This window comes from Phodopus roborovskii, unplaced genomic scaffold (assembly GCF_943737965.1).
Source record: "Phodopus roborovskii unplaced genomic scaffold, PHOROB, whole genome shotgun sequence".
NCBI lineage: Eukaryota > Metazoa > Chordata > Mammalia > Rodentia > Cricetidae > Phodopus > Phodopus roborovskii.
In genome coordinates, this window is record NW_026126416.1 from 35916919 (window position 1) to 36061097 (window position 144179).

The following is a 144179-nucleotide window of genomic DNA, read 5'->3' on the forward strand; positions in this document are numbered from 1 at the left end:
ATAGTGCCACTCCCTGTGAGATTATGGAGATCAATTACATCCAAACTACCATAAAGAAGCTAGCCTGGGATAATATGTTTCATAGAAGCTAGCCTGGTATAGGAGAGTAGGAGTCAGCCCAGCATGGAACAGTTCATAGGAGCTAGCGTGTGATGGGAGCATTCATAAGAGCTAGCCAGCCCAGCATCCTCTGCAATAGTCAAACAATACCAGGATGGACGTGTTTTGGATGCAATGCCTTTGCCAGATGGGAAATGCCTCAGCATGGAAAGTGCTGACTGCACAGGCATGAGTACCCAAGCTGGAATTCTCAGCAACCATGAAAAAGTTGGTGTGCTATCCCCACATTTGTATCCAGCACTGAAGGGTAGAGACAGGAAGCTTCTGGGGCTCACTGGCCAAGCAATCTAACCAATAGGTGAGCTTCAGGTTCAGTGAGAATCCTTACCTTAAAAAGAAAAAAAAATGAGTGGAAAAGAAATCCAGTTAAAAGAAAATAAAAAAAGCCATCTTCAGTCCTTGGCCTTCATGTATATGCCATGTACATCTACATGGACACATGACTGCCCATAAACATGTATGCAAATATACAGTACCCACACTCCTTTGAAAAATTCTTTCTCCATAGCACTTCCAAAAAGTGGCCCCACTCTGTTAGACTTCACTTTTACCTTAAAACAGCAGATCCAGAATGTTCTTTAACAATCTGCAAGGGAGCATACTATCCATAACTGTGTGACAGAGGAAATAATAAAGGTAGTAAGTATATTTGATCTTTTATTAAATAAAAACAGTCATACTTCATCCTCTCAGTGAAGCCTTCCTTCCAGCTTTGTTGAACTGGGTTGTGTCAGAAGTATATTCCATATTTGAGGCAGTAGGGTCTAGAGGTGAGCTGGTGGCTCAGTTACTATGATGGCTATGCTGGTTGTCAACTTGACTACATCTGGAATTAATTAAAACTCACATCTGTGAGGGAATTTTTTCCCAGTTAAATCATGTTAAGTGGGAAGTCCCACTTTTAGTCCAGATTTTTTGTTTGTTTGTTTATTTGTTTTGGTTTTTTTTGTGAAAAGATACACCTTTGATCCAGATTTCTTGAGGTGGGAAGATCCAACTTTAATGTGGGCCACCATCTGCTGGCAGCCAATATAGAGGACACGGAGGAGGAAGCTCTCTTTTTGTCTGCTTGCTCTTGCTCACTGGCATTGTAGCCTTCTTCTTTGGTATTCTAACTCATGAGACCAGTTAAGACATCCAGCCTTATGGACTGAACTGAACTCTTAAACCTTCTGTTGGTAGACAGCCATAGTTGAACTAGGTGGACCACAGTCTGTAAGCTATTCTAACAAATGGTGTGTGTGTGTGTGTGTGTGTGTGTGTGTGTGTGTGTGTGTGTGTGTGTATTCCCACGTATACATATACATTCCAATATATTCATACACACACACACACACACACACACACACACACACACACACACACTTTGAGTTCTATTCCTCTAGAGAATCCTTATCAATGCAGTTACTTTTGTGTTGCTGTAATAACATATTAGACAAAAGCAAGGAGAGTTTATTCTGGCTCACAATTCCAGGATGCTGTCCATCATGGTGGGGAAGGCATGGCTACTGGAGTTCAAAGCATCCATCACATCAACACAGTCAGGAATCAGAGATGGGTGACTGTGCACTGCTGTTCACCTCCTCTTCTCCATTTATTCTATCCAGGACCACAGTGGGTGGGTCCTCCCACATCAAATAACTTAATCAACAACCCTTCATAGGAATGACCAGAGGTTCATCTCCCCAGTGATTCTCCATCCATTCTCCACAGACAATAATTATCACAGCTGGATTAGCCTTCTTAATGACCCAAGTCCAGTTCCCAATCTTTTCCATCTCCATGTGATCTTTAAATGCTACCCCTCATTGTTTCCACTTCCACTTCAGCAAAGGCTACCTTGTTGGAAGGAGAGCACATAATCCAGAGGTTGAGACAATTTGTTCAAGGCCAGTCTCATCCAAGAATTACTAGGTCCTTAAGAACAGAAAACATAAATCAAATAAAGAAGAATGGAGACAGAATATTTTATCAGCTCTGTCCCACCAGCCTGCTCCAATAATCACAGAGAGACTTATTATTAGTTATAAATGCTCAGCCAATAGCTTAGGCTTGTTACAAACTAGCTCTTACAATTTAAATTAACCCATATTGTTTATCTTCATTATACCACATGGAGGTACCTTTCTTCAGCATGGCATATCCATCTTGCTTCTCACCGCATCTCCTGGTAACTCCACCCTTCTTCCCAACATTCTCCTAGTCAGGCTCTCCTGCCTAACATCACACATCTTCACAGTATACAAAAAGATTATACCACAGCAGAAGAAAGAACACATGACAGATACAAATGTACAAGGGAGTCAAATAATGTGATTATTAGCTATGGATATAAAATACACTAACATGCTCAATGACTAACATGCTCAAGTAATTAAAAGATAACTCTGGGAATGTTGGTAGAGATTCAGGAAGCATAACATAATCAAAATAGGGGGAAATCACAGGCAAGACTTCAATGAATAGACTGAGTATCAAATTAGGTACAGCTTCAAAAACTGTGTAGAGCAGAGGGAAATGTTTAAACTATAGCATAAAAAGATGCACAGAGACCATGAGTGGAGAAGAGAAAGGAGGAGGAGAAGCAGAGAGAAAATAAGCAACAGAAGAAATATTTGCAAAGAGAATGAGCATTCTGCATGCTAGTGACAGACATAAAGCTCCAAGTTCAAGTGCTTTGGCACTGGCTGCCTAAGACATCCTGAGAAGGCTAATGTGGCTTTAAGCAGATTTCACATGTACAAGATTCACCTCACTGATGACAGCTGGTGGAACCTCTGTAGATGTGTGCCTCACCCATCTTTAGAGAAGCCTATGAGTGTTGTGTGGAATATGTTTCAAACACAGCACCAAGCTTGCAATTCCCACAGCCTTCCTCTTATCGTCTGGTTCACAATGACCAACTCCTTTCCATGGTGGCCATCTGTAGAGACACTCTGTATTCACACCAGCTTCTTTTAACTTTCAAATACTCATTATTGAAATCTAATATTCTCTAAGTGATTAAACACAAAGATTCACACAAACTGGTTTTGTCTATTTCATTATTAAAACATTCCAGGGCAAACAACGAATATACTTGCAGCATTTTTTTTTTTTTTTTTTTTTTTTTTGTATAAAACGACAGAGAGCAAATATTTGAGCCTTCTAGGGCACTTATAATTCTGTTGAACCTATAAAGCAACATCATGACACAAAGCAACCTCAGTCCATAAGCAATAATATGGCTGTGTCATAAGCCATATTATAGCCAGTTTTACAAATGTGCCATAGTTCACCTGCTCCTAATTTAACTGAAGAGCGGCTTCCTGTTCTACATAATTTGTTATTTTCTTTTAGATCTTCACTGTAATGGTTAATTTTTCTTGTAGATTGTATACATGCAGGATCACCCAGAGAAGGAATCTCAATGAGAAATTGTCGAGATTGGCTTATGAGCAAGTCTGTGAGGGACTGTTCTTAATTGGGTTAGCTGAAGTTAGAAGACCCACCATGAATGTGAGCACCACCATTTCCTAGGCTGGGCTTGAAGAGGAGAGACCCAACTAAGCACAGGCAGGCAGACAGCAGTCCATTGCCCTCTGCTCTTGACTGGGGATGTGATATGACCAGGTTCCTGCCTCCTTGATCTCCCTGAAATGATAGACTGTAGCCTGGAATTGTGAGCCTTTCCTTTCTTAGGCCGCTTTTGTTGGAGGCATATTATCACAGCAACAGAAAGGAAGCTAAGACATTCATTCATATTGCCTGCAAGAACTTTTAACATCACAACACAGGTTAGGCTATTGCCAGACTAGTCTCTATGAATCATTTCTGACTTATTACTATAGCAATAGTTTTCCAGTGACAATTTTTAAAATACTCTATTAATAGAGAAGCATCCTCTACATGTTCTTTTGGTTTAGAGAAACTGAATACGCTACTGGATTGAACATTTCAGAATATAAATTTAAACACGGCTGCAAAGAATGCAAAGGCTTCTCATTATGTTCAGATTGCCAGTTTTTATAGCTTAATCATGTTGGCAATATTTGAAATAGCAATGCAGGGTGGAGTCATTACTGAGGATGGAGAGCACACATTCATACATGAAATGAGTTTCCAGTCTTCAGTTCTTCGAGTTGACTTTAAGGTACTGCTGTAACATCTCTTAAATGAAAACATGTAGTGGCATCCAGAACAATCTTCTCTCTTCAATTTCTTTACAGGTGTCTCTTTTGCACATTTCACCAAGGCTTAGGCTTTAAAAGCTGAACAAAACTATTTGTTAGCTTGGTTCCTATGCAATGTGACTCAATACATATTTGGAGCATGTAATTTTTTTCCAATTTTCCATTTTAAAAAGTACATAAATGTTCCATTATTTTCCTCTCCTTCCCCAGCCAGTCATTATTTACTGCCTGAATGGCTAGTCCTCCATGCCAACCACGGTCCTTCAGAGCAACAGTCCCCTTCTCTTAACAGACGATCCCTAGCTGACATTGTCACAAGGGCAAAGCACATTAAGTAGAAACTGTATATCAAAGGCCTATGTTACTGTGCTAGTTTCTCCTCCTGTTGCTGTGATAAAATATTTGACAAAGCAACTTGAGAAAGGATTTGTTTCAGCTCACTACACTTCATTCACAACAGCAAGCAAAGAGGAAGGACAGCTCACATGCTAGCCCTTGGTTAATTTTCTCCATTTTATACAACCCAGGATCCCCTGCCCAGAGAATGATCCACCCATAACTAAAATAGTTCTTCTATCAGTGAATATAATCAAGATAATCCCCACAGGCCCATCTTCTAGGTAATTTTAGTCTATCAAGCTAACACCACCAACTATTGAAACACCATATTGGTTTTCATCTCAATACACATATCTTATGAGATATTCAACATTTTATTCTAAATCTAAAAGGTGTTTTATGCTCTGTAAGGTTTGCCAATTCCAGGCCAGTGGAAGAGTTCTGGGTCTGCTGAGGTAGGCTGGGTTAAATGATATTGTAGACTGGATGTATTTTCAACAGCATAATTTCATATAATGGTTCCATCAGGACACAATCCCAAGTTAAAGATCATTTGTAGTTTTTGCATCTGAAAATTCAAAAACATTTGAATATATCTTTACAAGCTATTGAAATGATAGGCTAAAGCCCGTTCCATACCTGGATTATTGAAGAATATTTATGTAGATTATTTATTAAGGAATTTTAACCATCCTCCCTCTGTTTACCCTTTCTTTCCCTCCCATTCCCTCTCTAATTCCACCTCTCCCATCTTTTCCCCTGGCACTTCCTAGACCCTTCCTAGTTCAATGCAAGGGTTTTTTTGGAGGTTAGGAAATGGGAAGGATAAGATGCACCTGGTATCCCTGGGGTGTCAGAGGACCGTGTTTGAAAATTATGCCAGTGAGAACAGTATTATGGTGGGCAGAGGGCTATGAGAAGCTGAGTGGGATGGAGGGAAACTGAACATGTGATAGTGGGATGTAAATCTCTCATTGCTGTAGAACAGGCACAAACACAGGAAAGAGGAGCTAGAACCCTTTAGTGGCAGGCTAGTGAATGGCTCAGCAGCCAAAGGCACTCACTGTGCAAGCCTGATAACCTGAGTGCAATTCCCTGGATCTCATGATGGAGAGACCATGGACTCCAGAAAGCCGTCCTCTGATCTCCACCTGTTCTCTGTGGCATCACTAATAATACTAATTAATACTAAATAATAATAGTAATAACAATAAACAAGTCTAAGATAAATAAAAAGATTGAGCTTGTGCTTTTTGTGTGTGTCTGTGTTTTCAAAATAGGTAGGTGGATCTAAAGATAATGGACATTCGGCCAAACTGATGACAGATGGATGTAAATGCATGAGCATGTTTGTATGCATGTGTACAAACCTATGCACCAAAAGAAAAGGCAGAGAGCTTCAATACCTGAGTAGCAGCCCACATCTAGCACCTTTTTCTAATAGTGTCCTTCACAGAAGCAAATTGGATACTGGGATGAGAAATACTGAAAACAAGCCTGGAATATCTATGGCACCAGATAGTAAGGAAGTGCTCAAGAGACTGTAGGGCACACGATCACCTATGGGCCTGTGATGGATGCTATTGGTGGTGCACAGGCTCATGTGGACAAAATTTGGGGTCAAAGAACAAATTATAATGGTGATGATAACAAAGGGTGTGTTGAAACCCTTTGAGAAACGAGGAGTCCACACTTATGATATGAATCATAAACAATCACAGAAAGGGGAAGCTTTCAGCTAATAGAATAACAAACACAGGTAGACAAAAGCATTAAAACAAGTAGGAAGTAGGGGAAGGTTTTATCATTGACTAAATAACTGAAAGAAAAGCAGCGGCAATAAGACAGAAACATCTGGGCAATGTGACCATCAGCAAAGCCAATATTTGTAATGGATTCAAACACATCAACTGTGGGGCAAGCTATGATTCATTTCCTTACTTCAAGATTCATTGATGGCTTTTGGGGAGCTTGTGAGAAACCACCTGACCCTGTTGGAAGTTGGTACATAAAGGGGCGAAGTAGAGAGCTTCTGTGGAGTGCTAGCACTCAGAGCTGAAGACAGCCCAGTCAGCTTGTCTAGCACACATCAGGCCTTGGTTTTGATCTTCAGCACTGCATTAAAAACTACCTGTTGTTCTTTTGTTAGTTACAGTTATAGGATAAAGCTGGAGGATGGGGTAGGGATGTGTGACCCGCTTGGGGGTCCCAAGGCAAGGGGCCACGTGGGCACGCATAGCGGGTTGCATAGCAGGAGAGGATGACTGAGGCAGGAACAAACACACCAGGCAGACAGAGCTTAAGTGAGAAGTTTATTTAGAAAGGGGAGTGGGGGTGTGGGGACTAAAGAGACATAGAGGCACCAGGATCAGAAGAGAAGAGAGAGGGCAAAGAGTGAGAGCAAAGAGCAAAAGAGGGCGCATGTGGGCAGGGGTATGTCTTTTAAAGGGGTCCTTTACACCTGCCTGCAGACTAGGACTCATGGAACCCTGGGCTGACCAGAGTACCGCCTGAGTGCATTCTGCCAGGTGACTGGGGCAGGCCAGCGTCATGCCCAATTCCTTTATACTACCCATCATGGTGTATGCCTGTAATTCTAGCACTCAGAAAGTGAGGGCAGGATAAGTAGAAGTTCAAAGCTGCCCTTGGCTTCAAAGTGCATTTAAGGCCAGCCTGGTCTGAGCCTTTGTCTTAAAATAAAACAGAACAAACAAAATTAGCATCTGGTTTCAGTTAATACAGGGCTACCAGAGGCAGTGTTGATGAGGCACCAGCAGGGGAAGGGACAGAAGCAGCTGTGGTCCCCCTTGCCAAGCAATTTGCCCAGGTGGGCAATGGTATCACTGGGAAGAAAGGATGTGGCTTCCCAAAAGCCACTCTGAGAGGGGCCATCCATTGGGTGCCTGTGATGCAATATCCTTCACAAAGACAAGGTGGGTTTGCAGTGGCTCTAGGCAAGAGTGGCATTCCAGAACTAGTCTCCCTGAGGACAACTTCTCTGATGTGGAGAACTATCAAAATGGCAGAGGCACCAGCAGGGATGCTTATGACAGCATGAGAGAGAATGCAAGAGCTGGTCCCTCTAAGGGCAATGACACAACAGCAGAAGGAAAGGACCCTGTCCTAGGAAGTTACAGCCACCAGGAGGTGCATGCCTCACAGTAATGAGTGGGTGGAAAGCTGCTTCCAGTAAGTACTTTCAATGTCTGACTTAGAACTGTATTCAAGTTTGCATCCCAGAGGTGGGAATGGACTGAGACATAATGACCACACACTATACTGCTCCCAGGTATTCACAAATCCTCTACACCCCCAGGATGCTGACATCCTGCAGTAGACACACATTGGTTCTAGCTAGCCATGGGATCCTGGGGAGTTACAAGCTAAGTGAATGCTGCTTAGAGGCAAATATACATTGGGAGACTGCTTTTCTGTGGATGCATTTCAAAATGGTGATTTATGTTTTCCCAAGAACTTGTAACATAGAATGACTGAAAACATATTCAGGTTGCTGCTAAGATGTGCCGGACAGATGGTCAGTTGATTAGAAGACAGCCCTGTCACTCACAGACCAACCCTGAAGCCCTGGCGTCTTCACTCAGGCCCAGATGCATGGCTTCCCACATGTTCCCACGCTGCTGGTATACAGTCTTAGAAGAAGCTGTTCTCAGACTCACTGCATGGGGAGTCTGACTTCTTGGCTTCCTCCCTGGTGACTTCCCAACTTGGCTTCTCTAGGAAGAGGATCTGCTTTTCTCCCAGAGGAGGCCAAATGTCATGACAGGGAAAAAAAAAACTGCTCTAATGAAAGAGTAAGGGGTAGGGTGGACCCAAGACCCTGAATAGATCCTTCTACTGGAATGGAGAGGGGGAGAAAAAGATTTGATAAAGCTGATTCACTCACTCCAGAGACTTCTCATTCCAGTACCTCTTCTTGCCTTCCTGGGTCCTTTCCCCACCCTGTACACCCCCTCACTACTACTTCTGAAAGTCAGTGAGTGATAGGCTAGCATGGTGTTCATCCCATGGTGTCACCTAGCAACATGGTGTTCATAAATAGCCACAATCATCTCTTCTCCAAAAATGGCTAAAACTTCTTTTAAAGGCATCAGGAAAAATGCTTAGCTCTTAGGAGCTGGTGTGAAATATTCCCCTGTCTCAGCCTTATTCCCAGCCTTCCTCTTCCTCTGCTCAAATTGACCTCCCAGTATGCTCATTGTTTATACTTCGACTTTTTTAAAAATGCATATTTCCTCCTAGGGGTCACATAGCAGCTGGTCAAGTAAGTCTCCCAGTTCTTTTGCAAACTTCGTTGAGCTCAAAAACAAGTGAAGAGCCAGAAACAGTCCTTTCTAATCTTCATCTTTTGCACTTTAGAAGAAATCACACTAAAAGTTGTAGAATTAGAATATTAATTCTGAGAAATAGTTGCCTCTAGGAAAGTTAAAAGTACAATAAATGTACAGTACTACCAGGTGAGATATTTATCTTTCTATTAAGTTTAAATTTATGAGAACACAAAGGGTCCACTGCCAAGCATGGTGGTATTTACCTGTAGTCTCAGGACTAGGGGGTTGAGGCAAAAGAATTTTACCCAGTTTAGCCAGGGTTATATAGTAAGACTGTTTAAAAAATAAAAACAGTAAAGGTGGAGTTGCTTCCATTAGCTAGATCAACATGTAACAAATTCTAACTAACTCATAATTCCAATATACCTTTTAGGGTTGCCTACTATATTCCAAATATCGATCTACGCATCAATACAAAAATAAATCAATCTATGCTGCTGAGAAGTTAGAAGAAATGTGGGGGATTTCTCATTGCAGACAAATTCCATTCTTACAATCACACATTGTCCTTATTTCAGCTGGAGAATTACAGAGGAACTAACTATATAAAACCCAAGAAGCCAGAAAATATCTTAACGAAATGTGTTATGTTTCTGGCTTGAACAAGGTGGTACATATGGGTGCCATATATTACAATAAGGAGGACTGGAAGGAGGAAGGACTTGAGATGTCGTGGAGATGTCTGTAGAAGTCAGAGTTGGGTAAGAAACAGATGCACACTAAACAAAGTTAACTGAATGAAGTAGGCAATGAGACCAACAGAGAGTGACTCCAGGACAAGCCAAAGTAGAGCCAGTTCCCACTTCCAGCCCTTGGGGACAATGGACAGGAGGGCCTTCTAGTATTGAGTGAGAAACAGGCACTGGGAGCAGTAGACTACGGAAACCATTTCTCCTAACAGAGGGATGCAAACCCAGAGGTCTTCTTCCTCAACCGCCCAACTCTTGTTTAGGCCTTCCACCTGGTAGGGTTAGAGGGGTCATGTTGGTATGATGATATCATGACAGGAAGATGTCTGAGAATGATCTGGAGGAGAAAATGGGAAAAGATCAGAACCTAGCCAGTGTAGATGGCGAAGGGGGCATTGGTCAGGCAAGCCTGAGACTTGGGAGAATGGCCTAAAGCTGGAGTTAGACATTCCTGAATTCTTCACTAATGAATGGTAGATAAAGCCACGTTCCAGATGAATTCACTTTGAGAAGACAGGGCTCAAGCCTGCACCCAATGATGTATGTTAGTGGGTGAGAGCTAGCAAATGGTGCTGAGAGGGATCAACCACTGATCTTGAAACACCACCACAAAGCTCCACCTTTGCATTGAGACTTCCAGAAAGAATGGATTTGGTCTAGATGATGGTGGAGTAAGAGTGTGCTGGCTCATTTCTTATCAACTAGATATAAGCTAGGTTTATCTGGTAAGAGGGACCCTCAATTGAGAAAATGCCTCCATCACCTTGGACTGAGGGCAAGTCTGTGGGGGGCATTTTCTTGATTGACTGTATTAAGTCCAGATTGTATAAAAAGTTTGGATGCTCAGAACCTATGTAGAAGATTCACAGTCCTGGCAGCTCACCTGTAATCCCATCACACGGAAGAGAGAGTTGATCCAGGGCAAACTGGTTATCTACCTAGACTATCCAGAATTAAGCTGCATGTACACTCAGAGGCTCTGCCTAGGCTAATAAAATGAACACCTATTGAGGGCTACAACTACCATTAACTTTGGGCCTTTGCATGCAAGTGCAGACATATGTATGAAGATAGGTATGAACACACATACACACAAAGAGTGGGAAAAAAAAGACACACCTTTAATGATATATCAAAGAGTGCAGTTAAAAAAATGTATGAATTCCTTTCTCACAGTTGTTATGAGCTAATTTAGCCCATACAATTTTTCTGGTCATTCTTGGGTAATTATTTCATAATTACCTGATTTTCTCTCCTTTGTTCACATGTATGGACTCCAATCCAGCACAAGGACTACTGGGAAGATGCTGTCTCCAAGCAGGGTCTCCAAATAGGTAAACAGCATGAAGAACTCAGCCCTGGGCCTGGAGAAGCAGTTGGATCCTTTATATTCCAGCCTTCTTCACCCCTCTCGCCCACTATACCAGATGCCATTGCCCTGTAGTGGGTACCACCACTGATGAAAACAGATCTGGTATTAGAGGACAAAGGAAAAGGAAAATGCTTAATAGCATGAGTTCTTTTAAGTTTTTAAAGTTCTCCTTGGGTTTGGTGAAAATACTGCAGAGCAGCAGCAAAGATTTGAACAACTCCATCCATGTGGTGTTTTGAAATTCATCCCAACTGTAGGCTGACTGGCCTGCAGATGGGATAGACTGTCAGAGCCCAGATGCTTCAGCCATTTCCTTGGTATCGTGATCTACCTCAATAATCTCCTGATCCAGGCCAGAGAACTCTGGAGAATAATTATCTCTCCTCCTTTTGCAACTTGATAGAAATACCTCCCACAGGACCTCCCTAAACCCACTTTATCAGATGTGTGACATTGCCTGCTATATTATTTGGGAGCTTCTTGCCAGGCATAATCACAGTTTCCTTACACTAGAGCTTTGTTTGTGTGGAAGATGATAGCAGGCGCATATAGTAAGTACCTCTCAATGGTAACCCAGGGCACCCTCATAGTTTAGTTGCAAATGGTAATGTTTTGTGTATTGAGCTCTTGTCTGCTAGGGATCAGGGGATAAACCTGAACTTGGTCTCAGAGAACTTAGTTTATGAACATTAAAGAGTCACACTCTCTAAGAGTCAACTCACACACAGAGCTGTGGGCAGACATCCTAGGAAGGCCTTACTGGGGAGGTGATGCAGTAACTGCTTGAAGTACTGATGGGAGGTGGCTAGGAAGCCTATGGAGGGAGGAAACATGGGCTGAAAGTCTTAAGAGAAGGCCAGAGGAATGGGCTGCAGAGCTGAAGGCCAAGAAGAGTGCTGTGTCCTGTCAGTCCCAATGGGGAGTTGTGATTTTGCCCTATGGACAATGAGAAGCCACCACAGCATATTTGAAGGTCCAGGAAACAGATTAAGGGAATGGACCAGCTACCCAGAATGCAGGAGGAAGAGATGGATGCAGAAATCTGTCCTAAACTAAAGCCTTCTATTATTACACTTTCTAGAATGCTTCTCAGCGTGTGTTCTCTTTGGTTTGAAATGGGTATAAAATACTTATTTTTAGCCGGGCGTTGGTGGCACATGCTTTTGATCCCAGCACTCGGGGGACAGAGGCAGGAGGATCTCTGTGAGTTCGAGGCCAGCCTGGTCTAGAGAGCAAGTTCCAGGACAGGCTCCAAAGCAATACAGAAAAACCCTGTCTGGAAAAACCAAAACCAAACCAACCAATCAACCAAACAACCAAACAAACAAAAAACCAAGAAAACAACCCCTCCCCCTCATTTTTGTCTAGGAAATAGGGAGCTAGTGAAAAATGGTATTTCACTCTTCTATGCAGGCAGGGCTTCATGTTCAAAGCATATTCACATCCAGCTTTTCATTCTATTCTCAACAAAATTTATCACTTCTACCCATCCCTTAAAGATTCTTGCATTCACAATCTTGATCCAATTGCGATGTGTATTTCTGGGCACATCGTCAAAAACCTGCAGCTGCTAAGCCCATTATGAAATCTTAGACTCTCTGAGGTTTGAGGGAACACTGGCTCGCAGTTACTACCAAGCCACTTATTTTGCGAAGCCCAAAGAGCTAGCTGGAGAAATAGTCAGGGTTCCAGCAAAGTTAGACAAGCACAAATCCAATTGAAACTCAGGCTCCATTGTAATTACTATATTCTTTTTATGTTTCTTTTATTTCAGTGCTGGGGGTCAAACAAATACAAATACAGGCATTTTATAGTCTAGGAAATTCTCTTCCACTCCTTATCTCAAGCCACCCTAACGAGTATTTATTTGAATATTTTCTCCGAATGAATGTCCTATATATGTGGGCCCTGGTACCACATATTCACATGGAGGTCAGTGACCAACTTCCTTCTTTACATGGGTTCCAGTGATTAAACTCGGGATGCTACACTTGCATGCTGTGTTTTTACCCAGTAAGCCATCTTGTCAGCTCTCATAAAGGTGTTTAAAAGACTTAAATGACAATTGTGTAGTGTAGTGTGTTATAGTGTAATGTATGTATGTATATCTGTGTGTGCATGTATGAGAAGACACCAGATGAGGTTAGCAGGGCACCCTCCTCACCCTCCTCTTTTGCTCTTGAGACATAGTCTCTCACTGAACCTGGAGCTCAGTGATTCTTCTTCTCCTCCTCCTCCTCCTCCTTTCTTCTTCTTCTTCTTCTCCTCCTTCTTCTTCTCCTCTTTCTCCTCCTCCTCTTCCTCTTCTTCTTCTTTTCTTCTTCTTCTTTGCTAGGCAATTCCACCATTGCCCCTAATACTGAGGTTAAAGTTGCATGTGGCCACACTTAGCTTTTTATATGGGTGTTCAGGATTCACTCTTGGGTCCTCATACTTAGAGCAAGTGCTCTCACCCACTGAGTTATATCCCAGTCTCTGGAAGGCAATGTTAAAACTGGTTTAATGTGATCAGAGTGCCCCAATTGTGCTAACATGACAACCCAGTTCTACTGACAGATTTATCTCAATCATCAAATGAAGGATGGCTTAAGGCAACACAATGTATAAGGACACTTCAAAATGGAAATGGTCCAGTCCCCTCATCCTGCCTCTCCAAGTGGGAACCAACCCACACCAAGCACTTTCCTCAGCTGCCCTCCTTCCACATTCAATACCAGGATAAAAACATCCCAAAGGTGAATGAGCAGGTGAGCCAGAAATGTCTGCTGGCATGGACCCAAGGCAGCTCTTCAGACACGGACTATAAAGTTGCACAGAGTTATTGCCTGGAATTTAATGAACATCAGAAGCCCACCCCCAGCACCCTTCCCTTGCATTGTTTCCAGTTGTATGTAGAAAGGCATGAAATATGAAACAAGCACACCCTTCTCTGTTCCATTCATTCATATAAAACCTGCAAGAACTTTATTAGTAAAATCTTGCAACTTATCTATGCAGTGGCTTTATTACAGAAATGAACCATGTGGAGAAAGAGACAAGAAACTGAACTCTGTGGATTGTTATTTGCCAAGAGGATGGTTTTCACTGGAAAGCAAAGACAACATTGATGTCTAGAAAGCCCAGTCTCCATGTTGTGAATGAAATAAATAAATAAAACAACATGACAGCTCCTAGGCATGGTGGAGAGAATATAGAGACATTTGGAAGAGTACATACAGATAAGACATGACCAGCAGACTGAGTTAGGCCATTGGGGGGGGGGGTGGGATGGGTGTGAGGGGATAGCAGGAGCCAAGAGGCCAAAAGGTTAAAGAGGATCAGTGTGGTGACATTTTGTTTGATCTAACAAATAAAGCTTCCCTGGAAATTAGAATGCAAAGCTAGCCACAGCAGCCACACCAGTTAGCCATAGAAGCTGAGCAGTGGTGGTGCATGCCTTAAGTCCCAGCACTAGTCAGGAATATAAGGCAGGTAGGGACAGGAGTGCAGTGTATTCAGTCTGCAGTCTTGCTGAGGATAGGATTGCCCCCTTTTGGTCTAAGCCTTAGCAGAGTTAGGAACTCTCTAGTGGCTTGGGTGCTTTGCTCCTCTGATCTTCAGGCAAGCTTTATGTGTTAGATCATAAACAAAATATCACCACCTCCAGTGTAGCTAAAATGGCTGGATTATAGAGGTGGTCAGTTGAGGGGAGCCCAGCCCAGCCCCTAGGACTGGAGTTTAGAGTAGGGGGTGGGTGTGCCAGCCAGTTCTGCTTTGATGTTAATAGGCACCTTGGCACACTGTTTGGGTTAACACATTGTATGAGTACTTTGCAGTTTATTGGAGTCTAATCTTAGGTTTTCATCTCCTTTCTTTAACATTACTAAGCTACTCCTTTTTAGATTTATTGTTTTGGCTCTTCAGTAGCTCAATTTTCATTTTTAAAATTAAATGTTAAAGGTATAACATTTTCTTAAGTGCTGCTTTGCCTGTATCTTACATGCTTTGATATTTGATACCTGCTATTATTGTTGTTTGGGTATAATCTTAACTTCAGCTGGGAGGTGGTGGTGCATGCCTTTAATCCCAACACTTGGAAGGTAAGCAGAGGCAGGCCACTGTTCTCTGTGAGTTCAAGGCCAGCCTGGTCTACAGAGTGAGTTCCAGGATGGTCTAGGCTGTCACATGGAGAAACCCCATCTCAAGAAAATAAAACAAAATGACAAAACCTCAACTTTATCAAAAATGTTACTATTCAGTGTTTACATGACTGTGTATATTGTATGTGTATAGGCAAACATTTGGAAGCCAGAGGACTGCCTGTCCTCCTACCATGTGATTCCTTAGGCTCTGGTGGCAATCTAACTAACCCTCAGTCCTTTAACCAGAGCCATCTCCACAGTGCTAATCTTAAATCATTATTATATGTCTCACTGTAATTTATGGGTACACAAGTACCAGTGTGAATATGGAGGCCAGAAAACCACCCACTTTCACCTTGAGACAGGATCTCCTTTTTTATTTCTATTCTGTACACCAGGCTAGCTGGCTCATGAGCTTCCAGGGATTCTCCTGAGGTCCTGGAATTATAGGTATGTACTACCATATCTGGCTTTACAGGGCAAATGAGTCAGCACCCCAAGTCCTTTAATGCTTCTTAGATATTTAACTTCACTGAGTTGTGTCTATAAACCAAGCCTTTTGGAAACTTTATTGCCCAATATAGTCATTTTATAAATTTTCTAAGAATTATGAAAACAAAGCATGCTTTGTGTAACATGACAAAATAAAAGACCCAGAGATTGATATTGAGGTTTAAACTTCAAGCTGATGTTTAGAAAAGTAGTGGGCCGTGAGCTCTTACTACTACCTCAGGCTGAATGGGCTGATCCTGCTGCCTCTCCTCAGAATGACTGAAGAATCCTAAGAGTGACTGCCTGCCTATCCTCAATGTGGCTGGAGAATGAATGTCTGATTCTGAGACCTTGCTCCTGTCTTATATACCTCCCTAATGCTGGGACTAAAGGTGTGTGATTCCAAGTGCTGAGATCATCTTTGTGTCAGCAGTTTCTTTTTAGGACTGGATCTTGTGTAGATCTGGATGGCCTTGGACTCACTGAGATCAGTCTATCTCTTAATCCTTAGTTCTAGGATTAAAGATATGTACCACTACCTCCTGGCTTCTGGGATTAAAGGTGTTTGCCTGGCTTCTATGGCTTGTGGATGACTTTGCTTTCCGAATCCCCAGACAAGCTTTAATAAGTCATAAGTAATATATCACCACAGCTTCGCACTTTTTTAAAGATTTTTATTTTTGCCTGCATGTATGTATATGCACCATGTGTGTACAGTGTTTGCAAAGACCAAAAGAGGTCAGATCTCCTAAAACTGTAGTTACAGGCTGCCATGTGGGCACTGGGAACTGAATCCAGGTCCTCCACAAGGGCGGCAAGCACTCTCAAACAGAGCTGCCTCTCTAGTCCCATGTGTATTCATTATAGACAGGTTTATTTTTGGCTCAAGAGTTAAGGATACCATTCATCTTCATGCCATGGCCGCAGAAGCCTGTGGCAGCTGACCACTTTGTCTACATCACGAAGTGTAGGGAGATGAATAAATGCTGGTGCTTAGCTGGCTTTCCCTTCTCATATAGTCTGGAACCCTGAACCACGGAATGGTGCTGCCCACAGTTAGGGTGGATCTTCCCATCTCAGTTACTCTAATCTAGGTAATTCTTCACAGATACTCTAGAGGTCTGTTTCCATGGAGATTTTAGATCCTCTCAATCTAGATGGTAAAGCTGACAATCAAGATTAACCACCAAGCAAGATGAAAAGTCTAAGATTAGAGCCATTCATTGGAAGGATTTCAGATACGGAAGAGGATAAGTCTCTAACATGTAGGCCAGACCAGCAGGTTAGCTGTTGGAATGCCTACTCACTGTGCTCAGGACAGCGAGCTCCTTCTCAGAAACACAACATTAACAGCCTTCATTCTCCAAAGGGAAAGGACTTCAATCAATTGCAGATCAAACCGAGGAAGTAATAGATGAGTGCTCACATGGGCTAAGCACAACAGACTTCATTAGCTAAGATACTGCACAAACATGGTATAGAGGCTCACCCTGACTTTCTACTGTCATCTTCTAAACATTCACAGAATAATTTCTTTTTAGTTGCATCAATACTGAAGTCAGGAAGGATTTAATTTCATTTGTATGTTCATGCCTGTATGAATTCATGTGTACCACGTGTGTTCAGGTGCCCGCGAAGGTCAGAAGCGGTGTCAGATCCTCTGGAACTGGAGTTAGAGTCAGTTGTATTGCCTGATGTGGGTGCTGGGAAACAAAGCTAGATCCTCTGTTAAGAGCAGCTAGTGCTCTTAACCCCTGAGCCATCTTTCCAATCTTGCAGACTTCCTTTAAGACCTTAATACTGCTTCAATGTCATTGTGGACAGGGCAGGGGGTGAAAGAATGGAAACAAGAAGCACTTACTTAAGTGGAGGAAAGAAAACCAACCAAACAAAAACCATCTGAACCTAGAATGCAATGAGAATGGTGCACACCAGAGGCTGAACTGATGGGAGCTGTGCACACCTGAGCCTTGTTCTGAGATGGGAGCTGTGCACACTTGAGCCTTACACCACTCCCATCTCAGTGCAAGGCTCAGGGTGATAACTAGGCCAACTGGATAGTAGCGGTGCAGCGGTCCATCGAGGCAGAGAAGACAAGAACAAAGGTCTGAGGGATGAGGGCAATCACTGAGAACTGGAGCATCCTCAACTTTCTGGAAGAGACACACTTGGGCAGTTGAGCAGTTTAATGAAGGTTGTTATGATGCACCCCATCTTCTTCTTACAAGGACACAGTATCATTTATAAGCATGTTGCTTTTGTACTTTAATATGATCTACAAACTAGCAGGGAGCTCATGGATTCACTGTTCTTTTAAATTTTAAGGCAGAGTAAAACACTGGTTTCCCACAAAAGGCCTTCTTGGTATGAACTGACATTGCCTGAAAAAAGCTACATCTGTGTCATAGATTCTATGAATCAACTAGAACTTTGTTATCATGGAGACTTGTAATTTTGCATACTAGGTATGAGAATTATCTGGGTTATCCTGAATTCCTTTAGTAACTATTTATCATGCCTCCTCCACGTCAAAAAAAAAAATATATATATATATACATATATATATATATACATATATACATACATATACATAAATAATCTGGAATATACTTAGCAAACTATTCTACCCTGAAGCTAAAAATATGTCATCAGATAGCATCTGAGATCTTTAGCAATGGCTTCCTCCTACTATAAACCATCTGCCCAAGGTCTCCGGCAGTGTATAGGGGGATTGCATTTGTGACTTAACTTTTGTTCTGTGACCATAAAAACTTACACAGTAACTTCCACAGCAGAGTATGTCATCCAGGGTAACCTGAACCCATGTTCCTAGGCTACATTCACTCAGATCTGGCTAAGAATAAATCTCTTGTTTTTCTTTTGGCATAAGAAGAGTGTGTTTTGCGTTGATATGGCCTTTCTTAGAAAAACACAAGGGGAGGAGGGTTTTGTGTGTGTGTTATGTAAAATATACAGTCAAAATTCCTTTTTTATGAATTCTTCCTCTACAGAGTAAGGTTAAAAAAATACTTTCAGAGAAAAACAGGTAAGAAAATATAGAGGACACAAAGATATAAGATACAACAAACCTTTAAAGAAAAAAAACAAAAAAACAAAAAGGTAGATGATTCCAAACTGACAGTGTGAGTTAACAAGTAATGGAAACAGTTAGACCAAGCTACATACAATTGGCCCCATCCTTCCTTCCTACTCATACATGGCCTGTGAACTTCCTTAGTACAACAACTTTGAGGGAAGAGAGAGTAATGTTGCCATGGTTTACCTCACTATACACTCAACTCTGGTTCCAAGGACAGGTTTGTGGGAGAGCTGACAGGTTTTCTTTTGCCTCAAGGGGAAGTATCTACCAGTGCTTTGGTGCAAAAAGAAGTCAGTGAGTAATTCCACACTAGACTTTGTCCAGCTTTTACAGAGAAGGTCAGCCACAGTGGCCAGGCCTCAGGATTACCCAGAGCTCCACTGCAATTCCATATTCCTACTTTATGGGACACTCCATGCCTCAGTAAGAGTGCTGAAGTGGGTCCAGGAATGAAGGGTAATAGAAAAATGACTCCCTTATGATCTAATTCTAGAGTAAACACTTACTTCACATGACTCTTAGGGTCAGAAACAGAGTTCAGACCAGGATGTTCTCTCACAGGACCTTAGGAACACTTCTTAACTTCTGAAGCCTAAACCTCCTCCATAGGAAAGAGGATCCATGCACTGTAGTTAAGTAAGAATTAGAAATGATGGGCAATTCATGGAACAATAGAAAGTTCTATTTCTGTTACATTTAATATTACAAATAGAGTTTTGAACGATCATTTACTTCCAAGGATCTAACACTCAGATCTCAGAGCAGTAAATTTTAACTAAATTCACTCTACCTATTATATATTCACAGATTTTAATTATTTATGTATATGTATATGTCTTATGAATGTATGCTGTATGTATATGTGTTCGTGTCCTCCATTATCAGAAGATGCATCAGATCCCCTGGAACTAGAATTATACATCATTGTGAATTAACAAGCACCTTTAACCATGGAGCCATCTCTCCAGCTGTTTCCTGAAGGAGTATTATTGCATACACCACTATATTGATGGCAAGCCAGGAACCCAATTCAACTTCCCTCATATAAAACTGTTCTTACATTTGGTACTGACTTGATGTGGACAACATAACTTTCTGGAAGCCTATAAATACTGCCCTAACAGTTCCCCCTTGTTTTTGCAGTAATATGAAGGAAAATGGTTAGTGTACACACACACACACATACACACACGCGCGCGCGCGCGCAAAAGGCATGCTTACACAGTTCGCAGTTTGTTAAACATTTGCCACACATCTTTAAGGTGGCTAATTCCAGCAGCTGCAGCATGGGTACCAACCCATAATTATGTAAATTAACAACTAACAATTATCTAGAATCAAGGGTGATGTCATGAAGTCGAACTGTAGGTGAACTTTCAGTTAGAGAATATGGCTCTGAAGAATGAAACCACATTTCAGATGAAAGCACCCAGTCCCCCTGCTTTCTTCTCCAGTGATTACCATCTTACACAGCATATGCTCTGAAGAAGTAAGAAAAAGCCCTTTTAAATTTTATGATTGGTTTAATCAGGTAATTCCAGGGGAGGGGGAAAAAAATCACTGAAACAAATTGTCTACCATCTGATACGTCCAATTACATGGTATGATGGAACAAAAGCAGTTACAAACTCATATGTGCATATTTACATTATATACTCACAACTCTCAAGCTAGTTGAGTCTATGTGGGGAGATGCATTAGGACAGCAGCTAAACAGGCTTCCATTGCTCGTTAGAGAGGATGCAGTCAGGCTCCTAGTGGGGGTAATATACACGTGAGGCACTTCTGAGGTCAAGAAAATAGAAAGCAAAACATCCTACACACTGGAAATGTTCACACGAAAACTTGTGTATCTTTAATACAAAGGCTTTTGACTACATTATTCTAGAAATTTTTCAAAAGCTAACAATATTTGCAATTTTACCTTTTGGTACAACAGATAACATTAGTGTACCAAAGCAACTGAAGGGTTTTAACTGTCAGGCTGCTAGGCAACTAGAACCTTAAAGTCCCCTGTAATGCTCCTTCCCTCCTTTCCCCTCCCACTTTTTGTTTGGAAAAAAATCACCTCTGCTTGTCAGTGTGTGCACGTTCCTAATATTTTTAGTAACAAGCCAAAAACACACATGGCCTTCTCATCATTTATAGCAACTTCTAGTATTTCCCCCAATAGAAATGTGATTCTGGAAGCCAAACCAAGAGTAAGAGCAACATTTAGTGATGAATTTGTTTTATCAGTTAACTTAAAGTTCTCCAAGTTATTTTTCAGAAAAAGGTTACACTTGCTCAATGCACTGTCGGACTACAATTAAAATTACTTTAAAACACATTAATCCAAAGTTACACATTCCAAATATAATCAGACATTCAATTTCAACAGAAGATCCATAAAATTCTCTATATTGCCCATTCAGAGGAAAGCACATGTTTTCTGCACTCTGAAGACTGACATGGGTGTTAAGAAATACCTGTGTGCCACTTAATTAAAGGGAGAGAAGGGCTGGGGGGAGAGAAGCAAGACTCACCCCAGGAATTAGATGGCACTATACACATGAATTCAAAGTGCATTTGTATTATTTCAGAAGCTCATTTTAGGCACTGCTGAATAACCAATGGAAATAGGTAGTTTCAAGTTTTTCCCTTTAAATTTTAAGCCCTGTCTCATCATCATCATCATAATCATCATCATCTACTCAGAAACACACATACTCTCTGGAGTTGTCATGATAAAATACAGGCAATTATGTTTATTTCTTAAAAATTCTCCCTGACTGGCACTGGGAATAAAACAGGAATACCATTTTGGTAATGGCTTCTGAGTTACAGGAACTGGTTATATAAATGCTTCAGTAAGTATGTAAGCTTGACTGCCAGTTCCAAGTCTCAATAAATATTCTAAAACAGGATATGTAAGAAAAAAGTGCTTAAAATCTTTCAGCAACCAAAAAATGCATTAGAGGAAAGATTTATTTACATTCCTTTGAGCTGTTCCTTACCCCTGGTCTCTCTGGTGGGCCCTTTACTGGGCAGAGGCCCTCTCCATCTCTTGGTGCTAGTCTAAAATCATCCAGCAGGTGGCACTGGAACTTCACAAGTATTCCTGCTCAACAAATCAAAGGCTTCCCTAAGCCACAAGAATCACTGAGCAAATAGGCCCACCAGGCAGAATTCTTTCTAGTCATGCCATTCAGATGATTTAACATTTACTTTTACTGTTTTGTTGAGGCATCTGCTTAACTTTAGACAACAAAAGGAGTTTTAAAGGAAATGTCCAATGGCAGTGCCAAATCTGTACATCAAATGAGAAATTCCTAAATTCACCTGCTTGGGAATTGGATTTAAACTGTCCATCTGATCACAAAGGGATTCAATACTAATACATCATCAGCTACTTCTCTGGACTGATTTGAATTCATATATGATAATGACAAAAATCCAAGGTGAAAAAAAAAAACAATTTCATTACCATAGTTTTTAATGAAGAGAAATGTTTAAAATTGTAAAGGAAAAAAAAATGGGAACAGGATGGCAAAATCTTAGCAGCAAAGTGGTTAAACAAACTTGAAAATATTAATGCACAAACATTAAAACATTAAAGCATGTATGTAGCGTATAAAATACAGTACAGAACCAGGAGATGCACTGTTGTGACTAGTGCTTAACAGAAAAATGATTTTGTTCTTCCCAGAAGTATATACACAGTTCAATTCCACGGCATTTCCTATATAGCCAGCAAGTTATTTTCTTCAGTTATTCACACCTTTCTCCAACCTGAATTATAAACTCCACACTTACAAATATGAATATCCATTCATAAGGAAAACCAGTATTTCTATATCAGCAATAGAAAGGAATTTTGAAAGTTAACAGTCTGCTCTAGGAAACCAAGTTTAATCTGAAAATATCAGGGGTGAAGGTCATCTGTGTAGCAGCCTCCAAATATAGAAACAGTAAAAATAAGACTTAAAATTACTGCTACAGTGTCCGGTTTTGGATTTAGTTCATCCAATTGATTTTTAGTACAAAACTAGAAATAACCTCTTCTTCATAACATCTATAGTTATCAATATATTTTTCTTCTTTTCAATGTGAAATAATACTTCAAGATGATCTATATACATAATGTTGTCAGTTCAAGCTGTCATATAAATATAAATGCTTTCTTTAAAAAAAGTATTTTACAGACAGATAGTGTTATATATACATTGTTCAGTTTGATCTGGGGCAAAAGAAGCTAACACAAACTTAAGTGTGACACATAAATGAACGGTACAGAAATGACACTGAAACCCGCAGAATGAACTTGAAATGGTAGTGTGATTTTCTATCACTTCAGAAACACTAAGGAAAAGAAAAGGGAGGAAGGGGAAAAAGGCACACTGCTCAACTGTCCTCCCTAAGGGAGTATTTTCAAAGGGTCCCTCACATGGTTAGAATTTTAATGTAACATTAAAAAAAGACAATTTGACCCCAAAGCACTTTTAAAGGTTTGTTGGAACATACCATACCACTCTATAAATCAAACATCCCATAATACAATTGCTCTGCAAAATGTACAAGATCTTCCATTCACGATGGCAGATTAAATACTTTTCTGGGAGAGTTCTGCATACATTTTATGCAAAGTAACTTTGCTCCTGGCTAGCTGAAATAAAATAAAATGCAACTGAAAAATGTTATCATTGTTATGTGAGTAATAATAAGCACAGAGAATTAAGCTCTAAAATGAAAAAATCAGTGAAACAGCTATGCACATTCTGGCTTAGCAGAATGATAAATGGAGACCTCAAGAGGTCAATGCTCCTGCCTTGTAAAACCTTTAATAAATGCAGGTTAAGTCTTTTTTGAAGGAGGAAACTCTGAAAGAAAACAACTTGCCGGTTGAATACCACAAAAACAAAACAACTAAAACCCTCACTTTCGTCTATATTTACTCAGTCTCTTTATATAAAAATAAGTGTTATGTTTCCATCAGAACATTAGACAATTAACAGCTGTGCTTAAAAAAAAAAAAAGTTGGTCACTTGAGGCTATTAGAGTATTTTAAAGTTTAGATTTCCAGAATGTACAGATAACAACTCAATATAAACTGCAGCCAAAGAGAAATGAGGATGAACATATCAAATCTTTCACATGGATACAAACATTATTAACTAGAGTTAAATACTCAAAATATATGGAATGTGGTGGTAGATATATGCACATCTACCTCAACTAGGAAGGGCAAGAAAAGTTTAATATGTCATAGTTCGTACCTTACATTTAGTTAAATATAAACATTTGTTATTTATACATAAAACTGCTTTCAAAAAACAACTAATAAATGATTTAGTTGCACTTGTTTTATCTCTTTTAATTTCCAAGTATTAACTTTTCTGTACTGAAATAAACTGTCCCTTAGTGCACTTTTTAGTTAATGTCCTAAAAATTTCAAATCTTTAAACAGTCCCGTCATCTAGTGCATAAATATAAAAATGCCAAAATTAATCCCTTTTAGTTGGATCATATTCTATGTTGACCTTTTGTAGTCAATAACCAGAAATGACTTTCTTCAGCAAATGCTCTATGATCTGTCCCAGAACATGCCATGCACTCAGGGAAACACCAGGCATGGCTAGCATCTGTAAATCACAAGAACTGGTGAGTTCTGTTTCCTCCACGCATGGCCCCAATGATACCAGGCAAGATTCCATACTGCTTGCCAACAGCTTCCACAAATCCAAGTTAGCTAATTCCTGGAGATGAAGATTTTAAGCTCATGTTGGCCCTGGACTGCTTCACCCAGCAGCCTTATGTTTCCCACCACAGCACCCACACGCCTCACCACAGCGATGACACATTCTCAATGGGACGTAACAGCACATACATGGTACAATGAAGGACAGAGCTACCAAGGCTAACCATCTTAGGCAGAACTTGTCATCACTAGTGTCACATGAACAAGGGTCAGAAAAGTCTCCCTCTGAGTCTGACATACAATGATATAGCATGCTTTCTGCACAGAGCATGCAACTAACTTGATATATGCATCTTTTAACAGGATCTGGAGCATCCTGGCATTTCCCCCTGCCGTTTTCTTCATGATTAAACCTTTCCTGGCAGTACACACAGCGAGAACGTTCCCCATCCTCTTTTCTTCGTTTTGACTTAAATTTTAACGAGGGAGGCTGTGTCTTAAATACCACAGAGTCTTTCAGGGAATTTAACTTAGTTTCATCTCCACAGTGGTAGAGATAGTCTGATTTTTTACTGTCTTGTTTAGAAAATGGAATATTGGAGTCAGTGTCATCTCTCTCCAAGTCATTTTTCCACATATCTGGGTGTCTGTAGTCCGCATACCGACGTATTAAGATGTCTCGAGGGTTTATTCTGACAATCTCATCCTCATCTTGAAAGCTGACATGTCTGATTGACTTCAAAGGGACCTAGACAAGATGAAAATTGCAGAGAAGACTATGACAGTTAATTTAGTGTCATTTTGGTGGAACAACCAATCCTATCTAGGGATTCATTCAAAGAACTCTGTGACAAAGTTTTGGATGAGATCAACACTTTAGCTGGTAGACCATAGCCAATCAGATAACACCTAAAACTATCTCCCTCTATGGCAAGACGAACTTCTGCCAGCAGGAAGCCTTTGTACTCAGGCACCAGTTTCCCCCCATCTCCAACCCAATGGGTTTTTTATTTCACTCTAGCACTACAGATTAAGCCTAGGACCTTGTGCCTGCTAGGCAAGCACTCTACCATTGAGTTACACTTTGTATGTTGAGACAGGGTCTCACAAAGTGATCTAGGCTGGTCTTGTGCTCTCATTCCTCTTTCCTCAGCCTCTTGAGGAGCTGGGCTTATAAGTATGTACCCGACCTGGATTTGTATCCCATTACTGTATGAACCAATTCATTAAACTAGAAGATCCATTTAACTGATTCTGTTTAACAGATTTTTAATGCCAAGAAGCTGGCTGCCACTTTAAAAACGTAGTAATAGGTAATGACTTCTGACTAGAAATGTTTTATGAACATGTCAGCCTCGGAGAAAGTACTGGTAGAAATATGGCCTAAGGTCCTCTTGGTGAGGACAAGAATGCACTACTAGACACTGAAAGAAAGAAAATATAAGTGACAAGACCAATCATGTTTGATATACTTGGAAGGTAGAACTTGTATGTAACAATATTCAGCAGTGGCAGTTTTCTTGCTGCTTATAATACCACGTGTGTGGGTGTGCACAAGCACACATGTGCACATGCACAATAATAAAAGACTTGCTAAGCAAAGTAAAAGTAGAGAATGTTAATAATTCCCAATGTAATTTTATTGCAACCAATTGGGAAATGGAGAGGAAACCAGGCACGTGGCTAGATAAAGCAAAATGCTGCCAACATGTTCTAAAGTAGTAAGGCAGATGAAGACAGAAGGTTCAATCTCTGGGTCTCTAAAAAACAGGCCAAGAACACTGTGTAATTATAGGCATACTCCATCTTTCCAGTAAAGAAGCCTGACTCTGAAGGTAGGGTTGAGATGTGTTCCCAGTTTAAGAGGGAAGGCTAATCTTTTGCTGCAACAGACCACGCTATGGTATTCTAGGACGCTATGGTAGTCTAGGACCCTGATGGCAATAGGGGTAAAGAGGCAGCAGGGAGGACCACCAACTCAAAAGGGAAGGAAGATACAAACACAAAACCAAAGGTCATTAATTCCAAGTCCCAAAATGGAATGAAATGTTTATTAGGGTTTGGACTGCCTTAAAAGAACGATAACATCTTCATTTCAGCTTCTCAATTCTGTAATGGGACCGACTGTCTATTTCTACAGGTTCATAGCTGGAGAGGAAGTTTGTCTGAATAGAGCTTATTTAGAGAGATGCAACAAATATGTACTGAGGTCTCGTGTATGTTTCACTCAAATGGAAATTAGACTTGGACCAGGTGAGCTGTTGTTTCAGAACAAGAGATAAATGAACATTACTTACCCTACTTTGGGACTTTAGGCTCCCACACTCCTTAGACATTTGCCGCTGTACATATTCCATACTTCGGCTCTGAATGTCTAGGCCTTGCTGACTGAATGGTATCTAAAATTCCAATAATTTCTATTTTAAGTGATAGCAGTATGAATTTCTTACTTTTAACAAAACTAAGTGCAAGATACATTTCATGTCTTTACACCTGATAGGTTGCAAAATCATGCCTAACAAGCCTCTTCCCCATAGCAAACATCAAAGCCCCATTTTAATAAAAAGCAGAATCAGGCTGGAGAGACAGCTCAGCAGTTAAGAATACTTGGTACTCTTACAGAGAACCTGGATTAGGTTCCCAAAATCCACCTGATGGTTCACAGCCATTTGTAACTCAGCTCCAGAGAATCCAAGCTGCTTTCTGATCTCCACAGGAAGCAAACATGCATATTTGCTGTGTACATGTGCATCCCATATGCAGGCAAAATATTCACACACACAAAATAAAGAAATCTTAAGGGAAAGAAAAGGAAAGATAGACAGAATCACTTCCTCCTCACTTTACTCTTGGAAAGAATTTTTGTTGCAAAAATGCATTTAAAATCCAACTTAGCAGGTAGCATCTTACACCAAACAAATAAGCAACTACCTCCCCTCTACCCCCATAACAAAACACCCAAATAACATAGAAAATAGGGATGGTAACCCAAGCCTGCAACCCCAGCACTTTGGAGGCTGAGGAAGAAAAACCACTGGAGCTTAAGAATAATCTGAACTACAAAATTAGAGTCCTAGTCTAGTTTGGCCTACAAAGTAAAATCCTGTCAAAACAAAAACAATGGGAGGGAGCAAGGCACAACCCAAGCATCTACTAACTGCTGACTATAAATACACAACATAGCAGGCCAGGAGATGAGCTTCTGTGTGTGGAGTATTACTCAGCAATAAGAATCAATGTCAATTTGTCACAACAGAGGCTGCTAAGGGTGACAGAGGGCTGGTGAAAGGGACAATAATCACAGTGGTTTTCTGAAGTGATTTGAGGTACTATTGAACTGAGTAGTAGTGACTTCACAATCTTGTAAATAAATACATTAAAACAACAAACTTAAATACATCAACAAGAGATTTTATGGTACAGTTTTCAAAAAGTCACGAGGGCAGTCAATTTCCTCCTGATAAGATTTTTTTCGCTTGGGTTGTAAAGAACAATTAAGACCTGAAAATTTTATGGTTAAAATTTTTATCAGTTTACTTTTTAGAATTTTATAGTGACATTAAATATACAGAGTAAAGAATATAATGAATCCCATATCGATCATCATTTTAGCATTTCACTCACTCTGTATTCTTTTTATTCTTTTATTGAAACATTCTGATCCAAACCCTGGTACACTTAATGAAAGTGTAAAGTGAAAATAACAATACACATGTGTTACATTTAAAATATGAGGTTTACAGATAGAATATATAAGAATTAGAAGGGAAAGAAACTACTGTGGGTTAAAAGTTCTGCTAAGATTCCATGAAGGAAATACAGAATAAACTATTTGTTAAACCAAAACAACAATAAATAGAGGCATTATAGAGAAAGAAGTAAAAGGAAAACTTCTTGGTATAATATAATGACCTCAAGTTAAATAGTAAATATATAGTCTTAATGGCCAAGGGGTTATAGCTCTTGGGTAAAGCAGTTGCCTAGCACACACAAAGCCCCTAGTTTCAATTAACAGTGCTAGAAGAAGACAAAACTCCCAAAGTTCCTATAATAATTATTTTATTCTAGGAATAAACTAAAAGTAAAGATAACCATTTTTACTTATTGTCCCTATTTTACTACTTCAAATGTCACATATACCTGTCCCATATAAACACATATATATTCTGAAACTATCCAAGTTAATGGATATAAATATTGTTCTCTCGTGTGATCTGTAAGTACAAAGACAAAAAGTTACCTTTGCTTTTCAATCACTTAACAAAGGTGTTAAAATATATACCTCAATTAAGTACTGTTTTTGAAAACACCAGGAAGACATGCTATTTCTATTATCTTTAGGATAATTTGTCAGCCCAAAAGCAAGAGAAGATACTTTTTCAAAAGGATTCCATTCATAATGACAACAAAATGGTAAAAGGAGTAAATCTGACATAGTTTCTTTTCTTGAAGAAAATATAATATTAAGAGAAATAGAGGAAGTACTATATAGCAGGGTATATCATATTCATGAATGAGATCAAAGTTTCCCTAAGCTAATATACTGATTCAAAACAATTCAAATATAACAACAAAACAAATATAACAACAAAAAAAATTGTTTTTTACATCAAACTCAACAAGCTGCAAAATTAGGATACTTTTGTATATTTACAATTCTTACAGAGATGAAATTCTGAAATAAAGATGACAATGTGGTACAGGTACAGAAATCAACAAAGTGGCAACCGGTCTCATCAGAAACACTAGAAGCAGACCCTGACATAAAGGTAAACTTGGTATGTGACACTCAGGACACTATGAACCAGCAGGAAAGGCTCTAATACAGGGAATATTTGGTATGTGGCACACATAGCACTGTGCACCAACAGTGGAGGCTCTCTATTAATCAGTTCTGTGTAGGGAATAAAAACACTTGTAGGTCCACTACAGAAGAAAACATGGGGAGTGTGTTAAGGACAAAAGCCACAAAACTTTCAGAGAGAGATTTGCTAAGTAACATCAGCAAATACAACCCAGACACTACATTAAGTTAAAATTGTTTATTAAAACACACACACACACACACACACACACACACACACACACACACCCACACACACACGTGTATGTGCGCGAAAGGAGCCACAGATAAACTTCAAAAAAGGATTGGCATTCAGAACACAAAGCAAAATTACCTAGGTTTATTACTCAATATGAGGTTTGATACGAAAGGATGTACTTAAATAATTTAATCAACCATTAACAGCTATTTACAATTTTACTGACCAATATACATTCCCTGTGTACAAGGCATACATTACTTATGTAGTCTAACTTGCATCTTCTTAAACTGAATAGTGACCTCATGAGGTCACATATCTGAATGTGGGATTTGAAATAATAAACAAAATTAAGAAGCTAACAGCTGGAGGTTCAAAACCAAACATCATCAACCTGGGGTAATTCTGACAGCACTGTGCCCACATTACCACTTTATGGCAGACCCATGTCTAGATACACACAAGCCAGTTTTGCATGGTACATGTCATCACTGCACACCAAGGACACTGCCTAAAACACCCTGCTTAGACCCATGACTACTGTGTGTTATGAATGGCAGTCTTTTCACTGTACATAAAAGGCTTTCTGCATTTAAAGAATCATAATGGTTTAATTATAAAATGGGCTTTATTATTTTCCTGCTGTCATCCCTCAGCACAAATCAGCAGTCTACCTTTAGATTGTACTTTTAGAATACTGTGTTTCAAAAGTTGCTGACATTAATTTCATTAAAAAAAAAAAAAGTCAAATTTCGGTGAAGGGTTAGGGCATTTATGGGTAAATTTCTGAAATAGCTCTAAACATACACCTGATATTTTGTATCTTGACATGTCAATTAGTGTTCAGTTGTCAGGTCTTGCTTAGGTAACATGTTGTTGAGATTTCACAGGCGCAGCTTTCCTTCATATATAGAAAACACTATCTCACAATACATGTCCTAGTTTTCTGGCTCTTCAATCTTTCTTCCATGTTTCCTAAGCCTTAATTATATAAGCTGTGTTTATATTTTGCATTGTAAATGTATCAATTAGAGATAAACACCCTATGACCAGCTGTCCTCTGAATTCTGACCAGTTGTGGTTTTCTATGATGGTCTCTGCTGCAGAAGGGAGCTTCTTTGACAAGGGCTGAGAGCTACACTTCTCTGTTGGCATAAGAATAAATATTTAGAATTCAGTTAGGTTTAGGAAAGTGGTAGTAGGGATTCTCCTCTATGGTTTATGACCTTACCAGCCACAGATAACTGGCAGCTTGTATAGCTCCTTCAAATACTACATGAGCTAGTCCTTATAGATCTAAGCTCTAGAATGCAAGGCCACTTTGTACACTTGAGCAAACGCCAATCTGGCTTTAAGAAACAAGGGGACCAAAATGAAAATGAAGGCCATGTTACTGCACTATACTGAGAAATAAGACTCTTTGTGTCTAACCAAACAGCCTTGTGTCTTTTGGGGGAATTTATAAACATGGCAGCTAAATTTTGTAGCTACAAGTAAGGTAACATTCTAGAGTTTATAGTTTAACGAGGCAGCTGTCCAGTCCTTTTGAAAAGGTAGTTTCTCTGATGTAGAAAAGGACACATTAAACTAACTCTGAAGCAGGAAACTAAATATCCAAACCATATTAATTCCGAGACATTTTTAGTGGTAGCCCAAATCATGACCTATTATATGCAGGGTGTGTGCTAAGATGAGCTACCATTGCTTCTATAATCCTTTGGGTGGTTCACATTTTGCATTCTCATTTTTATGTATAATTTCCTTAAACTTAATATCTGAATCTTGGAAAGGGAACTTTAATTTTAGTTATTTTGAAAAAAAAAATGAGATTTATGCTCTGCAAACTAAGGGTCAGATTCTTACTGGGGAAAGATTTTCCATGATGCCTTTCAGATTATATCCAAATACAAACGGCACAGAATCCTAACCCCATTGTGCTGAACACAAGAGTATTTTACTCTTGGTAAGCATGAAAACACCACTACCAAACCCATAATTTTGTATATTAACCTCTCATCAAATAAATGTACAGCTTTAAAGGAAACAAGCCCATCATATTTAATTCCTACTAAATGAGACAGTTACCTGTCTACCTCTGTCTATAATCTTGGCAATCAGGACACACTTCAATTATGAGACTAGGAATAATACTTGTTTTCTTAACAAAATAATTTCCCTACATGCTTTATATCACATTTTGACAATGTGGTTTCATAACTTCTGGAGATAGATTCTGGCATTACCCAATTTATAGACAAGAATACTAAACTATAGAGATATGGTAATGCATTTATCTAACAAGGACTTTTGTTGTTCCAGAATATTGCAAAGAATATCCCTGTAAATCAGTAAGAAAAGGCCAGACAACTCAATATGAGAATATGAGACATGTAAAGCTTTTTTTTTTTTTTAAAAAAAGAGAATTCCTCGGTGGTCAATGAACAAAGGAAATCAGTCAATGCACTAGCAATTAGGGAAGTAAAACTTAAAATCACACGCAAAAAATACTATTTACTTCTAAGTGACTACTTCAATATAAAAGAGGTGGAGTAATATCAAATATCCCAGGAAATGCCAACTACCTGTGGGAATGAAAATGGAAGATTACTTTGAATTGTTGGTTTTTGAGTAAAATTGGCAATCTGTTTTTGTCTATGGTTTCTTATATAACCCAGTACACAACTGTGCACCCAGATTTGTGAAAAACTCACTAGATAAAATCCAAGGTATTTGAATAATCTGGTGGCAGTTCTCTTCTTCTTTTTCTTCTTTTTAGTATGTGTGGTTTTCTACCAGATCACACACACACCCACCTTTGTTCTGCACAGCTCTTCTTGAAATCCAATGTGGAAGTTCTAGCCTCCCTCTAAGTAAAGCCTTTGTCTGATAGTTAGGTCATGAGAAAAGAGCTTCTGATTTGACAGAATTACTGTCCTTGTTAGAGCCATCAAATGTCTTTATTTCTATCATTCTATCATGAGGACATGGCAAGAAGGCAGAAGTTGGCCAGCTTAAAAAAAAAGGCGCTTACCATGCCAGTCTAATTGCTAGAGCAGTAGGGCCACCCAGTTCATGTTGTATCACAACAGCCTGAACTAAGCTATTCTGTCCCTGCACTCCTCCACATCCCTGTGCCCTTTTACAGAGTATTGCATTAATCTGTCTATGGTCATATCTTGCTGAATGCACCCAAGCTCATCTGACTAACATTAACTGTAAATCAGTACTCTTTCTGAGTTTTATTTGATTAACCTGAACCTGGAAAAGAGCAGAGGATTTTGGTGTTCTTCTGTAGCATCCCAGTTTCTCTAAATATACTATACATATGAACAGTACACATTTTCTCACCTGGTTGCCTGGGCTTTGCAAGTAGACTCTTCTGGCATTCAAATCTTCAAAGGGTAAAGGTCTTATGTCTGAGCTTCTGTAAGGCTCACTGGTAACAACTGTCTCTTGCTGGAAAAGGTGATCTTTCACTAGGGAACGGGAAGTGTCCTCTTCAGTGGTCTGATGGGAACAGCATCAACAAAGATACTTCAGCACAATTAGTAAATCTATGCCATTACCATTGCTATGAAAGGTAAATCCCTAGACTCAAAGTACATGATTAGGAGTCCATGTCAAAATAACAAGAAATTTAGAACACTTAAACTTCATGAGTACAGACCTTCTTATTAAAAATAACTCAAGAAATGAAAAGCTACTGTTTCATAGAAATACAATGATAAAGCCTTTAATTACACTGACAATAATATAAATACACTGATGATGGAAGAAACTGGAAAGAAAATACAAATAAATATAATAATTTGTAAATTAAAAAGCACACAGTAAAAACTATATTGGTGATATAGTGAACAGAAACATGAACAATGGTCCATGACCACGTTGAACTTGCTAATGACTTACAGACACTTAAACCATCAACCACCAGAGACTTAGGCAGAAATACACTGGACTAGTGATGGTCATTTAAGACACCATTTGAAAACACTGAAAACAAAAATGTGTATAAAATAAATGTTATGTAAGTGAAATGTAGTACACTATAAAACAAAAGTCCTAGGTTTTTCCATTCTTTTCAGTGTAGATTATATTATTTGCTACTCTCTCCATTAATATGTAATTATTTAAGAAGAGATTTTGACAAGTAGAAATGACTGAGTACTTTTACTGACTCTAATTATTACATTATCCTAAAATAATTTCAAATAATAATTATAATGCTAGCAAATTTAAAGGTTCAAGATATATATTTTGTTTCTTAATTGAAGAGTTTGTTAATGTTACTTCTAAAATATTACATAAACTGACTAGGATTTTTAATTTTAATTAGATTTTATTTATTTTTTGCTCTGGAACCACATAGTCTCTAGCCATTAATTTCTCCAAAATTCACTTTCCTAAATTACAAAATAGCTGTAACATCCAGCGATACCATTTAAGTGAAAAGCAGTCATTATACCAGGAATCAAGTAGTTCAAGTTTAAAATATACCCGAGGACCCACTGCTAAGTAAAGCCGTCAATGTCAAACCCAGTGAATTCACATTGTGACCTAATTCTCTTAATAGCTGTGCCAAACTATTAAGACTATTAACGCTAAATTGTGGAAACAAAGTTGGCTAAACACTGTTACTCAGCAAACATTTTTTGTCAAAATACATTTGAAAATTGGGAGGCGCAAAATAGAGGTTCTGATTCACTTATTAAAATAGGATATAAAATTTAAATGGTCAACCAACATTTTACTATAAATTAGGTATAGTATCAGCCTTAGAGCTGATTGGGATACTTGCAAGATAAAATTTAAATAAGCCTGAGTTGTAGAAACAAAAGTAATTATAAGGTGGTTATATCTTTAATGATAACTTCTTTGATTCGGTTACCTTTTACTAAAGTTTAGCCTAACTGAGAAGTCACTTGGTTATTCTAAATTAAAGCTGGACATATAGCTCAGGGTACCAGCACTTGACTAGTATAAGATATGCTGTGGGTTCCATCTGCAGCACAGCAAGGAAGCAACAAAACTTCTTGTTCAAAACAATAAACCTTACTTAAACTATGTATTTGAACAAATACAGAATGGTTTTATAGCCCAGTATTACTGTGGTAATTCTGTACTTCTGTTCTGTGAGCTGAGCAACAACTGATGAATTCTAAGTATACACTTAGATAGGTCTCAGCCAGTAATAAACTAAAGCATCATTTGGATGTGAAAAAGGACCAAACAAGTGTTTGAAAAGTGTTATGCATACAATGTATAATAAAACATGTATTACTTACATATCATGGAAATCAAACTAACATTTTAGATAATCCTGAACCAGGAGAAAAGTTTATTTTTATGTTGTTAATTTCTTTTTTTTTTTTTAAGGATTATGCTTTTCCCTATACTTTTGAAAAAGAATGTTAATACTTTAGAATACAAATGTACTCTAGCAGTGAAACAGTCACTTTTAAAAAAGTGTAATGTATCTTTTCCTTTTACCTGATATTTATGTACTACAACATTCTACACCCTTGCCTGTGATTTACAGATTGATACAGGGTAACTCTCTCAGTCCTTAAAATGACTCTGTAAACATGTGAGCCTTCCCAGCCACTTTCCAATCTATTCCCTCTTCTCAGTGCCCACTGTTTGACACTGAAAGTCCCATTATCCTGCTTGCCTCTCTCATCTTAGTGTGATTCAAACTGATCTTTTCAGACTTTGGCTCATCATTTTTCATGAAGATTTTTTTTATTTTTATACTCAAAGTCCTTCTCAGAGTTCCCACTATCAATGCTATAAGAGCCTGGGCACATGCTAGCAAGTAAAGGGACAATCCTAAGGTAAGTAACTAAGCAGTTCAATAAAGTTCAATTTTATCTTACAAGCAAAGAAATGCACTACACTGCACTTGTTCAAGAATTTTATTCTTGAAGTTATCACAAATCAGTTTTGAATAATGTATGGATAGATGATATCCAACAAAACCTTAATTAGTAAATATATACATATGAACATATGTAAATACGTAGTACCTAAAAATCATATGCTCTGATTTGATTGCCTTATAAAGTATTAAAAAATTGCTCAATTCTTTTGCCCTAACACAATCACAAATACTTTTATATAGTGTTTCTAGTGCCAGCTCATTTTAGAATTGGCTACAATCAACTTGTATTCTGTCCAGCAGATCTCCTCAGGTACACTTTTGATTAAGAATAAACTAATGCCCTCACATACACCTTTTCCTCTGAAGATAGGGTCTCACTAAATATGTAGTCCTGGCTGTTTGGAACTCACTATGTCATCTAAACGAGCCTTGAACTCACACAGACCTGTGTGCCATCTAGAGCTCAGATTAAAGGAGTGTGCTTTAATGCTTAAGTTTTAATTTCTGTACTTTTCTAAGAGTTTTGTCTAGAAACACCACTAGTATGTAATATTCTACTTAAGCAACCTCAATGAATTAATTGTGCTGAAACAATAAGGCAGGAAATAAAATTGTCAAGACACATCTGGCAAAAAATATATTACAGAAAAATCAATCCATGTCCTGGCTTAGATAACAGAACGTTCCAATGAAAGGTTAATTCGGCTTAAAAGTACTTTTAAGTTTGTAAATACTCTTTATTGCTAGTGTTATGTCTTCTATAGCTAGAAAAACATTAAAAATGACAGTGAAACAAACACAAACTGGGGACATGTTCACAGTACTGGTATTTTCTTCTTCCAGAGGACCTGAGCTGGGGGGGGGGGGGGGGAGGTTGGGTATCCTATTCCAAGCACCTACACGCAATTCTCTACTCACCTGAAGGAAGTTAGCATCCCTGCTCACACACTGTTTACTGTATAAGACATCTCCACAAAGCCCAGCCATTTAAAACAACTTCCATGTCAGAAATTGTGTCAGAAATTTGGGGACAACATAGACACACAAAAGTAAATAATCTCTACAAATTTAAAGTACCATTAAGCCAAATTTTCCATTGGCATGTTCTTCTGTTGTACAAGTCACATTTAAATCAATACACAGAAGGTAAAAGAGATTTCCCTCGGAGTGTGAGGCCTCATCTACATAGACGATATCCTGAAGAAAAAAGGCAAGGGGACTGGAAATCCAGTTCAATGCTGCAGCATGATATCCAGCTTCCAGACTGCCAGCCTGCCCACTTTATAGGTAGCAGACTTCCAACCTCTACAGCTTCATGAGCCAATTCCTTACAAAAACAAACTCTAGGTAGTGGTTCCATTTATCAGAAGACCTAGGTAAATACAGCGCCTTTGAAATTTTTAAGTTGCTAACATGAATTCTAGTGTCTTCCTAAAGTTGTTTATATTTTGAAACTCCTTTCAAGCCAAACTACTTACTTGTAAATCATCTTCTCCTTCAGCCTCATTTTTTGATGCTGGGCACCCTAAAAGAAAGAGGTCAAAGTTAATTAAGCATAAGATATATATGTACGTATGTATTATGTATGTATGTATGTATGTATATATATGTATGTGTATACACACAGACACACACACACCCTTAGATTTTAGCAGAAAATGGTTGACTATGTCATTACAAAGATCAGAGATTGATTTCTAGGTTGCCTGGCGACAGATTCAAATACCAGACTTTTGTATTTGTTCCTGTTAGAATAATAAAGTGACTGCTTCCATCATCTCTTGGCAAATTTCCACTTACTTTCTTTTACAGCTAAGCACACTGGTTGTGCTATATTTCTCTGGTTGTTTTAAGTGCTGTCAGAATGTGATTAATTCAGTATTTTTGAATTGTCTGATCAAGGAAACACAAGCATTCAAAAATCAAAATTAAAGTTGCTCAAGTTGAAAAGAAGTCAGTCTTAACTCACCATAGGCAGTCAAGGCCTCAATGAATGACTTGTGTATACCCATGTCTGCATAAGATTTTATGGTGTTGAGTGTCTTGCATTACAATAAATTAATGTGTAGTGGTAGAGTATACTGCATTTATGTTCTAGACATAGCTAGTATGAAGAAAAGAAATGAAGCCCTTGTAAAAAGGAGCTTTTTGTTGGGATAAAAAAAAAATAAGTGACAGAAATTTATTAAATTCAGAGAACTTTGATGATAGTGATATTCAGTGCTTAACAAGACAGGCTGAATATGGCAACAGTAACCTGGCGAGGAAAGTGTGCATTTCCTCCTTAAACATAAACTGGTACAACAGTGTGAACCTGATTTACTCCATCTCAGAAAAAGAAGTATTCTCTTACAAAGGCGTAAGTATGGGCTTATAAAAACATTTTAAAATACAAGATATATCACTTTAATTTTAGTAGTTAGGAATGATTTTCTCTTTAAGATACTTGTTCTATAAAACTTAGCTAAACAATTAGAATCAACTGGGGAGCTTTAGAAAATATTCCAAAATTAAACAGCTGCATACACTATCAAAACATACTCAGCAGTAAGCATTTTCAAGCTCGTGTCTACTTTACTCAAAGTAGTTTATTTCTTCAAATTTTTCTAAAATACCACCTTGTACTTTCTGTCTGTTTGCTTTTTCATATACAGTCTCATGATACAGTTCAACCCAGGAAGATCTTGACTTCTCAACCCTCCTGCCTCAGTTAGCACAGGGCTAACAAGCATGTTTAACAACACTGAGGATTATCGCAGTTTTATCCAGTTACTCTTAGCAAGTTGTTTGTTTGTTTGGTTAATAAATAAATAAATAAATAAATAAATAAATAAATAAATAAATAAATAAAGCTTCTCCTTCTCAATTATATATATTCACTACCATGGGTTTAAATGTGATCTCTTTTAGTTTACATAAGCTCACACCAGAACTGTGGGGAAAAAAATTCTTCATTTAAAATCTTCATGTTTGGGGCTAATCATCACTTGACAAAATGGTAAGATCTTAAAAGGGACAGATGAGATTGAGGTCTCTGCTAAATCTCAACAAAAACATAATAGAGTTTTATAACTGAGTATCTAGAGTCTACTATATATTTGAGTATTACAAGGTTGCTTTATATCACATTAAAGAGAAAAGAGTGTAATATATACCATGACATAATATTGTTGACAGGCTCTCTCTTCACAATACAACATTCAACTGGAGTCAACTGCTCCTTGACAAACAAAATAAGCCAAGCAGCCTTCTTACTCACCATTCCTCTTTACTCACTGTGTCCTTTCTCACATAACATAAAAGCTTACTTCACTAAAGGACAGAAACTACTTTAGGTCAACATTAAAGGAAAAAAAAAAAAAACAAAACAAAAAAACACCTACTACATATATATAGTGTATAAACATTCAGAAAATAATAAGAAAAACCTACCTTGAGAAATATCCTCTATAGCTCTTCGAATGCCTCGATCAAAAGCCCTGGCATCAGCGGGACTCTGAAAGGTAAGGCCGAACTTCTTGTCATCGATCTTCCAGTGGTGAAATGTGGGAGTGACCTTATTATAAATGAGGTCTTTTTTAAGCATACATTCCAAAACCACCTGCCAAAAGTCAGGTGTCAAAGTTAATGAATATACAAAATGAATCTAATATTGCTCTTACATAAACACTGAGGATTATAATATTTTTAAATAATTGAGATATTGAATATATATAATCTTCACAAAGTCAACTTTCAGGGACTAAGAAGGGATTAAAAAGACCATACAAGTTATAAACAGAATGTGGATTATGCCATCAATAAGAATAAACACTGCTGCATACAAAATCTCCATAAGAATATACTTAAAATTATTTTTGAGAAAGCATGGGAAAGATGCAACAAAAGTAGTAATAACAATTTAACTTAAAAAATAACACTATAGCTTCCTCATTTTGAAAATACAGTAATAGTATTAAATACATCCTATAATTTATGAATTAAAGTTTCTTATTTGTGGGACAATACAGCTTTGTTTCTCCATGTATTTTTTTTGTTTGTTTGTTTTGAAATGTTTCCGGGAAGTATCAGTAATAGGTAAAATATCTCCCTCTGTTTAACTTAGGTTATCTATTTTAAACATCCACTTTATACAGTCTAACATATATAATTTTATTTGTCTATTTTTGCAGTGCTTGGAATTGCATTTAGGGCCTCACATTTGGTAGGCAAGTGGTTTACTACTGAACTATATTTCCAGCCCAACATTTTTGCTTATTTTATTCTGAACTGTACCAAGGAGTTAATTATTTGATGTCAAATTGCTCTTTAATACTTGAGTGCCTTTCTTAAGACAAGACTGTTCTTGTACATAAAACAGTGATCAAAGTTAACATGGAGATAACACTTTTACCTCAATTTTAGTTCATATTCTAATTTTGTCTGAGAGTAACATTTTAAAATCACACATTATATTAAGTCCTTAATGTGGGAGCCATCCTCAGCCTTTGTCTATCAACTAAAAACCACCTGAGTTAAAAAACAAAACAAAACAAAACAAAACAAAAAAAAACAAAAAAAAAAAAACAAAACACCACCCGAGTAACACTATTTTTTCACACTGGTCAAAATGACTTCAAGCCACTTTGTTTCCCAGTCTGTTTATTCCTAGTGCTCCTAAGACTAGGAATGCTATAGGAATAGGGACTTGGACTCAACTTGTCTCCAGATTTCTGATCTCAGAGTAACATGTGATATGTATATATACACATAACATGCTCAAAACAGTGGTGAGATCTGAGCATCTCACCACTGTCCTCTACTCAACCTATCACCTTCTCTGGGGCTTGCCTTTTCCACATTGTTAATGATCCCTCAGACAGGATAACTCTTCTGCATATGAAATGTTTTCTATTTTGTTTTGTTTTAATAAAAAGTATACTTTGCTTTAACATTTACAGTCTTCCCAAAGCTAGGATCAAAACTAAAATCATAATCATAACTGATTATAGCCCAGAGAGGGTCCTACTCATTCCATCTGATCTCTTCCTCCATTCTCATTTCCTACCCCTTTATTCATCTCACAATGGCTGGGGAGACATTCCCAGAGACGGGGCAGTACAGGTCACTTTCAATGTCTATACTTTATTAATACTTCCTACTTTAAGACCTCAACTAACAGCCAGGTAGTGGTGGCATATACCTCTAATCCTAGCACCAAGGAGGAGGCATGTGGATCTCTGTAAGCTCTAGGCCAGCCTGGTCTACAATGAGAGTTCCAGACAATTCCTGACAACCAAGGATACACAGAGGGACCCTGTCTTGATCCAACACTCCCACACACAAAGATCTCAACTCATATACATAAGAAAAGCCCTCCCTGTCCCTTATACAAAATATAGTCTGATAAAGTCTCTAACACTGTAATTTCAAATTGGTTCTTTTTTTAATACCTCCTTCCACTAAGTCTATTAACTGGGTACTATATTTGGCTATCACTGTATTCCCCCTCCTTACAAAACAGAAGCAACCTTACATATCTAACAAACATCCTTCCTCAGAAACACATGCGCACAGTTTCTTCAAAAATTGTGTAGGCTTCATGTGTTTTCCAGTGTTTCACCCACAGATTTAGGTTATACCAGGCTTCAGGTGACTTTTACAGGTTCTGTAAGGTCCAATGGATAAATGGTTTATTAAACACTCAATCATAAACCTTACAATGAAATAAATCACACTAAACACATACTCAAACCTCACCTGATTACTGCTTCAATTCATGTCATCTGTGTCTCTACTCTGTGTCAAACAATGGAGAATACACAGGGTACATTGCTCCTCATTTTTTTTAAGCATCATATCCAATGACACTGTTTTGATTACAGTCAGATGGGGGCAGAAGTATGCAAATGCTATATATTATTGCTCTGTCCCATTTTGAAAGTAATTGAGAAATCTTTATCATCAAACCACTGGGACTGATGTTTGACAGCAAGTCTTGTTAACTCAGGAATAAATTAACTCTAGGGTTTTGCTGATGACTGTATGTGTGAAAAAGAATGAAAAACTTCTTAGGGATTTGGCGCCACGTTGGGCGCCATTTGTAACGAGTACGGTTTTTCTGCCTGCCGCTTGGTCTTGTCCTGCCGCTGCGCCAGCCCCAAATAACACACAGAGACTCTGTATTTGATACAATGCTGTTGGCCTGGTTACTTGTTTCTTATCGGCTAGCTCTGCCTTAATTATTAACCCATTTCTGCTGATCTATGTATTTCTCTTACCGGGGAGCCAGCGGCATACTGCTTTCTCCAGACTCTCCATCTTGACCCTCCTTCCTACTTCCTATTTCCTCCTTGTCTCCTAGTCCCTCCTATCTTCCTTTCCTATTGGCCAACAGTGCTTTATTATTAACCAGTATGAGAAACATATACAGAATGACATCTCCCATCAGGGATTTTTTTTACTCAGTATTCTATGATGATTTGTTATGTTATACAACTATTTTTCAGGAATAGAAAAAAGGAGCCAAATTAAGTTTCAGAACTCAAGAAATAAATACTGTATTGGTATTAATCACTACAATACTTGTACTCATTCATAAATGTAAGAAATGTGGTAATTTAGAAAATGTTAAACTGGATTGTTTGAAAACAGAAAGAATAAAAAACAGTTTGTTTCTGGTTATTAAGTAACATGTCACTAAATCTTACATGTAATGCCTAAAAATATTACTGAATTAGCTCATCTGTTAGATTTCTAAAATTAGTACTTTCCAACTGTTTTCTCGTAGATAAAATCTCAATGTGATCTACACTACTGTCTACTGTCCACCACTAGTTTCCACTTGGTATCTTCTCAAAGATATACAAAAGAAAAAGAAAAACATGATGAACCAGAAAGGATATTGAAGAATGGGAAGAATAATGATGCAGTTTTTGGACAAACACAAGAAGAGTCTATCTGAATGCCTTGTAAACACTGAGTTCATGCAACATACCAACTAATTATGAACCAGAACTCAACTACATATTAGGAATTAACATGCGGATATTATACTATACAGTTAATGTAGCAGAAAACTATGCTTTAGGAAAGGGTTATGATGATGGTAGGTTCTGACAAGTTACCTATTTATTATTACTACCACCCACCCCAAACCTTTGTAGATAATATTCAGTGTACATCCCTGAGGACATGCTGTACCAAACAACAGTTACATAAATCTCAGACTCTGTGTCCGGGTTAAATAATTTATTTTCCATTTAAGTCACATACATTACAAAGCTGTTTTACATTTGACTCAAAGTAACATTAACCTAAGGGAAAGAAATGGTAGGGGAAGGGGAAGATCAGGGGAGAACACTATATAATTATTGGAGCTTCTGTGTAAAAGAAGACCCTGTATACAGGAAATGAGTAATTCCAAGTCCTGTTAAAACTATCCTAATGGAATTGCCTAACATCATAAAAATACATTTTAAAACCATAAATAGTTTGGTTTGCTTATTTTGCCATTCATAAATGCAGTTGTAACTTGAAATGCAAGCCAGGAGCTGGCTCCGTGAGTAAAGTGCTTTATGGCATGTGTGAGGACCCAAGTAGAACATCTCCAGAACCCATGTAAAGATGAGCATGATGGCACACATCTGCAATCCCAGTGCACCTGGAAGCTCTCACGCCTGCAAGCTCAACATACTCAAAAGGCAAAACTATTAAGACAGCCTGTCTCAAACAAGGTGGAAGGCAAAAAGAATGCTGACCTCTACAAATTTGTCTTGGGATGTGTGTACCTGTATACCCACCTGCCTCCATACCCACACAGGGGAAGAGAGCGGGAGAAGTGGAGGGAGGAAGGGAAGGAGGTAGAGAGGTAGGGAGGGAAGGAGGAAGGGAGGGACAGAGAGAGATGTTTCAAATGTATCTCTACCTAATTCAAAATCTTTTTCCAGATTTAAGTAGTTTAGGAAATGGGTGAATTTCATCAGGTCCCCATGCTAACCTTAAAGTACATGAATGAGTTAGTGAGACAGAAACACTCTGTCTCTCTGTCTCTCTCTCTCTCTCTCTCTCTCTCTCTCTCACACACACACACACACACACACACACACACAAATTGGGGTAGAAAAGTTTCATCCTCATTTCTACCCCAAAGAAAAGCTTATATTAAATTAATAAAATATAAAGCTACTGTATATATTAATGTAATATTAAATCAATAACAGTAACTATAAAGAATACATTGCCAAAATATTTTGGGAATAACCTAATTTGTGACTGATCCATTTAGAATGTGGCTGGTTAGCAAAAATCAAATTAAAGAGCCACATTTTAAAAATTACATTACTATTTTTTTTAACTCAATCATTAGCAAGTACACTTATGCTAGAAAGTAAAAGTGTATTATTCCTATTCTGTTAAGGTTAAAGAGATGTTAATTATAATACTCTAGTGTTAGAAAATATTAATTGAAGATGTGTTATATTTATGCTGTGGAATATTTCTTTAATGATGCTAAGATGTGTTGCATTCTTTTATGTTGCATTTGTTTAACTCTGTGAAATTGTGTTATTTTTCCTGTCTAAAATACCTGATTGGTCTAATAAAGAGCTGAATGACAAATAGTTAGGCAGGAGAGAAGAACAGGCAGGGCTGGCAGACAGAAAGAATAAGCAGGAAGGGAAGAACATAAGAAGAGGGAGGAGAGAAAAAAAGAGGAGAGGAGGATGCCAGGTGCCAGCCACACAGCCAGCTGTGGAGTAAGTAAAGAAAGGTATATAGAATAGAGAAAGGTGAAAACCCAGAGGCAAAAGGTAGATGGGATAATTTAAGAAAATCTGGATAGAGTCAAACTGAGCTAAGGCTAGTCATTCATAAATAATAATATGTCTCCATGTATTTATTTGGGAGCTGGGTATCAGGCCCCCAAAGAGCAAAACAAACTAACTACACTCAGGAATTTAAAAAATTCTACTATCACAAATTTATTAAAATCTAGGAATAAAGTAAAAGAGGGAAAATGAGGACTCTGTACTACTAAACAGAGCTAAACGAAAGTGGAGGACGGTTGATTAGCTAATTTTCTCATTGCTGTGACAAAATACACATCATGGCAGGAAAAACCTGTGATGGCATCATGAGGCAGCTGGTCACACATACTGAACCCACAGTAGTCAGGAGGGAATACAAAAGATGAAAACTTGAGCTGTTTGACCTTTTTTTTCTATAAGGCCTGGGTTCCTGGCCCACTAGATGGTGTAGCCCATATTCTGGGTCTATCTTTCCCTCCTCCTCAGTTAAACCTCTGTGGAAACACTCTCAGTGGCCCAGAAATGTGTTATTCCAAATCCAGTTAGGTTGACAAAGATGATTATTTATCACATAAATAACATTTTTAGTAAGGTGTTCAAATAACTGATTTATGACAAACAGAACAAGCAGAAACATAACACTCACACTTCCAAAGCATGACGAAAGATTGTGAAAAAGAAATTTGGTACAGTAACTTGTTAGGTCAGTGGTCCTTGCACCAAATAGCAGTTGGATCCCATTCCACTTCTACCACTTACTGTCCAGCTTACCCTGAAGATTTAACTAAGGTAACACACAAAGAATTTGGAGTGATGGTAACTGTCCACTTTATAGAATCTAGATTCACACATACCCTGATCAGGCTTGTAGAGAATTAATCTTGATTACATTAACTGAGTGAGAAGACCTATCCTAATTATGAATGGGGCCATGCCCTGGGCAGGGATCTTGGACTGTATAAAATGGAGAAAGTGAGCAGAGGACTAAGAAGCATTTACTGATCTCTGCGTCTTGAACAGTGAGAAAATAGATTCAAAGTAAAGGATAAAGTCGATTTGGACAATGTGTGGACCCACACATTGGAAACAAATGCATAAAAGATGGTCTTTAAGATGTATACCTTTCATGAATTTATTCACAATATAAGATATACTTGACAAAAGACTCAAACAGACTGTATTCTCTTGGATAAAAGAAGTGAAAATAACCCTATTCTCTAGTGTACTAACAACTACTTCTAGATGCCTAATGGATCAAAGAAACCAGCATGAGAATCAGACAACCCTAAGAATCAAAAAGGAAACTAAGTACATATAAGAGTGGAGGGCAGTGCATGAGGGAACATGTTTTGCATACGTAAAGGCCTAGGTTTTAAGAGAACAGACTGAGGAGGGGGAAGCAGGGGGTTAGGATCTTATGTGGTGTAACCAAGGCAGAATTTCTGAAATGAGTTTGCAACAAAAATCTTAGCAGATAAGAAAACCAGAAAACAAAAGAACTTAATGTCAAAAGCACAAAATAAATGTCTTATTTTAAGAATTTAAGAGATTTAAACAGATAGAAATTAGATGACAATTCCTGCCAAGGTTCCATAAGCCTTCTTGTCGACAGAGGCAAGACCAGCACTTAGAATTTACACAGAAGGAAAAGGCTGTAAGGAGCTATAATAATCTTGAAAATGGGAGACAACAGGGGGAGAACTTCTCTACTAGGTATCTGCTGATGCATAGTGCAGTAGCATGGGGTACAGCATCTGCAGGGAAACTGACAGAGTAGGAAAACAAGAGAAACCTACAAAGATATGCTTAACTCATCTAAAAGGAAGACAGAAAGGTGATTCAAGGAGGAAGGACCACCTTTTCAACAAAATGCTGCAGAGTAAAACAATCATAGTCTTAATGCCCTGCCCAAAGACAGAGTATCACATTAACTAAAAGTTAATCTAAACTGGACCACTGGTTTAAATATAAAATATAAACTATAACACTTGTAGGACAAATTATAGGATACAGCCTCAGAAACCACAGTGAAGAGAATGTGGATCTGATACTAAACTGCAGTCTACTGAAAGAAAAACAAATAAATAAACGTTATCAAAATTTAAAGCTCTGTAAAAGTCTACTAAAGAATGAAAAAGAAAATTACAGGCTGGGAGAAAACATGTGCACAACACATATTCCCACAAAGAAATAGTATCTAGAACTGAATCAACATTGAAAGCTCAACAGAAACAAAATATCCTAGAGAGAAAATGGGCAAAAGACAACAAATATCTAACCAAGAAAGGTTACTATCAGCTTACTAGGGAAATGCAAATTAAACCTACACTGACTTTGACTTTTCACCACTAGATACCTAATTACCAAAATTGAAACGTGGGTCCATAAAATGCTTACAGGGATCCCTGAGAACATTTAGGTACCTCTTGAGAAAAATTAACACAGCATGACCACTTTCAAAATGTTTGGCAACTTTTTATATTATTAAACAAGTGACTATCACATAATCTAGCAAATGCATTTTTGATCATTTATCCTAGAAAAAAGAAAAGCTATATTCACATATAAATAAGTGTATGGTAAAATGTATACAAATAAACAAATGATGCATAGAAATAAATAAATGCTCTCAGTAGTCTTATCTATGAAATGGCCCTAGAATAACCTAGAAGTCCTTCATTAGTGAATGATTAATGTTAAAAAAAAAAAAAACTATAGTTAGACTACAAAATACTGACAATAAAACGACAGCCTTTTAAGGTGAGTTATGCTGAATGAAAAACAGATAATCCTAAAAGGTTGTACACTTACAATTCCATTTCTATAACACTTTAGAAATGACAAAAATAAAAAATAAAATAAAAAAAAATAAAAATGATCCAGAGAACAAACAAATCAGTGTTTGCCAGGCTGGCTATGAATACGAAGAAGGAGGAGTCCTTGGCTGCTTTGTATCATGACTGTGAATTTTAATTTATGTGATTAAACTTTACAGACCTAAATACAATAAAACTAATTAAGGATAAATCAGAAATCTGAAGATAGTTGTCTGTATGAATATTCTAGTAGAATATAATAATAGCTTTAGAAAATGTTATCAGTTTTAGAAAACTGAGTAGAGGATACACACAGGATCCTTACGTTATTTTTACAGCATTAATAAATCTGGTAACAGGTGAAATACAAGAGTGACACACCATACCAGTATAAATCAATTCAATATAGTAGAATCCAAAGGACAAATTTAGTAAGTAATGAGCAGACTAATGACAATCATTTAAAATATACAGTTGAATCTTAAGAAATGTGATGCATGGGCTAAAGAAAGGTCAAAGTATCAAAGGTAAAGTTGTCTGAAACAGGAAATAAAGGCAGCCAGTAGGGTAACTAGCAAATCCTAATCCTAGTAACTTTCAAGAACAAGGTACCATAAGGCTCTAAAACAGCAAACTAACAGTAACAGGCTGGGTTTTTCCTCTTCAAAAGGTATCAGCCACAATAAAGGACTAACTGCTATAAAACTACTTCTTGAAGAAAGTACAAAACTTACAAGTGTCCACAAGACACTGAAGGCGTAATTTACTTCTGTATCTGTGGATTGACCCTGAAATGAACAGGTAATGACAGACTGGTTGAACACTGCTGGCATTTATTCACAGCAAAGCTTATTTTCTCAAAGTATTCTATATCAGCCAATTCTATTTTTGGCTTGTGGCAACAGAATGGAAATCTGTTCTCTACAATTACTTGGAAACACATGAGCATCTACTGACAGTCTCCTCTCTATAGAACTTTTTAATTAAACTTTTTAAATATTGATTTTATGTGCAAGAGTGTTTACCTGCATGTATGTTTATGTACTGTGTGCATGCCTGATGCACACAGAAAGAGAGCACTAGATTCCCAGAACTGGAATTACAGATGGATGAGAGCTGCCATGTAGGAATTGAACCTGGATCCTCTGAAATCAGAGTGGCCAGTGCTCTTAATCCTGGGGCCATTCGTTCCATACTTGTACAAGTAGGCATATTCTGAAGTTTAATATATATATTGCTTTAGCTAATCCATAAGTATCCAAGCAATATGAAAATAACTGATAGTCTATTCTTGAGAAAATGCATCAAGACAGATTAGACAAAGATGGTGAGGGCCAGATCATTTTCTTTTGACATAAAAAAGTAAAACTCTCTGTATGAAAATTATTGGTAAGTACAAAGGATTACATTAGCTCCAAGTTTTACAAGGTTTACAATGGTAACAATATAGATGCTATAAGAACAAAATAAAACTGAGCAATGAAAAAAATGAGGAGGCTTATCTGTGGCAAAGTAACAAAGAGATGGCAAAGATGAAGTAAGAATAAAAGCCTGGTTGAACAAGTAGAGATCAGTTAATCCCAAATTTAATGACTATTGTTAACAAATATTCTGATTCCACTTACCAAATTCAAAAAAAGTTCAAACTAACATCATAACTGTATCATACTTTAAGAATGCTCAGGCTATGGATACCTAAAAATACAAACTAAAATATAAGTCATCTTCACACAAATGTTACCCAGTCTTCTTAGTCAACCTGTCATTGGCTATTCTGAGTATGACCCAACTTCCTGACAAAAAAAAAAAAATTACTGCACCATTTCTTCCAGCACTACCTAGCATGTTGCTCACTTTAATACTGATTTATCTTTCATTAGAATGTATATACTCTAAGAACTGAGAGATTTCTTAATTCATTTACATAATCCCAGTTCTTTTAACTGGATTTGGCACAAGTATCTGCTGACAAATTATGTGTTACATGGCTGGAAAGACAACTTACCTATAAAAACTTAATATTAAGACAAGTAACATTACATGGATTCAACTGGTTATATCTGGGAATATGTATGTATATACAAGTACAAATATGCATGTGGTAGCAACTTATGAAAAAAAAGAGGTCATGAGTTAGAAGGAGAGTGGGAAGAGGTTCATAGGAGGGTTTGGAGGGAAGAAATATTCTCAGCTTTAAAAATGTAATTAGTTATTAAAAGGCCATGATGTATAATGTTGCTTTTATAGCGATATAAAAATTTACCAATGAAATTGATGAGAAAATTTATAAGGCAAGAAAAATGAAACCAATGCTGATAAATATTAATAAAAACACTATAGACAGGGGAATTTAGTGAGCTTAGAAGAAAATTACAGGCAAAATAATTGAATAGGTATGAAATTTAAATGCAAAAGAGGGAATGATAGGAAACTATAGAGTCCAAAGTGGAACAGAAGAGCCCTGACTACCAACCTTATCAGAAGAAGACGAAGAGCCCTCTGGAAGGGTGAGAAGGTCCAGAAGTGGACAAGCAGCTCTGGGGAGCAATTGTGAAGGTCTGAGGGGAAAGTGAAAGTCCACAGGCTGTCATTTGAAGGTACAGAATCAGCAGAGGGTATGTGGGCGACACACAGAAATAACAAAACAACTCTACCTAACTGTGATATTCTAGTTCGCACACATTGTCTTTTAGCAGACAGGACTGCCAAGAAGACCAAACCCTAAGTAAATGCTAATGAAACCCTTTAGCTTTTAGTGGAGCACACTCCTACAGCACTGATGTTGGACAGTGGAGTAATTCAGAGGTATCATGGGAAAGCTTAGCAGGAAATGCTATTCTGTGATTTTACCAAGTTCAACCCACAGTGGAAAGGCACTGGTGTTTTAAGATTTCCCTACTATAAAAAGGGGATCAGTGTCACTTTAAACAAAGCGACTGACATTGTGTAATTATTTTATCTTCTTCCCAGGAAGTACTTTGATTTTGTCTTAGTCTCCAACAGATGGCAAAAAGCCCCACTTTGTTATTGTTGAGGAGATGAAAAATTATTTTAATGAAACTTTAGTTTTTATACCTTGTTTATCCACAATCTAATTACTTATGAATTCTAAAAATAATTCCTTGCTCTCCTCAGCAATTACCCACAATAGAAACATGTCTTTCTTTTTTTCATTTCAAAATTTCAATGCTGACATTGGTAACTATTTTATAACCTTCTGTTCTTGTTTTCAAAGCACCTTACGTAATTCTCCTTCCTGTTTCAGGGAGGTCTCATTATATCTTCTTTCCTCCTGCCACAGTATAATCTTTGGGAAGCATAACAATTACAAACCAAAGGTGGAAGTCAGTCCTCTGTTAGAGCAAGGCTCTGTTCATCACTTGGGGGAGGAGGCTGGCTTTCTTTAATTCAAGGGTCTTATAAGCATCCTTTAACATCACCTAATATGTCTTTCTTTAAGCAGTGGCCATGTGCTACTCTTCCTACTATTTATTTTCTTAAAGGGGACAAGTTCATTTAGGAGTCTAAAGAATTTAAGAACTTCACTTCTAAAATTCATCTAAGGGACTGAACGCTAAGATTAAGCCCACAATGAGTATAGGATAGTTCCTAGCATCTATATAATTATCACATGGAAAACTACTAAACTACAATGTTTATTTACTAGGAAAACCTTTAAAAGAAAACAATTATTAATTTGGAAAGACTTTTATAGATTTCTAGATTTTCAGTAAGGGAGTCTTTGAGAACACAAAACCCAGAACATAGAATAAAACCAATCAATAAAATAAGTCACAGAAGTAGACACTGTTGTCTTAGAAGGCCTACTATCTCTTGATTTCAGTGTTCCTGTCTCTTTTGCATTCATACTGTATATGCTGATATTTTCAAGATACACCCATGAGTTATTGCCTAGACCTTTGTTCCTACATCTCCTTAACCTAGAATGCTTCATTACAGCTAATTTCAGAAACAAACATAGTAACCTTCCAACTGAAAGCAATGTCTCTTTGAGGTTCACTTTGATCTGCTTATTCTCCCTTGATCTGCTTATTCTCCCTACATCACAAGCAGTCAATACAGTCAGGAGAAACCTATCTAGTCATTAACAGTCACGGATGGTCCCTCTAATCCAAGGGGGAGTTTCTGTGTCTGTATATGCTCTCTCTTTCTCTCCTCATTCCCTGATCTCATATTGTTGAAATGAGACTGTGTCTGAATCCCAGGTTCATTTTTTGTAGTTGTATGGAAAAGCCACACACTGCACACTCACTGTCCATCAATCTGAGCTACCTCAGACCAGCCTCATTTCCAGTTGTACTGTCTAGGTCCCTTAATTAACATTAAGTAAATGTCTCAATTAATATATTCATTCAAAGTTTTATCTTATACTTAGGTCATCTTTTCCTACTGATGTGCCTTTACTAACAAATATTTCTCCTCTAATCTTTATTCCATATTTGATTTCTTTTTTTTTTTTTTCACTGTTCGAGGTTTATTTGGTGTTTTCATTGGCATGATACTTGGGTAGTTGATTGCATCATCCATATGCTTGACTTCTATTTTTAAGAAAATATTACCAAAGGTTCCACAAGAAACATCTTAGAGCCTTCCCTTCCTCTTTACACAGTTTCTAAAATCTGTAACTTTTTTCAACATACTCAGTTACCAAGTTAGAAACATTCTACTCTAGAACTGACTATTCAGCACAGCTTACTTAGCATCTCCAAGCTGAAAACATGCAGACACTATTCTATGTGCGTACAAAACTACTTTTCAACTTTGTAAGGTGATGTGTTAAGTTTACTCTATCTTCCTCTGATTTCAACTGGAGTTTTCCACAAAGCTGAACATACTCTAGTTAACTGCGATCTACTGTGCCATGTGTACCACTAAGAAGTAATTATAAACCCATAAAATGGTGGTCTGGTGAGGATTTCAAGATGACTTAGGATAATTCCAACCATGGGAAAAATTTGGGCAAAGATTAGTTTAGCAACTTCCTAAGTTTCTGAAATGATCTATCAGAAAAAAATAAAATAAAATAAAATTATGAAATCTAAATCCCAATATAAAAGAAAGTTTAATTTGAAATGTTCATGAACAAAATAATTATTTAAATCTCAAACATTCTGATAGAAATAACAGGCTAAATATGTTTATGAACTCAAACTACAAATGTGTGTAAAGGGATTTCTAGTTAAAGGATCTTAAGAAATTTTCAACACTACTTCTATTTTGCTTCTATGTATTTGCTCATTCATTGACACAAAAATGACACTAATGTTACTCAACTTCTCATACTTAGTAGTTTTTGGCTCTGAGATAAAATGAGAACAAGACTTCCATACTAATTAAAAAATGACAACTAATATCAAGTACTACCATTTTAAAGACTTTTTATTCAAGAAAATATACACAAGAATGGAAATAATTCTGCTAAGAATCTGACTGGCAGGGGCTGGAGAAATGGCTCAGCAGTTAACAGCACTGGCTGCTCTTTCAGCGGTCTTGAGTTCAATTCCCAGAACCAACATGGTGGCTCTCAACCATCTATAATAGGATCTTATGCCCTATTCTGGCATGCAGGTTTATATGCAGAGTATTCATACATAAAATATAAAGTAAAAAAAAAAAAAAAAAAAAAAAAAAAGAATCAGACTGGCCAATGGGTAATCTTAGGTGGCTAAATAAATATATGGGGAAATAAGAGAGAAAACCTGACATCCCAATAGTCTAAGGCAGAAGTAAGCAAAGTTTCTCTTTAAGGCCTCTGTTGCTGCTACTGAACTGTCTACAGAATGAAAACAGTAACATATATAAGTTACTTCGGCCAAACTCAAAACAAGTGTACCGGGGCTGGGGACATGGCAAAACACTTAAGAGCACCAACTGCTCTTCCAGAAGACCCAGAGTTACATTCCCAGCAGTTACATACAGCTCCAAACCACCTGTAACTCCAGTTCTAGGTCATCCAACACCCTCTTGTGGCTTTTGAATGAACCAGATATGCATGTAGTGAACAGAAACTGTGGTATGTCTGAATCTGTCCTTCCGACTAGGAGTTGCTGATAATATCTGGCCTAAGGAACAAGGAGAAAGTAAGGTATGTGGAGAGCTATTCATAAACATTCTGGATTTAATCTAAACAATAAATCAGGAGACCCATGCAATATGTGTACATTACTGTCAGATCCAGCCAGACACAGTCGCATATTGCTGTCTTTAACATAAACATAAAAGCAACTCCCAAGAAACAATTATTGAGTCACAGGCAAAATTAACTCTCATAAATGATATACCAGTTAGAATTTTAAACTGACAATTCATTTTTTCACAATGTATCCTAAAATTATAGTGATAGCTATATTATTCATTACCATTTTGTCCCTGAGTCTCTCTCCACGGATAAAAAAGTCCGCACAGCCATTCTCTTCCTGATGAGGGACTCTGAAGACAGTGACGCTGCTCAGTCCGCTCCCTCCGAGTGGCAGCCATCCACCACTTGAGTCATCTCTGGTCATCACCACAGCTCGCACTCGTGCATAACTATTACTAAAACAGAGGCAAAGATCAGGAATTAGCTTCTCCTTAAATAAACAAGGAAGCCAACGTGTTGGTCTTGTTTGAGAAGCCAAAGACCACAGTAATTACTATGTAGTAACTAGTATGTTTATTACTTGCTTCCATAATAAGCCATAGGAAAAAACTTAACTGAAAGGGGAAACCCACAAACTAAAGGTTATTCTTTATTTTGAAGGTTCAACTCATAAGACTACAGGATTCCTATTTCACTTCATCATTCTGGTACACACAGCATATCTCGATCACCCTGCACATGTGACCAGAGATCCTAGAGAGAATTTGTCACCTTACCTTTATGTATTCATTTGCTATAACATTAAAACAAGGATAAATTATTGCTATACTTATCTTAGCTCATGTAATTGTTCCTAAATTCCCAACTATTAAGCATGCTTAGACTCAGAAGCTTATTTGAAAAAATTTCTATCAATGGGAAGCCTATATCACTTTTTTAAATCAGAGGGATAAATAGTCTGTTTACTCATCAATCAAACTTATCTGTGGAAACATTTCAAGTCTTCATTTTGCTAGATTCTACTTTTAAAAGACCCATTTCATAATGTTCTTCCCAAATTAACAATGATTTTCTCCATAAAATCTAGGATAGTCACTTAATGCAAAGTATCCTATACACCTGACATGTAAGCCCTCATTTTCAAATTTTTACTGATTAATAAATAATTTCTAAGTCTGTATTATGAACCATGCAGCCTTAGGAAAGTATACTGGATACAACTTAGATCTGTGATTAATTATAAATATCAGCTGACATTCTACACAACAGTTCCATACCTGTATCTCTGTATGCTAAAATGATTCTTGCCATTCGTACAATACTGCACTTGTCTAAAAGTTCTTCCCTTGCTTCTGTCGTTTCCATTATTTTTCTAATTTTTAAAAATTATAAAATCTAAGTACATTAATTTGCCTTTTCCCTTTACTTCCTTCAATCCTTTTTTATTATTTCTTTTATTGAGGTAACGTCATACACAGTACCATGCATCCACTTTAAACACACAGGCACTACCAAAGTCTACAGATGTGTGCCTATGCAGCTCGATACAGGTGTGTGTCCTTCCAGAATGCATTGCTATCTAAATCTAAAGGTGAGGGTATGAGGCAGTGGAGCATTTGGGTCATGAAGGCAAAGCTTTTCCTCATGATTGGGGTGATAAGACTTGGAAAACAAACTCTTAAAAGCTTCCTCATTTTTCTCTCCCATGTGATGACATAGCAAGAAGGGGGCCGGGCCACCTATGTCCTGAAAGTGGAGCAAAACAGACAACTCAATCTTCCTCCAGAGTATGAAAAAGAGATGTTTGTTGATGACAATCAATCCCACTTAGGCTTTATCTTGTAGAAGCCCAAACAGACTTAAGATATGTAGAAACACCATGGAAATGAAGATATTTCTGCCACAATGAATCCTCCTCCCCTCTTTCTGTTTTTATTTGTAACACACAGACTGTTTGGCCCACTGTAAACCTTCATATAAACTGAAACACATAGTATTATCATTATACTTTTTAAACTCACTTTATTTAGTATAACAGAATTTTACTTTGTAAATTTCACTAAGTAGCCTCCTAGTTGAATCATTATTGAGTCAACACTGAGGAACCTAGATCATTCCAGTTTGTAAGCTATGATAAAGTTCATACACAGATCTCTTTTTCTTTAATCCTGTTTTTGAGACAGGGTCTCTTGTAACCCAGGCTGGCCTAGAACTCACTACATAGCTGAAAAGGCCCTATACAAGGCTGTTATTAGCAATGCTTTCATCTTCCTTAATTACTCAGAAATGCAATTATTAAGTCACAAGATGCTTGCATGTTTAATCATAAAGAGTTAACAAATTGTTTTCCAAAGTAGTTATAATAATACATTTTGTCAAAAACAATCTACTAATATTTGGTGTTTCCAGTAGTTTAATTTTACTGTATTATGTACATTACAGTGCTATTTGTTAACTATTCTTGTTTTGTTTTTCTGAAGATTAATGAGAACTAGCATCATTTCATTTGTCCATGTGCTTATCTTCTTTTAAGTCTTTTCATCTTTCTCTTTTTTCAAAGACAGGGCCTCATTGTATAGCCCCGACTAGCCTGGAATGAGCCATGTAGAGCAAGTTGGTCTCAAAATCACAAAGATCCATCTGCCTCTGCCTCCTGAGTGCTGAGGTTAAAAGTATGTGCCACCATGCCCAGGTTGCCCATTTTTTAAATTATTTTTTAGAAGCTCTTTGTATATTCTGGACACAAGTCTTTTGGCAAAGAATGTTACACTGCCCTGTACTGTGATTAAGAGTGAGGATATGCTTGACAGTGATGGCACACACTTTTAACCCTAGTACCCAGGAGTCAGAGTCAGACAGAACTTTATATGACAGAAGACAGACTAGTCTACTGGATACTGCAGGTACCATGTCAGCCAGGGCTACATAGTAAAACCTTGTCTTAAAAAAAAAAAAAAGAGGATGAGGATGAGAGAAGGGAAGAAGGAAGAAGACAAGGAGGGGAAGGAGGGAGGGAGGGAGGGAGGGAGGGAGGGAGGGAGGGAGGGAGGGAGGGAGGAAGGAAGGAAGGAGAAAAAAAGGAAAGGTGGATTCCAGTCAAAGGTCCTTACCTTGGTTCTAGGTTTGGCCACATACTACTAGGTCTGTGACCTTTGGAAAGTTACCAAAGCTTCTGTGCCTAATCTTTGAAGTAACAGCACCCGTCTTTATTATGAGTTAACAATACCTAACACACAGTAAACGCTGTATTTAAAAGGATGACTATAAAACATTTAAAACTAAAGTTGCCATTGTGGTTATTCAAAATCAGGTAGTTATAACTTTCTAACACTAGTCAACACAGCTCTGATGGGATTGGCTTTACAGGGAACCACTATGTTGTCTACACTTTTTAATACTTAGCTCTTTAGTCTCTTACCAATCTTCCCTTAGAACTGCTCAGAGACACAGGAGCACAAAGGCTGCATTATTAACAGCTTCTCAAGGTAAGAGTCTTTAAGTAAATGAAGGAGTTCTTAAAGGATTTTTTTCATTTCTGTTTTTTTTTTTTAATTTAAAACCAATATGGTACCTAAACTTCTGATCCCCGCTCTCATTTGAACAACTGTTTAAAAGTATTCATTCACATATAGCAGAAGAATTAGCTATTACACCATGACACAAAACTGGGCAGCTTCTAAATGAACAGAGATTTACTTCCTGTAGCTCTGGAGACTAGAAAATCCTGGATCAAGAAAGAGGAAACCTTAAACCTTGTGATCTCCAGAAAAAGAACACTGGCCCTAAAAGTGTATGTGTTAAAAGGCTCATGCCACTCTTAGGAGCTGAAACTTTCTAAGTGGGACTAGCGGAGGAAGTAAGTCATAGGAGTTCGCTCTCAGGACATGCCTTGTTCCTTTCCCCTTGTTGCTCCTTGGTCCACTAAAGGTTAAGCAGCTCTGTTAATGGTGAGTTCTCTGGCATCTGATCTACTTTACCACAGACCCAAAGTACCTGGGCCAAGTGATCAAGATGAAAACTCTGAAATTCTATGCCAAAATAAGGTTTCTTCCTTTAAAGTTGTTTATATCATTATTTGTTGGAAGAAATGGGAAGATGACTAGCACAGAGGTAAAATTTAACTGTGTTAAAGTTCTGTATTTTATCTTGTTGTTAGCAGCTAATACTTTGTTAACTAAACTGGAAAAAGAAATTACCAAGCACTGTGGCTTGCATTAGTTTCATTTTCGTTTCTGAGACAGTACTGTAGTTTTGCTTCCCTACTTGTATAGTAAGATTATGGTTTACTTAAGACACTAAAGGGGGTAAAGAGATAAATCTCTTGTTTAGAATGTACACACTGCTCTTACAGGACTCACGTTCAATTCCTACCATTTACCACTCATAGGTTTAGTGAGACGGTTCAATGGATAAAGATGCTTGCCATTACACTGAATGACCTTAGTTTCATCCCCAAGATCAATGTGGTAGAAGACAAAAACAGATGTCCCCAATGTCTTCTGTGACCTCCACTCCCATGCCAGGGCACAAAATCACCTCACCAAGAAATAAATACAACTATTTTTGTTTTTTAAGGATAAGCCTACTTAATAACAGGGAACTGTTTTCCTAGTAACATGGCTTGAGTCATTATTAAAAATGTTTGCTCTTCTACCTTTAATGCCCTTCCATGATAATGAGCCATCCTAGAGCCTTGATCTAGTAGCTGATGGAAGCAGAAACAGATGCCCACAGCTAAACACTGAGCCAAACTCCTGGAATCCAGTTACAGAGAGGGAGGAGTGATGTGCAAAGGGGTCAAGACCAGGCTGGAGAAACCCACAGAATCAGCTGACCTGAACAAGAGGAAGCTCATGGACCCCAGACACATGGTGGAGGGCCTAGGCCCTGCTCCAAATGATATGACAGTCTTTGAAGACTCCCTATGGAAGGTCTCACCCTCCCTGGAGAGCAGAGAGAGGATGGGGTTTGGTGGGGGTGATAGGGGAAGATGGGAGGGTGAGGGAACTGTGATTGACATGTAAAACAGCCTTGTTTCAAATTTAAATTAAGAAAGGAAAAAAAATGTTTGCTCTTAAGACCAGAAAGTCTGTAACTTTTTAATTTATTCTATGTGTCTTTCACATCATGCATCTCAATCCCATTCATTCCCCTTTTCTTTGTACCTACCCTCGGCCTGGAAACCCCCACAATAAAATAAAATAAAACTTAAGAGAAAAAAAGTCACATAGTGAACTCTTATCCATATACCTTTATTTGAAAGTGTTCATTACAAAGAGTAATTGGTCTGGTTCAAGGCCTTTGTTTTTTGCCATCTAGTTTGACCAGCTTCATTTGTTGAAGATACTGTCTTCTGTACAGGGTGCATTTCTGGCTTCTTTGTTGATAGTATAATTTAATTGAGGACACAGATATGATTTTTTAACTGTTTCTACATTCTAATTTTTAAAACTACATTTTGAAATAAAAATGTCTACAGTTTTATTGAAAGCAATGTTACCTGTTAAATATGGTAACTTAGGCTCTCCCTATCCCGTTTTCCTGGCCTGTATAGTAGGGTAATACCTACTATCACAGTATTTTGAAAAACTAATAAAGATATGATATAAAATGGTTAGCACTGTGTGTGCTCATACTCAGGTGGCTAATAAAAGTTCTTATAATGATCTGATTAAATTAACTTTCTAATGTTAATAATGTGAGCATTCTGGAAATGTCTCATTTTGTATTCACTATGGTTTTGAGGAAGAAACCCAGGAGGCTATGCCCTTCTCAAAACTTAACTATAGTTAAGAATCAACAATAAATTTTATAAGTCTGCCACAAACTTCTTACAGTATGGAAACATATCTAACCAAGTTAGGCATTTGGAAGATTCTCAAAAGGGAGGAGAATTCACTTTTTAATCTGTAGAATGAATAGAGGTGTTGAACTACCTTTTTTTTTTTTTTTTTAAACAATGACCCAAAGTTCTGATTGACAACATCATCAATTTGCCGGAGTACATTGTCAAATAACTGTTAACAGTTTGCATGTGATGTCCATAATCCCAAATATGAAGCATACCACAGAACAATCATACTCTCAAGGCCAACTTGGACTATGTAATAAGATCCTATCTTTAAGAAACAGAACAAGAAACATGGGAGATCGTTGAGTCCATAGAGTACGTGCCATACAATCATGATTTGCGTCGGAATGCCTATCACCAATGTAAAAAGCCTGGCACAACAGCTTACCTGTAATCCTATCACTGGGGAGATGGAGACAGGATGATCCCTATGGTTTGATAACTAGCTGCATCAGTGGGCTCCAGACTCAGGTGGAGACCCTGTCTCATGTAAGGTGGAGAGCAATTAAGGAAAACAAATGACACTGATCTCTGGCTACATACCCTATACTGATGCAGCATGGAGGGATAATAAGAGGGAGAAGGAAAGAAGGGGGTGATAATGAGAAGCCAACATAAATACTAGAATTCAGGCTGAAATAAAAAATATTATAGAGCAGCAAAATAAGATAAATTTGACTATTATACATCCCTACACAACAAACCACCACAAACAAGGTAATAATAAACAGGGTAACAAAAATTAAGCAGCAATCTAATGGGAGCAAAATCTCACACACACACACTCACAACCCCACACACACAATACTGCTGCTATTGATGTAAAAAATTGCTAACTAAGTAGTTGGAAGTGCACAGGTTTACTGGGTAAAAAACAAGGTATTAGCAATGCAACACTCCTTTTAAGAGGCTCCAGCAGAGAAACAGCTCCTAGAGGCCAGTGACAGTCTTCAGCTTGCAGCCCCTTCTCTCCTCAAATCAAGGAACCCTATTTTTGTGTGAATCTTCCTAAAGTCACTTCTCTCTGATCATGGCCCCATAGTTGGGAAAGTTTACCACTTTCAGAAACCAATGAGATTAGACTGGGCCCACTGAGGTAATCCAAGACAGGATCTCCACAGCAATGTTAACTGCAGTCACACTTGCATGGATACTAGTATATTTAAGAGTTCCAGGTTTAGGGTAAGAGCCTTTTGGGGACAAGGAAGAAATGAAAGGTGTATTATTTATTCTCTTTTCCACAAATAACACAAGCAAGCAAACGGCATTCCTCTTAAAAACTCCAAAACTCCATACAAGTATGAAATTTGCTAGGAACAAACTTTTTAAGAAGTGATAAGAAAAAGAAAAGGCAGTTCTAAAAATCAAAAACAAGGAAGATAACTCAAAGGGAAAATATGTTTATGAATAACACCCACAGGCCATAAAATAAAAAAGAATCTTAGTTATAATTTAAAGGATGAAAATTAGAGACAACCAAATGCCAAGACACTTGCTGGTTCAAGAGACAGTGAGAATATGAAAATATAAATTAGTAATGAAGGTTTTAAAATTAATTTATAAATATCCATAAAAATTTAAACGTGAACATTCTCTGACTGAACGATTCATTTGTTCCCTTTCTTCCATAATGTTCAAAACTACTACACCTTACATAATGTATGTCCCTCTGTCAACTTGGAAGAACTGACCCCTCTGTTCCCAACTACTTGCTACTTATAATATCCTAAGTTGCTCCAACATAGGCTGATATTGCAGTCTTTTCCCTACTCCTTTCTAGAACACACAACATGTACTCCTACAGGTGCTGGGCATATCTCATGAAACAAAGTAGCTGTGCTATGGAAATAAAAGGGGCAACTCAAAGTCTTGCCTATAGAAAGGCTGATGTTCTTCTGTGGGATATGTGAAATGTAGATATCTCTAAGAGAGAAGCCAGGAAGAGACATGCAGGAGAGGGAATTATTTTGTAAATGTTTCCACCAAGTGGGGTGCGAACCCAAGACTCAGATAGTGGACATGTGATAGCTACTGTGGTTAATGATACGTAAAGCAAAAAGCAGACACCGCTCCATTTTTCTAATATAGGTTAATAGAGCTATCTGAGAAATTCCTTTTGTCAGCTAGGAAGAAGGCACATGGGTCTATTCTCATTTCTATCTTTAGTAAAAACTACATTGCTCAGTCATTATTATTTGGTATTACCAGCGTTACCAAAGACATTAATGATAATTGTGGGTTTATGGGTAGGAAGAAGTAATACTTTTCTAGCTACATGGGGCAGTAGCAAGAGCATTTGGTGATAAGACCACTGTCCCAAGAAGACTTGAGGCTCATCCTACGAAGGGAAGTCCTTTACTCTCAACACTGATAGATGCCTTTTGCTAAGAATGGAAGAGCAAAACCTGTTCCATTAATTGCTAGGACTTCTGAAAACACTGTGAACCCCTCTAAAGTTCTATGCATACAACTTCAGTTAGCAAAGATGAAAAGCACTTACTTTTCCAAACTCATCTAGGAGCAAATACTTAGTTTCACGCATGCTGACAATCCACATAACATCTTGTAGTTTAGTGACAGGTAAGTGAAATAGGCTGTAAGCTGCCAACTATCAGGGTAATGCAGTCACATCGGGGATATACGATGTGGCAGGGAGCTAGATTCAGCAACTGACTAACAAGGAGGAAAACCGAGTATGTTCACATAAAGTATGTGAGTGTCTGAAATATGGTCAACACCTGAAAGTCTTATAAGTACCTCTAGGCATTCAATGAATACCTCAATAGGCAACGATGGGAGTAACAAAAAATAAAGGAGAAATTAAAAAAAATATATATCTAAAGTTCTTATAAATGCCTTTCAAGAAAAGAGTGACTTTAGCATGCGGACACTACAAGGTGAATGAGTGAAAAATGAGAATTCAGTTGGAATTTAGCACTCCTCAGTGGTGTACATACAGAGTTACATAATGCTCCTAGCATTTTATCCACAGAAGGCAGTTTAGAAACTTCCTCTTAAGAGGCCACACTAGTATGGAAATAGAAACTGTGAGATACTCCTTCCTCTTAATGCAATATAAATCGATTTCATTTTCACTGAAAATTTAATGTCTACAGCAGCACTGTCCAATAAAAAAACAAACAAACCAGAACTCAAGTCACATAACTAAAGAGGGCAGCACTGAAAATGGTGAGTACACTGCTCCAATCATAAACACCAACAGACTAAGTAAAATGTACCCAGAAATCAACTATGTTAGAACTGAAGGTACACTGACTAAGCTGACACCAAATCAAAGCCAAAAAACCCTACCATCAAGGCTGACCTGAACTACATTAATAAGTTCAAATTGCCTATGTCACTGTCAATTTTGAGGATTGCTCTGTAATTACATGATGTAAATTAATAGCCACAATACAGGAAGTTTATTTTAAAATGTTAAGAGGAGGGGCTGGAGAGATTAGGCAGTTAACAGCACTGGCTGTTCTAAAGGACCTGAGTCTGATTCCCAGCACCCACATGGCAGCTCACAACCCTCTATAAATCCAGTACCAGGGGATTTGACACATTCTTCTGGCTTTTGCAGCACTGTACACATGAGGGAGAGACACACATAGTGTTAAAAAAAGTCTTTAAATGCAGGGGGACATTGCATAGAAAGAAGGCATTCTAATGTTCTTTTTTAAGAAATTGAAGTACTAATAACAACTCTATTCTTCTTGCCTTTGTATTTTCCTCCTGTAGAATGCACTTTTCTCCTATATAAAAATTCATACACATTCTCATGTGTGGGTTGAGGTTATGAAGACTTCTTTTGTTTATGAATGTGAGGCATTTAACAGTTATCTTACTGTTTTTATAATTCCTGTGATGTCAACTATCCACTCATAACAGATTGTTTTCAACTGAACTAATTAATCAAGAAGCAGCAGCAACGGCAGCAACCTAAATTGGAGTCCTCACAAAAAAAAGAAGGAAACTCCAGGTGCTTATTTATTTATTGGCACTTTTGGTCCTTAAGTTATAGTTTAGTGATGATGAAATGAGCATCTATAAGGTAAAAGCTGAGCTCCACAGAGGAACCAAAATATCTATTTATAATCCCATGGACAGCTTCAAGTCATAACAAGGAAAGAACACTAACTTTGGCTTTCCACCAAGCACAAGTCAGCCAGTCCTTCCAGACCCACCTTGTTTATCAACAGATAAAATGTCACCTAATAAACAAGCTGACAGTCCAGATAGCCAGAACTAAAACCCATTCAAAGTCATTTTTCCACAAGGAATGGATTTGCTATCTAGAACAGAACTGTTTATTGCTATCTAGAACAGAAAAGCTACTAGATAAACAGGTACTTCCTTACAAACACCTTATTTTAAGAAGTACTTCCTCCTTGCAGTTCACTTTGCCAATATCAATGTGAACATATGGACATATACAGTGTCAATTTTATGATATCCTGTCCATGTATGATATATTGATAAACATCAGTAGAAGTAACTAGTCATTTCTCACATAAGCTTTTTTTAATTTTAATACTCATTAATATTTATTCATTTATTTGTGTGTGTGTGTGCTTGTGTAGGAGTTCCTGTACCATTGTATATGCCTGTAGGTCAGAGGACACCCTTCTGGGGTCAGTTCTCGCTTTCTATCATGTAGGTCCAGGGATCAAATAATGCCACCAGGAATGGCAGCAAGTGTCTTTATCCCCTGAACCATTGTACCAGCCCTCCTTTTTTTGTCATAGTGACTTATAAATCTGAAAAATCATTGCTACTTAAAAAAAAATGTCACTGGAAGAGACAAAAATAAGAGAAAAGGGAGATTGTGATCGAACACTCTGAAATAATAGCAAATGTGTATCTTGGGTCTAAAAGCAGAGAACAAACTAGAGAGTTCACATATTTGGCCATCTGAGAGCTAACACCAGGTAAGTTTTGAGAATGGAAAGCCAGGACACACACTCCCCGGAATCAAACCTTCAATGGATGAAGTCTAATGGCTGATCTCTTTCTCAAAAGTAAAGAGATCCCTCTGGGTATTACAATACAATCTCTTCTGGCAGCATTCCCTGGTAGACTACAATAATGATGTTTTTCTTGCAATGAGATATCTTTACATTAACTCTTCTATTTTCCCATACCTATATCAATACAAAAGTGTAGCTAAGTCAAAGGATACAGATAGGATACAGATTCAAGAAAGATTATCTCAGTGGTAAGACATGTGCCTATCAAGCCAGCAATTGTGGGTTATACACACACACACACACACACACACACACACACACACACACACACACACACACTTTGAATTTCCTCTCACAGCCAATCAAGAAAATGTATTTACATTTACACATATTTTATCAAAACACAAAAATAAAACATTTTATCTCTTTCTTCAGAGTTCTGGGCTGCTGGATTTCTTAGGTGGACTCTCTTCAACTCCCTGATATACATGTAAGTACACAAGTATCTACTGTGTAGATACAGTATACAAATGCCAGTGAGAAATTTCACACACCCTCTGTTAGTGAGGTTCTAGAGTGTAGCAAAAACAGGTCAAAGGGACTTATTTTTAAATAAATTGAACTTCATTTTAAATGTGACTAAGGGTTCTACAATAACCACCACCTCATCAGTTTTAGGTTCATACTAATCTTAGATAAACAACAAAGTGTCTCTTCTCAGGTTTCAAAAGTCCTGCAACTGAGTTTCACCATTTAATTAATTTGGCTGTCTTGGTTTACTTGCTAATTCTTGTACCAAGTACTCCTAAAGGATTGATTGACCTTGACTTAATGAAAAGGCCTGAAAGTGAAGAGGGGATGATTCCCTAATGAGAGGGAAAGCACCCTCCACAAATAAAGAGGCAAGATGTGCCTGACAGACTAAAACTATAGATGGAACACTGTGACATAATGGGCACAGATTTAATGAGAAATGTAATGTAAGATATATTAAATACATATATTTTATCCAAGTGTGAGCTGGAAGTGTCTAAATAAGAAAAACTGAATTCAACTGAATAGGGATGTTGCTTTATATATTAAAAAATAAAATTATTCTAGGCTTCAATGCTGGGGAATATGATTAAAACCAAAGAATAATTACACTAAAAAATAGAATCAAGAAAGCTTGGAATTATCAGAAAGCAAAGCTAAAAAAGGCAGCTAGGAAGATGCTATTTGAATCTTGATACTATTTTAATGCTGAAGCATGAGAATACAGTAGGGTCTTTATAGACAGAGCTAGAAAGTAGAATTCCATATCTATTCCTTTCAACAAAACTCAAGCAGAATAAGCATTAAAAGACAAAGGGAGAAAGCAAAATTACAGGAATCAGATAATCTCCAAGACTACAAGCCTGTACAGACTGAGCCCAGCAGGGTGAAGAGAAGTTGCTAGCTAACCTAGCATTCAGCATGGTGTTACGGTTTGGATCACAGCTGTCTCCTAAAGGCCAAGTACTATAGGGCTTGGTCACCAGCCTGGGTGCTATCCTACACCCTTCCTCCAAGCAGGTGAGCAGCTTTGTTCTGTGACATACTGTTTTCATCTCAGGCCCAAAAGCAACAAAGGCAAGCAGCAACAGGAAGATGAGTTGACACATGTGCTAACAATATCTAAAGGTAGTAACAGAAAGCTTGAGTGACAGTGCCTATTGACATAACATTCTTTTTTTTTTTTTCAATTGGACAATCTAATTCACAGAATTTTTAAAAATAAAACAATATATTAAGGCTGGCTTGTTAAAGTACTTGCCACCCAAATAAGACCACCTAGATCCCAAGAAGCCTTGTATCAGTGTGCACCTGTGATCCCAGCACTGGTGAAGCAGACAGGATCACTGGGGTTTGGTGGGCAGTCAATCTAGCTGTCACAGTAAGCTTCCAGCTCTATAGAAGACTCTGTCAGAAGGAAGAATGGAGGGAGGGAGAGAGGGAGGGAGGGAGGGAGGGAGGGAGGGAGGGAGGGAGGGAGGGAGGCCTGAATGACCACCAGTCTCTCCACACATGTATGCACTTATGTGTACCCACACAACACTACATTAAGTACCAAGTACCCAAGACAAAACAGAGCTCCTATCCTCAAAGTACTAATAACACAGCCAAGTTTAATAATTTAAGGAGAATAGTGTTCTGAGGTGCTTTATTCTAATGCAATTACTCTATGTATTTAATGGGAGCTCTGGAAGTGTATCAGTAGCCTGTGAGAACAACTATTAAGTCAGGCTAACTTTTCTGAGAAATACTCCTTTTAAAAGTCAGCAAGTGATGGGAGAGTCAAGGTACATAATATAGGTGGGTAATTTAAAATGTAATTAGAGTCAAAACAATGGTTAAAATTCAGAAGTGAATCTTAGGTTTAAGTATAATTTGATTGCACAAATCATAATAAACTGGCTCAATTAATGTGGAATACTATTTCTTCAGTAACAAGGACTAATGAATTAGGCTATAAAATCTAGATTCTGGTATCTTTTGGTTAATCCAAATCACTTTAGAGTTGGTCTGCTTTTTAAAAAGAACTAGTAGTTGTAAACATCTGAATTAGCTCAGTAGCATACACACCTGTAACTGTCACAGGTCTTAACATGAACAGAAACAGAAGCAAGCACTGAGTTGGATAACACTACAGTGCTAGAGGGTCCGAACACCTGATGCAGTACCTCACTCCAGCTGCTGCTGTCTAAGAACAGAAGCACTGTATTGGGAAGGTTTTAGTCTATTTAAAGAAAAGTTGGACATCTTGCTTATGTGAAAGATCCTAGTTTCTTAAACGGTAGCTCACTTAAATGTGATCCAGTTGCACTCTTTCAGTTTGTCTTAAGGTAACTAGCAATGATTCTTTAGCACAATAGAAAAATATACATGTTTCAGCCATTTTTACTGTGGACATGAACCTGGCTACAGATTTGTTTTATTGAGACCAGGTCTGATACACCCAGGTGGGTCTCAAGTAATCAAATTGTCTCAAGACGCAGCAACCTGACTCAGCCACATCATGTCCAGTTCAATTACCTTATTTACTAAAACTACAAAACAATAAAAACTACATAAACCCAGCACACTTCAGAATCTATATAGACAATGTAACAAAAATCTCACCACTCTATCCTAATGACTTAGCTAAATTTAGCTCTAATGACTCTTTTCGTTTCAGTGTTGAATATTTAATCTTTCAACATTAAATCCAAAACTTAAAGACCCCAGCAAACTCATTAAGAGGGTCTACCTCCTTATTATCCCCAATACTCCCTATCATTTCAAACACACAACATCCTCTATTTCTTAACAGCTCTCTTCTAAGCCAGTGTCTCCACCTGATTACCCCGGAAATATGCAATTAATTGGATGCTTGCTACTTCAGTATCAGCTAATGAGTCTCCCTGAAGTAACACTGTCACCTCCTTGCCATCCTAATATTTATCACTAAGAAAATCTAACTTATTAAATTTTCTTGTCCATCTCCTATTAACATGGCCAATAATTCCTAAAGTGGGCCTTTCAATTGCATCTCACACCATATCATATGGGAGAATAGATGTTCAATATGCAATCACTGAGAAAAATCAAAGAAAAGTTTGAAAAGTCCCAACCTTTGTCTCAGTTTATTAACATGTCATATCGATCAGTCTCTATGAACACTTTGTGATGAAAGTTTTGTCCTAAGCAAAAAGAAAATTTTAATATACAATACTGAACAATAAGTTCTGGAATATCAACTCAACCTCCAGTCCTAAAACAGCTACTAGATTGGAACATCCCCACTTTTTTAATAATTTATTTAAAAAAAATTTAAATGTGGATTGGTCTGATGGTGTCAGATCCCCTGGAATTGGATTTACAGACAGTTGTGATCTGCCATATGGGTGCTGGGAATTGAACTTAGGTCCCCTGGAATAGTAGCCAGTGTTCTTAAACACTGAGCCATCTCTTCAGCCCTAGTTTCGAAAATCCCTTTTCTAGGTTAACTTTTATTTGTGGCAGGGAAGCCTAAGATTCCAGAAGGACCTCTAATGATACAAGACAGGAACCACATGTTCTGTATCCAAGGAGCCAAAGGAAGAATAGAAGATTAACAAGAAGGAGGAAAGGATTCTCCTGATGGAAGATTACCTTAGACAAAAACCAGGAGGCAAGAAAATGTCTCAGGTGAGAAATAATGCTGTAAGATGGAGACAGACCAGTGCACACATGGCAAAATTAAGGATGTTCTTTACTAAGAAAAACACTTTTTGAGCATGAAAATGTAGAGCCTACACCTAAAAAAGAAAAAACACTGTCTTGCAGATTAAAATAAACTGGAGAGGGAGCCAAGTGAATGAAAAATATAAAATTAGGATAACTGGAAAAAATTGGTCAGAAAATCAAATGGCATAAAGGCATACTACTCTGTGCTGTTCACTGTGCTTCTGAAGCCCGTCTGTAAGTTGTACTTCATGCATTTTCAATTGACTCTTAACCTCCACAGTAAAGGCACAGAATTAATGGCATAATCACCTCCATTCTATCCATCATCCCATGTGGCATGTTCAGAACAGCACTGTATTTGCTGTACATCATTGTTATGTTCTGCTAAACCTCTCATATCAATGTTTTGTGGCAGGGAAACCTAAGATTCCAGAAGGACCTGTAAGGACAGGGAGAGTCACAAGCAGGTACATTCATATATACCAGGCAAAACAAAAAGGGATACTCCACTCCAGCAGCACAACACTGTACTGATTAACTTGTATGCTCACAGACCCTCTTTAAACTCAGAGTATCTGGTAGAGAATAAGCGCTAAACAAATAAGCTTTAATTTTAACAGAGGAATGCTTTTCTTGAGAGTTTTTATGGTATATGCTACACATTTCGAAAAGAATGCAAGGGAGGGGCAATAGAACCTGTCTACCAGTCGGCAGGAGAAAAATAAAGATGTAGTGTTTAAAATGCTGTGGTCCAGATGAAACAGTGAGGTTCCTCAATATACAGCCCATAAGATACATACATCATAGTAATCTAATGTGTTTATTATGTCACTGACTCATAAATCCCATCCAAATGTTTGAATACATTTCTCATGCCAAGGGCTAATAACAATATGCTTTAAAACAACAAAAACAGAAATGAGAGCTATAGGGTTGTAGTCTAGAAAATACATAAAAGTACTCCAAGTATTCAGTATGAGATTGCAATAAGGCATATCATATCTTCGGAAAACAGAATGGCTATTCAATAGTGTTCAAGTAAAAAGCAAGCTTCCTGGAGAAAGAGCTTGACTGGAAGCTAAAATTAAAATGATAAAATTATTATTAGAAATTTTCATAACTCAGAAGTTGGAAGCTGAGGATCAGCTGAAGGTCAGCACCATCTACATACAGAGTGAGGCCAGCCTGAGATACACAGACTTTCTCAAAAGAAAAAAACAAAAATAGTATTAGAGTACAATCTACAAAGACTGAATGTCACTAGTGTTCAACCTCACTAAGAAATCACTGAAGAAATTAATTACAATTGAGATGGCTTTTTCACCTACTGAACTACTGAAATACACTAATAGTACCAGTACAATCCACTCTTCTACATAGCTTATGGAAATATAGATGCCTTACATTCAGCAGTTTGGCAAACCCCCCAAAAAATAAATTTTACACATACAAACCGTATACTCCTCAGAGCAGAGATTTTACAACAAAAAAATTCCAGAAAGAGATATACTCAAGACTATGCACAAAGCTACGGTGATTGAAGATTTATAAAGAAGGGGGGGGACTTACTAGAGGCCCATTAGCAAGAGACTAAAAGTAAATCTTCTGTAACTAAGTGTTATTATGAGGCAAACCATACAGGCTGACACAGTAAGAGGAAGCAGACTTTGAAACAGCAGGAAACATTGTGATCTCAGTTTGAAATAATTTCTAGAAGCGAATTTGTTCCTAAGGAAGAGTCACAACATGCCATCATGGTCAGAAGACACAGAGGTTACTTTTATTTTCTTCTTTACAACAGCAAAAACAATGAAACAAAATAATTTGAACTCTAAAAATATACCTTCTGTTCAGCATTGAAGATTTCAGTAGCCTATTATGCTTGAGAAACTAGGTTCAAAACATGTTTAATTCCAACAATAATGCCCACTGACAAGACTGATCGTGTGTAACATCTGAAGCAGGGATTTAAAGCCCTGCCATCCTACTTCTGTTCTGTGCCTTAATTGGATGTGCCTAGAAAGGAGGCTTCATTTACAAAAGAAATCTTTGGATGGGGTAGATATTTTCTACTAGTAGCAGGATTTTTTGGTGTTAAGTATAAGTACATAGCACAATAGAAAAAAAAAATCCATAATCATGCCCCCAAACATCACAACCTCAAAACATGTGTTTATACTACACAGACATGTCTCCATGTGTTTACCCTTCACAGTTGCCTTGAACTTCTCATTAACCCCTTAATGTTCAGCTACTCACAAGTTCAGATGCTACAAAAACCTTTGTAACAAGTATCAATAGTGGTTTCAAATCAACCTCATGATTCCCATACAAAGCAACAAAAGAAATATGGTTTAAGATCAAAAAAAGGATAGACCTTGAGGCACTTCCATACTGCCAGACTATGGTTCTTACTCAACTTTTCATTTCTGAAGTTTTAATGAGTCAAAGGTTATACTAAAGGCATACAGAACACATTTTTCAAAGCTACCAACCAACAGACACAGATAACTCACTCTGAGTATTTCCAGGACCCACAAAAATCAAACCATTCTCTTATTGCTTACCTATTTATGCCAGCAGCTTTTATATCAAACAAAACTGGAATGAATCAAGGATATTAATCATGGCTTCTACATCTGAATAAGGAATTTTTAACACATCCTTAGCTGCATTTACAGATTGTGTAAATAATGTTGTGATGCAGTATGTATGCAGTAATGCTGATGCCCACCAGATTGTGACAATTCCAAAAAATATCAAGTTGATTTCTTACAATAAGTGAAAGCTTTTCTATCCACAGACAAATATGCACACACACACAAAAAAAAATGTATATGATCTGAACCCAGGGCCCATGCATGCTAAGCACAGGCTGTCTTTCTCCTGCCCCTGAGCTCTACAAAGAACTGATTCTTGCTGCCTTATCAATGGATAACAGTTTGCTGCACAAGCCTTCAGACAAGAGGAATGGAATTTGGATCCCAGGCACCCATGTAAGTGCCAGGCGGATGTCGGGGCACATCTGTAATCACAACACTTCAGAGGTGGTGACAGGATCCCTGGAACAAACTGGTTGGCTAGACCAACCTGACTAGCTAAATAGGTGAATTTGGGATTTAGCAGAAGACCCTGTCTCAGTAATAAAGTAGAAAGTGATCAAGGAAGACAATGGACATTTCAGCCCCCCACAACACACACAAAAAACAAAAAACAAACAAAAACAAAAACCCAAAAATCAAATAACAAAAAAGCCTACAGACAACTTCTGTGGCAAAAACCAAACGTGCATGATGCTTTGTCAGAAACAACTATTTCTGACAAATTATTCTGGTCAATTATTTTTTTTCTCCATTTATAAATCTGTAGAATATTCTTCTAAAATTAAGTACTGTTTCAATTTTATACAAATACACATTTTTTTCAGAGAGTGGAAAACCGAAGGAACAGCAGCATATTAAGTATAGAGGGATAAAAGCATGGACCCTATGCAATTACAAGGAACCTTAGAAGACCTAGACCAATTTGACACAAAACCCAGCTCCCTGTTTTGATCAATCTTCTCACTTGGAAACTATGCTGATTTCCAACTTCCCAAGAAAATCTACTCCACCATCAGACAAACTGCATCAGAAACTTAGTTTTTGTCTCTATACACAGAGCAAAAGTGTGTTCTCTTCCCTTAGACTTCCACATGCTCATTCTACTTATACTCTCAGGAACAGAGTGTAATTCACTCTCATGATGTGAAAACAAACAAACAAAAAACCAAGAGATCCCTTTTATTTGGAGCTAGTTCACTGATCAAATTTCCTCAAAGCTCCAGGAGACCAGTTCCCACAATGTGTCTCCATCTTATCTACTTTCTGAATATCACACTGATGGATTAGATTTATCATGACAATTATGAGTGTCAAGAAAGTACAACTAATAACACTTTGAGACAAAGATGTTAGATGATAGATGATAGAGTAGGCACTTAACTTCCAAAACAATTCACCACATTCTCTTTGGGACACCATCTTTTCTGTGACTATTATACTCCCTAAATTAAAGTCAATAAAGCCTGTTAGAAGGTGGTGGCCAGTACTTTCCAAGACAATCATTTAACCCAGGAAAAAAAGTTTCAGATCCATAGATGATTATAAATCCATCTCAAGAGGGATTGTATTTGTATGACCAAACAAGGCCCCATTTGAAATTTACAAGGTGACCTAGTAAGAAATTGGTACAGCCCCACCCTTTAAAGTGACCAAAGGTGAATTTTACACCTTAAAATACAATCTCTGACCAAGGATGTTCTCATCCATTTTTGAACATGCGATGCATTAATGACACATAATATCAAACTGTTGTCTTAACAAGTCTGCCCTATAAAAACACACGGGAGCTTCTCAAACACAAGAATGTGCTGTTGTCTGAACAGAGTTCCAGTGGTTTCCTGGCTGCCAGAATAAGCTCTCTCCATTCCTCCGCATCCTGTTGGAGCTTCACCACCAGAGGAAACCACTGCTTCTGTTACAAATTCACAATCAAAATGCATCCTTTACTTGTAAGATACTAAGTTAGCACTGGGTTATTCTAAATCATTTGGTTTTGCCAATAGTCATTTGGGATTATGCAAGGAAATGGAGTTTGCAGGTCCACAATAACTTGGTAAATACATTGCAAACCCCAAATCCTAAATAGCCCCAAGTGGAAATCATGTAATTTTCATCACTTCCATGTCTTTGGAAAAAAATAGATTTGACAGCCCAACTCAGTTGTAATCACTACCACAAAAACAGTAAGACATTTAGATATAAAAAATCTAGGTTAAAGATGGTGACAGTGATCTCCTGGGTAATAAGGATATAAATGTTTTTATTATCTTTGCATGTTACTTAAAAACAAACACAAAAAAAACTTTTACAAATCACAAAAGCATCTCACCCAATGCTACTTGAGTACTCTACTTCTTGCCAAGATCCTGCCTGGCTACCAGGAGCACTGAAATAGTGCTTTTACAAAAAGATTTAATCATAAACCTGTGGCAAGGATTAGAAGAGATTCTGACTGGAAGCTATATATATACCTTTAAAAAACAGTGATATCTTTTCCAGGGCTAACTACTGGCATCTATGATCCTTCCCTAAAAACAAAGGAGATAATAATTTCCCCAAAATAAATTATTTTCCTAGATGATATATTCATGAAAACAGAAGACTGGGCCGTTTAAGGTAAAAGACACCATAGAAAATTGACCAGTTGTGGTTTTTTCTTTTGGGGGGGGGGTGGCAAGGTGACATTTTTCAGTGAAGATAACACTAAACAGAGTAATAAAGACAAACTTTCTACCAAAGCAGTCACAATACAACCATACAAACATAAGAGTTTGATCTAAATAAGTATCTTATAACCCCAGGTGTTAGTACTGTCATTTATTTAAATACTAAGGTCCTTGAATTGACTAATTTTTTTATGGCAACTTGACACCAGATAGGGTAGGACAATTTCTTAATTGATGATTGATTTGTGAGGGTGCAGTTCACCGTGGCAGAGGGTTCTGGGTTCAATAATAAAGCAAGGTGAGCAAGCCATGGAGAGTAAGCCATTTAAGCAACACTCCTCCATGACCTCTGCATCCATCCTCCAGGTTCCGTGCTCTGCCTTGAGTTCCTGCCCTAACTTCCTTTAATGATAAACTGTGAAATGGAGCAGCTTTTTCCACCAGCCTGGTCCCACAGCCATGTCAGCCCCAAATAACACACAGAGACACTGTATTAGATATAAAGCAGCTGGACTGTTACTAGCATTTCTTATTGGCTAGCTCTGTCTTAAATATTAACTCGTTTCTATCAATCTAAGTGTATCCACATGGTCTTATCTTACTGGAGAGAGGGTTCGGACCTCTTCCTCTTAAGTCTCTACATCTTGAATCTCCTCTACTACATCTCCCAGAACCCTCTTTGTCTCCTAGTCCTGCCTATCATCTTGCTTTCTTATTGGCTAACAGTACTTTATTCATTAATCAATAAGAGAAACATATTTACAGAATGACATCTCACATTTAAAAAAACCCTTTCCTTCTGAAGTTGTTTATAATCCTGTTGTTTCATCGCAGCAATAGAAATTCTATGATAGACCTATTTTATAAATATCCTTTCCCATTCCAAATTTCTTCAGTTCCGTGAAACAGCGAAGACCTATAAATTACCTTACATGGTTCCCATGGATGTTTCGCATGTACTACTTAGGTTATTCTACAGTTAATATTTACTTGCCATGAATTACTACCACCAGTAATAATTTCAACAGACAGCTAATGTTTTGATATTTGCTATGTGAAGACACATGTTGTGTGACTGGTTCCTCTGAGCTGGACTTGATTATTAAAGTTTTCAATCAAACAGCTTTGACTACCCTCAGAAAGACCTCAGAAGACTGGGCTTATTAACATTCACTAAGACAGTAAAACAAATAGATGGTGCATACATTAACATGTTAATCTAACTGTGATGCACATAAGAACAATATTCCCTAAGAGTTCTCTAATAACAAAGATGATCTTTTGGCTTCACATGTTTTCATTACTACTAGTGATTAAATTTAACCACACAGCTGTACTTTATCCCATTTCATACAGGCTTTCATTTTAAAATTTACTATCAAGTATTTTTGTATGATTTATTAACAGAAGCATAATAAATTTCCTTCTTTTAATATAGAAGCACAAATAAAGATGTTATGCATACTTTTTGTGTGCACATAAGACTACAAAATATCACAGCAACTGTGCTCAGAAATGCTCAGCAAGCCAAGCATCAGCAGCCTATTACAAAAAAAAAAAAAAAAAAAAAAAAAGGTCTTTTTATAGTTGCTGGCCAAAGGAATGCCTCATAAAAAATTATTCTCAAAGATTATTTAGTGATAAATTACACTGGTCTACAAATCAAGTAAAAGCTGAAAAAGGATAAACTAAAAAAAAAGTGCAAGCCAAAATAGATAGTATTTGAACAGAAACATTCAATCTTAGAAAAGACAGAAAGTCTGACAACAGAGCTAGTACTTCACAGTAGGTAGTATAAAAATAGATTTAAATGCACCTTCGTTTATTGAACTGTCCTATCTTTGACAAATCAGTGAAATGTACACACTAAAACAGAGTATTGAATAGACAGTGGAGATTAAGCAACAAATATAAAATGCTCACAAATGTTTGGCAAGGTTACATTGTAACATCTATGAAATGACAGGATACTAAATAGAGGAACAGGCGAATGCAAAAATCCAAGTAGAATGCAAAAATCAAAGTAAATCCAGTATTGTATGTAATCTTCACATTACATGAAGATGCTAAGCCACCTAAGTGCTTAGAAATGAAATAATCACAATCCTCATGCCACCACATATACTAAAGACAGGCTTAAGAGGAAAATGGCATAGTAAACAAAACATTTCCAGCATGCTTCCAACATATACACACACAGTCCAAAGCACTACTAATATCTAACACACTGCCTTACTCATAGGAAGAATGTAAATATTTAGAATTACAGTGACTGTTTTCTGATTTAAAAAGTTAACTAGATTGTGTCCAGGAAAGGCCAAAAGCAAAATTATAAAAGCAAATGTGAGCCGGGCATTGGTGGTTAGCAGCACCTCTGTAAGTTTGAGGCCAGCCTGGTATACAGAGCAAGTTCCAGGACAACCTCCAAAGCTACACAGGGAAACCCTGTCTCAAAAAAAAAAAAAAAAAAAAAAAAAAAAAAAAGCAAATGTGAAGCTGGGAGTGAGTGGTGGTGGATGCTCTCATCTCTGCACTTGCACTTGGGAAGCAAAGACAGATACAACTCTTGTGAGTTCAAGACCTGTCTTGTCTCCATGACAGCCAGAGTTATTTAGAGTCTATCTCCAAAAAGAAGAAAGGAAGGAAAAGACAATAAAGCAGGTAAACGTAGGAATGAAAACATTGCAGTATGTAAGTGGTTAAGCAGAACAAACCCTGCCTTTGAATAGAGGAGGTTTAAGTTCATACCCTAATTGTTATTATGACTATATCTGAATTTTATGAGGAATATCTCTAACTTCAGCTCATGTTTCACCATCTGTAGCATATGCTAAATGATACTATTATTTAGTATTAATCCCTTACTTCAAAGCTAATGAGCACAACTGTAAAGTTTTAAAATATGATCCCCCAATAAAAAGAACCAGTGCTCTTTAGAAAAATGATAACTCTAAAACTAGGACAAGCAAAGTATTCACTGAGCCTGATACCTTTGTGATACCAGAAAGGAAGTACCAAAAAATAAAAAGTCATCAAAGGGACAGAGAAACCAACATACTAGTGCTTCCCAATGGCCAAATCCAGAGAAACTGAGCATAAAAATGCTGACAGTGGGCAAAGTCATTCTGATATACGCAAGTACATAAATATGAGAGGAGAGACCTTCTATCACATAGCAAAATATTAAAAGTGAGAAACCGTGGTCACAGGAAAATCACTTGGCAAACATAACAGTAATTGTTGTAGACAAAATTTATCAACAAATGAAAAAGTAGTGAATATACACAAGAAAACAGTATTTTCCAGGCCTCTAGAATCTCCCTAGAAGCTGTTTATTATAAAAAGAATGTAACAGTTAAGAAACCTGGCGAATATCTTAGCCAAATGTTCACTTGTCTCACCAACCAACATCCTGACTGAATGCACTACCGCCACTGACATGGCACTGTTGCCAAAATGCACACCTTTGGAGCTGAGGAACATTCTGCAAAGACCTGCCCAGTACTCTTCAGGTAGTGTCAAAATCATGAAAAGAGAAAGTACAGAGCTGTTTCAGATCACAGCAGACTAAGCAGACAAGACAACTTACTGCAGCATACAATCATGGACTACATCCTGAATTAGGGCAACTGGTGAAACTTGAATAGTATTAGGAGATACTCACAGTATCAGTGGACAATATATGTGTTAAATGTTTCATTTGGTTATGCAAGATACTAACATTTTGAGATACTGACTAAAGGTACATGTATATTCTTTGTCAACTGATCCCTACTTTTTGGGGTCTAATATATTTCAAAAGAGATATTATTTCCCTAACCTTATAGAACTACTTTTGAGATTTTGGCAAAAAAAAAAAAAAAGTGTTAGCAGCTTTCACCACCTGTTTTTGATTTTGATGCTGTAAGAAGTGGACACTTGCTCTTTGCTATCACCCAAATATGGGAACAACCTGAACTGTCAACTATAGAATTTTGGGCCTAAGTCAAGGGCATCAATGAGTATTTGGATTCCTACTTAAAAGAAGCAAAAAAAAAAAAAAAAAAAAAAAAAAAAAAGAATTAACTTGTCACTGAATATAAAGTTGTTAAAGTATATGACTTTTATGAAGCAAAATAGCAATATGAGTAGCTATAATTAACACAATTACCAACAAATGCCACCTATCTTCCAATGGTTCTCGTCTGTTAGACAAATATCAACCCTGAAGAATATGTAGGTGGACAAGAGAAGTAATGACAGACAAGTATATTTATCTCTTCACTATTTCTACCTTTACCTTTTATCTACAGTCTTCATTTTCAGAATAACTGAACTGAAAGGGAGAAGTAAATACAGCTCAGTCTGTTCATGGCCAATGGATAGAGAAGTTTGCAACTCCAAACCTGTTTTTCACCTCCAATAACCTTTTGTCTTTCAATGAGACAACAAAGCTTTCTGGAGCACAACTTTTAGATCAACATATGTCATACTCTTACATTAAATGCTGGCCCAACTGGGCTAGCTGTCATAATTACAAATTATTCACTTCAAAGCTCTTTCTAGTGAAGAAGTACCAGATAGCATATAAATATACATGTGACACCTAAGATACCATTCATAAAAAGTTTCATCCCCAACATATAAAATATAAAGGTACAAAAAGACTACTACTTCCACAGTACTCTTTGCTCTAAGTTATAACCAACACTAAGCCTTTAACCTTTAAGAAGATAAAATTTATCCTGCTGTATGAACTTCAAGATAAATCAGTTAGCAAAGATTGTAGCTACAAAAATCCTAAGACTTCAGAACTATAATACTAAGTGCAAGCGAAAATCAGTCTTTTATAAAGGATTTAATTTCAACACTTTTTCTCATCTTGGGGAAACTGTACTACCCCTGCAGTTATTTATACCTGGAACACAGTATACATCAAAAATATTAGCTCCTCTCCTTCCTCCAGTATTTCATAAATGCTCAACAAATGCTTTCTGTGTTACCTCATTCAGTGTCAGCACTAATGACTGTGCCAACCGTAGAAGCAGTACAAAATGTACTAATAAATGCTACAGCATTCTCATTTTTACCTGTCTGGCTGCTACCACCAGCCCACCATTCCAATTCCCATGAATGATTAAGTTCTTTGGGTCTAATGCAATGAAACATTGAGTAACCCTAAGATATGGAGAACTTACATAATGGCTTTTAATTAAAGGACATTTCCTTACTGAAGCAAACCTAAACTTTTTTCGTTTTTGCATGACCCAAATACTTTAATGTTACTGATATTTAGATTGTCATACACAGCATAAAGATAATTATTTATCACTGGGTTCTAGCATTTTGCCATCCAGTAATAAAATAAATTCTTCTAACACTAACATTAATCATTTTGAAATAATTACTTTAAATAAAAAAAAAAATAAACAAGAATCTGGTGCTGTAGAGATGGCTCAGTGACTAAGATTACTTGTTGCTCTTGGGAAGGATTGGAGTTTGGTTCCCAGCACCCATGTGAACAGGCAGATAACAAACTCCTGTTATTCCAGCTCCAGATCCAGTGCCTCCTTCTGACCTCAGTGAGCACCCATACAGAGGCATGCAAATAAAGATAAAACTAAAATTAAAAAAGAGAAGAAAGGGGAGAGCGATAAAACAAACAAACACAATACAACACAATTTGCAACTATCGACTGAGTGCCCAGAAGACCATATAGACAACTGTCTTCACAAAAAACTACCTCAAGGGAACAGCTGAGAATATTAACAAAGTAGCCCGGCTACAGAATGTGCAGACAACTTGTCTGGGGGTTAGTGTATTTCAAGTCCACTCCAAGTTGGTTTTTTATAATTTTTAACTAATATAGAACAATGCACGTGTGTAAATCACTTCTGAGTTTTGAATTACCTAAATGGTTACTCCACAAGTCATTAACTACAAATAGAATTAAACAATAGAATAACTCTTACTTACTCAACTGTTTCACATTTTGTAATTTAAAAAATGCAAAGTAAAATAAATATCTTGAAATTAATGATGTAATAAATAGGAGAATAAGTTAAATTACAAAACAATTAAAACCAAAGTGCTAGAAATCAGAGTGACCTTATTCATCCTACCACTGGGAAAACAGAGATTCTAAAAAATGACTTTTCAAACAATTACATATCAGACAATGTTGGAATGAATGGCCAGTACTCACAATGATGAATATATAAAGGCCAAGAAAAAAGTGGAAGCAAGTGAAAAGACAGAGATTAGGAAATATAAATACCAGTAATTTGGAGAAAGGAAAAATATCACAGGAAGGGGCAGTCTACTGTCTGACCTAACCAAGTCTAAATCCCAACTATCATTTACCAGCCTTACCTTACCACTTACCAGGCTTCAATGTCCTCATCTATAAAATGGACTTAACCATACCTACACCGTACGTAGAGTTGTTTTATTAAATGAATTTGTTAATTATGTAAATTAATTCATTAACTCAATTCAGCATCTGGCACTCTAGGACATTTAATCAAACTTCACTATCTAATATTCAAAGTAACAGAAGAGTAGGAGTATAAATTGGAACTATGGGAAGGAACAATTCGGCAGTTTTTGTTGTTTTGTTTTTGGAGAGGGGCACTGATACATAGACTTCAAAATTCACACTCTACCATTACAAAATGAATATATTCCTACATTTATCTGAAGGGAACACTTAGCAAATATGTACCAGGAAAAAAGCAAGAACATTCATAACAGTAAATACTTGGAAACAACTCAAAACCCTAGAAAGGAAAATACAATGAATTAAAAACTGCAAACAACTCAAATAAAACTCCAGAAAAGGAAAATATAATGAATTAAAAACTGCATGATAAAAATGCTTAAATATGCTGGGCAGTGATCAAGCACAAATTTAATCCCAGAGCTTGGGAGGCAAAGATGAAAGGATCTCTGTGAGCTCAAGGCTATCCTGGGCTACAGAGTGAGTTCCAGGACAGGCGCCAGAGCTACACAGAGAAATCCTGTCTTCAAAAACAAAATAAAACAAACAAACAAAAAAAGCTTAAATCTGCATCTGGAAATCAGTGGTTAAGCATGTAGTGCTCTTACAGAGTTTAGTTCCCAACACCAACATGAAGCACCTCACAACTGCCTGTAACTCTTAGCTCTGGAGACTCCAACACCTTCTTCTGGCTTACATAGGCTCTGCACTCTAGGAGCAACCTCCTATACGCATATACATAATTGCAAAGATAAAATGTTTATAAAACAGGTACCGTATGTGTTATATATATATATATATATATATATATGTATGTATGTATGTATGTATGCGTATATACATGTATATGTGTGTATATATATATATATATAAAATAAACCAGAAGTTTTTTTTAATCAAGGTCTATGATCAGCATTTAAGTAAAAATATTCCTGTAATAGAGTTCAAAAAAAAAAAAATGAAGTACTGTTTAGGCATTCTGTGGGACTTTAATACTTTATATTACGTGTATGAGCACTTTGTCCGCAGGCATACATATATGAATTGCAATTGTGCTGGCGATTGTATCCTACTATGTGGATGCTGGGAACAGAATCTGAGTCCTCTGCAAGAGCAACAAGTGCATTTAGCTGCTGAGCCATCTTTCCAGCCCATATATATATGGGACAAATCAGAGAGCAGGCTGGCATAAAATATGTGATCCTCCTACTCAGATTCTTAATGAGCTTACAAGGGTACACTACCCCATCCTGCTCAATTTCCTTATCTTTAAAGAAGGACTAAGGCAAACACAAATAGAACTGGGACTTTTTTTCTTTTCTTTTTTTGTAGGAGGTAACAAGGGTGGGAGGATGGACATGGGAGGACTAGACAGTATGATCAGGGTACACCATGTAGAATTTCCAAATAATCAATAAAAATATTATGTTGGAAAAAATAAAAATAAAATATCATAAAGAAATTAAGGGACTGGGAGATGGCTCAGTGAATAAGAGTGCTTGCTCTGCAAGCAAAAGCATCTGAGTTCAAATTCCTAGCACTGCATAAAAGTCAATATAGCCATATTATCTATGATCCCAGCACTGTGGAGGACAGAGAGAAGGATCCTTGGAGTTTGCTGGCTGATAGCTTAGGTCCAGGTTCAATGAGAAAATAAGATGAATAATTTGGAGAGTGCTAGAGGAGAATACTAAACATCCTTCTCTGGCCTACATACATACATACATACATACATACATACATACATACATACATACTACACGCATACACACACACAGTGGGGAAGAATGACAGAAACAGAGAAAGTCAGAGAGATGCTGTTTTAGAATTTACTATGCAGCCAAAGCTGTCCTAAAATTTGCAATTGCCAACTTAAAATCCTTTTGCCTCAGCCTTCTGAATGCTAAGATTCCAGATTATACCAAGCATACAATGTTATTTATAATAGTAAAGAGCTGGAAGCCTACCATTCATTAAGGAGAAAATAGCTATGTAAGCTCTTGGTACAATATGATGATATATTACAGTATAAGTGAGAACTATTAAAATTTGAATATAAAACATAGTCTTTATATTAAGTTTATCAAGTAGGAATGAATAGTTCTATTGCTTTTTGGCCTATTAATAAAATCTAACTTATCAGTAATTTAATATTTACACTAGAAAAACAAAACTATATACACATGAAGCTTGTGTATATGAAAGATCTATAAAGACTTTACATATGCTTTTTTTAAAATAGCTCTTTCTTTAATATTAATCGCTCCTCTCCATAAACCAAAGTCAATTAAAAGTATCCACTTTACTTTTTTTGGAGACAAGGGTCCCACTATGTAGACCACTGGCCTCAACTTGGAGATCCACATGCAGGATCCCATCTTGCTCGTATTGTTACCTTAATTTCCTGATGAGCTAAATGTACTTAAGGCAGAGTAAATGCAAGAATGGGATGATGTTAATCAGTAATTACAAACCAAACTATCCTTTTCCTTTGATGCGTTCTGGAGAACAAACAGCACACATTATATAGGTTGTTCAGAATCAAAGCAATACACAGTCTGTATGTCTTATCAGTAAACTTTTTTGGTCACTAAAGCTGTTTGCTGCCTTGTGAAGTATCAAGACTCAGAAGGAAACTGTGAAGGGAAACAAAGGGTAGCTAAAGGTTAGTCTGTTTCATTCATCCCCTCTCCTTTTAAAGCACAATATTCTAGTTTGATGCATTTATTGAGGTTATTTGTTACATGTTTCCAACTTCTGTCTTGTTTTGTTTTAATCAAACAAGCCTGATTTTAAGTTCTGGTTTACGCTCATTCAAGACCTTAATTCATCAATAAACCTCAAATTAACTCCTAAACCCAGTACGTAGTTATATATCCAATGGAGTTACTTCTGAATTAGCAAATTAATTATCTCAAAATAGCAGGCTAAATATCAGGACTAATAATAATACATATTAATTTTTCACTAGTTTTCATGACCAAAATTAGCAGCCTACATATAACCTGATAGACTCTTAGTTGGCTTAACTAAATTTCTAACAAATTAAACCAAGAAGGGTAAGCTTCTGACTAGCAAATCTTTCTCACCAGTAAAAGATCTGGATCACAGCTTATAAAACATGAGCCTCTTGAAATAAGTGAAACTGAAAAGGCTCACTTCCCCCATGAAAGTAAACTTTTGACCCATACACAGTGATATAAACTGTTAGAAAAATGGTCCTTCCCACCAAATTGAGGGAACAGCACCAAACCTACCAGTACCTTCACAATGTGCTCAAAGAGGTGTTAGCACTGTTTTAACAGGCCCCAGAAAAATACTTTCTACAGACCAGTGGGGTTTCATTGTTGTTTTTTAATGAAGGACAAATGACACAGAACTAGACCTTTATTTTACTGGCCTTCCCAAAACCAGTTCTGTATTTGCCTACTCTTTTCTCAGTCTCTGCCCAGAACATGAATGAAAACGTTCACAATACAGTAGTATTATTTTGCTTGTCAGACAGAGGCAGGCGAATCTCTGTGAACTGGAGGCCAGCCAGGGCTACATTATGAGACATGACCTCTCTCTAATTTAAAAAAAAAAAAAAAAAAAGGTTTTCATTCAAATTATCACAGACACAAATTTCATAGATCTAAAGTCTTTAGTTCTAGATGCTTATGGTATAGTTATACCAATCTGGTCATAGAATATCCAAATAGTGGAGAATATTTAGTTAACTGAAACTATATAAATGTATTAGGTTAATATGTTTTGATAACTAACCAAGTACAAATGACTTTCTGGTGTTCTTGGTCATTAAATTACAGACTCACATGTTAGTATGTTCCTCATAAAACTCTTCAAGCTAGCATTTAAGCCCCGTAGCTCTTTGTTCACCTTTCCAACTAATACATGCTAATGGGATAGGATGGTTAACCCCCTTATGATCCCCAACTAGCTGGAGTTGGAGATTCAACTCAATGAATCTATAGTGGGAGGTCATCTCCCAGTGACAACAAAACAGTAAGCCCAACTTAAAAGTTTCTGATGTACAGATCAGTTGTTCACAAATTTTATATCTTTTTATTCAAAGTTCACTCTTTTACTTTACCATGTTGTCAGGCAGAATTTACTTAAAAATATCAAAAATAATTAAAATTAGCACAATCAAGTGACCTCAAGTATCTATCTCTGATAACATCAGAGCAAATCATACAATATTAGCCTAAGGAGGGCCTGCCCATAATGGTTAAGTTCAAACTCCTTTGATCACAAACCAGCCAACTGTAACCCAGAGAGGCTTTCACTCACCCTTCATCACAGAACTAGTTACAAGAAAAAATGTCTCCCAATTTCAAGTTTAATGTTCTTTGTATTAAACCACAGTGCATAAAAGTTAAAAAGTTAAATGGATATGCAAATGACTTCTGAATATTCAATTTAATTCTATTTATAATACGGTATTTTTTAAATGTCCAGATACCCTAAAACATTTTTTGTTTTGTTCCAAACAAATCATTTCTACTTTACAAGCCAGAACACCAAGACAGTCTGAATAGAATTTCATTCTCTGCATTTAAAACTGACATTAATTCTCAAAGACAAATGGACAAACATTTCAAAGTATTCTCACACACTAAATTTTTCTTTTGTATATGGTAATTTAACAAAAACTTAAGATGTGATATTCCTAGATTATCTCCAGGAAGAAACAACAGATACTGATGAAGAAAAAAATTCAATGTCAAACTTCATACTGTTCAAACAAGGAAAACCCAGAATAAACAAATTCCAATATTAGACATCAAAGTATATAGTATATTGGACATACAGTAACCACTAAAAGTCACATTCTAGAAAGATAATTAAAACACAGCAAATATTTACATATATTAACCTACCATAGTATCCACTGTGAAACTCCACTCTAGTTGGAGAAGGTATGTGTTTGTGTGAGTATACATAATAAACATTAGATACAAAATTCTTTTTTTTTTTTAAAGTTTTTCAAGGGTTTCTTTGTGGTTTTGGAGCCTTGTCCCAGAACTAGCTCTTGTAGACCAGGATGGTCTCGAACTCAAAAGATTCTCCTACCTCTACCCCCAGAGCTCTGGGATTAAAGGCATGCGCCACTACAGCCCCACTAGTTACAAAATTCTTAAATAAAGCATTTTTCACAGTGCTCAGCACAAAGTGAAAAATCTATCATATGAACAACATCATCATAGTCACAGGTAAAACAGTATGCGTGCAATTACATAACAAATATTATAGTCCTTGTTATCTCATGGTAGAACTGCTAATAAATTATTCATCTCTGAACTAGCCTTTTGATCTTGCATGGGTCGGTAAACTATTTCTCAAATTGGCAGTTTTTATCTAAATGCAACTCTTCTGGAAGGCTGGAGAAGAAATGCAGACCTATCTGTAAGACCTTTCCCAACACTTAGTGAGTCAAGTTCAAGTTACCCTCATCAGGGTTGTCAGACTTTCCCCTTCAATACTTCTTAGTCACCACCAACAGCACACAATTAGGGAGCCTATAATATTTACTCTTTCCCCATCAATGAACTTCTTTATTCCTAACCAGTTTCTCATATTTGGCACCATGGAGAAGCTGTAAGAGGAAGAAATTTCCAAATCTTCAAAACTGATAAATAGATAAACACATGACTACCCTTTTGTTAATACAGTATAGCTCAGAGACCAACGCAATGATTACTCCAAAAGTATCTGTGACAGTTTTAGGTCTCAACTATTATTCATAGAACTTGAGAAAATCTAACATGTCAAAAATGAAGCCAATTTTGGCCTTAGGAAATAAAGAGTAAATCATCTTTAAAAGATAACATAAATAATTTTCCCATAATCTTTCAGCCTAACAAAACTAAATGATCTCAAATGCATAATTCACACACACACACACACACACACACACACACACACACACACTTACTTGTATAATGAGCATTATGAAGTAAGAGGTAATAACAGATAGAACAATGAGTAAATGATTAATTATGATTTTAAAAATCTTACTATAAGTATGGATGAATACACAATGACAATGTTGGAGAGCATGGCACAATTAAGTCTGCTGTGGAAAAATTATTTTTACAAGTTTTTTTACCCTGAAAAATTATTTTGAGCATGCTAGCATATAGTTTAAAAAAACATACAATCCAAAACCAGAAAACTTGACATCAAAGAGGAAAGTTGAAGCAGGTGAGCAAGCAGTGAGCTTGACTGAATCTTAAGCAATTATGGATTCATAGTATCTACATAAACATACATTACTTGAATAACTGTCATGGATTCCCAATACTTCTTTCCATTCAGTTCTAGAATAACTTTCTAAATACATGTGTATAATGTATGCATAGACATACATAAGACAAATGCAATTAAATTTAATATACTCACGTACTCCCATTGTGAGGTACATTTTTAATGATACACTAAATGGTATTTGCTTTTGACAGGAGAATTTCTGTCAAAATTCTAATTCTAATGAACCTCCTCCAAAATTAATATAATTCCAACTTGATATTAAAAAGCCTACTATACTGACATGCCAGGTGGTTCTGGATTTATTTAAGCACAGTAAAGAAAATTCTTGGTTTTTCAGCTATTTCACTTCTCCAAGTGCTTTGGCCAAACTGACAAAGGGCATGTAGTATGATGTTCACTCAACAGCCAATTACAAAGGCCCTTAGGTATTATATAATATGTTCTCGAGTGGTCAAAATTCTATTTAAAAGGCTAATTCATTATGGTATAACTTTATTTACTGGAGCATCAGTTTCTGCAAAATGAAAATATGACACATCTAGATTATTACTTTCTGCAAAATATAGTATCTTCGAAAATAAAATCATGTACAGTAGTTCCATTACTCATGGCATAAAGCAGTTTACTCTGGACTACATTTCTTGTCTTTTGAAAACTCAGATTTAAAAAAATCTTATATTTATTTGTGTGACTGTGTTGAGGACAACTTATGGGATCAGGTTCCACCATGTAAGTCCCAGAAATGGAACTCAAGTCATCAGGCTAGATGGTGTAAAGTGCCTTTAGCAGTTGAGACATAGTACCTTCGGAAAAATCTTATTTTGAAAATGTGAATTTGAAACAATCAAATTGCTTCATCCTATTCTCATTCATTTCCTCATTTGTCACTGTTAAAACAAAGCCTTTTACATAACACATCTACTAAATCTTGATTAGATATGCAATCACCTGAGTCATTTCTCTACCCCTTCCAAAATCTAAATTCAAATAATAGTTTTCAGAATGAGTATTCTAAAAGGCCTTGTTATATGTATTTCAGTACAACAGCTATCTAATAATTTTTAAAAGTTAACACAGTCTTCAATAAATTAGTGATTTCCACCTTCTTTAAAAGACTAAAAACAAAGAAAAATGAAGCAATAAAATGTTAAGGACAATTCCTACTGTAATTAAATCCCTATGAACTATGACTTAAAGAAAAAAGTTAAAAATAATATAGGGCAATTTTAAACTATACCTAAACCTGAGGGCCCTGCTATATATCGCTCACTTCTTTTTAGTAACTTATGATTTCAAATAATTTTTGAATTTCCATTTTCAAAACTTCACCTCCTACATTAAAGATGAGATCTACAAATGACCAGATTAAAATCGACATTCCAAGAAATCCACTTTGTGGTTGAGCTAAGGTACAAGCAAACAATGTCAGCTCTAGCAGCAATGACTACCAGATGAACACAATCATTTCCTAACGTCAATTAAAAAAAAAAAGTGCCCCATGAAGAACCTTTCAGAGGCTAATACATACTAAAATAGATTACTCCTTCCTTACCCAAACTAATTTTACAAGGCTCCTAGGGAACAATGTATTAATAACAAAGGATATAATTGTGAAAACAATTTTAAAAATCTGGATGAACAATTTCTAAATTGTTCTGTTTCAGAGCATCAATATCTTGAGCGTTAAAAACATCAGAAATATTTCTTTTTCTTTTTTTTCATTTTAGTGCAACAAAGGTTCCATCCACTGAGGTCTCCCTCACCCTTACTTGCACTTTCAATTCACCATAATGCCAAAAAAGGCCCGCTTTGAAACAATCTATTACATGTCTGCATTAGTACACATCCCATCATTTGTTCCTCAGCCGAGGCAAGCCAAAACTACTTTCTAAACTGTTAAACTGGTAACACATCTTTCCCCATCTCTAAAATAGATCTTAAGATTTTATCCCAGCTGCTTTCTTCCAAGATACTAATAAAAGTTCCCGACATTCCCTTCAGCATTTCCGCAGTTTTTCTCCTAACCCAGTACCATCTGAGACAGGCTTCTTGATCTAGCTCAAAATAGGTCTAGTCTGCGGAAGGCAGTGACAGTGTACTGCACTGTGAATGGACAGCCAGGTATTTTATGAATGGAGACGATCACGTGATCCCAGCACCTCCCCGAACTGATATTTCCCACATAACTGTGTCAACATTCTGAGAACTGGGGTAGTTGTTTGTATGTGAGTATGTTATAAAATTTAATCTAAAACTTCTAATTCTCCTCACTTCCTGAACGCAAAAATCTACACAAAGACAAACAAGCTTCGAATGTTTTTCTCAGGAAACCCTTTCAAGTTGTCCAAGGTGATGGATGTTTAATTATTTTTTTTATGAATGAAGTGTGCTATGCAAATGAGGGCGATTCACAAAAAGAGAGAACATGGCGGCCACTTCTGCTTCTAGACTGCACTGACTGCAGCAATCCACCTCCTTCCACGCCCGCTCCTCAGTGTGTGCTCTTCAAAGGGGGGGGAACGCTGCCTGGCAGTTTTCTAGCTATTTTATGCTAAGTGGGCTTCAACACTGGCCCTTCTCGAGGAGGTCTGACTTGAGGAATGTACTTTATTTAAAGGAATGCATCCTCATTTAACTCTTCATAGCCCTTCAGAAACAAACGAAACTCGAACTAAATTACAAGAAAACGGACGCCAATATTCTGCCTCAAATTAACTCTCTTCTCAACGGGAAAAATCTTACAGCACCATTATTCCTCCAAGAGGCTGCTATATTTAAAAGGCACAGTCCTTCGTTTGGAAAACATAAGGACTGCCCAAATAAACAAAAAAAACTTAAAAGTCATGGAATGCTCTAGATGAAACTGATGAAGTCACCGACGCGTTCGGCAATGTAAACGGTGCTTTATCGCAGACGAAAGCCAAGACACAAGCATTCAAAAGTCTTAATTGCTCTGTTCTTGATGAGGACCGGTTCACTATTCACAAAGGTTAAAAAAAAAAAAATGTCTCAACATTGCCCACACTCCAGGTGTCCGTAATCCTATTTAATTCTTAAAATGTTTCCCTAGCCCCCCCCCCTTTTTAAACTAGACCAGTATAGGTCATAAGTTTAAAAAGTGGGGCAGGGGGCGAAGACTTAATCTGCATTTAAGAGTCACTGAGTCATCGAATTAAGATTCGAGAGCAGTTTGCGGCAGGAGGTGCTCCCACACATTAGTTTCCGAGCGAAATAGCTGTAAAGGGGGGGGGGATGGCTAGACGTTCAAGGTGTTTGGGGTGGCGGTGGGGGGGGGGATGCAGGAGTGAAGGACAGGCAAAGGGTAGTTTCTACTCCACTTTGAGCCACCCACATTACTCCGTCTCGGAGCCGTCCGATTGCTACACTGCCTCTGCTCTGCACCCGGTAGATAGGCTTCCCCAAGCAGGGAGGCGAATGCAAACATGGAAAGGGGTGCTGCCATTAAAGAACACAGCCCGACAGACACATCGGGCATCTATCACCTCCCGGGCGGGACGGGCTGGGGAGGGAGGGGGTAAGGGGGCTGCCCACCGGGCTCGCCCAGGCCAGGGCTCGCTTACTCGTTGTCAGAAGTCGCCGTCTCCTCGCTCATCTTTCCCTCACCGTGATCCGCTCAGGAGATGGAGGAGCAACAGCAGGCGGGGAAGCAGCGGCAGCGGCGGCACCGAGGGGCGGCGGGCGGCGGCGGCGGCCGGCGGGGCGCGCGGGCAGCGGCTCGGGGGCCTCACCATGGTGGACGCCTCACCCGGAGCGGCGCCCCGCGAGCCGGGCAGCCCGGCCACCCCCGCAGGGGGGCGGCGGCAGCGAGCGCGGCCGTGGCGACCCCAGCGGTTCGCTGCGCCGAGGCCGGGTGCGACGCCGAGACGGCGCGGGCGGCTGCGGGCGCTGGAAGGGACGCGGCCGGCGGCTGAGGCGGTGCAGCTCTCAGGGGCGCGACGACAGGAGGGCGGCGGGGGCCGGCGGGGGGCAGCCGAGCGCTGGCTGCGGGCGGCGGCGCGGTCCCGCCGAGGTGCCGCGCACCATCTCCCGCCTGGCCGCCGGCTGCCCGCGCGGTGCGCCGACCCGGTCGGCCCTCAGGGGCTCCCTCAGACGCGCTCCAGCTGGGGGCCGCAGGCAGGGCGCGAAGCGGCCGTGCGAGCCCGAGGGCACGGTTCCGAGCGGCGGCGAGGAGGGCCGACAACGGCGCAGCAGCTCCGCGGGCCCGCTCCTCACGCCCGCCAGAGGGGAGCCGCGAGGGGGGCGGCGGAAGCTCTCACGCCGCCCGCTCCTTCCGCCGCACGAACCGGGGGCGCCCGCGGGAGAGGCAGGCGAAGTAGTCCCTCGCGACTTCTGGGGCGGCGGGGCTCGCGCGGGAGCGGGCGGGCGGGCGTGGGGCGCGGCCGCGAGCGGGCGGCGCGGGGCCTCCGAGAGGCGGCGGGGGTTAAAGGGGGAGAGACCTAAAAGCCACGGCCCGCGGGCGAATCACTGCCGCTCGAGATCGTGGGCAGCATAACAAGTTTCCGAAAAGTAGTTCCCTCCTCCCCTCGCTTCCCAAATCGTCGGGCAGCGGGAGCGGGGCGAGGAGGGCGGCGGAGGGATATACCGCTGCACCGCGCGCGTGTGCGTGCGCGCGCTCCAAACTCTTGGCACGCCGCGAAAGGGGGCGGGGGTGGGAGCTGTGAGCAGAACTGCTCCGGGACTGGCATTGTTGCGACGCACAACTCCCCTTACTTGGCCTGGAATATCCAGGCTGTCTCTCCAAACAGGCGGCATCCGCCGTGTGTTCGGGGAAGAAATCAGAAGGCCACTCTGTCCTGCTCGGGGCGCGTGCACGCGCGCGCGTTGTGTTGTGTTTTCCTTGCAAAGAATGGAACTGGCTTGAGTTCATCTCTAGTTAGTGGGGGTTACAGGCCAGGACTGCAAAGCGAGCTCCTCCTGCTGTCCCTGTAGTTGCATTGCTGCAGTCCCCTTGCTGCTTGCACAAGGGGAGTGAGGAGAGTGAGAATGTGTGCGTGCGTGTTTGTGTGTGTGTGTGTGTGTGTGTGTGTGTGTGTGTGTGTGTGTGTTTAGAAAGAGTTGATTTCAGTACCTCGTAGAGCGATTCTCACTGCGCAAACAGCATGCAGTGCAGGGCATTCATCTCTGAAAGCCCGAATGCTTGTTAATGGAGAACGGCTTCCATTGAAGCCCGGGGTAGGCGGGTTACATGAATCTGGCGCATCCAGCAGCACAGGAAATAACTCCCGCTGCGAGTGAGGTTGCATAACTATAGCGCAGGAGATGCCTGTGTGGCACGAACTCCGCCGAACGGAGGCGGAACGGTTGTTGGATAGGCAGCTGTCACGTTTGCATTGTCAGAGGACAATGTATGCAGTCATCCCAAAAGGTCTTTTTTGCATAGTGACCTTCTAGGATTGAGGGCTGGAGCCTGGGATCTTTGTGGCTGAGGGGCTAGGAACCCCTGGCTCTATAAAGTCTATTATCTCTTCACTATCTTCGAAGTCAGCCTTTATACAAGATGGCCTGGGGGACTGAATCCCAGTCGCTCCCAAGTTCCTGTCGCGTCTCCCCAGGCGTTTCTGCTCTAGGCTTCTCACTTTGTTCTCAAGTTTTTTTGACCTCTAGGGAAAGAAACTTGCAGCTCCAGCCACCTTTAGGGAAATAACAATTCTAGACGAAGAAGAAAGTGAGAGGGCCTCCCAAGGAAACCGGCCCTCTCCTGCCAAGGGTTTCCAGGAAGCCTCAGAATTGCTGCTCTCCGGATGAGTACACACTGGTGTGCTAACAATGTTGTGCACATAGGAGAGACTAACGTATGTTTGAGGAAGGAATGAGAGCGCTATCCCAGCCAGCCGTGCACCAAAAATCCATGCTGTGGATCACTGAGGTTTCTTTATATAACTGCCTTCCGGCCACATCTGTGGGATTGTCCATCTTCGGAGCAGTGGAGAGGATGGGAAAGAAATGAGGGGAGCCTGGGGTGAGAGCTCTACCCCTACCGTTTTGAACAACTTGATTGTAATGTGAAGAACCTGAAACCCGGAGTATTGGTGCTAGTCTGTCCTCCAAGTACTGCCACTACCTGGGCCTGCCTGGCAAGGGCCTGTAATTCCAGATAATGAGGGGGATGAGGCAGGATTGCAAGTTCTAGGTCTGCCTGGGTTACAAAATCAGTTCAAGGCCAGACTGTTTAATTTAGCAAGACCCTCAAAATGTAAATTTTTAAATTAAAAAGAGGCCTGGTAGTAGAGTACCTGATGTGTGTGGTGGGAGTGGGGGTGGCAGTTATAAATGAGGCCTGGGCTAAGTCCCCAATACTGAAGTGGGAGTGTAATCACCCAGAGACTTCTCTTAAGCAAGTCATTTAAACTCTGCCTAGTTGTGGGGCTAATAACACCTACTTCAAGCAGGTTTTATGTGGATGACTGAGATAACAACACACATAAAGAAGTAGCCAGGTGGTGGAACACGCCTTTATCCCAGCACTTAAAAAAAAAAAAAACCTGGAACAAATTCAGAGGTGGTAGCTTTGTAAAAATAAGTTGTAAAGCCCATGTCAATGTGATGGCATGTGAACGTCAGACATGAAGCATGGGGTATTGTTCAATCATTCAACAAATGACCATCTGTCATCTTCTGTGTACCTCGGTAGACACATGACCTGGCCCTTAGTAAGCCAGCAACAGTGATAGCCATCTCAGTTATGATTAAGGGTGAAGTTGACCATTTGCAAGGCAGCTTTCCGCTTTTTAAGAGGCCCATCTGTCTGAGGCTTCTGTGCAGCACAGAAACAATCAGGGTAGGCTCTTGGGAAGATGAGAAAACTGGCTTTGTTATCATACACCAAGCAGTGTGCTTTCCACTTACAAAGAGAGATAGAGAGAGCTCACCAGCCTAAAGTCATGCACCTCGGCTTATTCTGTACCTATGGACAAGACACAGTGGGTGGTCAAGCCATCAACTCCTTTTAGAGAATTCTAATGTGACCATTTTAAGAGGACATTTGTAGGTCCTTCCACTTACCAATAGTTGATGATCTTATATACACCACATACACACACACATTCATACATATATGCATAAACATACATACATACAAATATATCCCTGGTCTAGAGCCAACCTGCTTTTTTTTTTTGGTTTTTCAAGACAGATTTCTCTGTTTTGCTTTGGAGCCTGTCCTGGAACTCACCAGGTTGGCCTCAAACTCACAGAGATTCACCTGCCTTTGCCTCCCAAGTGCTGGGATTAAAGGCATGTGCCACCAACGCTCAGCTAAAATACACATCTTTAAATATTACATATAATATATAATTATATATTATATAGTTATAATACATATCTATAATGTTTTTGTATATTGATGATACATATAAACTGTGTAACAGAAATGATCTTACAAGGATGCTCAGAGCCCAGCATCTGGGTCTCTTGATTATAAGAGATATAACCCTAAAATGGCTGGCAGCATGTCCCACACTGGCAGTGCTGTGGGGCAGGAAGACTCTGCTCCTGCAGGCTCTTTCAGCCTCAGCCCATGCTCAAGGGCATTTGATGGCCCCCTGCAGTTTGCTGCTGAGGCAGCCTGGTGTGCAAAGTGGACCAGTTGGCAGAACTCTCTCTGTGGAAGTCTGATTTAGAGCCTGGTCCTCCAGCCTGGCTGCCAAAGGAAAGAGCATCCCTTGAAAGGCAGCTGTTTGCATTTGCAGCCTGCTGTCATGTGGTTTTACCTGGAGCAATAGTCTCCAAAATGGATACCAAACAACAATGTTACCTGTCCATTTGTCCAGAGGTTCTGCCTGCAAATACAGAGACTTGCCCCCATGGGACCATCTTTGAAGGCTGGGCTGTGGGGAGCTAAAGACCCTGCCCCTGAGTTGAAAAGCCAGGCCTCCACCTAGACACACTGTGTCTGAACAGCAGAGGTGGACTTGTTCTAGTCTGGTCTTACTAAACCATATATCTGAGGCCCAAAAGTCTCCAAAGAATAGCCTACTGGTGTTTTTCTCTCTCAGTAAATGCTTTAAGGAAAAAAAGCGAGATGGCAATCATATATGCAACCTTATTTGCAATCTGATTCGAAAAATATTTTAAGATAGGGAGATGACTGGGGAATGTTGAATATTACTTAAGGATTTGGTAAGAATAAAGATTCTTCTAAAGATTATCCTTTATAGCTATGTTTATAAAATCCTTATTTTTTTTTAAATATATGTGTATACAATCGTACAATTTAAATGACATGGTATCTGACTGTTACTTCAAAATAAAAGACTTAAGAGACCAAGATTGGCTATAGATAACTATATTTCCTTCACTGTTTTTTTATATTGAAATTTTCCACTATAAAGGTGTCATGCCCCAATCTTCTGTGAGTCCTTTTTGTACTTCCTTACCAAAGTGCTGAGGATCAAACACAGAATCTGTGTGAACTATGCAAGTGCTTTAGCTCTAACTCTATCCCCAGCCCTGGGAGTAGTGAGGCAGCTTCATATAAGGCCAACAACTTTCTTTTCTTAGAAATATGCCAGGTCTGCCACAGTCTTCCTCTCCTTTCTTTGCAAGCACCTTGTCATCCTGTCTCCTAACACATCCTTAACTAAAACCACTGATCTTGCCAGCACCGAAGGGATAGTCTCACATGTATGTGAGATGCTAACGACATCACGGTTGCACCTTAAATTTCAGCTCTGTGTAGTTGCTGCTAGCCAAGGATTCTAAGACTGTGTTCAGGTTCTTCAAGGGAAGGGATGTTTGTATTTGCTCCGTTGGTCTTTTCTCGAGAGGGCTGGGGGCTGTGGAAGGAGGAGGGCCACAATTGCTGGTTCCCACAGGAGGCTAGCTCTCTGTACTTTGTCCCCAGCAGCTGTAACCTGGATGTTTAAGTCAAATGAAACCTTTCCTCCCTAAGTTGCTTTTTGTTATATTTGTCATAGCAACAGAAAGGAAACTGGAATAACTATAAGTAGTATCAAGGGCCAAAGAGAAAAGATTGTCAAGTGAGGCTAGGATGGGATCAGTTCAAAAAAGCTAAGTCACAGGTGGGCTCCAAGTTTCAGGCAGTTAACGGTTCAAGTGTTGTTAATACATAGATTGTTAACTTGACAGGGTCTAGTATTAGCTGAGACGTGCCTGTGAGTGGTTTTCTAGCTTAGGTAAACTGAGGTAGAAAGACCCACTTTAATTGTGGATAGCACCATCTCATAGGTTTGTCCTGGACTGAATAAAAAAGAAGAAAGGAAATTGGGCACCAATAGCCATTACTCTCTGTGACCAGTTGCCTCAAGTACCTCCACCGTGTCTTCCCCAGTATGATTGACATAGCCTGATACTATAAGCTTTGCTTTCTTAAACTGTTTCCCTCGGAGCATTTTGTCACAGCCATGAGAAACACAGCTTAATAGAGCTTGCAAGGATGGTAAATGGCTCCCTGTCCTCTGCCCCCACCGTCTTCCCACAGTACTCCACTCCACAGTAGCCATCTCTCCTCTGAACTTAGATTTTTGTCTTCTGAGGTTCTTTCCTTTTTCCCTTTACTATTTATACATTATTATTAATGCATTGATGACCTTTTCCACTAGCTATCTTTTTTATGAATGTATATTTGTTTCCCCATTAATACTCCTGAAAACAGAGGCTATGTTTCTTATTTTTTTTTTTAAATGTTCTTTTTAAGCAGTGGTTTTAGATAATAGAGCTTTCGAGATAGAAGATTGTGCCAAGGTCTTATCTACATATAAAGGTGAAGTTGTGTAGCCTGAGTCTGGGCTAAAACCAGAAGTTCCTTGCACTTCCTACTGTACTCGCATATATGGTGGTTCAGCAGTTCACACACACCGTGTCTGGTACTCTTCACTCTTAGCAGATATTTGTCCACTTGGCAAGCCCAAGAGGAGAGAGCCGTGCCAACATGTGAGGTTCTCTTAGTACTTAAAGCACAAGTTTCCTTCTATTTCCAAAATTCCCCTTACTTTTAGCATTGCTCCTTTGCTGTTGTTAGTCATCAGAGTTTACAGATTGAAACCAGTTCTTAAAAACTCTATTTTCATGTTGCAATATGCTTTGTATAATGATTCTCTCCCCCACTTCTTTCCCTTCTCTCTCCCCCTCCCTCGCTCACATCTCTCTCCCTCCCACTTCTCGCCTCTCCCTTTCCTCCTTCCCTCCTAGCCCCTCCTTTTCTCTCTCCCCTCCCTCCCTCTTTCTCCCCCCCCCCTTTCCTTTCTGTACTATAATCAATCTCTTGGCTAATGAGCCCTACCCCTCAGTGGAATTACTAAACAGTAAGCATGTTTCTAAATAGTTCCCTTGCCTCTAGCATGGGTCTCTCCTCTTCCCTGAGTTTCCATGTTTTTCGAAGCTAGTGTGCAATGTGAAAGGCAAGTGTGCTATTTTCTTTTTCTCCCTAAGGACTGCAATTGTTAGTCTGGTTGTATCCGGTATGTGTGAAATCAGTTTACTTTTAATGCTATAACTGCCTTTTACAGGAAGTTTCCACAAGCTTCCGATGAGTACAAGGGAAATGAGCAGTCTGCGATTTCCTTTATGTTCAGTGTAATCGTAGCAGGGAGGATGCTTAGCAGACCCTGTGCTGCTAAATAAAGCACTCCCCTCTACACCATCCTCCCAGATGGCTACAGCAGTCCCATTCTGTGCAGGTTATGTTCCCTTACAGTAGTCATGAAGGGTTGGATATGCATCACATGAGATTTCTAAGGCTATGTGCATACAACAGAGATTTATTAATAGTATAAGAAAAGAGTCTAAGTAATCATCAGATTTTTGTTTTATAGCATCGACTTCCCCTTTAGTGAGTAATAATTAACCATTGTATAGGACTTTCGTGTCCTTTAGGACCTAAACTTCAATGTCTTTGCTCAGTACGTATTATTACTAACTTTGTTACAGAGACTTGGGATTGAAAATCAGGGAGGTTAAGCAGTAGTAAAGGTGTAGGAAAGGAGCTGGAAGTGAAATCATGTGCTTTAAAAACAGCTCTCTTTGTCTCTGGTCTATGTGTTTAGAATTTTATAGATTATTTCAAACATAGGTTCCTAGGAGGGATATGCATCTATTTTGAGTCATTATTCTTTTTGATGATGGTTTCAGGAGAATGCTAGCTTTAGATAAAAGGGATGATTAAATTCCCTGGTTGTTACCAGTTGCCTTCTATGGGCCCCAATAGCTTGCAGGGTAGGCCCCAGAGATTTCTGAGTTCTGTTTTACAAATTAGTAGTTAAATTAGAGCCTTAATAGCAAGCTTACTTCCATCAGAAGGCAAATGCATCTGGCTTTCTGGCATCTTTGGGTGATAGTAGCAGCATTAACAATCATGGTGGCTGGAAGCCATGTATGGCTATTTATTCCTGGGTATATTAGGGGTATTTCTAGTGCTCAATAGACACCTACACTTAGTGGAAAATCAGTATAGAACATTTCTATTATCACAGAAAGCTCTTTTGAACACTTTAAAGTATAGATGTGTTGCTATAAATATTACAGGGACTTGTTTTGTTATTAAAACGGGAATATAACAATGATTATGCCTTCAAATGTGTTATTACTGGCTTGAACAGGGATACTGGATTTCCTCTTTTGTGATATCCAATTGTCTATTCATCTCCACCCACTGAAGGTGAAAGAGATGATGATTATATAATTAAGGTCTTTGATAAGCCCACAGGAGGTATCTCACTGTTGGGGAACATGAATTCACTCATCTATTGGTTTGATAAAAATACTTCAAAATACTTCAAGTGTATTTTTTTTTTTTTTTTTTTTGCTTCTCAGAGCTGCAAAGCATCAGCTAAAGTTTGCTAGAAAAGTCAGTTCCTAACCTCCACTCCATCCTTAATGAGTTGGCATTTTCACTTAGCGATATTCCCTAGAAAACTCATCTGTACATTGGAGTTTATGAAGCCTGGTGCAAAAATTAATCTGTGGATAGTGGTGTCCTCTGCTAACACTGTCTGAAAACATTGTGTCTCACACTTGTTAGCCTCTGAGAATACAAAAATTAATAAATAATAAACATGGAAGGCAGGCTTGTCACTGATCTGGCTCCTTTCCTGGTCCCTCCAAGCAGAGCCTTTGCCGTTGTTGCCCTTTGCCTTCTTATTTGCAGTCTGACTTAGACCCCCACCCCGGGCGCCTTGTCTTGTCTCACCTCTGGGTGGGACACCGCTTCCCTGGTTCCCTGTAGTCCTAGGACTCCTTTGAGAACTGTGCCTCCCAGTGATGGTAACATAGGCAGTAGACCTCTGGGGACATGCTAGGTTGGGATCATTGATTCAGAATGACTACCCTCAATATGGATGATACCATTTCATGGACATGGGTTCTGGGTTGCATAAAAGGGAGGAAGCTTCCTGAGCAATGACAGCCACCCTTCTCTGCTTCCTGACTGTGGATGTCATGTGACCAGCTGTTTCAGTTTCCTGCTGCCAAACCACGATGGACTGTAGGAAATGGGCACTGAAATAAACCCTTCCTTATGTAGCTGTTGTCAGATCCCCACCCTCCCCCCCAGCTCCAGCAATATATAATAGAACTAATACAGTCCCTTCTTCCTTCTTTTCACTAAAACTTACCTGACTTACAAACAAACAAAAAAACAAACAAAAAAAAAAAAAGTGCGATCTTTTTTCCCCCAGCTCCCTTTACAATATTATGTCAGAATTTAACCTGCTCGCTCCTTGCTGGGTTTGTGTTAAGCTCAGTACTTCTAGCACAACTCATTTGGAGTTTCTTACTATTCTACATTGCTATGTGTGATAGTTCTTTATCTGGTGGACAGGATGTATGTATATATGTGCAGTTGTAACTCAAAACCATAGCATAGACATTTAACTGATAGAGATGGAAGAAAGGCTAGGAAGGAAATATTAGTATTTGAGGGAAAAAATATTATTTCTCCGAAATAGCATCTTGTACTATGTAAATGTTTTCTTTTAAACATTTATTTGTGTGTTTGTTAGGGTGGAGGGAATGAATCTGAATGTTAGGCAACCCTGTGGGATGGAACTCAGATCATCAGGGTTAAAGGCAAGCTCCTTTACCCACTGAGCCATTTCGTTTGCCCTTCCTTTCAGTTTCCTATGTTTCCATAGTTATACTGTAGGACTGAAGACCAGAAAAGGCAGGTGGATCTCTGTGAGTTCAAGGCCAGCCTGGTTTATATAGCAAGCTCCAGGACAGCCAGGGCTATACAAAGAGACCCTGTTTTCAAAAGGAAAGAAAACAAACAAACAAAAACCTCATAATATATTGAAAACAAATAATTACAAACTAAAATCTCCAGTTGTAGTGACAACTGGCAGTCCCCACTCAAGTCTAAGCAGACACTGGCTTTCCTTTGCCTAAAGAGCCACCTTCAGCCCTAAAGCTCTTTATCAGAGGCCCTACAACACTTCACACCCTATTTGCCTGCTGGGTTTTAGCCACAACACTTCACACCCTATTTGCCTGCTGGGTTTTAGCCAATCTTTGTTTACTTCAAGTTTCCTTCCTTTGTTGCCTTGTCCCAGACTTCCTTCTGGGTCCCTGGCCAAGCTGTGCCACATCCTTTGAACAATCTCTTTTTACCTGCCTTGCTGTGCTTACATAGTTAAATCTCCTGACTGTTTCCACAAATTGATTTGGAATTGATCTGGGAAAATAGAATTGCTTTCTGCAAATACTTGGCCCTGCCCACATCTTAGTACTGTGTAGCTATTCTTGTTTGGGGCCATGGAACTTCTCTTAACTCCATTTACTTAGTATCTATATTTAGTTGTCTGCCCTTTTCATGCTTTTCTAAATTTTCAATATTCAGATGAATCAGTTTGTTGTTATAAGACCTTATATAGTGAGACACCTGCAAGGCTATTGTTGGAGGTTATTGGGACTGTTATAATTCACTACCTTTGGTAGGACACTTTTACTTTGTAGCTATATTTGGGGAGTTCCTGTGCACTCAAGTGAAAATCTGGCATTAGGAAGACTGATACTTCATCCACATCTATGGAGTCTGTGCTATAAAAACATAATAAAATCCATTATTATAGCATGAACATATGTGTGTTTGTGTATGAGCGTGTGCATGGCACACAGCACATGTGTGGAGGTCAGAAGATAGCATTAAGGATTTGGTTCTCTTTCCACGTTTCTGTGGGTTCCAAGGGTCCAACTCAGTTCTCCATGCTTGCCTGGCAAGTCCACCTGCATGCTGAGCCATCTTGCTGGTCCTCATTTCCCTTTTACTTTCCATATATCTAAAATAGCATGTGCTTCAAAAAGTACTTGAAATAGCTCATTTAGCTGTAGCAACTACCACGCCTTGGCTCGGCAACTTTTAAAAATTATTTTTACCACCTTCACTTTTAATATGTATTTTACTTTATCATACTGAAGTGTTAGCTGAGCCCCCTGGACTTTACTATCCAGCAGTATTTTGGTTTGACCCTCAAAGTACTGGTTTATCTTTATAAACTCACAGAAGATCTCCTTGTCAGGAGAGTTCATTTGTCGAGATATTCATTTTAAATACCAGGTTCATACTAGGGATGAACTAAACAGTCCTTGACTTCAAGATACAGCTATCATGGGAGCAGCAGGCTTTGCATCACAAAATAAAGAATTAGCAGTAAATTACCATGAAGCTTTATTGTGAAACATAAATAAGAACAAGGAAGTGAAAAAACATCCTTGAACTTGACTCCATCCATGTGTTCACAGAGAATGTGAACAGAAAAGTGCTGACTGCTGTTTGTGTAGATTCAGCTTTGCAAGGGCCAGCTGGTGCCCAGAGCTCTGACAAGGGTGTGCTTCCCTTTTCTCCTGCACTTTTAGACACCAAGGCCACACCACTGAATGTGAGAATCTCATGGCACCCTCCCCTCTCAGCCTGCCTTAAGGGAATGAAGCCAGATCCTGAAGAATACCTACCTGGTACCACACAGTGACCCTTATGTGTGGATCTAGCCGGCTTGGGTTTTTTTGTTTGTTTGTTTGTTTTTTGTTTGTTTGTTTGTTTTTTCTGTTATATATTCTGCAGTTGTTTGTCTCATTGGTCCTTTTGGCTTAGGACAGCAATTCCCTAATCTAGTGCCTAAATACCAAGCGAAAGTAACCTTTTACATAATTAAATGTGTTTTTGGTTTTTGTTTTTTCCCTAGACACTAACTGCAAGTAGTTGTCTTTTGTATTACTTCAGAATGCTCCAGACCTGACCTCTCCTGCATCCATCCAGGGCACTTGGCACTGAGTCTTTTCTAAGTGCATGTAAAAATTCCTACACTACCTATATCCTTGTGGGCTCTCTATTTTATTCTTTAAAAGTGTTACTAAATTCCTAATGCATATTCTCAGTATCAAATTATGGAGCCAGAGAAAGCTTAATCTGGGTATAGTGACCAGTGTTTAGAGGCTGAGGCTGGAAGATTTTTGCCAGTTTTTAACCAGCTTTGTTTCCATAGTAAAATTCAGGTCCAGCCTCAGGTGCAGGAACATTTGAGGTTAGACTGAGACTCTGTTTTACCCATATCCCCCCACCCCCGCAACAAAATAAATAGACCAGGAAACTTGCATCCTAAAATGTATTTTGTCTTCCCCAAAGGTCTAGACTGCACTCTCAACAATGTTCATAGATAGAAATCACATGATGTGAACCAGAAATCTGAAGGAAGCTCATGTGAACTTGGGACATCATGTAATTCTAAACAAGAATTCAAAAAAAAAAAAAAAAAAAAAAAAAAGGCAGAAAATAATGTCAAATGGAGAAATCACAATGGCCTCAACTCAGGCTTAATGGGCATGGACATTTATATGATCCTGTGATGGTTAATGTTAACTGTCAGCTAGAAAAGACCCAGAATCACTTAAAAGGTAAGCCTTCAGCACATAGTGATGGATTATCTAGGTTAGACCAACCTCTGGGTATGTCTATAAGGGACTGTCTTGATTCGGTTAATGAAATGAGAAGGCCTGCCCACAATGCCCTGGGCTAGGATCCTGAACTGTACAAAACAAGGAAATGAGCTGGGTACAAGCAAGCATTCACCATCCCAAGCTTGCAGACTATAGATGTGATGGAACAATGCTTCAAGCTACAGCTGGTAGGACTCTGGCCATGATAAACTAGATCCAGAACTGTGAGCAAAAAGAAACCCTTTCTCCCTTAAGCTGCTTTTGGCGGGACAATGTATCACAGCAACAGGAAAAGTAACCAAGATACAATACCCACAGGAATTCCAGCGAGCAAAGAAAATTATACTAAATTGCTTTTAAAATTAAATTTAAAAATTAAATCAAATGTTCCTTGCAAACACTAGGAACTCTGTCAGAAGTTAAGGCAGAGTCAGTGGACACCAAGTCTACATGTCTCCAAAGGACTACTGCTAGTAGTTGAGAATATTTGAATTGAGATCCTTTCCTAGATATTCAAATGTGCATACAGTAAACATGGTTTTGCTTACAGCACTATTGTACCATGTGAATGCTTTATAGCCGTGTTTATTCTTTTAAACAGTTTGTTATGTGGTTATACAGTAAGGTGTCTGTTGTAGAGTATTATTTTAACTATGTAAGAATGTGTTACATTTGTTTATATTCTTTACACAGAATATTTAACTGTGTAAAGTAATGTTACATTTGGTTTTGCTACATTTGTTTAATGGTGTAAGAATGTGTTTTTAATCATGTAAAGGTGTGTGACATCTGTTTCACCTTGTCTGCCTAAGACACCTGATTTGTCTGATAAAAAGCTGAATGGCCAATAGCTAGTCAGGAGAGGGATATGCAGTGCTGCCAGGCAGAGAGAATAAATGGGAGGAAAAAAATCTAGACTCAGAAAGAGAAGAATGAGAGAAATAGGAGGAAAGAACAAGGGAGGGACACACCTGGGGCCAGTGGCCAGCAGACATAGAGAAGCAGCAGTGAAAGGAAGATACATACATAGCAGGAAGAAAGGGAAAGGGGGGAAAATGCCCTGGGGCAAAAGGTAGATAAACCGGTTCATTTAAGTTAAAGGAGCTATCCAGAGATGAGCCTAAGCTAGGCCGAACATTCAAAACTAATAAGTCTCTGTGTCATGACTTTGTGGCCCAAAAGAAAAAGCCTGGTACAGGTACCTGCATCTATGTATTGATCTATTTGTATATCAATCATTGCTCATCAGTAGGTTTTACTTGAGAAATAGAACTTTCATGAAATTTTGTGTATTTACCCAAAAGTATACGTGTAAATAAAGACAATCTCAGGAAAAGATTTATATAAGTGGCATTCCTGAGTTAAAAAGGAAAAACATTTTCTTTCTATTTATTTATTTATCTATGTATTTGATGACAGGCTCTCGCTATGTTGATCCTATCTGCCTCAGCTTCATGAATATAAATACTACAGCTGGCTTGATAATAAGCATTTTAATTACAGATACAACTACATGGTCCTCCCTCTGTCATGTTTTTGTAAACCAATTATTTTCTCATTAGTATTGAATGACAATACCATCTTCTCTATAGTATATATCACACACATAAAGGATATTGATCTCTCTTAAGTTTTATGAATGTGGCACCTTACCCAAATACTGTATTTGCTGTTTTTTGTTTTTTGGGGTTTTGTTGTGTTTTTTTTTTTTTTTTGACTTCCCTAATCAACGGTTTTAATGTGGTTGACATTTCTTCTTCAATGGAGTATTCTTTCCAATAGTGTGATCTCATTTTTTCACTCTGGGCACACAGAATGCACTATGCCTTATAGTTGTACAATGCCAACTCTGCTTATCCTCCAGGAAGAAATTCAACAAAGCCATTACAGGTATATTTGTTGCCCCCGCATAAAGCTATTAAGTCAGCTCCTAGAAACAGGTACCCCATGTCTTCTTTCCCCAAACAGAGATGAGCAATAACTCTTCCAGAGCGAATCCAACAAGTGGGTGTTGCTGAACTCTGCAAGTGTGACCCACGGTCTATGCTGGTAGAAAGGAAGATAATAGCTAATGTTGGATGCTCACCACCTGCCTTGGTTCACTCCCACTTGCTTCATATCTGTTCACACTCATCCCACCACGAAGAGGTACTCTTGGTATCATCCTCGGCTTAGTAGGAAGGAAATGAAAGCAGATGGAGGTTAAATAAGCTTGAGTTGGTTTCACAACAAAAAAAGTAGCAGAGCTCTGATTCAAAGTCAGACCATCTGGTTTCAGGACCACAGCGCTGGGTTTTTATGACCAGAGTGTAGCTAAAACAGTATCAGAGGGGAAAGAAACTATACATAGGACACAGAGAAAAGAAGAATGCGAGGGTCAGAGAGGAAAACGGAAGGGAGAAGAAAGTAAATGGTGAGAGTAAAGAAGTGGTGAGAATTCCTTCTCCAACTCCTACACCACCAACTGAACCCATGGCTAACTAAACAAAGCTCGTTCATGCATAATCAATTGTGCCACTCTCTCAGCTTGGTCTTAGTCAGCCTCCCCTGCCCTTGGCACACCCATATGCAGAAACCCTCCTTCCACCTTGAAAACCTCCCTCGAGCTTCTCACTTTACCATACTACAGTTCACAGAAATCCCAGGGGACCTGAACTCTTTCAAAGAAAGGTCTAACCTGAAGTTCCTAAATAATTGGAAAGATTTTCTTGAAAGCATTCTGGAAGAGCCATCATACAATTCAGAATCGGGGTTTCAGAGGTTCACTAATTCATTGGACCCGCTTACCTTATGCACAATAGAAAAGTTAGTAGGGATTCATTTTATCCAAGTGGCCCTAAGCTGGGAACAAGTTCCCTCTGTGTCCTCCCCCACCCCCACCCCACATATTCAGAGGACGTTTGGTGATGTCTGGAAATAATTTTAGTTGTCACAGCTCAGGGGCTGAGTGGGAGGGAATGTCACTGGCATCTAGTGGGAAGTGTCCGGGGACACTCCTAAGGACAGCCCCTCACTACAGCAAATTATCTGGCTCAAGATGTCAGCAACAGTGAGGTTAGAAGCCTGGTTTCTGAAAGATAGTGGTTCCTAGGGTCTGTCTGATAGTATGAGAATGTGTCCCAAAACAAAGTCTAGGGGACACACAGAGCTTCTTTTTTCTATCCACTTTCTATTTTCCTTTCCCTTCAACTCCTTCCTGTCTGGCCTAAATTCAGACCATTCATTAAAAAAATATTATGTAAAATAGAAATAGAATAAGGGTTCAAGCCAATGGATTTGAGTACAATTTATTGCCAGGGTTTTCTCTCTTTGGCCATGGATTTCTTTGGAGGAGTATTCTGTGAATGATACTATTTGGATGTCTCTTTATAAAGCCATGAATTAAAATGAAACACAGCAGATGTTGAGATAACAATAGCAAGGAGAAGCTTTATTTTACTTAAACTATCTGAAGAATAATTATTACCTCAAAATATTTCCTCTTACATATTTATTAGTGATAACCTACAATATTTATATAATTTTTTAAGTGTTTAACGGTAGTAACTGAAATTTATATACTATTTAAAATTTTGTGTGCCACAAATCTGGTCAGTCCCGCATGCCTTAGATCATGAAGCCTCGTAAATCTATTTAGTGGATGGGAAAACTAAGAACTCTGGTGAGGGATTTACTCAAGATTGCATGAGCAAGTTGTGGTGGTTTGAGAGAAAATGGCCCCCAAGGAAGTGGCACCATTGGGAGGTGTGGCCTTGTTGGAGGAAGTGTGTCACTGTGGAGGCGGGCTTTGAGGTCTCATATATACTCAAGCCATGCCCAGTTAGACAAAAAACTTCCTGTTGCCTGCAAGTCAAGATATAGGACACTCTGCTACTTCTCCAGCACCATATCTGCCTGCACACCATCATGTTATGTGAAACCCTAACTAAGGCATGAATAAAAGGCATAGTAAGACCTGGATTAATGTTCTCTGAGTCTGGCCAAATCTAACATTATTAACCCCATCTGATTCTACCTATTCCAAGATCACTCAAAAAAAGTCAGCTATATGCCCATTGGTTACCTTAAAATAAGTGAATAAAATCAAGGTACAAATACTATAAATACATCGCTTTAGTAACATTTTTTTTAATTATAAGAAACTCTAAAGTAAAAGTTTTAAAAATGAATGCAATGAAGAGCAAGTAAAAAGTTCTAATATTTTCCCCCCTAAATTTCAATGGATGTAGCTCTGTGTGGCCCCTGGGACTCTCCAAGACTTTTTAGAAGATCAATGGAGTCATAGGGTCATTTGTTCTTTGCTGCATGCATGGAATAAGGACAAAAGGCTGATCTGTGATTTTTCAGAGGCCCCATTTAAAAGTGTCTTCTTGTCTGATCAGTGACAGATGCCAATCACAGTGCAGACAAATGAGCCAGTAACAGGAGGCTTGGTTCCCATCTATCAGATAGTGCAGTGTGGCAGGCAAGCAGGCTCTGTCTCTTCATTACCCATCAGGAGGAAAATTCAGATCCAACACGTGACATCAAAAGTTTCCTCACTTCCTTACGAAGACCTTTATCTCAGATTCCCAGTGAAATAGGCCTGGAATTCCATTCCAGCGTTGCTTTTATATGAGTTGTTAAAATATGCAGTAAGCTCACTAGCTGAAATTGCAAAGCTCATCTGCTACACAGTAAAGAAACCATGTAAGCATGAAGGTAAACCTTGGGGCATGAATCATAAGCATAAGGTATGAACATAGTATGTAATTATTTGATATAATTTGGCTTAACAAGTTTTAAAGTGTCAATTCTTTCTTTCCTTTTCACGTTTTACCAAGACCGTTTGTGGAGATGGAACCCTTTGTTTCATGCCTGGAACAAAGACATGGTGAGTGCAGTATTCATCTAGAGCTCAATACTGAAGGGGTCGGGTAACAGACATTTTAATTCCTTTTTTAAAATAAGAAGTCGAGTTTAAAGAAAATACATAAAGCCAAGTGTCCAAATTTTAAATAGTGACAGAGTGTGTGCCTGCTTCCAGCTTCCCTGGGAAGGCTCTGCTAGCCTGTTTCCTGTCTACCTTTCACATTCAGATAGGAGAATGAATTCTTTAACTCCCTGGTGTCATAACTTAATCTGTAGTTGTGGTCCCCATTCTAGAAACTCTCCTTTCAGCAGACATTCTCTTTTTAAGTTTGTTGCAGTTAAATTATTTCCCACGGTGTGGCATGCTCCTATCTGACCACCCCTTAAACCTTCACTGCTCTTTAAAAATCAGCTCCTGAGCATGAAATAGATGTGCAAACATATTGGGCATAAGTCATCTCAATTAATAGATAATTTATTGGCCAAGTGCCTCATTTAATTTTCTGAATAAGGGGTTTTATGTTAACATAATGATTCTGTAGGATCATGGTACATAAAGGCCAGAGGTGCACCATCTCTCAGTGTCAACGGGGATCATGGATCTGACCACGTTGCCAGTGACTTCTCTCCTTCCTGGCTATGTTTACCACTCAGATCAAATAGCTGAAGGTGGCTACCAATTATTTGCAGGTCTGTATAGTCTCAGCTTCAGACACCAGAAAGAGACCAACAGAATCTTTCTAGCCCTAGTTCTGAAACTCTTGGAAAACTCTCTTATTGGCTCACTTTAGGAATGCTTCTGCCTGGATTCATACTGTCCCTGGTCAGTCAGACTTGACCAATGCGGTGGTAAGTTGTGTGGCCCCACTGTAATTACATGGATGGTGGAGTTGAATACGGGCAGTTCCCCTGCTAAGCTAGAGCTTGGCAAGCATAACTACCATACTTGCCAAAGGCATCACTTAGTCCATGTCCTTCATGTAACCAATGATGAAAGAGGCTCAGGAAAGTAGGTTCTCCAAGGCTATTTAGAAAGGCAGAACTTGTTCCCAGGTATTCTGTGTTTTTATTCAGCAGATATCCATGAACATTCACTGAGGTCCACAACTGGTGTTAGGAAAACACCAGCAGCAGAATTTCTTATCCTGGCCATACCACTTTTTAGATTAAACCAGTGCTCTTCTGATTCCCCCTATTCATAATTGTGGTAGAATATTTTTTTTTATATATATCTTTGCCATAGTACCTAACCTTCTTTGTTGAAATTTTCAGGAGTTGTCCTGTACCCTTGCCTCTACACTGTGTTTTCACATGCCAATTGACTCCAACATCAACTTCTCTAAAATCCACATAAAAAGAGACTGATAGCTCTGATAAACACAACCATGAGAGCTACAATAAAAACCTACAGCAGGCTTTTGGGAGGGTGAGGGTATTTACATCACATGAGAGGTATGCTGTATGTTGAGAAGAGGAAACACACCTTAGTTAGTATTTTATTATATTCCATCTAGTGCTTTGCTTCAAAGAAAGAATGTTTATATCTAGAGGTTACAAGTTTGTAGAGAGTTGTTTAGAAGGGCTAAGAGGGAAAGAAAAGATAAGGCCATATAGGAAATCAACTCTTGGCTTATGGTCAGCCATCATGCTTTCCATTTGTTAGTTAAGTGACTTTTGGAAGTTCACTCAGCTTTTTGGTGCCTTACCTTGCTAATTTATGAAATAATATGGACTGGATAATAAGCATGGAAATTGCTTATAGTCCTTACCTTACTTGCTATGTTCTTTAAAGGATTTCAGAAGCCATGCAAGTAGAAATTTCATCCAGGTTTTAAAAGTATCCTTTTTTAATAACAAGTAGTTATACAGTGCTTCAAGTCTGGGTGAATATACAGCGGCTTGCTCTCTGGACATTAGTACTGTAAAAGCTTTGCCCCTATCATATACGATGTCTCTTTAGGTGGCTAAAACTTACCTTCCATTGGCTTTACATAGGCGAACAAAGCCTTCAAATGACTGCCTGCCGTACCTCCTGGCTAAGGTATTATAAGTATGTGATGAATATAAGTTATAGTTCTCTACAAATGACATACAACAGAAACTGAGGAAAAGAAGGATAAGAAGATGTTTTAGTTACTTTTCAATTTCTATGAAAAACAAAAAACAAACAAAAAACAAACAAACAAACAAACAAACAAACAAAAAAAAAACCAAAGCAAATCACCATGACTGAAAAAACTTGTAAAGGAGAGTGTTTATTTGGGCTCACAGTTCCAGAGGGTGAGTCCATGACAATCATGGTAGGGAGTATGACAAAAAGCAGGCAGGCATGGTGCTGAAGCAGAAGCCGGGAGCTTACATCTTGAGGCACTTACAGCCATGAGGCGCAGAGAGCTAACTGGGCATGATATAGAAAGCCCACCTCCAGTGACACACCTCCTCCATCAAGGCCATACCTCTTCATAATTCCCAAACAGTTCCACCAGCTGGGGACCAAGTATTCAAACATGAGCCATTCTTATTCAAACCATCACAGAAGGAAAGACCTCTTCCCCCTCATTGGATAAGGCTTCTGTGCCTGCCTGATTACATTTTCTAGGTTCAAATCAACCTTCATAACTAGGTGATTCATTTAGTCCATTTCTATTCTTTTTTTCTCATATCAGAGAATTTTTCTGTCTGCTATATGATTTTATTTAGGAAAAAAAAAAAAGAAGAGGAAGAAAAGAAAATCTTGAGCCCAGTAATTCCACACTCTGTGTTCCCTTGGCTACAGCTATGCCTTGATGGGTCCTGGAAGAGACTGCATGTGAAATGTGCCAGATCCCAGAGACAGCCAACTGTCTCTGCTGCTCAGTCTAGATAGACATTCCTGGAAGCAACCACTCAGGAGTGCTACTTTTAGAAACAATAGCAGCTAAGATCCAATGCTGGAGCCAGGACACGGGGCTTTATCTTTCCTAAGTCTCTTGAATAAGCTGCTGTTTGAGGGTGCTTGCTGAGCTGATAGCTAGTATTAGCCTCCATGCAATAGGGCCATCAGTGTTTTCCTGTCATAAAAGTATAGAATGGCCTCAGAGCTAATCTACTTCCCTAGCCGGCTGGAAATATGCATAAGAGCCTTTAAAATACATATGATTTTATTTCAGTAACAAGTTGCCCTGACCACATAAACAGTTCCAGCAAGCACATATAAATCATTCAATAAATTCAATAAATATTATTGTGAAGGTGGACCATGTATCATGATTTAATGATGAAAACATTTATCTGTATATATCATCTGTATATATCACTCTATATAGTATACTGGTAGCCACTAAACAGTGTGGCAACAGTGCTGGATTTGGGGGTGCATCAGAATTAAGCAAAGAACCTGTTAAAAGTGAAGTTATCAAGCACCATCCAAGACATTCTAATTATTGCTGGAAAGATCCATAACAGAAGAGATCAGACCTCAGATGAACTTAGTAAAGAAAACATTAATTTTGTTTAAAGTGTGATCCATTAAGTCAAAAAAGTATTGGATTTTTTTTTTTTAATTAACCATTGACGAATATTCTACATGTGTAGGTTAGTGATGTAATGCTGCTTGCTTAGCTAGTACAAGGCCCCAGGTTTGATCCTATGTACCACCAAAAGAATAAGAAGGAAGAAAGGGATTGAGGGAACTGCTACCCATCAGCAGTTTCTTGTTCAATCAACCTTCATTTTCCTACAGTCCTATTTTTAAAGGACATTGCAAATCCTTCAGGTCATTGCAAACAGACTTGATTATTATTTGTATGTTATTCAATGAGATTGTCCCCCAACCCCATTGATATCCTTAAAAAAGTATCCTTCATTCTCTAATCGTATCATTCCTTCTCTTTTCCTCCAGGTAATTCTTACCTCTCAATTGCTTTAATACACAAATAGTATTTCTTCCAAAGGAAGACAGCCCATTGGGAAGAAGATTTCACTTTTAGGTCTGTCTTTCAGTCTGCTTTCTCTGGGGCTGTTTTCACAGTGAGTGCATTGAAGGCAGAGGGCAGACTGCAGGTGAAAGCATTTCACGTCCACCTCCAGAGGCTGTTCCCGATGTTCCAGCCCCAAGGAAAATAAATGTTCACCTGTAGTTCTGCTGGCTCAATGCAATGGTTCAGAAGTGACTGACACAGCACTGGTGTTTCCAGATGACACCATGTGAAGAGACAACATGACCTCAGCAACTCTTATAAAGGAAAACATTTAATTGAGGGGATTGCTTTCAGTTTTAGATGTTCAGTCCAATATCATCATGGTGGGAAGCATGGTGGTGCTGTAGGAGTAGTTCAGAACCTTACATCTTGCAGGCAACAGGATGTTAACTGAAACACTGAGTGGTATCCTGGGTATAGGAAACCTCAAAGCCCACCCCCACAGTGACATACTTCCTCCAACAAGGCCATACCCACTCCTAATAGTGCCGATCCTTATGCGCTTACAAGGGCCAATCACATTCAGAGTACCACACCATGCTTCGAAGAGCACCATGGGCATGCATTCACTGACATGGGAGATTCCAAGAGATCCTTTTTTTCCCCCTTGGATGCTCCCACTGTATACCATTGTTGCATGAGATCATAGGACCAAGGTAGACTGATTCAGGAGGACTACTCATATACTGCGTTTTAGGAAGTGTGTTGGAGCCCTAGTTATTTATGCTTTCTCAGGAAACAACTTCTCTAACTACTGAAACTTACAAGAATGTAGTTCTGATTTGTTCAAGCATGGATGGCTCTGATCACTTTCACTTAATATTGAGTTACTTGCTTCTCTGTAATATTACTCACCTAATTTTATTCATTTATTTTTCCCTTTTGTGAGTGGATAGGTGTTCGTGTGTGTGTGTGTGTGTGTGTGTGTGTGTGTGTGTGTGTGTGTGTGTCTAAGTGTGTGGATGTCCAAGGTTGATTTCTGGAGTCATTCTCCATTGTTCTTCCAAGTTACTCACTGAGGTGAATCTCCACAAACCCAGAACTCAACTGATATGACTAGTCTGGCTAACCAGCTGTCTCCATCTCTGAAGCTGGACTTAAAGGCAGATTGCCACACCCACCTAGTATTTCCATGGGTTTTATTTGTAGGTGAGCATGTATGTGGAGGACAGAGGCCAGTGTCAGCTGTCTTCCTTAAGCTCCTCCACCCCCTTACATATTGAAATGGGGTGTTTCTCTGAGCCTGGAGTTCATGGATTTGGCTAAACTGTCTAGACATGGAGCTGCAGAGATCCTCTTGCCTTCAACTCCCCAGGGCTAGGATTGCATGTATACAGTGCCCAGCTCTTTTCCTAGGGTACTGGAGTTCACATGCAGGGCCTCATAATGACCTGGTAAGATTACTTTTGCTTACTGGGCCATCTCCCCAGTCCCTGTCCCTTCATTTGTTGAAAAAATAGCTTCTAAAAAAATTCCAGCTTTGACTCAGACTAAAAGGAAGAAAGCAAGTTCCTAATATAGCCAAGAAATCTATAGAGAGCAGGGTATTGTGAAGAACACCCCAACTACAAAACAAAAACAGAAATACTGGCTGAGCAGGGAAAAGAATGTTCTAGAGGGAGGAAGTATAAAAATGACTAAAAAGTGCAGATTCTTAAACTGAGTTGTACTCACTGAGATTTACCAAGGTCAACTCTGCTTGCACAGTCATCATTGGCCTCACTAAAGTGGGGCTCTTGGCCTGGCCAGTCTTGTTTTTCATTAGGACTATTCAAGTTGTCTCAGGCCCCAAGACCCCAATGACTATCCACATCTTTGATTCTGTCTGTGTGAGTTAACTAAGCTCTGGGTTGAACTTCAGCCCTGCTACTTATTAGGTGGGTAACCTTGAATACATTCTGTGCAGTGATATCACACAGTTTTGTTGTCTTAATCAAGTGAGCTAATATATGCTCACCATTAGCATCAGAACGGAGACAAAGAAATATTAATTATATTGCAGCTGCTATTACTGTTTATTTTTTACTCCCATAATTACCTGTTAATGCAATTTAATAAGAATTTATTGGGTGAGCTATTTAAATAAAACAAATATAGTATCAATCAGATAGAGGTGTGTTTCAAATAGAGGAGTATTTCTTTCCAGGGGTTTAAATGTCCTAACTTATCTTTTAGATCCAATCCAAAAAGAACAATACAGAAGCATGAACATGGAGTAGTGTACTGCTAGCTTCTAGAGTAGCTAGCACAATGTAGTGACACCATGTTTATGTTTTCACATATTATTTGTTAAGATTTTGTTTTTTGCTTACTTATTCATTTAGACAGGGTCTCACTATGAAGCTCTGGGTGTGCTGGAACTCACTATATAGACCAGGCAAGCCTTGAACTCAGCCTGTCTCTGCCTTCTGTGCTGGGACTAAAGGCATGGGCTACTACTATGCTTGGCTTTGTTCTTCTTTTTGAAGACTTAATTTCTACAGACATAAAATAATTGGTTGAAAGTAGACTGATTTAGTTCAGTTGGAAAGACCAAAGGGATATGCAAATTCTCAGTGCCCTGTGCCCTGCTCTCCAACCGTGAACAACTTAAGGTACAGATAAAGGTAGGTAACAGGTAATTGTCTCTAGGTGACTTCATTATTCCACTTCAGCTAAGTACATATTATTTTTACATATGCCATGCACTAGACATCAGGGTTTCAAAAAGCAGGAAGTCATACTGTAACCCTGGAAAATAAAAACAAGATTGTAAAGGTGTTGAACACATGGTCATAGTGCTTTTGAGGAACGTGACTGTGCTCATATCTGCTTACTACAGTCTAGGGTCTCCTCAGGCTGTCTTGGCTACAAGACTCTGGGCTTACATGTGTTTTTCAGATTGCTCGTTCATTTGGTTAGGCAGATATTTATATTTCAATTTATGAATGACAGCCAAACTTTATGCCCTAGAACCAGGAGCCTGGGTGAACCATTTGCTAAGAGCCTGAAAACTAACTTTCTCTGTGGCACAAGCAGTTGTTGTAATCAAGTTGGCGTCATGCCTAGAGCAAGCTGTGTGACTCAGTGACAGTTGCAATCAGAGCGTGGAGCTGGAGACAAAGAGGTCATAGATCAGGGCAATCAGGGTGGCCAGCAAGGGTTGCATGTTTTGATGTGAGTGCAGCGTTGTTGTTGTTTGAGAATTCTTTCTTTTAATATCATTCACTAAACACACCTCATCCTGTTTCATTGCCTGAAATGTAAACAATTTTTGGTGTCCCAAATACTTTGTCCATTCTATACTAAAAGCAAACTGCAAATGTTGAAATAGCCATTCAGCCTTTCCATTGGTTCTAGATCTGTGGTTCATAAGTTTAAATGCTTATTCTCACTTGAGTCACACTTAATTTTTGAAGTTCCTTTGATTTACTGATCAGCCCAGGCTAGATTAAATTTTTTATAATTGGGATAACAGAATTGATTTCCAAGAGAACTCTTCAAGCAATTCCCCATGTTTTGAAGTCCATAATTTATTTTCTTAAACAATGAACTTTCATATCTACAACTGGTTTCTAAGAGTTATACATGTATGTGACTAATGATCATATAAATTTGCATTGATTTAATAACTATGATCAACTTAAGTGAGATAAATACAAAATGCTAAGAAATATAAATGAAGATAAAATATGAAATTTATAGCTCAGTGTATTTCTTTTCTTTTTACTATAATAGCTATCTGGCACTATAAGGTGAAAATATTTTGATAAAAGCAGGGGCATCCTAAATTACAGTTGAATAAAACTATGGTAATACTAGATGTCTTAATACACTTGTTCTCATATACAAATATCCAAGGCAGAACAATTTATAAACAGCTGAAATTTATTTCTCACAGTTGGAGACTATAGTGATTTGAATGTAATACCCATAAGTGATGGGAGATGTCATTCTGTTAATATGTTTCTTTTATTGGTTAATGAATAAAGCACTGTTGGCCAATAGGAAAGCAAGATAGGCAGGACTAGGAGACAAGGGGGATTCCAGGAAGTAGTGGGAGAAGTCAACATGGAGAGACTGGAGAGAGTAGAACTCCAGCCCCTCTCTCCGGTAAGATGAGACCACGTGGAAATACTTAGAGTAATAGAAATGGGTTAATATTTAAGACAGCTAGCCGACAAGAAACTAGTAACTGGCCAACAGCATAATATCAAATCAGAGTCTGTGTGTGTTATTTGGGGCTGGTGCAGCTGTGGGACTGGCCAGCAGGAAAACTATTGGGAAGTATGGTTTAGTTGGAGTAGGTATGGCCTTATTGGAGGAAGTGTGTCACTGTGGGGGCAGGATTTGAGGTCTCATATATGCTTGAGATACCTCCCAGTGAGACATACTACTTCCTGTTGCCTGCAAAGTATAGGACTCACAGCTACTTCTCCAGCACCACAGCTACCTGTGTGTTACCAGGCTCCCAGACATGATGATAATGGACTGAACCTATGAAACTGTAAGCAAGCCACTACAATTAAATGTTTTCCTTATAAGAGTTGTCGTAGTCATGGTGTCTCATCTTGGCAAAAGAAACCTAAGAGGCTGTACATTTCAAAATCAAGATATATTTGCTCTGTGATTTCTGCTTCCAAAGTGGTTTGTTAAACATTGTACCTTCACTTGGTGCAAGATGCCAGAGCAGAAGTTGAGTGTTCTCTTCATCTTCATTCTGAGAACCTCATCCAGTTCAGGATGGAGCATCCTTCAGGAACTAGTCAACTCCCCAGGCCTTGCCTCTTGGTGTGTTCCAGTGGAGATTAAGTTTCAACATGAATTTTGGAGGGATATAACTGTTCAAGCTGTAGTTTTGTATAAAGACAAGTATAAATTCAGTGCAATAAGAGAGAAGGGTCCAAGATTCTGAAATGTCTTCACATAAACTTAGAATATTGCAGCTTGGGGAGCAAATGTATTACCATTGTGGGCTTAGATATGGTAATGTGTTTGTTGCCTGAGACGAAACTCAGAATCAGTGTGATGAACTGAACATTGGGTTTGGGATCAGATAAGACCCTGGTTGGTTCTTATTTCTATCTCTTATCTGGTCATGAACAATTAATCTTCGAGACTCAGTTTCCTGATACTATTCACTTCACCTGATGGTTATAAGACCAGAGATAATGTGTGTGCTTATCAGCTGGTTCCTATATACTAAATAACAGCTGTTGTGATTAAGTCATTATCTCTGTATCTAAACAATCACTGATAAAGGAAGCTTTGCCAAACTCTTACTGCATCTAACTTTTCTTTTCTCATTAATAAGGGGGCAACTTTGTAAGTCATCCCTAAGATAGAATGCAGCCAGGGCTAGGGGAAAGACCAGCGGGAGTCTTGTTCCCCATATACTTTGCACAGCTAAGAAAATGAAGCCCATTTATCTAATTTATACCAGTGCTCTTGGCACCATGTGAAGTCATCCTCCGAAGGAAACAGACAACAAGCTAGTTTCCCAAGGAGAGAACAACAATCACCTGATTCATGAAGGAAGGTTGTACCTACAGAACACTCAGTTGGCTGAAGATAGTCCCTTCTTAGCTCACACACCAGCAAACCAAGATTCCCAAGCCACTACAGGAAGTGCTGCTTAAGGATCTATCCTATCATAAATCACAAAGAGATGTTTGTGATGCTACAAGATGTTAGTATTTGCACAAAACAGAAAGCCAAGCCTGGAAGGGATTTCACAGCTCATTTGTTCATACTCAAAAAGAAACAAAACAAAACAAAACAAAAACAAACAAACAAACAAACAAACAAAACTAAATGATTTGGAAGCTAAAAAGCCAGAGAAAGGAAATACTATAGTCAGTTCTCTATGTTAGGATGAAATGTCTCATTATGATCCTATCACCATCCACACCTCCCCACCCCCAGACAAGGTGCTAAGGGTTAGGGAGAAGCATAATGTGTAAGACTTCTAAAAGCCACTGGCCTTGCTAAGTTTAGATTTGGCTTCTGCTTATGTAATTTTCCTTGTGTTTTCAATTATTTACAGGGATATATTATTTATATACGTCTAGAACTTGTGCTTTTAGCACTCAGCAAACAGGAATAATTTATAGGCTTGTGAGAGCTTCCTGTCCTTCCCTTTCAGATAGGGCTCTTTTGCATTGTTAATTAATTGTTGTTACATTTCAGTCTTGTGCAACTTCCTTTCCTGGCAGCCCTGTGGTAACTGGCCAGAGGGAGTTATCTTTACATGCACGTTCCAAAATCCAGGTTAACTTTCCTGTCAGTCATTTCTCAACTTTCAAGAGCCCCATGGCATGACCCAGCTGATTAAGGTCCTATATACCATGAGATTCTACCAGAAAAGAAGCTTGCTTGTTTTCTCTCTGCTGGAAGTAGAAGTTATTTGTTTCAGCTCCCCTCCCCCATCTTGTTTTTTTAAGTAGTCAAATTACTGAAGTGCCCTTTCCTCCATCTTTATTGCTCCTGCTGCTTGGCCCTGACTTCATGACCTGAGTCATCCTGGTGTCTGACCACTCAGGCTGTCATTTAGGTGAATGCCAGCAGTCAAGATCCACATTTTCCTTTTCTCAGCCTCTGCTGATTGCTCCCAGGTGGTCCCAATTGTCTCTTCTTATGGACAGTGCTTTGATGGCTGTAATCTGGCTCTTTAGCTGGAGCCTGCTAAGAAGTTAACTTGGTAGGTGCACTGGAGAAGTGGCCTTTCCTGAAGAGGCCTAGGCAATGTCCTGGAGCTCTGTCCTAATCTTGTTTATCTTTAAGGACAGGATACTTGAAGGCCAGAAGTTCCTGTTTGGGTGGGCTAGCCAAAAACTGATTGGAACGAAGATGGCCACCACAGTGACTGCCAGACAACCTGTAAATTCACTGCAATGCTATCTGCATCCACAGATGCCTCCTCTGTGCAAGCACCATGACAGTTGGCAATAGAAGAACCAGAAACGGAGCAAAAGATGTAGTCTCCAAACTCTGGAAAACTCTCCATCAATCTATCTAGGACACTCATACTCTTATCTTTATTTCTTTTACACTATCTATAGCTTCCTGACCCCAATAGGGTAGGAGGTGATTTTTGAGTACATTTTGTGGCTTTACTACTCAGCAGACCCTTGGTGATGCTATTAGATGATTTTGGAGGAAGTGTGACTCAATTTGGGATAAAAGATCACCTCGTTGCTAGGAGCATGGCAGGATGGCAATGCAGGCCTCACTTTTCTTCATGGAGCAAATGGAAAATTCTCTCGTTGTTTCTCCCCAGCCTGGAGAATGTGGCCCTGTCTCTATCCATAGTTCTTGGAGAAGTTAAGGCAATGAGAGTAACGAGGTTATTCTCAGTGGAGATGGGGTGGGGGTGGGGGACACAACAATGTATCCATATAGAGCCTCTGTTTGTATGGCTGGGGTCACTCAAAGGCATGAGACCTTTGGCTGGGACAGAGGCTTCAGAGCTCGACATTGTTTTGGATCCCTTCTTTCACAGAGCCATGAGGTGAGCAGTTCATTGTAGAAGGCAGCAGAGTACCTTGCCACAGCCAGAAATCTTCCTGAGGATACAGACCATCCTCATGACTGTGTGGACATAGAGATACTACAGCCTAGCAACCAAATAGTTCTTAGGCAAAAGAACAACTCAAGGACATTTTTCTTTCCTCAGCCTTGTCAGGTTTTTATTTGCTACTTCATGGCATGGTAATAACAATCAATCAAAACACTGGCTGTTGACTGACAGTGATAGGTAGATGAATGAGCATCTTAGTGACAGCCACTGAACTCTCCAGACCTGGGCTTGTTCATACCAGGACCCCCTTCTGCTGTGTGACATATGTTTTAGGAGCCCTGACAGCAGCTGTCAGTCAAGGCTTAAGAAATGTACTGGGATGCATATACTTCAGAAATGCATCAGGAGCCCTAACAACAGTTGTCAAGGCTTAAGGAATGTTCCACAATGCTCCTGGTTAGGTAGGACTGGCTAGCCACAGCATAGACTGTGTGGGACCTCCCTCTCAAGCATTGTTTTATTTTTTTTTAGAATACTGCAGGGATAGATGCCAAAAGGTTCTAGTGCCTTGTAAGGACAACTAGACAGCCAGAGAACTCTACTTAGTGCTAGCCAGTTAGGCCAAGTAGGTGGCAGTTGACTGTGTAAAAGTTGAAGGATAGGATCCTGGGAAAGATATTATAAATGCCCCAGGAAAGTTCATTTGGCTACAAGATGTGTATTAGCTCCCTGTTTAAACCATCTTAAATATTGAGTAAGCTTTTAAGGTGCTAATAGTCTGAAAGGAGGAAAAAAGAGAAAAAAACAAAGCAAAACAAAACAAACAAAAAAACCAGCCTTCCTGTGTGACCTCTTAATCCTATACCTTGGAGCTCAGCTAACAGCTTCTTGTTGACCCTTTGAGGAATGATTAGCACATGGCTAAATTGTATAGCAATAAAGGAAACTGAAAGAGATGAGGAAAGTAGCCCTTTTCCTTTTTAATCCTGCCCTTCAAACTCTGCATTCCTCTTGTCATGGCCCCTGGGTAGTACCTAGGCAGATCCTGAAGCTTTTCCAAACCTGTCTGGATGTTAAAACACTCACCCTTTTCTTGATAAAAATCTAGAGATCTTCTTACCTCTTGTTTATAGCCAGAGGTTAGGCCTGGCTTAGTTCAGAAACCTTCAGGGAGAAAGGGAGTATAGCATCTGGCTTTCCTCTTCTCAAACTTGCTTTTCCACCCCTCCCCTCCCCCCCTCCCTCAGAATCCCAGGATCCTTCAGGACAGAGGGAGGGGCAGGAGGCAAAGTAAGAAAGAAAAGGTCTTAGTGAAACAGAGTGCTTCATGCGTGCAATCCCAGCACTTAATGATAATGAGGCAAGAGGATAGCAGCCAAGTTCCAGACCAGGTAGGGCTATAGTGAAACATTGTCTCAAACAAAACAAAACAAAACCAACAACAAACACAACTCCGAGAAAAAGAAAAGGTCTCCCCTGAAAGGGATCATAAAATTGGAGACCTATTCCTTTTAAATGATAGACACCTCTCTCTGGATTTTTCCTGCAGGGAGTTGTGTTGTGGGTTTCTCCAGAGATGCAGTGGGCTTTTCTAGTCTGTTTGTTGTAGGAGATCTCTCAGCCAAGCCACTTATGACTCGCCCCAAATGGATATTACACTTCCCCTGCTCTCACAGGATATGCCTCCTGAAATAGTCCTCCTGCCCCAGCAAGCCACAGTCCATAGCAAGGACTTTTCTACAGCATAGGTGTGACTACTTTCTGGGAGGATCTTGTGGCTCCTTGGAAAGGCTTGGAAACTGTCTTGTTCCCACCTCGGCCTTTCCTCTTTGTTCTGTCATAGCAGGTCATTCCTGACATCCTCAGTGATGATCAGTATTCACAAGGGGTGCACTGTCGTGGCTTAAAAGTGAAATGTTTGGGAGTCAAGTTGACAAGGAGTGGAGTTGTGATGCTTTATCTTGATTGGCAACTTGATGGGATTTAGAATTAGAAACAAATCTCTGGGGATATGGTGAGGGATATTGCAGATTTGGTTAACTGAGGTAGAAAAACTCACCTTAAATGTGGGCAGCACCACTCTATGGGCTGGGGTCCTAGACTGAATACAGAGCAAACAGGAGCTGAGGGCCAACTGTCATTGCTCTCCACTTCCTGGATGTAGATACAATGTAACCAGTCATTTTAAACTCCAGCTGCCCTGCCTTCCCAGCCAGGATTGACCATACCCTTGACTATGAGTGAGAAAATTCTTTCTTCCTTAAGTTGCTTTGTCAGTTATTTTGTCCCGGAATCAAGACAGGTAACTCAAATATCTTCAGTCTGGCTTTTAGCTTTTCTTTCTAGGCAGTACACAGGCACATGGGTACATGAGTTCCAGGGAACAGCAGGCAACTGCCACGACTAGTTTTTCCACTATTCTGGTGCAGGAGGAGCAGGCAACAAGCTCTGAGTGTTCACTACTGACAAGGGTTGAGTTCTCTCCTAAGTGTGATTTTTCTTTCTCTCTAGTTAGCCTCTGTCTAAATGTGGGCAAGTTCATGGGGCCCTAACTCAAAGGTGAGCACGAAATGTCTCTAGTCTCCCTCTGCTTCTCCAGTCAAGCTCTTAGACATAGACTGAGGTGTATGACATGCTAAGAGACAATGTATAGGGTTTCTTCAACTGAAAGAAAGTTTTGAATGGTGATATAAAATTGCTATTCACTGTTGTGTTGAAACAGCCAAGATTCTAAGACAACAGCAAAAGTCCATTGTCTTTAAACTCCTCTGTTTTCTCTCATATTATTTGTAGATCCCTTTTTAAATTTTACATGGGATGTTCTACACTTATTAATTTGGACATTGTTTTCTTCTCTTAAAAATATACCTGCAACAGCTTGTGTTGTCTTATATATAGACCTGCTATAATCCTTATGGTCTATAATTGGTATTGTATCATGTAGACATTCCTAGGTTTTGTCATTGCCAACAATGCTAAATAGTCTCTGAATATTTTCGGAAGCATGTCTTCATAACAATTTTTGAAAGGGAATCACCAAATTTATAAATGAATTTTAATATATCTTGTCTGGTTATCAAATCTTTTAAGCATCCACACAAGCTGTCAGGGTGTGGACAGTCCATTGTCCACACTACACCAGTCAGGGGTGGCAGAAACATTGGCACGTTAATCTGTCTCACCATCAAAAGGATGTTACATTGATTTTATCATTCTTCTTTGTCCATTAGGAACAAGACTGTGTGGTTCTTCTGACATGCTGGTCAGTCTTTTGCCCCCTTTTTTTCTTTTGCCTATTTATATCTTTTGCTTGATTTTTGTATTCATAATTTTTGTATTGATTTTTAAAAGGCATGCTATATGTTAGAGGCATTTGTGTTTTTCTGGCATGTCAAATGCACACACTGCTTCTAGTTTTTTTTTTTTTTTTTTGATATTTGCTTTATGTGTACCTGGTTTTTCAAGGAAGTTTTACAGTTTTCTGCAGTAAATTCATCAGGTTTCCTTCTGTGGCATCTGGATTTTATGTCATCTGTAAGAAAGGTATAAGGTTATAAAAATATTAACCAGTTTTTGTTTGTATCTTTATGACATCATTTTTAATTGATCTTGTGGAATACATATTGGGGTAAAAAAATAAAATAAAATGTGACTTTCTTTTGCATTTAACAGGCCCAAGATCTCTTTAATCCCTTTTGTTCTATTTGATACTAATAGATAAAAATGTAAGTTTCTTTTTTATTTTATAATTGTTTCTTTTTTTTTTTTTATTGCTTTGTTAAGATAGTGTATCATGGAACCCAGGGTATTCTTGAACTTGCCGTTCAGCTGAGACTGCCCTTGAACTCCTTCTACATCTTAAGTATTACTACCTATGAGTCCCCTTTTAAAAACAGTTTCCTATAGCTAAGTGCAAAGATAAATCATAAAGATGGTGTTTTGCTGTTTGAGATAATGCTCGTTGTGTACTTTCCAGGAATCTTAGCCCAAATCATCTTGGTATTTGTTTCAAGGACCAGTACTTGTTCGAATGACAGTTACAGTTTGTTTCAGATCCAGTGATGACAGAGGCAAGCATAGAGTTGTTCCACATCAATTTTATAGCGGATGCAGAGAAGGAAGTAATAGGCCTAAGGTCACAGAGCAAATTAGGGTGTTGAAATCCAATGTCCTGGGCCATTTAGCCCGTTTCCATAATCGCTGGACACCACCATTATGTACAAAGCACAGGTAGAAAGCATTCTTCTCCTTATTGCATCACTCCATAAATTACATAATCCATAACAAAAACAGCCAGAGGGCAGTGGATAGGGTAAGCTCAGCCCATTGAAACATGCAGCTGTTTCAGTGAGTTGGGAAAATGGCCTGCTCACAGAGATCATATATAATTGACAATGTGAGTCAGACTTGGGCATCATTCAAGATTAATCTTATCCCCTTAATGAAATTGCTGATTGTTTTGACTTGTTCCTCTCTGTCTTTTCCAAGTTGCCTGACAGTGTGTTACAGAGACAGTCTTGTTGGTCTGAGGCTCTGTTCTCAAATGCTGAATTATGGAGTGCATTAAGGAGCTGAGAAGATCTGTTTGGAAAGGCAGGAACCCAGTAAAGCTTCTAATTTTTCCATGATGACTGATGGATTTGGAGCACTCTGAAGGGGTGACTGTGTAATACTAAGTGTTTAACATGTGCCAGCTTTGTCACCTGACGTGAACCCTTTGATTCCAATCTCCTAGTCTTCACATACTCAGCAAGGACTGGAGGGGAAGGGGGCCTGTTGAGGGTGGGCGTTGCTGGGGGGGGGGAGTAAGAGGAGGAGGATTTCTGACTTTGGAAGCTGGGAGAGGTGAGAGCGAGTGTGGGCAGGGGTAGAGAGGCACCAAAGAAAACCTGCCTGTGTCTTAATTACCTGGCATATTCCCTGTGTTAGTTTCATAGGTCATTGGATTTCTTCCAAAAATGTTGTTTTGCAAAGGGTGTGTGGAGTGAAGTAGACTCGTTGGTGAATAGGCTATTCCTTGCCAACAACAGGATATGAAAGACTTCAGCTCCAGGAAGGTTCCTGTGTCCAAAATGGTGGGGAAAAGTCGGAAATGGCCTCCATCTGACCAGCTGCTATTTTCTCTAAACTCGAGTGGCTCTGGGGATTGGTCCCAGCACCTCATATACTGGGAGGCTGTGTTTAATCTCAGGTGCCTCCAAGTTCTTCAGTTAGCCTGTGGTTTATGCGGTCAGTGCAGACTGCACCGACTCCATTGGCGTTACAGGCAGTGATTGTGCTTGTCGCAGAAATGGTTCATTCCTTGATGTGCTTTCAAGTGCTGTGTCCTGTGAATCCTGTTGGCAAGAACATCCTCCTCCACCCTAGCACTTAGTTAATAAATATGGCCTGAAATGCAGCCAGAAATGCATACGTTTGCTTTGCTGTTAGATTCCTCTTTGAAAGGGGAAGTCTCCTCTGGACGTGATGTACAAAAGATTCTATTAATTAAGCAACCTTACAACATCTCCCTATAGAATGAAGGAAACGCAATGGCATACGTTGCTATGCCACTGGTTATTTTGTTGGACAGAGTTTGTTGTTCATGCTTCTAAGGAAGAAATCGCCACTCTGACCCTTCTGTTGTCTCTCTTATCCTTGTGCTGTGCACACAAAACTATTCATTAATGTCAACAAGACTTATGAGACCATATCCGGTGGGGTGGAGGCAAGAGGACTAGATCCCAAAGTCAACATCTTTGCAATACATTCCAAGATGAAAATGATCAAAGTCTCATTACTTTCAATGTCTAAAGCAGAAAACAAACTGGTGCATCCAATACTCAGGTTAAAGATGAAATAAATTTCAGGGTTGTCCTCTCTCTCTCTCTCTGTCTTTCTCTCTGGACTATGTTTATGTATATAATAGGTCTTAAAGCATTTTAACCAAACTTACCCCTAAGTATAGTTGAATGTGTTCATTACAGCTCTCTTGGAAAGAAGAGTTCTAGCAAGTAACTTAAGCCATTAAAGATGAAGGGGGGAAGAGCAGCCACCCAGGCAGGAACACACATGAGGAATAAAATCAGAAGACAAATGTGTGTTGGATAAAGGAGCTAGGGAAGTACTGTCAAGACCCTGAAAACAAAGAAATTCTTAGCTTGCTTTTTTTTCTTTAATGAGTCTGTAGTTGGCTTGAATAGACACACCCTTTCCCTCACTGAAGACCTAGGCTTAATTCTAAAACCAGGCTCCCCTAAGACCTCTGCTCTATTCTGAGTGACATGTCTTTTATCCTTGGTCAGCTTCATTGTCTAATCTGTGTGTCCCTGAAGACTAAAACAACACCCTTCTCCACTCTGGGCTTTATGGAGATGACTGCTCTGGAGCCCATCAGCTGAGTGTCTGGCTTTTGCTTTGGCCTGGCTAATGGGCAGAACTGGCGAGAAGTCAGAGGGAAGCAGGAAAAAAGAGAAGGATAAAGTATTCTCACTGACCTTCTCTCTAGGGCTTAGGTTGTTAGTGGCTACTGTTGGGTGTCCTTCCCATAATGCAGGTTATCCTAGGACTCAGCTCTTACTCCCTTCTCTTATGCTTCAGATTTCAGACTGCCATTGCTGGTAGTCTCTTTTCAGTGTGAGTCTAGGAATATTTTCCATCTTCTGTTGGCTTTCCTTAGCCATGATTCCTCTGTCTTTCACACACTTGGAGTGAGCCATCTGTTTTCTGCCACAATGATGATTTGTTCATATATGTGGATCCAACCATTTTATAATGTTGTGGGTTTCGGTAGCGAGGCATTCTTGAGCTGTCTTCAATGGGCTTGCAGTTCATACTGTGTTCTGGCTCTGTGCACTAACCATTTGAGCTGCCAGTGGCAAGCTTGGCTTTTATGTGCCAATCTTTTCTTGCTTTGGATCATTTAAGTGAGTGCATTCTATGTGTCATTTACTGTGATGAACTTTTATATATTTTAGTACTTCTTCAGAATGAATGGTTTCTGACTTTATCCATACTTTACAAACAAGAAAAGTAATAATAATAATAATAATAACAATAGTAATAATAATAGAGTTTACATGTTTAGTAAAAACAGAGATTTGAATCCTGTTATAAGTTGTGCCCTACCTCATCCCCTGGCTTAAATCTCAGAGCTTCCCAAAATTAGACACCACGTTTCTATGTACATTGATGCATAGAATATCCCAGCTCTTTAAAACTTAGCTATTGGCCTGTCCTCACAGGACTTGTATTCCTTATCCATCTCATTTTCCTGCCCATCTGGAGTTTGATCTTTGACTTAGTCAGTGAGATCTGTTGTAATAAAATGACAATGGGTGGCTTAAAGAATACAATTTGGTTCTCATTGTTATGGGGGGGCTAGGAGTCTAAAATCAAGGTGTCCGCAATCATTTTGAGGCCTCTCCTTGTATAGAGTTCTTGCTGTGCACATAGAGTAGTGGTAGGAGGGGGTGTGAACTGTTCTCTCCCCTATCTTCCTTCCTATCTCCTCCATCTCTCATTTTCTCTTGGTGCGGGGGATCAACCTAGGGTTTTGCACGTGCTAGGTAAATATTCTACTTTTGAGGTATACTCTCAGCCCCTGACCTTAGGACACCAGTTCTAACAATTTAAGAACTTGCCCTTATATAATGTCACTTAGCCTCTATCACCTCCTGATAGGTTCTGTCTCTAAGTAGTCACATGGGAGTAAGGGTTTCAACATATAAAGATTAGGGAGGGCACAATTTAGCCCACCACAATAACTTCCTTTTGAGAACTGGCCTTAGCATTGATTACTGATCCACTGTGATAGAAAAAAAAAATAGAAATCAGATCTGTTATGTTAGGGCAAAATTCTCTCTTCCTCACATTTACAAGGAGGTAAATATTCTCCACTCAGTAGATAGGAAAGCATGAAAACCTCAGTTCCTATCCCTAGAATCCATGTAAAAATGGTATGATTGTGTCTGCCTGTAAGCCCAGCACAAAGGAAAGCAGAGCCAGGAGAATCAAGCCTAGCTTCAGTGAGCGACCCACTCTAAAGGGAATCAGGTAGAGAGCGATAGAGTAAGTGTTGTGGTTAAATAAACATGGCCGACAAAGGTTCACATATTTGAATGCTTAGTCATAAGTGACTGGCACTACTTGAGAGAGATTAGTAGATGTGGCCTTGTAGTATGTCGTGGGGGTGGGGAGTGGAGGGCTTTGAGATTCAAAATGCCCATTCCTCTCTCTGCCTTACAGTCTGTGGATCTGGATATAGAATTCTTAGCTACTTCTCTAGTGCATATATGCCTGCATACTGCCATGCTCCCCACCTTGTTGAAAATGGACTAAACCTCTGAAACTGTAATCAAGTTCCAATTAAATGCTTCCTTTATAAGAGTTGCTATGGTCATTGTGTCTCTTCACAACAATAGAGTACTGACTAAGATGGCAAACCCCCAATTTCATTGTCTGGTCTCTTTGTATGTACATGGTACACACCCCCCCTACACACACACACACATGTGTACATCTACCATCTACCACATACATACATACACAGAATACATACAAACAGAATAAATAAAATCTTCCTAAGTACTTAAATTATGTCTTAGATAGGATGACAAGAATTGAAGATACCTCAAACTAAATTTAAACTCTACAGGAAGGACCTCGACAGAGAATTTGTATTTAAAGCATCCTGTCCTAATTCCAGGCAGAGAAATACTAAATCATACTAAGAAATGTTTATTTACTTATTTCAGAGACAGACTCTTCCTGTGTAATTCTGGCTGTGTTTAGACTCTTGGTCTTACTGTGTCAGTCTCATGAATGCTTGGACTACAGGTGTACATGACTATGCCCCCTCCCCTCTAGGTGTTAGGAATTGAAACCAAAGTATCTTGCATGCTAGGCCAACATTCCATCACTGAGCCTACCTCATATTTAATATTCCGTTTTTAATTTACATGTAGTTTCTGAAGTAGTTTGCATATGGGGAAGAGGCAGGCATGTAGACGAGAACTGATTGATTAAAAAAAAAAAATGTTTAGAGGTGCTTATGACAAAACAGGACCAGAGCAATGGCTCAGTAATTACAACCACCTACTATTCTTGCTGAGGACCTGGATTCTGTCCCATCACCCACTCAGTAGCTGACAAACATCTGTAACTCCAGTTCTAGGGAATCTGACACCTTCTTCTGACCTCCATGGTCACCAGGCATGTATACGTTACACAGGCATACATGCAGGCAAAAATGTTCATACACGTAAAATAATACACATAAAATTTGGAGAAAGCTGGAAACTGGTGATAGTATAAAGAGAGGGGTGGAAGAAATGTTTTGTCCTTTGACAAACTTTTCAATGATGAATCACATCAGGAAAAATGGGACTGTACAAGCAGTTCATATCTCTTTTCTTTCCTCTCTCCCTCATTCCTTAAAGTCCTTCTCGTTAGTTTCTCCTCAGTCTTACCCTTGGGAAAGACAGCTTTACCATCTGCAGTGGAGTATACTGGAGTTAGCTAGTTCTTACAGAAATGTTGATGCTTGAAAAGAATCATTGGACATCTAAACATCTCAACATCTATGTGTATGGATAATTTAGTGGAGGGATCATATATCTCTATAAGAGCAGTTACTATTCTGTGTGGAAAGAAACAATTAGAATTTTTTTTTTTTTTATTTTTTTTTTTTTTTTTTGAGATAGGGTCTCACTATGTAGCTCTCACTGTCCTGGAACTCACTATGTAGACTAGGCTGGTAGGTTCTGGGATTAAAGGTGTTTACCACTACACCCAGCTAATTTTATCTTTTTTTCTTTTTAATTAAGAAAATATTGTTTAGAATGATTACATATGTGTGTGTGTATACATGGGTATATATTTAGTTACATGATATGATAGCACAAATATGTCTCTTTTTGCTTTATGAGAGTACACATACTAGAAAGAAGATCCAATATACTACTTGTAGTCTAAACTACTTGTATTTTCCTCAACTTTCTACACATTCATTTAATTTAATTAAGAAATTTAAATTACATTCATTAGTTCATTTGTATGTATGTATGTGTGTGTATACACATGTGTATGTAAGTGAATACACATGGATATACTCATATGCCTTGACATGTGGATAGAAGTCAGAGGACAACTTTTAGGAGGTGGTTGTCTCCTCCTGGTATTAGAGATTGACCTCAAACCTTCAAACTTGGCAGGAAGCACCTTTACCCACTGAACTATCATCTCATCAGCCCTTAGGCATATTTTGAAGAGGGAGTGATAAAAAGAGAGATGTGGAGAACACTTCTGGGCATGACAGTTATGGCAGGGTTACTGGCTTTTCTGATATAGGGTGCAATCTTTGCCAAGAGACAGTTATGAGAGAACTAGTGGTTCATATATCTTAGTCATGCCCCAATCTGTTACCACTCTAACCTTTCAGGACAGAGTCCTATTTCTTAGACAACCTTGGTCTATAGTTCTGTAGTTCTGCCACTATGGGATGATAGCTCCAATTACTCTTGCTGAATCTAAGCCTATCATTTCTTGTTCTATCTGGAGTAAAATGCAGAATCAAATAGTCTCCACAATTTTTGTCTTTGAAAACTTCCTCTTGCCTTTACTAAATACCCTGCCCTCCTTGGAGTTATAAAAAATGTTAAAAGGAAGAAAGAAGGCAACAAAATATGTATGGCCTTAGATTAATGTCTTCAGAAAGTTTCTTATACCCTCCAGATTTTCTTATTTTTAATCTTCTCATTTATTTTCCTGACTAAAGAGCTACACACAAGTAGGAGACAACACATGCATCAGTATTAAGGAAGAGTTTTGTGAACTAGAATCTCAAGAGGTCATATCAATGGGAATTTACCATTTGGTGTCACAAGTGTAATGGGTCTCTGTGCAACCTGCCCTACCTTGCAGCATCTCCTCCATGTTTATACCTTAAGACTCACACTTCTTCCTGGAAGTTCAGAGGTACCAGGCAAACCTCTTGCATAAGGTATTTTCTCTTTATTTTTTTAATGAGTGGAGAGGAAGACTTTCAGCTCCTCTGTTGCCCTGTTTAGCTTCTTTGCTGAAATTGTGAAGTTCTAAAGATATTCCCCTGACAGAATTTCCTTAACAAGAAAGCAGTTATTGCCATATTTCTTCTAGGGGGGCAGTAGTTATGGAGGGAGGCCCCCAACCATGGTGCTTCTAGACCCTCCCACCCTTCCATTTTGGATTGTGGGGCACATCAGCTTTGATTTTGCAGGGTCTTAGCCCAACCATGGAAAGCTAAGCTGGGTCCCAGGAAGAGTAAGTGTGCTGCTCACCCATTCTCCAGCCTCCCAGGATGCCAGAGACCATCAGACACAGTGGGGAGTCTAGTCAAGCACGAACTTGTTTATTGCCCCATAGCAAGCATCTTTTAAAGCAAAAAACCACAGGGCAGTAAAACAGCCAGCCAATGGTTTTAAAGGTCAAACCATCATGCGCCTAGGTGCCCTATGCTTTACCTAGTGAACACGAGCTGTTCATGCAGTGACCTCATTTGGTTCTTGGCAACTAATCACCTCTTTTTTGCAAACATGTCAGTACTCACCCTCCTGACTTCCCCTCAGTGCCATCTTTGACTGGCTCCTGTGCCCTTCAGATTTGTGTGTTCAGAAAGTGGAGCTTGTGTCCACACACAAAGGTATAAGACAAAATACAACAGTGGATGCTCTGTCCTCAGCATTAGGAAACAGACCTCTTCCTCACACTGAAAAATAGAGAAATAACCCGTCCACCTGGACCATCAGACTCTTGATGGATTATCATGTGTCCATTTTATCTAGGACATAGGCATATCTTATTCTGGATGTTTCTGTGAAGTTAGTTTTGGTTTCATTCAATATTGAAATCTATAGGCATTGAGTAAAATATATTAAACACTTCAGTGTGGATGTGCCTCATTCTACCAGGTAAAGGTTTGAATATAAGAAAGATTAATTTTCCCCCCCAATGAAGAGGGAATTCTTTCATGTGGTGATATCCTGCTTGTACAAATAAAGTCTGTCTGAAGATCAGGATATCACCACACTTCCAGAAGACTCTCATCTTCATATTCATGTAAACTCTTTCATAAAAATCAACCAACCTCTTCCTGGCCACACACTGTCTCTCAGTATTACTAACTTGTTCAATTTCTCTGTCTCTTAATATACTAACAACTTCTTTGGTTTCTCTGGAGTACTCTAATGAATTTTTCTCTGGATATAATTTAACATTGGCCATTAAAGTTTATTTGAAGCCAACTTGAGAACAGTAATTTGCTGTGTCACACCTGGATAAATGGCCAGTTCTGGTCTTCTGGAGCCATGGTTCCACAAGTGGCTGGCAAGAAGTATGCTGTTACAGGTAGTCCTAATTTAGTCTCTCTGTCTTCACTTTGTAAATTCACACTCTAAGTGTGTTGTTCCATGTTTACTGTCCTTTACTGTTTCCAAGGAGAGAGTCTGTCTGAGATATAGTAGTATGATCATAGAATTATTCAAGTGTTTGAAAGGCATGGGGAATTCTCTTACTAAGGTGAAGAGAATCTATAGGACTATCATCCCTTGCCCATATCTTACCTTCCACAGCTTCACTTTCTACTCTACTCATCTTGGATGTTATGATCCTTCTGCTGTAGGATCTTTGCATGTGCCATTTTATCTGTTTGGAAAATTCATATATGTAAGTATATAAATATGTGTATTATGCTCCTGGGGAAAAATATGGTATTTTCCTCTTGTGAGTCTGACCTATTTTGTTTAACATGGTGACCTCCAATTCAATCAATTTTCTGGAAAACTGCATACTTTTTCATTGTGACTGTGTAAAAATTGATGAACGCACTCAGTCTTAATATGACTAAGAAATCCTCTGCATTTTAGACTAGAACCAATCTTTTTCTTGTTGTTACTTTATTTTTGTTGAGACAGGGTTTCTCTGTGTAGCCCTGGCTATCCTGAAACTTACTCTGTAGACCATACTGGTCTTGAACTCAGAGATTCTCCTGCCTCTGCCTTCAGAGTGCTGAGATTAAAGGTGTGTGCCACCACTGCCCAGTTTAGATTTATGGTTTGGAAGTAGTGACCCATATTTTCTGAAGAACAGAGTCCTTGAAGGAACCATGCCACTTGAAGGTAGGAATATGAGAGTGCAGGATTTCCTTTAGTCTGAGATTTTAGGGAGTACTTAGACACCTAATCAGATGAAAGAGGGAACCAGGAAAAATGTCTGGCACCTTTACATTTCTTGAAAATGGAGATTAAAATTTCATACTTTCTATTTGTATGTGACTTCAGTGATTTTCAGACACAAAGGATCAAACTTGTTTTTAAATGATCTTTAAAAAGCAATATAGATGCCTATTGTGGCTGACAGGAAGATAGTTCTATTTTGTTTCAGAAACACGACAGCTCTGGTTATCAGGTGATGAGCAGATAGCACACAGACTGGGAAGACTGAAAAGCTTGGATCAAAGCAGCCATACAGTGAATATTAGACTGATAGAACTGTTCCATAGCCAGCTCTGAAAGACGAGACAAAACAGGGCTAGATCAGTTGTGCTGACAAGACTCGAGGAGAGCACTCTTACTCTATTATTACAACAATCTTGACAAAATCTCTCTCTCTCTCTCTCTCTCTCTCTCTCTCTCTCTCTCTCTCTGTGTGTGTGTGTGTGTGTGTGTGTGCGTCTTTAAGCTACATCTGTATGACTCTAAAAAATGAATGCAACTTGGCCATGTAGATCATGTGTACATTCTGAGTGAATAGGGCCCTTGATCACATTCCTGCCAATTATGCTGTTCTCAAAAAAAGATCTGAGCCAAGTCTTAACATGTCAAGAATGCTTTGTGGAAGAAAAAAAGTTCAACAAAAACCAATGGTGAAGAATTTTCAAAAATAGAAGGAAGAGGGGCTTATGGGAGTAGCAAGTCATGACTTTTTCCAGACAAGTCATACTGAGGTAAAACAGCTCTTACATGAGTTATCATTGCATGATCTTATATTAATTCTGCGCACAAAGCTTCAGGGAAATACCATTTTAGTAGCACCTACCCTTCCACAGGTCCATGATTTTCTCTCATGTTGTTTACCTTATTCTGGCCAGAGAAACATGCACTTGCACTTTGGTTTCATTTTCCATATCCGCATTTCCACTCCCAGCTCCTTAAGCTTGAGTTGCTAGAAAACAGGAAATCTGTTGTGTTACGCTTTCAATTTAAGGCAACTGCAGTGATCATGGAACTGGTTTGAGTGCAGATCCTCAGTAACTGCAGCATTTGGAAGATGTGTTCTGGAGACTAACACTGCAATTCTTAACATGCAAACGCACCAGCACCATAGAGTCCTTCATGTTCTCTACTTGGTCTTACCTCGGACAAGGTCACCTGTCAAACCAAACTGGCAGAATTGTTTTTCCCTGAAAGTGGCCTTTGGGAATCTGGTGACAAGTCCATCATCCATGTACAGGCTGTGCAGTTGGCACACCCACATGTGAATCCCAGTTTTGCCAGTTTCTGGCATTGGCATTGACCTTGGGCAAATTTCTTAAACTCACTAAGGGAAATAGTCTAGACAAATTCCAGAGGTGGGTGCTATGGCCCAAGGGCATTTCCTGTTGCTCCCAACTTTTGCGTAGGTGAGCCGGGTTCGCTTAGAGGAGACAGGAAGAGGATGACTGGAAGCCATATAGCCCATCTTTTGGGCACCATGGGAAACCTCAAGAGGGGAGGTTGGTGTTGTCCAAAGACTTTGGCTTGAACTGTCATTTAAATTTTATTCAGAGAAGTAGCTTAGAGACAAGCTACCAGGTCTTGACATTGCTTCCTGTACTTGGAAAGGTTGTTAACACTCCTACACAATTCACCGTATAGAATCCAGAGAGTCGCCTACTGAATCTGCTACTAGGAATCCCAGTATTATCACCACACCCTTGAACTGTGAAGGAACTGTGGAAACCCCCAGACACTGCTTCACTGCTTCCTCTTCCCAGACCTGTGAAAGGAAATTACCCTTTTAGGCTTTTTTTTGGATTTGGGAAATACAATTAACTGACATTTCTGAGAAGTCCCATGTGACTCACTCTAATAAAAATGTTTTTATTATTATATATTGGCGTCTTGTCTTCTCAGCTGTATTCTGTGACATTTGGAGTTCTCTTTCTTTATACTTACAGCTCAGAAAGTGCCAGCAGTGGAACAGGGATATTACCCTTAGGGGATATTATCCCCACGTCACAGTTACCAGACCTTTGAAGAACTTCCATACCGGGGGCCACAAAGCCAGCACACAGGTGAGGCAGAAGTCCCAGGATTTGATTTCCAAATAGTTTGCTGGCCTGAAATGCCTTTCCAACATTGTGAGGAAGGAAGGAAGCTAGACATTGGCTGTCTTACAGTTTTGACACTCTCTGAAGTGACTTCAATCATCTGACTGGCTGAAAGTGTATTTACTTAAAAAAAAAATTAGTGAGGATTTTTATGACAAAGGAGGCAGCATTTTAATAAGTGTGTGATTTGGTGAATCATGTCAGTGACTCCTTACATAACAGGTATTTCCCTCAGGCCATCCCAGTCATGAGATAGAGCCGGGATGTCCCACTGTGGCAAATTGATTGTTCTGCTCCCCTTGCCCATGACCTGTGGGAACATCTATCTCATCCAGTTCTTTCCTCTGCTCAGATGGAGGAGATCCTTCAGGGCTGGGTGCTTAGGAACTGCAGTCGTTCCCACACATTCATCCCTGTCTGGCAGGACTACTGCTTCCTGACCTGGCTTTGGGCCACAGAACCATCTGCCAGTCTTGTCTGCCCTCTTTCTGATACAAAATGTTCTATCCGCTAGTACAGAATGCTTTTTCTTTTTTATTCTTTATTCCAATGGACATGGTCATTTCTTGTCTACAAAAGGCAAGAAGGCACTACACCTAGTGATCACTATTGAGGTTCTTCTTTTTTGGACCAGGCCATCTCAGCCTGCCCACTTCATCATATTCTCCTCTCAAGGGAGCATCATCTTGGTTTGCCTCCTTTTCCCTTTCTGACATTCTCAGGACATCTTCTTCTAGCCATTGCTTCTTGTTTCTATCAGACATTTGTCCTGAGATTGAATGAACACAATTGGTTGGGCTTGTATTGAGGGGTAGAAGGTGTGGGGTTTTGTTATACTTTTTTGAAAGAGGAGGAATCTAGGATGTGAACGAAATGATTGATGTCTAGATGTAGCTTTGATTTGGCTTTCTGAAAGGCAGTTTATTATATTATTTTCATGCATTACATTATTTTTTGAGAGAGAGTCTTAATATATAGTTCTGTTAAACCTTGAACTTATGGTCTTCCAACTCAGGCCTTTGAATTGTGGGATTATAGGCAAGACAATACCCTTTTAACTATTTTGTTTTTGTTATGTTTTATAATTAATAGACTGTTACAGAAAAAAAAGTTAGATTTATATAGCTTTGAACAGCCAGTATAGAGAGATTCTGTGGACCCCTGCTATATTAAGTGTTAAATACTTTGTTTTAGAATTCAAGGACTTCAGGGTAAATAGATGCAAACTTATGAATACATTCCTAGCTTATTGAATTACTGACAGTCATGCAAAGCAATTAGTAATATCAGCATCCTGAATAGATCATGTGCCATCCTGGAAAATTTATTTAATCTGCTAATTGCAGAAAACTTTCAGTCATTTAAATGAGAATCACAAGTAATGACAAATGTTTATTTCACAGTTCAACATCCTTTTTTCTTTTTTGGTTTAAAAGAGACCTAATATAGCTAAATAGTATTTAACAGTAAGTAGGACATTCTAATTGCTGTTACCCCTCTGTTCTGTGTCCCTATCCTAGTCTAGACCATTTATCCAGAACCACAAATTGATTTTTTAAAAGCCACAGTTGCAGCCTGGAAACAGAGTGGGAACACCATTACTGTATGGTTTCATCTTTTCCAACACAATCTGTCATGCCCTTAAAGGGCTGGAGAGTTTGAGGTCCACTTTATGGATCTGGTAATGGCTGAAAGATCGATGAAAAGGCTGTAATATTTGCTGATTGATTGTTAATAGAGAAAAGGCTTTGACTTTTTCACAGTGGCTAGGAGGAATTGAAGGAAGATAAAACCTCCTTTTTAATTACACAAAAGGGGAAAAATGTGGAATATTCCTTTATACTGTGTGATTATTTATTGCTGTGATTTGCTTAATAAAGAAGCTGGCTGGCCAATAGCTGAACAGGATTAAGTTAGGCAGGAAAGCCAAACTGAGAATGATGGGAAGAAAAAGGGCAGAGTCAGAGGAATCAACAGCAGATACGGTGAGAAGCAAGATGGGCATGCCCTGCTGAGAAAAGGTATCAAGCTACGTGGCACAGCTTAGATAAGAAATGTGGGTTAATTTAAATGTGAGAGTTGGCTAGTAACAAGTATGATCTATTGGCTGAGCATTTGCAATTAATATTAAGTCTCCATGTCAGTTATTTAGGAACTGGCAGGACATAAAGAAAAGACTGTCCAATAAATGGCACCCAGTGCTAGGCCATGTTTATCCATATAAGACCTAAGAATGGTTCTAAATACACAAAAATGGAGTCAAATGTGACTTCCTACTCTCGTGTCTCTCATGCTGGCCAAGGTACAGAAGCACATTTCCTGGCAGCTACCTGAATGCTTGAGCCACCAATGTGCCATGAGCTAAGCCATATGGCAGGTATAAGGTTTTGCATAAAAATGGTTACAGATATATATAGTAAAGCAGGTTCAGACAGAAAAATCCCCTGAACAGATTACAGTATATTTAACAATGTTCATAGACTTAAGGGGAAAAAAATGGCTATAGATAGTCATAGAAAATATAAATAGTTTAAAAATAATAGATAAAAGTTTTTAAAGAATAATAAAAAAGAATAAGCCACATAAAGATGGAAAATACACAGAGAGTCTGGATCCTATATGTTATTGTGTTGTCTTTGGATTTTTTGGTTGTTGAGAAACACTGGATTATGAAAGCTGCTAGATTAAACCAACCTATACATTTAAAAAATATCTTCTCTTCAAAATGGGAATCAAAAGGTGTGTTGCTTTGGAGGAGAGGTCATACTTTTATTTCCACAAAAAAGGAAAAGCTATGGATTCATTCCAGATTCATATGATCAGGTTTAATCGAGGAAGACAACCCTGAAAATCCTGACTACACACATAAAGAAGCAAACCTAAAAAAAAAAAAAAATCAAAATAAAACTAAATATATAACATGTAACAAATATTTTACCTGCTCAAACATAAAGCAAAAAATCATGTTTGACTAATTTGTGTACAACATACAGTCAATACTTGTCTTAATACAGATACATACTTTACCTTTAAAAGTTTATATATTTTTAGAACAAGAGATGAGACACCAATGAAAACATATGACCCAGGTGATCAAACAGCTCAGAATGCCTCTGTTGCTGTTTCCTCAGAGTTCTGCATCCAAAACAACGTCAAGGCTGCTGGCTAAGGTGATCCAGCCTCACAGTGCACTACAGCCAAGACTTAACAATTATCTTAAAAGCAGGAAGTAATCTAGACAATGATACCCACATTCCCAAAAGGTGGGTTATGGATGTTTATTATCATTTAAGTGGGTTTGATTACAAGTTGTTATTGGTAAAGATCAGGAAAAAAGCTGAACAAAGGAGATAAGATTCAATGAACTTGTTCTGAAAAAAAAAAAAAGGGAGTCATATAGAAATAGTAGGATTAAAGTATCTACTTTTAGACTACAAAACAACTACTAGTCTTAAATATTTTACACTAGTATGGATTTATTATTACAAATTTAAAGTTATTTTTAATATATATGTATATATTTCTACTTTTGTTTGGGGTGTTGTCTTTTTGCAACTCATTTTGAAATGTAGTATAATTAAGAAATACAGGTTAGTACATAGTCATCTATAATAATCAAACTTATAGTCATATTAGGTATGTTTTTGGGGTTAAACCAATATATTTAGATAGACGTTCTTCAAACACTCAAGAGACCTACAGACTATGGCATTTAAAATGTTTTAAAAGCATTAATACTTTTCTTGACAGTGAGATATGTCTGCCCCTGGCATCACCAGTTTACTTCAGAGAACATGATGGGTATTTAAGACCCTCCATGTGGAGTTTGCTTTCTTTATGACAAAAGCTAGCCATGGGGGGAAGGGAGGCTGCCCTTGCCTTAATTGCTGACAGTATACTGTCCAAACTAGACAAGCATGATGCACACACACACTCATACAAAGTGACTGTGAAACTTTGCCAAGACAAAGTAGGACAGTCCTTCAAAATTCCCTGCATCTCAGAAAAGTCTGTAAGATATACTAGGCCTCTAGACTAAAGATAGATGCCCCATCATTACAGAAGAACTTTGAGTGACTGTCAAGGCAGCCAGATGTTCCTGTTGTTAGGTAACATTTTACCCTTCTGGGGTCTTTGATGGAGTTGAAGACTAAATGATCATAGTTAAAATTTTCCTTAGTTATGATAAAATGTAAATTAGCTATAAAATTTTAGACTTATAAAGATAAGATAAATAATAGAGTCTTTTCTCTAATTTTGCTGTCATGGACTAGAGTTTGTGGGGCAACAATTGGAACCAGCCCATCAGCCCTGGGTCTGTTCCTGTGTCAGGGAATGTGGACGAGGGAAAAGCTAGCTCTCGATGATGAAAGGAAGACAGAGACATAATATGATGTTAGGAAGGCAGATTCAGTCCACACTGAAAGCGCTGTTTATTTCATACCTCCAAATTCAAGCAGTCCACCAAAGGCGAGATCAGTCTCAGAGGACTTCTATTATTGGACTTCTGTTTTCATGTATGAAGGGCAAATAGCATTTACTTCCCCTAATCTTAAAGGCACTGTATAATGGCAAGTACTCTCTGCCTTCAGGATGAGTGTAGAGTTGTCTGGGTCCAAGCCTATTGTTATTTAGATAAGAACCATTCACCACCAAGGCTCCAGCATCCTGTAGCCAGTAAACGGAAAAGTCTTAAGGACAATAGAAATGCTCCAAGCTCCTTGAACAGGTGACAAGATGGAATGGATTCCATATAAGGTCCTGACATTTTGCCAAATACAAATAGACCAGATATTATAACTGTAATTCTTACTTGAAAATTGCTTTTGTTAAAATCTTCCTTTTTAATATGACAAAAAATGGGGAACAATGTTTGTATTCTGTAAACATGTATTGCTCTCATTGTTAATGAAAAACTGATTGGTGGTTAAGAGCACCGAGTGTTGTTCAATTCCCAGCACCCACATGACAACTCACAACTGTCTGAAACTCCAAGATCTGACATCCTCACATAGACATACATGCAGGCAAAACACCAATGCACATAAAATAAAAATAAATAAATTTTTTAAAAGACAAAAACTTCAAAAAAATAAAATGAAAATCTGATTGGTCTATGGCTAGACACGATTTTCAGGGCAGAGAGAATGATGGGAAGAAGGGCAGAGCCTGAGGAGTCACAAGCAGATGTAGAGAAAAGTAAGATGGATATGCCTTACTGAGAAAAGGTATCAGGCCATGTTGCAAAGCATATATAAGGAATATTGGTTAATTTAAAATGAGTTAGCTAGTAACAAGCCTGAGTTATTGGCTGAGCATTTATAATTAATATTATATGTATTATATATGTATTTACTTGGGAGTGGCTTGTAGGACAGAAACTTCTGCCTACACTTTTAAATCCAGTTATTTTATTTCTTATGTTTTGGCTGCGCGCGCGCGTGTGTGTGTGTGTGTGTGTGTGTGTGTGTGTGAATAGACTTTTTCTTCCATCTTGCAATCTTATAAAAATAGAAAGTAGAATAAAAGAGTTTTCTATTTACCTTATTTAATGGCATAGCTCAGATAAATGGACAAAAAGACAACAAGTTTGATAAGGGCAACTTGATTAAGAATCAGCTTTTATTTTCAATCTACTGAAGAAAGATAGTTTAGATGGAGCAGACAACTAGCATTGTCATGAGGTATGAACATTATCAAGACATTTTCTACCCCCAAATACCTTTCCCTTGGCTCTGTCACAGACACTGAAAAACAGACAGCTATTGCCAAGATAAAGACTTTGTCTTCATAATTAAAATAATAAAATCTATTATCTGAGAAGGGAAATCTCAACTTATTAGTGAGTATTTAAAGTATGAAGGTATGACCTTTTTATTATTTATTTATTTATTTATTTATTTATTTTGAGATAGCTTCAGAAGGAGCGATACAGAGTTGTCTTCACACTTCCCATTCAGTTTCTTTGCCTTGTGTGATTATAATGCAATATCAAAACAGGGAACTCAATATTGATTCTGTTTGTAGTCTTCATTCTGATTCCCACAGTTTCATATGTATACACACACACACACACACGGGAGATGTGTATATATGTAATACATAAATATTTAAATATATGCACTTTAATGATGTGGCCACCATCATAGTCAAGATACATGGATACAAAATTTAAATATTCAAGGTAGTCCACCCCCATCCACCATCCTTTCTCAATTCAACCAATAACTTCATTGAACATAGGGAAGTCAAGTTGGTTTCCCCAAACTAGAAGCTACACTCTTATTGACCAACATTCATGGTGCTAGAAGGTACTTTTTGTGCTACCAGAGGATAAATGTAGCTATCGATATCAACTACAAAAGCTTTGACTTACAACAGCAACCTTCCTATAAGATATACTGGTGCAACAGCAGTACAAATATTATGGAAGTGATCAACCACTTTTTGATAAGATCTGAGGCCCACTCTAGGAGATGGAACCCATACTTGACTGTTGCAAGATACTTGTTTACCACTAGTGAAGATGTACTGCTGTGATTGGTTTAGTAAAAAGCTGAATGGCCAATAACTAGGCAGGAGAGGTTAGGTATGCAGAGAGAGAAAGGAACTCACAGGAGAATCCAGGCATGGGAGGGATGCCAGTGAGACTTAGAGCAAGTCAGATGAACAGAATGGAAGAAAGGTAAAAATTCATGTGGCAGAGCATAAATTAATAGAAATAGGTTGATTTAAGCTACAAGAAATAGCCTAAGCTAAAGGCCATGCTTTCATAATTAATTATTAGTTTCTGTGTTATTATTTTGGAGTTGGAAGTACCAAAAGAAAGTTTAACTATACTGGATACTGCTAAAGGGGCCAAGAACCTGAGACTGGAAGGACATGGGCTCTAAGGGAAGCCTACTATTCTTATTCTGCTAAAAAACATGGCAATGAAATAGCTCCTAAACACATATTGCTATACCCAGAGATCAGAGCATTGCTCAAACTTCAGCCAAGAAGTGACCTCTTGAAGTAGAAGGTAGAAGTTAGAATGTAGAAGTAGAAGGAACACAAAGTTCCACAACTGAAAATGTTCAAAAATTGAGAGACAAGGGAGCATTCAACCCTAAATGAGATGTCTATTAGACTTTTCCCCTAAAGGATTAGGAAGATTTCTATTCAGAAGAGGAAGTGAAAAGATCATGAAGGCCAGAAGTGATAGATGACTCTAAGAAAACTGTGTCTTCCAGACACAACAAAATGCATGCACATATGAACTCAAAGAGACTGACAGCTCATGTAAGACCTGCATAGGTTCAAATCAGACAAATTCCTAGTACTGAGGAGGGGTGTAGACACAAAGTCCCAGTGCTAAATAAGAAGCCATTTGCAATTGATATGTTCTAGGAAAGGTAAGATCAGTTTTCTCCAATGAGTTATCAATGGGTTTACCAATCATGATTCAAGGCAGGTCCTGTGTCCAGGAGTAGCTGGCTAACACAAAACAGCGGCTGCGGTGTGTGTGTGTGTGTGTGTGTGTGTGTGTGTGTGTGTATCTATTTTGTTTTGTTTGGGTTTTATTTGCTTATTAGGTTTCCTCTTTGTTTTTTAGTTTCATCTTTTGCTTTTTAATTTTTTGAAATGGAAAAAGGAGAGGGAGAGAGAGAACAGAAAGTTGGGTGGTTGGGGAAGTAAGGAGGATCTGCGAGAGGTTGGGGAAGGTAAAGAATATGATTAAAATATATTGTCTGAAAAATATTTAAATAAAAAGTAATTTAATTTTTTTTCATTTTAATAATATTAAATCCCTGGAACCTTGAATATGAGACCAGATTGTTTTTTGTCATCTAACATAATTCCCTGAAAACTGTGTGCACCAATGGTTTGTTTCTCTAAACATAGTATTTAAAACACTGTTTAAAATTATATTTATTAATTGCTATTTTCTGTATATGAGTATTTTGCCTATACATGTGTGCACTATGTGTGTGCCAGGTGCCCTTGGAGGCCAGAAGAAGCCCTTGGATCCCTTGGAACTGGAGTTACAGAAAGTTCTGAGTTGTACTTTGGGTGCTGGGATTGAAACCTGGATCTTCTGCTAGAGGTATAGGTGTTCTTAACCACTGAACAATCTGTCTAGACATAGGTTTTTTTGTTTGCTCATTTTATTTTCTTAGGAATTTTCCCTGGTTATGGATCCACTATTGTTACTAAGGGTGTTTGGGCTGTTTCTAGCTTTTGCATTTATGAATCCTTTCTCTCTCAATTTTTTGTTTATTTGAATTCCTGTATATTATTTAACAAAGTTAAGGAGTGTGATTTGATGCACTTATAGATTTTATTTGTTTATTTTTGGTCTTTTGAGATGGGATTTCTCTGTGAAACAGTCCTGGGTATCCTTTGAATACCACTTCCCCAGGCATTTAATCACATTCTGTCTAACTCCATTTTATCAATGAGACAGTTTAGGCTGAGAGGTCTAAAAACCATTCTGCGCTCTCTCTCTCTCTCTCTTTCCCTCTCTCCCTCTCCCCCCCCCCCGTGTGTGTGTGTGTGTGTGTGTGTGTGTGTGTGTGGGTGGGTGGGTGTGTTGAATACAAAGAAAAAGAGAACCAAACATAACCCCTAGACAATTTGCTTACCTTAATATGATTTATTTAACAAGCTGATATTTAATTTTACCACAATCCTGGAGGCTAACTGCTCTTATCCTGGTACCATAAATAAGCAGAAGCTCAGAGACATCAGGTAACCTGCTTTAGGTCATAGCAAAGGTGAGCTAGGATCCGGAAATAAAACCCTTCTGAGGCAGTAGTGGTTTCAGCAATCTCCAACATTCCTGCGGACAGCCTCTTGACTTCCTTCAGGTAGTCTGAAACAAACCTCCCTTTCATACTTCCACAGTAACACATAGATATTGCCCCCTAAGGCACCGATGACATAAATATGGGAATGACTGATAGGTTTAGGGCATTCATTAAAAAAAGTTAGTTGTTAACCTCAAAGAATTTTCCATTTCCAGTTGTAGAATGTGAGAGGAAATCCCCCACACCTTCCAAAGGGGCACCAGTAGTGCACTTCAGAGTTTAGCCACAAACCAGAACTGTAGCCTTGAACTAGCCACTTCAGCCTTCCTGGCCAAACTTCTCCCTTTGTAAGATGGGTGAATAATGAGTAACATTTGAGAGTTCTTAGATTCAGAATTTTTTTGTATGATGGGCAATTTACTTTAAAGGTATATTGTGATTGGATGGTGGTGGCACATGCCTTTAATCCTAGCCCTTGGGAGGCAGAGGCAGGGAAATCTCTGTGAGTTCAAGACCAGCCTGATCTATAGAGAGAGTTCCAGGTCAGCTAGGATTGTTTCACAAAAAGCAAAAAATTCCTCAAAGGGGAATTTTTTTTTTTTTTTTTTTTTTGGCTTGTGTTGTTCAGATTTCTGTTTTCTTTACCTTAGCAAGTGCATTGGAGCCACACACAGAGAAAAGGGTCACTTCCAAGAAGGGGATGGTTTGGTGAAGAGATACTCTGTAGGACTTTGGGGACCAGGTCTGTGTAAGAGTACGGTTTTTCCACTCGCCGCCGGGTCTTGTCCTGCCGCCAGCCCCAAATAACACACTGAGACTCTATATTAGATATAATTCTGTTGGCCCGGTTACTTGTTTCTTATCGGCTAGATCTGTCTTAATTATTAACCCATTTCTGCTGATCTATGTATTTCTCTTACCGGGGAGCCGGCCGGCATACTGCTTTCTCCCGACTCTCCATCTTGGCTCCTCCTATCTACCTCCTATTTCCTCCTTGTCTCCTAGTCCCTCCTATCTTCCTTTCCTATTGGCCAACAGTGCTTTATTATTAAACCAGTATGAGAAACATATACAGAATCTCCCATCAGGTCTGTGTAGTGATGGCACTTCCAGAATAGCCACCAGTCATTTATGGTTTCAAAACTATCAATGTATAGCTGCTCTGCATACAGACAAGCACATTTACTGTTGCTTGCACCTTACTGCTGCCTTTGGTTTTCCTTTGCTAAGGACACATTATTAAATCGATGCCTTGGAGTTATTCCTACTACGTGAGATTTATAGACGAATCAGTCTCACAATTTACCTCATCTAATTGTGTAATGTAAAATTCAAATTGTATAAGACAAACCACACACACACACACACACACACACAAACACACACACACATACACACAGTCATGCATGCATGCACACAAAAGTAAAACCAGATTTGTTGTGACCTGCACTTGCTCAGACCAACAGAAATTGTGCTGTTAATTGCTCTCTTCCACTTCCTCCTGGTTTTAATAGCTACTGGTAATTGCCACTTCCCAGGGAATCGTGGGAATGTTAGATAGATTGCCCTCCCTATCTATATTAAACCATTTATAACAAGTGAATATGAGGGACCTGGCAAGCAAATAAATTTATGGCCTTAATTTTGTTGCTTGGATTGAGTGCATGTGTTCCAAACTGTTTTTTAATTGCTATGACCTTGTCTACTGGTGAAAGCCCAGGAA

The 144179-nt window shown here is 38.7% G+C and overlaps 1 protein-coding gene across 1 annotated transcript; it reads right to left on the bottom strand.

Annotated features, from left to right (window-relative positions):
• Window positions 1-20967: 20967 nt before the first annotated feature.
• Window positions 20968-89849, bottom strand: Spred1 (sprouty related EVH1 domain containing 1). Its single transcript, XM_051183716.1, has 7 exons — window positions 89710-89849; window positions 53337-53511; window positions 38787-38955; window positions 36833-36879; window positions 32822-32980; window positions 26729-26830; window positions 20968-25179 (listed from the first exon to the last, which is right to left on the bottom strand). The coding sequence occupies exons 1-7, from the start codon at window positions 89739-89741 to the stop codon at window positions 24532-24534; spliced, it is 1332 nt and encodes a 443-aa protein (XP_051039673.1). The 5' UTR covers window positions 89742-89849; the 3' UTR covers window positions 20968-24531.
• Window positions 89850-144179: the final 54330 nt, after the last annotated feature.

Coding starts and splice junctions, on each gene's coding strand:
- Spred1 (XM_051183716.1), bottom strand. CDS start 89,741: ATGAGCGAGGAGACGGCGACTTCTGACAACGA. Junction 38,956..53,336: donor AGAGACTCAGGGACAAAATG/GTAATGAATAAT, acceptor GACTTTTGGCAG/GTGGTTTTGGAATGTATGCT. Junction 36,880..38,786: donor TATAGAGGATATTTCTCAAG/GTAGGTTTTTCT, acceptor TCTTTCTTTTAG/GGTGCCCAGCATCAAAAAAT.